The following is a 142,942-nucleotide window of genomic DNA, read 5'->3' on the forward strand; positions in this document are numbered from 1 at the left end:
TTATATCCTAACTGGGTTGGTTGATCGATTATCCACTTCAGCCCCCACACGTTGGAATTTTATTTCTCGCATTGTATCTAAGTAGCTACTGTACACACTGACAGTATTCATTTTGGGATACTTGCAAAACACAATGACCTTCAAATTCCTTAAAAATTTTCGCCTGCGGCGCTAAACACGGAGCTGCCGCCCCCCACACCCCCCGCAGCTCTTATGATGTACGTCCTCTTTTCAAAATGCGCCCCCCCCCCCTGTATTCAAACCCACGGGCCGCCACTGGTCGGCAACCTAGAAACTACATTTCGCCATGTTTTGTTAACATAAGAACTATTTCCAATTTTCTTGCTTATACTCAACATAATGATACAGTACATTGGTTCTAGGTTTGCAACTTTAAATTTGGATCGTACGCCACACGTACTAGCCAGGTACTTGCCTCTGGTTATATAACTGCAAGTGGCCAGTCGGCGTTCGATCGCCTTTCTAACGTGAACGCTTCCAAACCTAGGCGATCTTCGGTACGACGTCGGCTCTCAGGAATCTGGCGATGTCCTCAAACGCCCCGATCTGCCATAGTTGCAGAGAATAGCTCTCGAGCTATTTTTATTGCACTGCAACAGTAACTTTCGTGCTGGCAGCACATAACGTAGTGATGCACCAATTATTTGTTGCACCAAAACTAGTAGAAGTTTAAGTTATTGTTCTAGTTTAAGGATTATTACTATTGTGGGTTATGTTATGCTAATTCGAATCGAAAAGTTGGTATATAGCAGTCGTCTTCAAATCAATACTGTCATCCAAAACACCGACGAAAAACTAAAAAAAAAAAGTCTGGACTTTAAGCTGCTTCCGGTGTGAGTTTTTCCGAAGAGCTGGACGAATTGACCGGCGTCGGGCTGCAGGCCTGGCACCGTGACGCTAGAGCACGCGGCATGACGATGCCGTATAATTCCGGAGCGCATTCTAGTCGCCGATGAAACGGAACAAAACTGCGACCGACTGCACCTGACTTTACCGTTACTCAACCTTTCCACGCTGACACTTGTAGAGTACGTTTTATCTACCTTATTACCCTGCTATTGCCATTATTTCGAATTAACAGGCGTAATTAGATATTCTCTTTGAGCCTCATTTACGTAACCAGCTCTATATTTACGCGAACGGCAACCGTAATGAGAAGCAGCTATAATGAATTAGGAAATTGGCTGAAATCGATACGCCAAATGACAACAAAGAGGGTATATTTGTAACCCAGTTGCATGATATTAGAGTTGCATATGTCCTAGTATATTTTTCGCTGATAAATTTTCGAAAACACACTTCTAACAATTTTTTCAGCGGCGGAGATACTGGAGGGTGGTGGTGGGGGGCTGTACCATTGAAAACCCTAGGATTTCTACGCCACTGAATATTAATCAGTGTATCGTAATTGTATTTCAAAGAATAAAAATGTTATTCCAAAGTATTTAGAGACGTTTGCCATTGAACCGATCATGTATTATAAATAAAAGAAATTTAAGCTTTTTTTTTGTTTCAAGTAGATATTAAAAGAGTTCTCATCTTGTTTACTTACTGACTGTCAATAATTCCAATGTTTGGTACTATTAATGTATATAACAACTATTAAATAACTTGATTTACATTTATTTGTATTATAACTGTGATTTTTTTTCATGAAAATTCCAAGTGGTTTTTCTATGGATGTAAATAAAGTAGCAAGTATTATTCCCAAAATAAATAGTAGCTTCGCTGAAGTCATGTGCTATTAGGAAATGCCCAAAGAAAAATTTGTGTCTCTCAAACTTAAAAACAAGTTTTTAGGCGCAATTAAACTGGTTATATTCACGTTGGAAATTTTTTTAACAAATCGACATTTTCTGACTAGAAGGAAAAGGTATTGGTGCAAGAAAAGTGTTGAGAAAATGCAGTCTGTTTGATTATAAAAGCCCCGAGCTATAAATATTACTAAACTTTCTTTTGTTAGGAAAAATTCTATTAGGATAACGTTGTCGATATAAATGGAAGTCGCTACACTGTTTTTTCTAAATTCATAATAAACCTGCGGTATATTAATAATATACTAATATTACTAATTCATTAAAATCATTCAATTTGTTATAAGTTGAAAGGTGACAACAATTACAAACAAACCGATATGTGACAGATAGCCGTAAGCAAAATTGTTTTTCCAGTCCCTTATTTGATATGATTTAGAAAGCGATCACCGTAAACTAAAGTCAAAGGCTGAAAGTTTTTCATTTTTTCTCTCTTTAGGCAAAGGCATACAAATTTCATATGGTTGACAAGTGAATAAAAAAGCCAATGAAAACTGCTAAAAAATTTATACAATCACATTTAAAAAGATATCGATGACGTCACCAGCCATCTAGTGTGACGAAAAAAAAAATTGTGCGTAAGTACAAAGAAAATAATATCCCATTAAAAATATATATAAAATATATATATAATACAGGGTGTCCAAAAATGGGTAACCGAATTATAGCTCGGGACCTCTATAATCAAACAGACTGTATACAATTTTCACTTTATTTTAAATTTGGAAGTTTTGAAAAGTCAAAAATCTTTAAATATCTCACGAATATTATATTGGAGCAACCTAATCATAAATATCGAAAAATCCGTTCATGAAAAAGTATTACAATGTAAATATTTCGGCATGTAGGTATCATCTTTCGTCCAAGTATGCATTTTTTAACTTGAACTTAGTTACGATAACAGCATTGCCGTAGACAGTTTTATTAGTATTTGCAAAAGCAAAAAGAAAATAATGCATATGCGTTTGGCTGTGGGCTTTACCAAAACGCCACCCTTTCATTTCTTCTGAATGAGTGAGTGAAATATCTGCAATATTTGTGATAAGTAAATATTTATGTCTACCGCATTCAAAGATTTGTGGCATTAAATATTAAATCTATAATAGGCCTCTAGGATTCGTAGATTTAGAAACCGCTTTTTTATTCTTTTCCAGTTCAATTTTGTATTAGTAAGAACTCTAGTAAGTGCATATATTAATTTTCAGTCTCAGAGCGTTTAAACCCTGTTTATTTGCAAAAAAAATAGTACTCACCTTTTTGAAGACAAATGAGAGTATTATAAAAAAACATCACTGAACTGAAATTTAAATTAAATTAGTGAAAAACATATAGTTTGCTTTCACGTCGTTTTATATTAATCTTTAAGTTAATTTCAACTTTTCAGCATCCTTTTTATAATGCGAAAGTGAACCTATTAATTTTTTTCAATAATCATTTCAAGTCGTCCTATATTATACCGATTATATTCAACAAAAACTGCAATAATTAATACAAAAAATAGCTAAAGCTTTTACGTTTATTGTTTATTGAACATAATTGTTAAATGGAAATAAAAAATAATAAAAATATCACGAAAGGAACATTTACCACTTGACACCTTTTTCGTCCGCCCAATAGTTCTATAAATTGTATATTTTTTTGCCAGCATATTGGCTGGGAATGAAACAGAACACTAAAAGATAAATATTTAAATAAAAGTTAAAACATAAGTGTGATGTAACCAAACCGTTTTACAATATTTTCATTTTAACAATTTATTTTGCAATAAACATTTCCGGGACATTAAACTAAAAAATTAATTGTGTAAAAATCATTATAGATATTTTAATGAAATTTTCAGGACTTATTGTGTAATATTTATATTTTAATAAAAAATAAAGTTAACTTATTATCATATATTTAAGTAACTTTCAAATAAACAAATGAAAATTTTAATCATTTCTCAATCAGATAATAAATTAAGGTATTTTTAGTTGCCTGCATCCGCTATACAGAAAATTTGAGTGCCCAGTATTAGTTTAAACAATATAAATTTTTATACTTTAAAATTTTTTTAACATTATATTTACAGGGTAACTATGCAATATTTTCGAGAAAAATGTCAAAATGTGGTCGAATAGATATCGTGATTTTTCTCAAAAACATTGCGTTTTACGAAAAAAACATCAAGTGACAAAAAAATTTCTAAATTCAATGGCTTTCTAGGGAACTAATAATTTTTAAGGAATTCAAATATGCGACCAAATTTTTTTGGTTCTAAAGTCAAGGGGACCCACGAAAAAGGGTCTTAAGGGGGTTCCTCGCCAAAAAGTGTAGCACAACAGGGTTCTGAGATATAAAAAAGACTATTCTTAGGGGCGGATTTCAGGGAGCTTTAACTCCAAAAGGGGGGTCCACTTGGCAAAAATAAAAAATAAGGCTCCCCTAAATTTGTCTTAAGAATCTATTACCAAATTTTGTTGCATTAATTTCGGGACACCCGTAACAAATATGTATATAAAAAATTATTTCTTTTGTTAATAAACAAATACAGCAAAAATAAAATGAATAAAAATAAATGTAAATTTTACAGTTTCTTGAAAACTTTATTGATACTAGTTTTATCATCTTCTGAAAAAAAAATAACCTATAAAACGTTTACAAAAATGTTTTGGTAATTTTTCAAGAATACAAAAAGAAACAAAAATAACCTAGATGTTCATTTTTAATTTCATTAATTCATTTACAGTTTGTACAAGTAGGTACTTAATAAACACCCTGTGGAAAGGAATGACCTGATAGGTCAAAAAACTGAAGATGGTGATTTAATACTTCTTTCAAAGCCAATGTCAAAATATACAACACTTTGTTAATGTCTCGCTAGGTACTCTTGATGATTTAAGTCTAGACATCTAGACCAGTTCTCAAAGTGGAACTACGTATATTTTTTTAATACTGGGTATTTTTGTTGTTGCATTAAAATTCACCAGTGGAAGAATGCATCTGCAATCCTCCCATAATTGAACTAGAACGGAGTTCCCAAATCGCACTGAACTACTTACAAGCGTATTTTTATTTTTGATACAAACTGACAACTTTTTTAATTTTTCGGTATTCCCCAATTAAATGTGATATTTCTAACGGCTCTGGCCCGTCTTAGAAACATTAATTGATTCATGTATGCATATTTGCAAAGGCATCTCTGCAAACACAATTATTAAATCATAACAAATAATATTTTTTATTTCGTAATGTCAGTAAATTGTTCGGATACAAATATTTTTTAGATCTGCGATTAACCTCAGTTTATCCCAAATATCCGTACAACGTGACTTTAATTGCAAGGAAAGAAATATGTTCCTCACTTACTTAACGACAGCCACCTCCTCAAACCCCAACAAAACGGTTTATTTCCAGAGCGAATTCCCTCCCACCCGTCTTGATTGTTTACCTCACCTCTAACGAGGGATTTTTATAAATAATCATTCCCATATAACATATTTAGTGGGAGTATAAAGAAATTCTCAGTTCAAAGATGCACACATTTTATACCCTACAAGTGTTGTGTGTGGTACCACTCTAAACCGTATTTAATAATATGTACTAAATACCGAAAAATATTTCAAACACAATGAACCCACTGAAAATATGTTTACTGAGAGTATACAGGCGAGTTTAACTTAATTGAATACATAGTTCCTCGGAAGAAGACTCTAGTCGCGCTCTTTTTCATGAACCATTTTGCAGTTATCTAAACTATGATAGCTTTATTGTTTCTAGAGCAATCCAAAACAGTACGATAAGGTTCAAAATTTGTTGTTTCGAATCAAATGATCATTGAGAACTGTTTCTAATGCACCGAACAAAGCTATTGTCAATGAAACTTTAACTGAACTGTCAAAATTTTGTTTATGTATTACTGCTTGTTTATTTATTTTTTATGCAGTATTTATTTCTTCCCACTAATTCAACATGATCTAATATAACTTAACCTAATCTAATTTTAACACAACCTAATTCAACGGTATCATAACCTAGCCTATATACAGTGTGTTTCACTTAGTCGGAACACCTCCGTATTTCGGATGGCGTTGGCCAATTTGCAAAATTCTTTTTTTATGTGATAGTACTCAAAAAGACCTAATTTTTTGATATTATATTTCTCTCTATTACATAAATCTTAATAAAAAAAATTAATGCCTTTTGTGGATCAAATAATCGGGACCTTCTTTTTTAACGTTAATCTAAACACAGATTTTTGTGAATTTTTTAAATAATAATATCTGGGATTCAGTACACGCACTTCCTCTTCATATAAGACAGAACCTCTACCTTCAACTAGATGGAGCACCTATTCATCATGCGGTAATAGTAAGTCATTGGTTGAATGAGAATTTCCGGAGAAAGTGGATAGGTCGCAACAGTCCGTTAGTTGAGTGGCCGTCAAGAGCTCCAGACTTGACGCTTCTTGATATCTTTTTATGGGGAACTTTGAAAAATGAATTGTATAAAGCAAGACCTCAGAAGATGAATGTAATAGAATTAGACAAGCATGTCGACAAATAACTCCACATAGAAATAGGTAGAATTTTTTTACGCGCTAGAGTAAATAAATTTAGGTATACATGTGGTTTGGTGGTGTACCCGATTGAATCAAGCGATGCAGTATACGCTCATCAGGGGTGTCGCGCTTATGAAAGAGCCGCCCAATCGTCAAGCACCATGCAACGTGATTCATTCATATCAGAAATCGCGAAAACCATTATTTCCAATAACACACATACACCTATATTCTCTCGACACCGTCAGAAGGGGGGGATAGGTATATACGATCCGCGAAAAATTAATGACTTACCTATACGCAAGACCCCGTTCGGCCAAAACTTTGCATATCGAGAGCGAGCGCGTCCAGGATTGTTTTTTCGCAACTTTTGACTAATAGAGGTGTTCACGCGACATGCACTCTCGCCTCTGAAATGGTGCTGGTGCTGGTCGCGATCATTTTCTTGGCGTTGTGCGGCGGTCTGGTGAAGAGTTTTCCAGCGAGGTTGGCCATGGAAGCGGGACCCGGAGAGCGCGTCTTCCAGAAGGGTCTGTCCTCGGACAGCGTCAACGAGGTGTACGACTCCTATTACGCCATCTCTGTAAGTGTTTGCTTCTGGTTGGGGGCGATGTAAGGGTTCGTGTTTTTCGGTTACAAAAAAAACGGCATTTTTTTTCAAAGACAACATACTTATTTTTAAATATATATATATTTTTTAATATTTATTCAATAAATAATATTCTTCAATAAGTAACGGACTTTTTTGCATAAATGCCTGATCAATAGTATTTATTGTTACTTATATTTCAATGATATATTATTTTTACGATTTATTCATATTTATTCAAGATTTTTTTTTTAATATTTCTAATAGCAATTATATATTTAAAAAAAATTATGCAGATATTTTATTGTAATGAAATTTTGATCGAACCATATTTTTTCCTATACATATTATAATTTTATAAATATATTTACAAAAAGATTCAATTTTTAATTCTGAATATTTTTTATAAATTTAATAAACTTTGAATAGAGTTTGTATAAATTATAATTATTATAGTGTTATCGTTGAGGGGTGGCTTTAAGTAATTTCCAAAATAAAAGGGGCGAAGTTTTTGTAAAATATTGTGTTTTCGAAAAATATCACAGACACGTAAATATCTCGAAAGGTATTTTGTGTGAATTAATGAACTGTCAAATTCACTAAAAAGTAAGGTGAAAATTTTAATTAATATAAAATTATATACAGGGTGTGCCCTTTAACACTCTCGCTGCCAATATCTCCGAAATGAAGAAATTTATTTCAGTTCCGGAAATTGGGATTGTTAGGTCCCTCGAATAGCTTCAAATTGTAGTTAGAACTGTTAGTTCAAATCTTTCTGTATAGATGGCGTGGCGATACTAAAAAATGTTTTGATCCCTGAAACATGGAAATGCAGTGCATCTCCAAGATTGTTCAATTTTGAGTAATTTTTGTAATATATACTTTTTCCCTATATTTACTTGTTTTCGAGATATGTCGACTTCAATATGCAATGTATGATGTAAGAAGAAAATCTATTATTTTATTTAAATCACACTGAGACAAAATATTCTTTTAAAATATTGTTATAATGGCTTTATTCACATCACATACTAACTAACAAACAATAAATTATAAAAAAAAACGAATGATCAACCTCACAAAAAAAATTGTACAATGGTAAATCTTATAAGGGGCAGAGACAAACCGTATTTTATCAAATGTTATTAAAAAATGCAGTCATAGGTGGATCATGTCATTTGTTTAAAATAAAACATGTATGACAGATGACACATATTAATTTTCCAATAATTACAGTTTTATCAGCTTGCGTCTTTCGATTTAACTATACTAGTTATAAGATTTACCATTATACTGTAGTTGGTCATTTGTTTTTTATAATTTATTGTTTGTTAGTTAGTATGTGGAGTGAATAAAGTCATTATAACAATATTTTAAAAGAATATTTTGTCTCGGTGTGATTTAGATAAAATAATAGATTTTCCTGTTACATCATACATTGCATATTGAAGTCGATGTCTCTAAAATAAGTAAATATTGGGAAAAACTTTATATTACACAAATTACTTAAAATTTAACTATCTTTCAGATGGGCTGCATTTCCACGTTCCAGGGATCAACAAATTTTTTAGTATCGTCACGCCATCTATACAGAAAGATTTAAACTAACAATTTTAACTACAATTTGAAGCTATTCGAGGGACCAAACAACCCCAGTTTCCGGAACTAAAATAAATTTCTTTATTTCGGAGATATTGGCAGCGGGAGTGTTAAATGGCACACCCTGTATATATTATGGAGATACTGAGTTACTAAAAACCCCAAAATGTCGGCGTCACTGAATAGTTTAGAAATTCCATCAGTTCATTTTGTTTCTAAATTTTACTTAAAAAATTGCCTGCTTCTCTTATTCCAAAAATTTGCCATTTTCGAGATATTACTTTTTTAACACAGTGAAATAAAACGAAATAATTCTGAAACTATTCAACTAAATAAAAAATGAGATGTTTTTATTGATTTTTCAGAAAATTTAATTTTTCAACATTGTTTCCACAAACGTGAAACACGAAATGAGGAGTTTTTCGCTTTATTTAATTCAATTCAAGGTAGCAAGCTTACTTAGGTTAAAACTGCCTAGTTTATCATATAAACTAAAACAGATTTTTTTTCTTTGAAATCCAGTTAGAAATTAAAACAATAACTTGATTTTCCAGAATGTTCTTATTTTTACTTTTATTTAATTAGTCGCCAGCCCAAATTTTATTAATTTGCGTTATACAACTTATCTTTCATATTTGATAAAAAAAATTTATTTCACGAAAGTTTTTATTATAAAGTTGCTACACCGCTCAATAAATAATTTAATGAGAGATGCACTGGCTGTACTGTTTAAATCTAATTATTTTTCAAAGCTAAAGCTTGGTTCACAACCAGCGCCAGCGTTGAGCGTTGCGTTAAACCCTACGACACACGCAGCGGACATTTTTGGGTGTCAATAAATAAATAAAGAGAAATAAAGTTATGTTTTCCAAAAATGGTAGATGGTTAATTTGTTTTTGGCAACCCTAAGTACTACTTGCTAGACACTAACCTGTAATGAATTCAATTCGGTCCTCGTACCTACCAGAAAATCCATAAAGGCTTTAAAATTAAACCTAATGTTCTTGAACTTGTTAATGTATTTTCTTTTAGTCTTAGCTCTGGAATGGAATGGGATTCCAGAACATTTCTATGACAATTTTTTTGTTTGTGACATTAAATTATTCGTCAGCATAATTTTTCTGCACCTTGCATCTAGCCAACTACTTAGATGTCATAATACAGATAGATAGCGTGAACACGGATCTTATGAACTGGATAATATCGATAAAAAGGTGCTTACCTGTAACATTAATCAAGTTAAAAAAATGTAGGGGAAACGTGAGAGAAAATAGAAATGCAATTAGCGTGCCTATGATACGTGCGAATTTCCTATTTTAAATTCGCATTTATATGTGATTTGTGCATTCTGAAGGCGTTAGTAAGAACTAATAATACATGAGGCATGTTAAGTCTACGAGGGTTGTTTGATGAGTTGTCGTATTATACTGTAGTTCAGCGCATATTCACGTATTCTTGAAATATAATTACGTTAGTAAACCTTAATACAGGTACTAGTTCCAATAGCTGAAGATGTAATTGAAGAGATCCGCAATATATCTTCTAAAACTGAATTTCAATAATGTATTACTTGTCTTCTCGCCCTCGTAACCGGCGGAATTTAAAATTCGTCAGTTTAACTTAAAAGTTTATTTACCCATTCGGCACGACATAATGAAACATTTATTAAGTTCACATATAAATAAATACAGGTGTCTGCTATAATATTCGTCCGATTTAATGTGACACGACGCCGCGTTTTTCCTAGGAGTTGTAATAAAGTTATTGAATAACGGGTTGTTATCTACACTCTACCTCTCCAAAGAGGTATTTCCACTCTACGGTGCTATAGGCGAGTCTACACCGGCACCAAACGACAACAGTCCTTGCAACACCTGATACAAATGATGTATCTATACTCCGCGGTAGAAATTATAGAGAGTGACTCATCGCTAGCTTTTGGACTAGTAAGGGGGATGAAGCGTGCCGGGAACGAAAATCCATTGGCGTGTCTGCGTAAAAGGCAACAAAATATAGAAAATATTGAAAAAAGATAATAAAACATAACATCTAATATTTTTTTACGGTTTGCTGTAACCGGCACTTTGATCCATTTTAATTATTACAGCATTTTAAAACGTCCCAGTTGTGTTTTTTAATTTATAAATTTTTTATAGCCATTGAATTAGACCCCTCGTCTACGTTTATGCTATGACGTTTCTCAAGACGGATAAATCAAGTCCGTTTCCACCCACTAAAAAAGCATTTCCCTATTCTAACAAGTGCAAAAGACAGAGATAGAATATAGATCGACGTTCAGTGTAATTCAGTCTATAGACGATTATAGATTCTATCGATGTGCGTAGCGAGCGGCACAAAGATAAATAATATTGAACCGTATAAAAATCATTTTATATTTTATACGCATTATGGTAATAGTGTTTTTATATTATGTCTGAGTCACTTTCTATAATTTCGACCGCGGAGTTTAGTATCTAGTCTAGTAAGTTACAAATCTTTGACCTGCCCTTGTTGTTCTCGGGATAGGCTTTGTGGGTCCACTATCGGAGCCCCTAGACCCGCCTTGAGGTTTATTTCGGTTCTTGTTTGTGTGAAATAGTCCTAGTACATTATATACCGATAAAAAATTGTTAAGATTAGTTTTTGACCCCCCCCCCAACAGCGAAATTGACGCCTGTATGAAAAATTCATTGTTCATCTGCATACCCACGGATTCGACAGCTGACTGCCTGAGCCGCGGCCAACCTCGATTATAATATGTTCTTTTTTCGTGCGGTTGTTCTACGGTTATACATCCCAGTGATTGACACAAATTCGTCGCCTACATGATGAATTGAAACTTTAGCGACTCTCTCGCGTTCCGAAAACAAGTCCACAATTATGCCACGCGCCCCCAGTCTCTGCCCCCGACGCGAAACACCAAAACACGGTTATTTATTGTAGCCGAGTGTAGTGGACGACCTTCACCCTTGACCCTACACCTGAAAAAAGCAGCATTCGCGGAACAAAGGGCACGTCTAGAGCTTCCTTGTCCTCCGAGGAGGTAAACGAACCTACCGAGCAGATAAGAAACAATGTGAAACATTGGGCCACGGTGAAGTAGTCACGCGTTTTCGTTGGAACCTTTGCGCGGCTTCTCACAGTCATTATAATATAAATGAACTTCCCTTTTCGCTGGGCTCACGCTCTCACATAGGGCGTTTTTTTTTATCGCGCGGGTTAATAATATCCGGGTCGAAGGACCAAAAAAACAGTTTAAAAAACATTAACTCTCTTTTTACTTTGTTTAACGACGTATTTTGTTTCAGAAAAAAAATGAGGAAAACGAGGAGACGAATGTTATAGCCCGGGTTCAACGTGTGGACCTCAACAAAATAAAATATAGCCACATCTACGACATCAACGGAGATACTTACATCCTAGTGAAAGCCTTCAGGCACAGAAATAAGCGATTCACAAGCTGTAAGTACACATTTTGAGGGATAAACATTTTTCACTTTTATAATTCTTCTGTATCTACAGGTCATTAAGCCAACCAATAGAAATTTTTTGACACACTTAAATGTTACAGCAAATTTCGTGTACTACCTTTTGAAAAATACTTTGTAAATGAAAACCCAAGTGATTTCCCCAGCAACGTCGTGGACAATTTGTTTTAAACAATAAATTAAATTTTTTTGTTTTTTTATAATATCTCGAAAAATAATGAAGAAATCTTCTTACTCTCAATAGGACTTTTGTAGAGAATGAAAAAACCTACAAAATGGTTCCTTGCGCGACCCGATCGATTAATTTTTTACAGAGAAAATCCGGAAAAACCTCTAAAATAGACCTTTTTTCAAAAATTCATAACTCCGTCAAATTTGAAGCTGGAAAAACAATCTTGCGGAAAATATCAGATAACAATATGTAGTTTAATCGTGCTTAAGATGGTTTCTGTTCGATGCATAGTTTTTGCACAATTGCATTGCCTCTTTTTACGCTCTACATTATTTAGTAGTACAAAATATTTATAACTGTGTCAGCAAATTTCTTTTAATCAGTAATTTTGTTTGAAACAGTAATTTTATTTTCTTCGCGTTGGCGATTAAATTTGAGTGAAATTAAAAATGATTAAAACAGGAAAATCGAGGTTACATTAAGGCAAACCATTCTATTTCACCGGTTGTTTGGTGTAATTTTTCACGACATTTTGTTAGTCAATTGCAGATTTGCAGTCTTGATACAATACTCAGACGTCACGTTTATAAGAATTTGTGGACACCCTGTATAAACATGCTTCCAAAAATTTTTGTTTGGGAAAATCTTACACCATTGAACAATAACTTGGTATTACTATAAATTAAATCACGCCTACTCTGAAATTATCATATTTATTTGAATCCATTAAATTCAATAAGCATTTATTCACCTGTTAATAAGTACAACCTTTGTTTTTGCCTCGTGTGAGTGAAGTTTCCCATAAATAGTACATATGGCGGTATTTGAGCAACGGGTATGTCGTAGAAACTTCATCAGTATTATTTATACCGTTTATGTTCTACACCCACAAATGTGCTAACAAACAAGCACCCTACGAAGTCTCCTAATTAACTACTTTACATAACTGCTTCTTATGTAAAAGATGTGGAACAATCCGTCTGACTTTACCCCATTGAAGCATTTTGATACAAATAATTTCCAATATAACGCCTAGGTGTCCCATTTTAACATATCCCACACATAGTAATTATATAACTATTTGGAGTGTTATAATTATCGATAAAGTTCGACGGTAAAGTAAAGGTCTTTTAGAGGATAACAGAGATGGAATATGTATATCTGTTCGAAGCTCTCCAAGCCATATCACAAAAGTAGTTTACGAGATAATGCGTTCGCCTGTTGGTTATAATAATAAAATATAGTGAAACCACAGACAATATAGCTTATCGCCACAGACTACGTGTTAAATGCTGGAAATTGGCAACCCGAAAAGTTTGCAGGCTTTTGTCAGCCGGCATCTAGCTATAAAATTTAGCGTGGTAACTCTTCTACTTGGTAATAGGCGGCAGTTCTAGCGGTGGCTTTGTTGCCAAATAATAATTGCCAAATAAATTTAATGCATTCAATTATGTAATTAAAGAGATATGGAACTAATCTTTTGTTTGGAAATCGCATTTGTGATAAATGCTAAATAAAATAAATCAAGTTAGAATTAAAACTATGAATTTACCTAATTAAACATTTATTTTATATCACCTTGGAATGGGAGAATACACTTGTGCCTCGACTTCCAATTTGGTACGATATTAACACCTGTTTAAAAAATTGCATTATACAGGTGAGTTATACGGCCTTTTTACTATATGACGTCACACACCTCTTGTTTCCAAAATTTATTTTCGACATACGGACTTCGGACCTTTTGCATTCAACGCAGAACGGACAATCAGATCCAGGAGTGTGGGGGCGATTTTTCAATTTTTTTTTCGATTTAACGCACCGTTTTCGAGTTATAAGACCTTTTTTACTGTATCACCTCACACACCTCTTGTTTCCGAAATTTATTTTCCATATAAGGACTTCGGACTTTTTGCATTCAACGCTGAAGGGTCAAACAGGTCCAGGTGTGTCGGGAGATTTTTTCGATTATTTTTTCGATTCAACACACCGTTTCCGAGTTATAAACACTTTTTTATTCTAGGATGTCACACACCGTTGGTCCCAATTTTTATTTTTAGACATGCGGGCGTCGGACGTTTTTCACTCGATCACCAATCAGAACCATGGGAGATTTTTTGATATTTCGAGTATTTCCGAGGTACAAGCAAATACTGTTTTTTTTTTTCATATATTGTGACACCCACTCTGCCTCACTCACCAAATGCTCTACTCAGAACCAAAGGGTTTTTTTTTGTTTATATTTCCAGCCATTTCCGAGTTACGAGCAAAAACTGTTTTTTTTTTCTCATATGTTGTGACGTCATAGCACAATGACGAAGGTTAAAATGGCCACGCGCTCTATCCCACGCTCCCTGCTGGGGAAGCCCCAGAGACTCCTGAAGACAGCAGAGAGGGAGACAGAGAGAGAGAGAGAGAGAAAAGCCCCCTATGAGCACAATGTCACTCTATCGCTTACAATAACTCTATCACACTATCACAATCACATAAAAACGACAGAAACGAAACATGGGATTTATCATTTTCAGAATAACCCATTTTAATTTAAAAAATTAAAAATGAATTAAAATGGGTTATTCTGATGAAAAATAAAACATAATTAAACTGTATTATTCAAATAACAGTAATGTGCAAAAGTTCTTCAGGAATTATTTTGGAGGACGAATCCCGTCAACGAAATCTGTAAAAAATATTATTAGAAACCTTAAGTGCCCAGAAAACAGCCCCGATCTCGGTAATTTAGACATATTTTTATGGGGACACTTCAAATAAATATATTACTAAAGACCTCAAAATTTACAAGTATTGGAAGAAAAAATACAAGACGAAATGTTTGATAATTCTGAATTTGTTTTTAAATCAATAAATATTAAATTAAAGCATATTTTCAACTGATCATCACAATTACTTGCATGTTGAAAATTTGTAAAAATTGTAGGTATTTTAATGTTATTTTGTTTTTAGGTATTCTCCTTGTTGTTGTAAAGGTTAGTTATAAAAATCGTTGTTTGCTATTTCAATAAGGATGAATTTTAATTTTTTTAATGATTTTTTTTTACTTTAAACATATATTTTATGCCAGCTAATTTTGATGTCAAAAGAATCAAAGGAAAAGTCGTACATTCGTATTTAAAGTATTTCCTATATTTAATTATTAAACCTATAAGTGGATTTCAAAATACAAAGAAAAATCCTGTACCTACATTCCGCGACGTACCAATAACCCACCCTGTATTTTAAATAAATTTATCATCATCATATAATACAAAAATTATATTACAAGCTGTTTAAAATATCATTACGAATTTTGTTTATTTGGAAATATATTTTCTGCAGTATTTCAATACCAAAAAATGAAAACAGTAGCTATAATTAACCAAATTATGATTAAATAACCGCTGCAGAATATCCGATCGCCTAAGTTGATTACATAGGTACCTATTCGTTCATTATTTACAACATTTTTATCAATACCTACATTTAAGTAAATACAGTAACGCAAAAAACAGGCATTGATAAAAAAGTAAATAAATCCGTAAGTACACGTGACAACATTGCCAATTTATATGTTGCTGCGATACACGTAGGAATGCGCGCCGCTGCATTTGATTCTTCCTAAAATTCAGCTGGTGGTGTACTCTATCGGCAATTCGGAAATTTAAAACTGCTGGCCTATTCCAGTAGCGGTCTGGGGCGATAGCTATTTTGTCTGTGGTGAAACATTACACCAATCGAAAAACTCCCAGTTTTTTTTTCTTCACTTGCTAAATTGTAATCTTTGTTCCTTCTATCTCTTCTCATCCCCTTTGAATAACACTTTTCTGCGGCAGACATAAAAATTAGAGATGAAAGAGCCTTTTATTTTTTTTTCTTGTTACTATTCAACAAATCAATTGCAGTAAACCAACATTCCCAATAACAATCCGTCTAACGACTGTTTTCTTTGTTTACGCGCATATAAACATATCTGTAAGCCTCATGTAACAATCTGTTGACAGCGTTTAACGAGCTGTTGACTATTTTCAAACCCATAAATAGGTAAATACGTGCTTAGAATGGCACTAATGATAATAATCTACATAAAAAAGATCAAAAGGCGCAATCGGTATCGATTCGGGGATTTTTTTGAGTTGTTTCTTTTTCCTTCACATCTTGAAAATTGCCAAAAATATTAGTCGGCTTCGAGACATTGTCCGATTCACGGTTACGGCCGACAACTTCATCTTACATAAGTCTAGTCTAGTATTTGGGTAATAAATTCTGTGTCCCAAAAATGTCGGGGTATATTTCATCAGTATAGCGCATTTTCAGTTCAATCAGGTACACCGTCTCATTATAATAGTCAGTTGGGGATAAATCTTGTCTAATAATGTCTACATATTTCGCTTTTGCTGAATAAACTGAATAGACTAAAGTTACCATGGTTTTTCGGATCGTTATCTAGTCACCTATGAATCTGGTCGCCATCAATTGCAAACTTCCATTGCACTTCCTTAGCCTTAGCTAAGAGTCCTTGGTCTCCCCTCGTTATTCTCGATCTAGGCTCTGTGGGGGCCGACGAGGTTCAGAACTCCTGTTGTACGAGATCTTAAATAATGCACTGTTAAAAAAATAGTAATAACTGTCGCCAACACCCACTTAATATCGACAATCTGTTTCAGATCACACGCTATGTCCGTTTAAAATCTGCAACATGGGCCGCAAGAGAACGAGGACTAGAAGATACATTGAGCCGATAAGACCAGTGGGAGATAATGATGAAACGTAAGCAAGCCGCAAGCCGTCAACTTGTCTGTCGAATGTTTTTTTTTATTAGTCAGGTTTCGATTTTTTTATTTTTTTTATTTTCGTAGGCAACTCATTTTGTTTACGGTTGATGAAAGATTATTTATTTACTTCCGATTTGTTTTATATGCGGAACAGTTTGATAGATGTGGTATTTTATTTTTAATGTATTTGTCGGAAAAATAACGGCATAAATAACAAATACTAATAGTAACTCTCTTATCAAGTTAGCCAATTGAAAATATTAGAAACAAATGGATCTTGTGAAATATCCAGCCATCATAGTGGCTGTGAAACTGATTAGTTTTTAAATGAAGTAGCAAAAATGGTACCAGTCCAGTGCCAGTGAATGTACAGCAAAAAATAAGAGCATTGAAGTAAAAATACCTTATATGAAAGTTGCACCTCTGAGGCGATATACCCTCTATACCTCTACCCGATATAAGGAGGGGAAATAAATTCACATTTTAATTTTTTTCTTTAACATGGGGAATGCTAGACACGAAACGGTATGAGCATCCTACTATTAAAGAGACAACTTTTCAATATTTTTTCGATCATTGGCGTATTTTATAAAGGAGTGAAACAGTCTACCCCATTGCAATATTTTATTAGAAATTTTTTATATTTTTATATTATTTTTTATATTTATTTAAAAATATTTATTGGGAAGACTGATTTATTGCGCAACTTTTTTACCTCTTGTAATTTTTCGATAAAACCGATAGTTTTCTAGTAAGATAAATTAGATGCATCATCGTTCACTGAAGGCGTAATTGAGAAAATTTGTAAAAATAAAGTAGGCGGATGTCATAACAAATAAATTGTTATTTATCATATTAATAAATTGACACTTTCTGTCAATAAGCTGGTAATTTAATAATAACATTAAGAATAATTTGCTATTAATTAATGAAAAATGTTTGATATCTTATGACTATGTATTAGGTAAAGTTATTTATCTGAAATAAAATTTAATACAAACGAAAAACAAGAAATGCAACAATATTATAAATATTATTTGCCATAATTATTCTAATAAATTAATCAATTGGTAGTAATTATTGGTTGACAGAAAGTGTCAATTTATTAATATGATAAATAACAATTTATTTGTTATGACAAATTTTTTACAAATTTTCGCAATTACCCCTTTACTGAACGATGACACATCTTTTTACTAGAAAACTATCGATTCTATCGAAAAATTACAAGAGGTAAAAAAGTTGCGCAATAAATCAATCTTCCCAATAAATATTTTTAAATAAATGATTTGCTTCATATAAAAAATTTCTAATAAAATATTGCAATGGGGTTGAGTGTTTCACTCTTTTATAAAATACGCCAATGATCGAACAAATATTGAAAAGTTGTCTCATTTTTAGTAGGATGCTCATATCAAGTTTCATGTCTCTAGCATTCCTCATGTTAAAGAAAAAAATTTGAATGTGAATTTCAATCCCCTCCTTTAAGAGGGTATATCGCCTCAGGGGTGCAACTTTCATAGAAAGTATTTTTACTTCAATACTCTTATTTTTTGGCTCTACATTCACTGGGTACCATTTTTGCTACTTCATTTAAAAACACCCTGTATAATCTATAAAACTATTTATGCGTCAACTACGAACAAGAATGACTAATAATCTAGGAACATTTCTTGGTTAACCAAAAGGAGAACTGCAAAGAAAAATGTTAAGTTTAAGTCGGCCCTCAACATATGTAATTAATTTATATTTTCGGTCTGTTGAATGCTTTAGTGACATCTATTGGCCAAATAAAATACAAGCCCTGAAAATTTCTCAATATATTATATCTGCAGGTCAGATACGTATGTTTAAATATTGTGAAATTTCTTTTATTGTGTTAAAATTGAATAAGAGCCTTTTAAAAATATATTAGGACTTAATTCTTTCAGAATATTATTTAGATTTCTTAACAGATTAATCATGAATTAATCTGTCAAAGAATTCAATGTACCATTTATCAATAATCGGTAATCGGAGTCACTATTTTTCATAGTACTAAGCACAGATTACTAAAAGTTTTAGTAGTATCGCATTGGATTTATACACTACCATAGGGTGTTAATTGCATGCCAGCATTCTAGTAGGTATTTAAATTATAATTTTAAATGAAAAACACTGCCACAAGGTGCCAAAGTTTAGTTATTTTAGATATTTTAATTTACCTTATTTTCATAACAATTGGCTAGATTTTGGTCGAGCGAGTTATTTTTATTTGTTTCACGATTATTTGACCTGAAACTTTTTTATCAAAATAGATTTAAGTTGGTCTTTTAATGCCGATCGAAAAATATTTGGAAATATGGGCATGCAATGAAAGTATGGCTTTAAGATAGAACGATATTTAATATATATCATTTTTTACTTTTATATTTTTAGGAGTTATGGCTCAAAAAATCATGTTTCCTATAATGTGCATCTATGTATAACATTATTTTAATTATTTTTTATATTTTCTCATTTAAATCACATGACTGTATTTTCGCTTATTTTTTTTGTATAAGTCTGATATGTAAAGTGAATATTTGTTTTTAATTAATGTTTGTACCTAGCATATGCTCATTTTATAATTTTATATTTCAAAAAATTAATAAAGGTATTGTACATTTTATAATATACATATTTTGAATGCTTAGGCTAAGAAAAATATTGGACTGATTTTATTAATGTTTTAGTGATCAATATGTGGTGATTGTAATATAATTAATCTTATTATTACTATTATTTTAAGAAAATAAGTTCTAAGCGTTACAAAAGATATATTGTACAGTTATTGTATATGTATGTTATATTTATTAAGTTTTCTTTTTCGTATGCAGATTAATAAATATTTTTAAATAAAATTGCTCATTCCGCCAGTTCTTTCATGTTGTAAGTGTAAGAAATCTCTCTTAGAAAAAAGTTTAACACCAGTCATTGTTTGAAGAAATCGAATTATTTTTAAATAAATTGAAAACTGGATAAAATAATTTATTCACAAATACAAGATAAAACGATTCACAAAGTACTTTCTGATAATACCATTAGCTATACAGGACAAGAGGCTCCCTCTAATTGTTTACAATGCCCACAGTTTTAGTGGAAGTTAGGTCGTCCGTGGCCAGGGGGCAGCGCTGTCGAATTATAATACCCTTCTTTATATCGTTGATCAATAGATGGATAGATGGCGACACTAATATAAAAATCCCCGTCATCTTTGTTTGGGTCAAGGATTTCACGGGAGTCGCCATCTAGTATTTTCCATTCCAACTTCGGCAAGCAGAGAGTAATGTCATTGTTATTTACATTACGAATTACGCTATTATCACAGAATAAAGGACGGAAAGCGAAAGATGAGACGGTTTCATTAGTGTTAGATAAATCAGAAATATTTTACTTCAATTCTGAAACTGACATTTACCACAGCCTGTAAAATATCTATCACTGTTTGTGCATTCACAGCACTCGACAAAGCCGACGTGATTTAACTGGTTATAATTCTGTTAACTGCTAGGATGGCGTATGCGAAAGTTTCTTGTATTTTATGCAACCAAATATACATGCTTTCAAGTGAACATGTAGGTATGTCGTGTTGCCTAGGAAGTACAGATATGACCAGACAAGACGTGTTGGGGTAGATCTTTTTAAATGAAAAGAAAATTGTACTTTATAGTTTTATTGATAAGCACCGATAAAAAGCACATTTACAAACACTTAAAAAAGATGAAAATATATATTATATAAAAAGACAATCGAAGGATAAATATGTGGAACAGAACGCCCTGCACCCTTCCTTAAACTTACAACGGTGAATTAAACATTTTATATATTAACAACAATTTCATATACTTTTGCTTTCCTTTTCAATAATAATTATTATTAAGGCCACTAAAGCTAATCCAGAGTATGTATTAAATAGGTATACAATATTAAATACATTTACATATTCAATTTTTTTTTGTTTTCATTAATCGGAAAAACCCCGGTAATGACCTGAGTGAACGTTATAGTGGACTTTGACCCTAGCCGATTGCGACAAGAGTCCTTAAGACGTACTTAATGTCGCTGGAAACGTCGTCCTGCAAATATACAAAAATACAACACTGTATACCAACCAAAGATCCTTTTACTAACTAATGGCAGTCTGATGAAAAGCTAGTATATAATTTTAGTGTGAAGGCATACATATTTTAATTCTATCGAGTATGGTTATGGTGCGCAGAGTGGATGTGCGGGAATTAGTCGAGGATGGCCAAAAGGACCCTCTTGTAATCGCCGGAGGTATCCCCCTAAAAAGGATAGGACGGTCAGTACAGTTCATGCGACAAATTTACACTACTGTTCAGATTTCCTGTTCGTCGGCAACTAAATCGATATTTCTACAATTTTTTAATATTATAGTGAATAACGGCACTTTCGTTACATTTCATTTGTATTGTTCAAATCTATTTTCAAATTAAAAAAATTTTTCTAAAAGTTTTATGAAAACAGTGACTAGTCTTTGCCAAGAATGATAATAGAATAGCAAGAATACAAGATATTTCTTTAAATGACCACATTATTTAACAATTTGTTTTTTTTAATGGTTTTAATCTACCAATGAAAAATTTCATTTAAAATTTAAATTACTATTAACTGGAATAGGCAGGAAGAGGTATTTAAACAAAGAAAACCATTTCCTGCAATGAACATGGATTTATAATGCGACATTTTTAAAATATGTATCTACAACTTTATTTAGAATTTTTGTGAGGGGGTAAAGCCATTTTAGAATTTTGAAAAAATAGATTTTTGGATAAATGGTTTCAACGTTTTATGTTTTACATGGGGCAAAAATTGGGCACACGAGTTTTTTTCAAGGTGGAGGAATGCTACAGGAGCACTTTTATGTACAATAAAGCCATTTTGTTCCTGATGCTATCTTGTATCGATTTTTCCTTGAAAATTCCCGAAAATCACCTTTTTTCCAACCTCTAGAGTGGTGTTGAGGCTACTTATACTTGTTTATATAGAAAATTTGGAAATGGAAAACGAGAAATGCCAAAATTACTAAAGAAAAATAAAATAATGAAACCTTATTTCATCAACTTAGTGCCAACGTACAACATAATCTGCAAAGGTGCGCTAAAATTATTATATACGAGAGCTATTCAAACTTAAGTTAATAAGACTTAATTTTAATATAAAATAAATGCTTTTTTTACAATATAACATTTTATTTGCAGTATCGCTATTCAATTGACGATTTTTTCAAATATGCTTTGTATTTGTTCCGGTACAGGCTTAAAAAATAAAAATATATCCAAATACAATTAAAAGATATTCCTGATTTTTAATTTAATTGTTTCCACTTGTATCAACACAGTAAATGAGAAAATATTAGCTTGTTCTGTCATAATGAACAAACATAAAAGTATTGTGTATTACAACAGTCATAACTTTTATCTCAACGTCTATTTTTAAACTTGATGCAACATATAAAAATATTCCCAACAAATTTTCAAGAAAATGTACATGATTCATTTAATGAAACATTTAAACTTTCCATGACATTAAAACAAAATAAAGTACATCGTTATTAATAATGCAGCCTTATTTAAACTTCTATCATTGAAAATTTGAGATATCCAAATGGAAGAGTACTAAAAATTTTAATGGGGACATTTCTATGCCTGATATTTAGTGAATAGCATTATTTTGACGAGGGTTTTAGGAAATTTAAGCAAGTTAGAAACAATATCTCTTCACTGTACCAGTTATACAAGTTTTCTCCAGGGTATAAGATAGTTTACAAGCTGACAATACATTCAGAATAGGGGAAAAAAAGCATATTTTTACATCTTATGTTTACTGTTACGTTTCCTGAACTTTACACACCTGTTAAATATATAGAAAGCCGCGTACAGTACTACAAATATAATTAGACCCCACAAAATACTTTTGTAAAACTATTAACACATGAATTAATCACAATTATTATGCGCCTTTTGCAAAATTCTCGACAAGACTTCAATATTATTAAAGGGAACCTTGTATTTCAACATTTTTATAGTTTAGATGGATTTTCTTGTTATATCTATCTATTTGTCTTGCTAAAAGTGCAATTTCTTGTCTATAAAACTCCAGTGAGATATAGAACGGGCGAGATAAAAAAATTATTAAAGTGTGGTACATTGAAATTATTGAAAGAATTGCATCCAGTTTAGATAAATGTAAAACATTTGGGCAACATTTATTTATTTAATAAGATAAAAGTATTTACTTACAGATTAAGAATTTTCCCATTTATTATTGTTAAACGGTTCATAACACTTTAATAATATAAAGATATATAAAATCCCACAATTTAAAGCCCAAAATGAGTGAAATGCTGTGCTGCTCGTGATAAAATGAACGAAAAAATATTTATTCAGATGTTTGAATAGCTTTCGTGTAACCAGTGACCCATGCATATACAGGATGTCTGATTAAAATAAACACCCCGCACAGCCCAGAAAACCTTCCCAGTTTCCGATTAGTGGAAGATATTTGAAATATTTTACATTAACTTCGTTAATAAACTCCGAAAAAAAGTTAGATCGTTGAAAATTTGTTAGTAGAAGAAATCACTCAAACGATTACTTTAACATAGAATTAATGAGGTCTAGACTAGATGTTGTTAATTATGGAATATAAATAACTCGAATTTAGTTTCCAGGCTGATCAAGATTGCATTACAAATGTACTGATCCACAAGGTTATACGAATAATTTAAATATAAGTTGAAACAGTTAAAACAAGTAGGCAGAAAGGTTGACATCATCGTCCAAGAATTTACCATATCGGTGGCAGTAAGATAATCCTTAACGTGCTATAAATAAATTAATATGATAGGTACACTTATTTCCATAAGCATAAACGGGTTTTTTATTTTATATCATTAGTTAATATCCTTCTTTATTTATTTATCAACGGACTTCATGATTTTTTAATTTCAATACAATAAAGATTAATAAAAATAAAATTATTATTAACACTACAATTTTCTCCAATTTGTGAGAAGGGTAATAATGAAGGAATCACAATTAAATATTAGAAGAGTGACTAAATAAAGTAATAATAATAATAATAATAATAATATTCAAACGTTAGGAAAAATTTATTTTTTCTAATTTCAAAAATTGTGAATTATTAATCAAATATTTTCCATACTCATGGAGGATTTAGGTCACCTTTTCACCAATAACCAATCAACCAACCAACACCGACATCTCCACAAGCAAAATGAACATGATAAAGCTCCATTCCCCGAAAACGCAACGGCCAAAATACTTACAGAGATCCAGCTCTCCAAAGTCTTCCCGTATTTGTCCAAAAAGGCTTGTTTGATATCAGCGAGATCGATTTCAGACCTGGATACCACGATGCGGATTAAAGTCTTATCGTTTGTTCCCAATCCAGCCATTGAGTCGTGGAGGCGTTCAGCGAAGTAGCCTACTTTGCTCTTCACACATTTCACTAAAAAAAAAAATTACAAATCGTAACAGATCACCCTTATATCTCGATAATATTTACCGATTCCCAAGAGGCCTTTTTCGATGGTGCCGGAGAACTCCTTCTTGATGGAGGACTCGATGTCCTTTCCGGTCAGCCTCTCGTACTCGGAGAAGGTGGCCCTCAGTTGCTGGTAACTCCTGGTGATGAGGATGGAGTTGAAAATTGACTCTTCGGTGCCCCACTTCGACTCGCCGGCTTCGATCAGCGCCTCAGCGTCAACCAATGCTTGTTGTTCGTTGACGCCCTGGTTCTCGTCACGGTTAGCCTGGAAAAGTGAGGTAAAAAATGAGTCTCGGAGAGGTGGTGGACTGTGTAGATATTCATAAGATTGTTGTCGGGGTACTTACTTGAACAAGGGAAACACACAGTCTTTTGAAGTGGCCGGATGTGTCGCCTTTTAAGTCTTTTTCTAAGGGTTTGCCATACACTGAAGAGAAAAAAAAAATGTAACAACGAAATACTTTAAAGATACGAAACACAGGTTTCTTTCACGGCTGAATGCCTGACTTGAAGTGACTATTTCCGGGATAGGATCATCAAAGTATAACACAAATCAGCAACAACATACACTTTTTTATAAACAGGTTATAAAGGGACGAAAGGAGTAGATTCTTCACGGTTCTGTGAATTTTTATACGTATTTCTTAGAGAAATTGTTGCTTTGCTTCTAGAATTATAAATTAACAAGGAAACGCAGAATATTTGCCAAAGAATACAAATTTTTGATCAAATCAAATATGATATTCGTACCATGACGCATGCGTGAAGGAAGTAAAATTTATGAAATTTGATTAAATTTTGTACGTCCCTGTGATAGTTCCAGGAGTGTCCAAACTACTTGAATCATTTTATTATGATTAAATGATATCTTTGCCACCAGGTGGCGAAGAGGCTAAAACGTAATTATTACTACACTCCTACAAACATGGGAATTAGGGTAATAGATGTAGCGATATCTCGCCTGACCGCTTTAATTTCTAATTTATTAGTCATGCCATGAATAGCATTCCTCGTGAGTCACCTAATGAATTTACGGTTTTTAGAAATTCGCAACCGGCAGCGACGACTCGCAATACCTTTTACTTTCGTAACTTGGGCACTCGACGGATCAATTAAAAATCCTGATGAAAGTTAGAATGCTGCTAGTGCCACAAACTGGACTGACGCTTTATTAATTAAATTCAGTCATAATAGTCTCACAACGACTTCCAATTAGTTTCTGATGGATTTTTTATCTTCGAGTCCGATGTTTGCGTAAAAATTAACAATATTTAATAGTTCATAAATCAATTTATGAGAAAATTTGATATTAATGGAAATATTCGAACAATTCATTACCATTTTCATTAAAAATGCAAATGTCGTGTACAAAATAGAGAATCAATACTTTACTCCCACAGGCCGATAACTTTGCGGTGGATTTCTCGTAATTTTACAGTTGGGCTTGGAAATAACCAGGATAAGGCGAGGCCAAAATAGATGGTGATTGCACTGTTTACACCTCGGCTTACACGTAAAACTATCATGCCGGTTTATAGCTAACGAAATATTTGACGTGAACGTAGACGAGGTGTATCGTGGCTAGAACCGAGGATGCCGTAAATTTGTATACAAATGGTTTTAAAAAATACACATCTTCTAAAACATAGTGTAATGTATGTAATTTTAATTGCTGATATGAATTCAATCAGCAGAGCAGCCAAAGAAAATGCATTTACTAAATTAAAATTTAGCTAAAATGCCAATGTTATATCGGCCTTAGTAAAAGATTCCAAACATCCAAACAGTGTGAACGTACCAATACACATATTCGTAATCGGAAATTTTTTTCTTACTTCATATTATTTACCGGTATTTTGTGACATTGTGTGACTTGTGCTTATCTCTAGTACCATAAATATCATATCTGAAGAATTGAAAAATAAAAATAAATTAATTATATCACTCCGACTTGACAAACATGTCAGCAAACAACATCATTAGCTCCATTTACAGAACAATAATCACCGATCATTCTAGCCGAAATCATTTACAATTTAAAATTACTAAAAAAAGTAATACGTTTAGATCCTTCGCTAGCTGTCGGAGATTGCTTTATTTATAACAAAAACATATATTTTCTAGTGTCATGTCACTGAACATTGTGAAATAGCCAATTTAGAAATTTAGAAAGAGAACAGTAAAAAAATTAAAGCAGAAAAATTTCCAAAAAGAAGCATCTTGAAGCTTGAAGATTTTAGTTTTGAAATCTTGAGATGAAATCTTTTTTTGATCATCGCTCTGGGCGCAATAAAAATAAATAATGCAAGGCAAAAATTTTTAAATTTTTAACCTCAAAAATTACTTTGTTCACCGGCAAACCTTGATTTTCATAAAAAAATATAAATAAAATTACGAAACACATTAATTAAAGACAGGGTATTACAATTTTTAAAAATTCATAGTTTCAATTTAAACAAATGAATATTTAGGACAGCCTTTTTTTTAGTACTTACTCTGTTCGTAGAACTGGGCGATGGTCCTAATACCATAATTGGACAGCGTGCAGAGGATCTCGATGATGGCCTCCTCGTCCGTTCCCAACCCGGCCACGGCGTCGTGGAGTTCTTTGGCGTAGAACTGGGGCAACGGGGTCATCAGGGCCACGATGACATCCTCGAATTTGCCCCCCAACTCGCTCTTCAGCTCGGATATCAGATCTTTGCCGTACGAGGTTTTGAATGTCTCCGCGATCTCCAACCGCTGGACGATGCCCCTGCGGGCCAAGACGTCGATGATGGCCTTCTCATCGGCGCCGAAGCCCTTCATGGCCTTCTTTAGGGTGGCCGCATCGGACACGGGGTCGAAGGGGTCCGCGGGGTAGACCGTAGGGGTACACTGGGGGAATAAAGGTTGAAACGTGAAGGTTTCTGGACATATGTTAAAGCTGCGTTAAAGATGCTCAGGAAGTACAAATATTGGTAACCAAGACAAATTTTAAATAAATCGGAGAAGGCGTTTCTTTAGAAAAACTAATTCTGTGACTTTGACGCTCTCTAGCGGCTAAATGAAGCACCTTTGGATTGATGTAAGTTTGTTTACCTAACTTCTTATTTTGACCCAAGAATTGCCGGTTGTTCCATGTACCTACACGAAATTTTGGGACACCCTGTATATTTGTTGTATTATTAAATTTAAGCAGCAAAATTTGATTCGTCGAAGTCAAAGTATTCAACTTCAAAGTCAACTCACGGATCATGCAAGACGACAAAATAACTGCGTACATAAGTTAAAAGTATGCAAATAAATCATAAAAGGATAATCCAAGGCAAACATAGTATTAGAAATTTGACTGCCATAATTTTAACAGGCGATAGTGTACATCAAAATAAACAAAAAAACATCATATGACGTGGGTCCTAGAACCAACGATTTTCGAGTAAAAATAACAAATCTCCAATTTCATCTGTAAAAATTCAGTTAATTAAGTAATGTCGCCATAACTTTGAGCATTAAATGACCATAAAATGCAGTGTTTACCTCTTCTTTCTATTTATTTATGTTTAGTTTTAATAAAACAATTTTTTCATTAATCAATAAAATCGATAAAATAGATATCGCGCAATGTGACAACAGTGCAGAGTGAGTAGGGTGTGTGCCTGCCGGAAATACAGGTGTTTATGCCACCAAGTGGAAACAGAAAATGATTTGCGGATATTTTCCAGCGAGTGCGCGAAAATTGGATTCGAAAGTGTCGTGCGTGCGTGGAAAGTGCCGGTGGACATTTTGAACATTGCTGTAATAATGTTATGTTTGTTAGGTATTTCAAAATGACCCTGGATTTTGATTTTCGGTAAGTAGGTACTTTTAATTAATTTTTTTGTACACAAGTTATGATTATTTCAGCGTGAGTCTCTTCAGAAGTTTTTATTAGGTACTTGTTATAGTTTAAATTATGTTACTAGTTTAAACAATTAAAAATTACCAAAATTTAAACACATCTTAATATTAAAAAATTCATTAATCCTACCATTTAAAAACAGTTGTCTTTTCTAAACTCATTAATTTTCATAATACCTAGTTGCTTATATTTGGATTTTTTGTCATCACAAAAAACAAGCTGGTGCAATGAGCTATTCATGTGTTCGCACTGTTGCCACATTGTGAAGAAATTCCTTGATATACCTAATAACAATAATTCAACTTATTTTAAAAATTGTTTGTACTACCTAACTTTTTTGTTCATTTATACTTTATCTTATACTGAAGTTACGGCAGTCAAACCTCTAACACCTGTATTTTCTCGATATTTTCTGATAATAATGATGTCAAATTATTCGCCCTGGCCAACTACCTAGGTACTAAGTGTATTATAATTATACCATCTTGCGAGATTGATAGGCTATTATTACAACAAAACAATAAACAATGTAATTTTGGCAGCGAATGCGAAATAACAAAGGGAACTTTCATGTTTCCATTCTCAACTTTAATTAAAGTTCCCAGTAGCGCATCGATAAAGAGAGAGAGGGGTAGCAGGTAATACTTAAAATAGGAACTTGTTTTGAAATTGTTACAAATGTTTTATTAACACTTATCCTTTTCTTACATAAAAATTCTAGCAAGTGTTTCAAAATATGTTTTAAAGTCCAGTAATTAAGTAAAAATTGAAAACGACCTTCGTAATGCGAAATCCAACAATATCTTATCTGTTTTTTTTTTATTATACAGGGTGATCCACAAATGGTGACCAAAAATGAAACTACGTATTCTTTGGTGATTTTTAAGGGGAGTCTTTCCTATAAAGTTTTTGTCTAGGACGCTTCGTTAAAAAGATACAGGGTGTTAAACTTCAAAAAATATTTTAAATTTTTTTAAATAATTTAAAAACTAGCAAGTGAAATAATTTGTAATTGACTATATGTATTTATGTAAACATTGTCCAAAATCTGAGGGCTTTTCCTAAAATTTACATGCTCCAGTGGCGGAGATACCGGGTATCGGCGGCATATTTTTACATGTGCCCAATTTCAAATTATTCCACTTACTAGTTTTTAAATTATTTATAAAAAAATAAAAAACCCTGTATGTTTTTAACGAAGAGTCCTAGATAAAAACTTTACGGGAAAGACTCCCCTTAAAATTCACCAAAGAGTACGAGGTGTCATTTTTGGTCGCCATTTGTGAATCACCCTGTATTTACAACGGATTTATTTTATTTACATTTTACCTGCCTATAAAAAAACTGAGCGCGCGCCTCTGCCCGGTTACGAAAACTCGGAATGAGGTTTCGACACAACATATTATTCTCGTTACGTCATAATTGCAGAATAACAAAACTCGTCGTAAACGTTTTCGGTCGAATCAAGACACCGTTTAAAATCAAACCAAGGGAATATGGGTTACGATTGCCACATTTTTCCATTTCGACGACTGACGAGGCCATTGCAATAGTATTCGGGCCGGCGGCGTTAGAGTAATATTCATAAACTGTTACGATAATGATGTCATGTTTTGTTTACCGTCACCCGGCAACGCTTCGAAAATGTTAAAACATCTGAAGGCCGAGGTTGAAGGGCGGATGACTCAGATTAGACGCGCTATTTATATCGATTGTTATCACTCGCAATTAGAGGAAAAGTAATAATTGTCTTTTAACAGCTTGTATCGCCAAAAATTAAATAGGTACCTACGTAAAGGTCAAAATTATTTCTAGACAAACGTACTTAAAAAACTTTAACTGCAATTCTTCATTTCTTCATTTCCAAACCGAGTTGGCTATGGCTCGAGTCGTGATTGTGAGATACAAATGACAAATTAATTTACGCAAGATAAAAAAGAGTAATCGATTCGCGACAGCCGTTTTTTTGTTCATTACTTCGATGGAGCCAAGCCATTCCAGTCCGGGTGTTCATCGAGGTGCCCGTAGGTCTGTCGCGGATGTAGATATAGTAACACCATGGCAACTAGATCGATAACTAGAACTAGAAAACTTAACTCTTTATTTTCTATTGGTTTGTATCAGAGACATGGGCTTAGCCAGGGGGGAGCAGGGGTGTGCACGACCCACCCCAGAAAGCCCGGTGCCCACCCCAAAAAAAAAGATCTAATATTACCGTCTATCATATCGGCATATCGGTAAGTCGTTGAATGCGTGACTTTTTTTAATGAAATCAAAACGTGTTCAGATTTTCTAAAATTTTATTCGGCAAGTTGCTGATTGCGAAAGCTTTTTTAGAAGCTCCATAGAGGTTGCAGCCCTGATGGGCACACCCCAGGCAAAAATTCTAGCTACGCCCATGATCAGAGATTAGATTAGAGACAACAAAGAGTAATTTTAATTTTTTTTGCAACTGAAAGTTAAAACATTTTGTTTATCTATGCAGAACAAATAAAAAATGTCGCCTTTGACCTAGATACTGACAATGCCACGATCATTCCCACGCAGAGCTATTTTAAAAAATTGGAAGTTGTAAATTTTATTTAAAAGTGCACGTACTCTCAATTACTCGTTTTAAAAAAAATATTTTATAGGGCACATTTTAAGACATTTTAAATGCTAGAAACAGATTTTGTACTACCTTTGACTAATAAACTAAGTTAATAAAAATATATGTATTTGAGATACGCCCTACCTAGTAAACAATTTCTTTTAAGTTAAGTAGCGATAAGCTAAAATAATCAAATACAGCATATATTCTCATAAATCGATATAGTGTGCTAATTTCGCCTACCCACAACTTCCTGAAGTTTAGGAAAACCGCAGTCAATTAAAAAGAAAAGCGATAAGTAAGATAAAAATAAATTCTTACCTTGAAAGGGTAATACTGCTGGTTGCTCATGTTTGTGTTAGATCCTTGGGACTAGAAAACGAAACGGAAATCAATCAAACGACACTAAAGTCTAAAATAATTAATGTTAAAGCAGGTACTTGTGTTTCTGCGATCACTTAAAACCAACTGAGCCAAAGACGTGAATAATGCAGATATAATAGGCGAAGCCGCGAATGACATCATCATTTTATATACATATTACCTTGGCTGTTTATGAATAACAATTCTAGAGAACAAGAACAATCACACTGCTATTATTAAAATCTAGTGATAAGTGCATTACTCATTAAGAAGAGACAAAATTAGTCTCGTCTTGGGGGTATTTATAGCTGTTAATAAATCGGTACATACAAGAAATTAACCGGTTCTAAATTTATCGGCAGTTTGGAAATCTAACAGCAAGAAATGAGCTCCGTTAAATGTGGCCGAATACACATATTTACGATATACATACAAAAAATGTTACAAAAAGAAAAATCGATATGAATTGAAACATTGTAGCACAATTACTACCTAATTAATATTCTTTCTCAAAGTGACGAGCCGGGTATGTCGGAAGCGTGCATTAATCAAAGATATTATTACAAGGGTGAATCACGAGAGGAGAAAAACGGTAAAATACTCACCAATTAGGCGGTATGCGAAGAAAATTCGTAGCAAAGGGACGGCTAGTCACACCCACTATGGTTTCCAACAATTCTAACTCGAGTAGCGAGGAGAGGAATAGTGTGGTCGCGGCAGGCGGTGAAACTCTCGTCGGGTATGCGCTGTCGGCGAATACCGGCTCCGTAAAAAAAAAACAATTGAGTGTCGAGGCCGCCGGAGGTTGCGCCTGCCGATCTAGTACACTTTGGGTGATGGAAAATTTTTTCGTGTGCACCTGATCTTTTTTTTTTTTAATAAACATAGGGGAAACTCCATGTTTGTTTACAACTTTTATAATCAGTCAAGTAGATAATGAGACATCTAATTAATTACAATTGTTAAGTACCTCTCTGACCTATATCCTGTAATAAATTAAAAGATGGGGCAGATATTTATATATCGTACTTCCCGTACTTATTTTTGATAACAGATTCTTGTTACAAGACATATATATTAATAGAATCATAGAATCTAATAAATTAATATATGTTTTATATCTTTTTAGATTTAAAGATTTGTTTGCAACTTATATCACATTGAAAATATAAGGAGAAGTTGCAAGGAAATTATAATTTAACAAAGGGAAAGCTTTTCTGTGATTGTATGGATTAAACGTGATTGGTTTACTTTGAACGTGACACGTAGGCAGCCAATTTAATTTGACACACATCATAGGCAACTTTGACACATGTTTGTGTAAATCAAACGGAATTTGTTAATTGTGGGCGTGTCATTGTGTCGCTACGACTCTTAGGTATATAATATCCATTGAACAGTAACATAAATCAGAGACGGCTTGTGAAAATTGAAAATTACTGCAGTTATATTTTTATAATGAAGCTTGCTATATACCATTCGGGTGAACAACGATTAACGAATGGGTCGACATCTGTTATTTTAATTTAGAATTACTTTAATGGGAATCTCCCGGTTTTATATTGATTTTGAATATGAAATATATATAAATGGCCATGGGCGTGGCCATGGGGGGCCACTGCAAGTTTCAAAAATTGCATTTTTCGAAAATTGTCATTAATAGTTGACTTTTGCATGATGTTTATTAAGCGTCAAAATAATAGTTTTTTGTCTAAAGGGTCTATATAGTTTTTTGTTTAACTAGGCAGTACAGTACAAGATTTAATGCCGCGGCTGGTATTTCCAAGCCATTAAATCTACTTTACTGTCAAGTAAAAATTTTTTCGCCGATAAATTTTAATTTTATCACAACAGCAAACAATTTTTTAGGTTAACTTCGCCGTTTATGCGCCACAGGAAAACATTATCTTTCTTGGAATTTTTTTTCCAATATCACCAAATTTTTTGTTTCCAGGTGGTATTTTTTTCTTTCTTCTACCTATTGATTGGACTATAAAGCTATATATGTAATGCATCAGTTTTATATATTTTATAATTTTCGTAGAATTTCTTTATTTTTTTAGTTATTTATATTTTTTCTTATGTTTTTCTTGTTTTATTAGAAATATTTCTTAAAAAAAATTATTCACTGTACCTATTTCTACCTATTATTTATATTTCTCCCATCTTCTCTCTAATCTTGCCCTCCCCTAGCCCATTGGCTATCCATTTTACCACGTTTAGGCCCGGTACTTTGAGTCTCGGTTAAAGCTTGATTAACTGATCAGACGATTAGACTAGACATACACTGATTTATTTTATAAATTATAATTACAGTCTAATCGCCTGATAAGTTAATCAAACCTTAACCAAGACTCAAAGTACCAGGCCTTAGTCACAGAAGATAAAACAATTCTTCTGCGCCTTAGTGTAAAACAGTTTAATAAAAACTGGCTCTCGATACCCTTCCCTTAGGAAAATTCCTGGCTACGCCCATGTAAATGGCGGTTAATTTTAAATATGGAGAGCAATTCAAAAGCATATTATTCTTTTGGTTAACTAATTTCTGTGCCCAGCATTTCTTAAAGTAAACTATATCGTTAATTCTTAACATCACTTTTGTCCCCAATACTGTTGTTAAATTCGATTTGGTTTACTTTTATCCAACAATATGAGGGAATTTTGTGGAGGGAATTTTAAAATGTTTTTTAAAGTGATTATTTTTTCAAATCCCACTTATATCTATCATGTATTAAGAAATTTAAAATAGCAGCAGTATTTTGCCCTAAAACCTCGAAAGTGGCCACAAAAACGTATTTTTTCGTAATTAACAGACGATACTTTGCACTTTTTCTGCATAAATATTTCCAATTAACAAATTGTTAACATAGTTACTTATAATAAACTTCCCACACACCTTATTTTTGTTGCTAATCGTGAAATAATGATTCATATTTTTGTTTACCGTCTGTTAAAACAAAAGTAAATTTAAATTACTATGCGCTTTTTATTATCGGGGAAAAACCTTGTTTTCTAAGGTATTATTGATATTAAAAATCACTATTTTGAGATGTTTATATAAAACAAATCAGAGTATATATAAATTTTAACCCAAAAATTTCCCAGTTAGATTTTAAAAAATTTTCAATTTGTGAAAACGTGTAAATTGTATATTGGTTTCCGTTTTTTAGTAACCACCATTTACCCAATTTTTTGTCAGTATCTTCTACTGCTCGACATTAAATGGAAATAAACATTTAAACAACAACAAAATTTAAAATACGTTTTTAAAAAATTATTTGGAATTTTTTTTGTTTTAATACTTATCAAAAGCTTCAGCGAAATGTGTAAAGACTGTATGAACTTGGTCATTTATAAAGTCTTCATAAATTATTACAAGCCACGTGACCAATAACTTTGTTTGGAACAAATCATTGATATTGGTAACGTAAAGATTTAGGATTTATTTAGTGTAATGTTGGTTGCCTAAGATATTAATTTATTTAGACTGAATTTTTATGTAATCTATTTAATGTTTTTTGCACCAAAATTATAAGAAATGGGAAAAATATTATATTTATTTTTTTTTTACCATTCACTAATTAGTCCAACCAAATTACACTTGGAGAAAAAAAAAATCTTACCTGGACTTTTATAAGTGGAAATGGCAAAGGGGTTTATAATAAACCTAAAAAAAATAAATGCATGAGCAGGGGTGACGGAGGGTTGATTTGATTTGGGGGGTTGAAAAGTTGTGAAAAATTGTATCATTGGGATTTCTGGTGAAAGTTGACGTCAAACAAAAAAGTATCCAATGCAAAAGTTGTATATCAAGCAAAAATCTACAACTTTTGTAGAGATCACTTCAGAATTTCCGCGAAAATTGCGAAAAACAGTTTTTTTTAATTTTCCCTTTTTTTATTTCTTATTTCCCCAAAAATAACTTAATTTTGACAAAACTTGGTAAAATTATACTTTTTTGTGTATGTATAATGACAACTTTTTTTAGATAAAAAATCAAGAAGTTTACGAGATAAGTATTCTTGTTTTCCGGTCTGAAACACTATTTTTTCAAAGAAAAATTCTACTTAGGAAAATCATCATACAGAGTTTTGCCACTGATCATTTTTTTCGTTTTGACATACTATTTGGTGAAATAAAAAAAATCTGAAATCACAGTTCAAAAATGCAAAAAAAAATTAAAAATGACTTGCAACAATGAATTTTTCAGTAATTGTTGATAATTTCTTTAAATTAAAAAAATTGTTTCAGACCAGAAAAAAATGAATATCCCAGAAACCTAGATTTTTTTATCTAAAAAAAAAATTGTGATTATTTAAGAAGATATTTTTGCAGAAATGAGAAATAAAAAACGAAAAAGCAGAAAAAACTTGCTTTTCGCATTTTTCTCAGAAATTTTGAGGTTATCTTAAAAAGTGATCTCTACAAAAGTTGTAGATTTTTGCAGGATGTACAACTTTTGTATTGGATACTTTTTTGTTTGACGTCAACTTTTGCCAGAAATCCCCACGATACAATTTTTCACAATTTCTCAACCCTCCGCCACCCCTGTTCAAGCATTTATTTTTTTTTTCGTTTATTATAAATCCCTTTACCATTTCCACTTATAAAAGTCCAGATAACAATTTTCTTTTTTTTTCCCCTTTAAGTTAGTTATTTCAATCGGTCTAGTCTAAATGTATCCTTCCGATCTACAGGCCAATGCCAACTTCATTAAATTTAAATTTTTTTTTAATTATATATTTCTTTTTTAATTTTTTTTAATTTTAATTTAATTTTATTTTTTATATTTTTCTTTTATTATTATTTACCAAAATATTAATATTGCTGAAAAGGTGACTGAAAGAAAACACTCCGTTGTTCCTCAATGTTTATATTGTCCACGTACTATATGATGCAAGTTTTTTTTTATAATATAAAACCTGAACAATTACAGTAAGTTAACCAACTCTGTTAAAAAAAAATGCCAATACAAATAACTTAATCCTCCAAAAAGAAATACTGCCCCGCCCGTTTCTGTTCCACGTCCTTGACCGATTCCAGTTTGTTGATCCTCGGCCTGAAATTGTTAGGATCTCTCCTGAACGTGATACCTAAAAGCTCCAAAAATCTATTCATTCCGGCCAGGAGCGTCTGCGGACAATGTGCGGTCGTCTTAACCGAGGGCTGACCTTCGAACACGATCACCCGGTCCGCCAGATACGTCGCCATTATAAAATCGTGCTCCACCACGAAACCCGTCTTCTTCGCGTGCAGAATAAACCTGAAACCAAATTAACGCTCTTACCTTTCTACGGTCGACGTCGTCTTAGAATTCATACCTTTTAATAACCTTAGCGGCAACCAAACGTTGCTCGGAATCCAGGTAGGCGCTGGGCTCGTCGATAAGGTAAACGTCCGCGGGTTTTCCCAAGCAGAGGGTCATCGCTACCCTCTGCAACTCTCCTCCTGACAAGTTCTGCACCTCCTGGTCTATTATGTCTTCGATCTTCAGCGGCTTCATCACGTCGGCTATGAACTGGGGGTGAACGTAAGCGTCTCGGATCTTCTCGTGAAGCAACTGGCGCACCAAGCCCTGAGATTTCGGACTAATCTTCTGCGGCTTGTAGCTTATGTGGAGTTGAGGTAGGTCACCTTCAAAAATGCGAAAGTTATATGGGGCCTTCGTGAATGATTACAAACCTGAATACTAATCCGACATTATTATTTTTTTAATAACATAATGGCAAAATATCTCACCGTTTCTTTTTATTACATTTATTTTATTTTTCAGTTTATCAGGTTCCAAGAACGTTTTTGTAAAAATATTTTATGCGGTGTTCTATCCACTTACCCGAGCCACTATCCGCTTCCAAATTCCCTGCCAGCATCCTAATAAAAGTCGTCTTGCCGGTACCATTCTCGCCGAGCAATACCAAAATCTCGGAATCAGAGAATTGACCCTTAACGACGTGTAACTGGAAATTGCCCATAGTCTTAGACATAGCGGGATACTCATAATGGTTCATACGTTTCACTTCCTCTTCCGTAGCCGATTCTGCCACCTTAAATATAAGAGATTCGTCTCGGAACCGCAGATTTTCCGTTGGGACAAAACCGTCCAAAAATATATTGATACCTGAAAGATTCATGTATTTCAAAAGGTCAGTTTGTGTAGTTATTTTCATGAATACCTTCACGAACCGAGAAGGGCATAGTGACAACACCGTACGCACCAGGGACGCCGTATAAGCAACAAATGAAATCGGAAAGGTAATCTAAGACACTCAAGTCGTGTTCCACCACTATTATGAACCTGTAACACAAAATTTAAATATTACGAAACAATTTTTTTATATTATAATTATTTAACGAAGGGACCTTACTTGCTGGGATGCAAGAGCGATCGTATAGTTGTAGCAGCATTAAGGCGTTGCTTCACGTCCAAATAGGAAGACGGCTCATCGAACATAAAAATATCTCCATCCTGAATACACACCATGGCACAGGCGAAGCGTTGCAGTTCCCCACCAGACAACGCTGCGATTTCTCTTTCTTTAATATGTTTTAAATCTGAAATTTAAAGGCTATTTTAAGAGATCCTGCGCAAAGGACTTCGATCGTACCCAGCATTTCACATATGTCATCCTGATTTTTAAGCTCGTCCTTCTTATCAAGGAGTTGCCCCACGGTGCCTTTCACGGCTTTCGGAATTTGATCAACGTATTGCGGTTTGATTAAAGCTTTAAGATCATCTTCCAGAATTTTGGTAAAATAATTTTGTAATTCACTTCCTCTGAAGTGGTTAAGAATTTCTGTCCAATCTGGAGGATCCTAAAAATTACATATAAAAAAAATTCAGCATGACCCACTGATTTTCTCACCGTATATCTTCCTAGATTCGGCTTCTGTTTCCCTGCCAAAATTTTGAGAGCTGTCGATTTTCCTATACCATTGGTCCCAACAAGTCCCAGTACTTCCCCTGGACGTGGAATAGGAAGCCTGTGCAATTTAAATGAGTTCTTGCCATAACGATGAGTAGTTTCCTTTTGCAAATTGCTTGGCAAATTAATAATGTTTATAGCCTCAAAGGGACATTTCTGAAACAATCATAATCAGCTCAAAGCACTATACATAGTTACCAATACATACTTTAACGCAAATACCACATCCAATACACAATTCTTCAGAAATAGCTGCTATCTTACTACTGGCTGTAACTTCGATACACAGCTTGCCCATTCGAACCACGGGACATGATTTTTTACATTCCTGCCTGCACCTTTTAGGTTTACACTTGTCTGCATTTACAATTGCAATACGTGTGAGCCTATCAGACTCCTCCATTCCTTTTCGTTTCGACATGTTTCCTTCAAAATTGAAAACAATATGTTAACTTTCCATCGACATAAATTAACCTCAAATTCACATAGTCTTTAAATTAAATGAGAGCTCATAAACTCAAAGTATTAAAACTTAAACAAATAATTTTTAATAGAAAGTATTTACCTGATTTTTAATTAATTTCAATAAAAGATACCACTAAATCGACACGCACGGTCTCACTGACCGGCCATGAGGAAAGGAACGTGAAGGTAGTTACAAACTGCTGTCAAGTTTTTTTTAGTTCAAACGTCAATATTTGTGGTGTAGGTTTACCATCATAGATCAGTTTATAAGATAGGCTAATGTACAAATGAACTACTCAGTATGAATTTCAGCCACTTTTCAGCTAACAGGGGCGCGATTCTCCACTTTATCCGAAACTTATCGTATACGAAGCAACTCGTACAGTAAAATTCGTATACAAGCAAATGTTGACATTCCTGAACAGCATTCGAATTTATGTTTCGGTGATGTCAACATTTTTCGTACGAAGGTTTGACAACATAGCTAAAATCCAATGTCGCCAGCAAAAAAATGCTAAATAATACCAGTAGAAACAGTTGGTACGCACCTTTTGTGATTTAGTTAACCTCAAGGTTTGAGTGTTTTTGTTTTTCATTCAGAAAATATGCAAGTGTATACAGTTAATACTGGCAAACGCCTTGGAAATATCACCCAAGAACAAAAAACTTTGATGGTTGACTTTTTAAAGTCCCACCCAGAATTACTAAAAGGCAAATTTTCTAAAACATTTACTAAGGCAGACGGCCAAAATCTATGGAATCTGCTTGCAGTGTCATTAAATGCACTACCAGGAGCAAAAAAGGAATATAATTCTTGCAGCAACTAAGTCGGGGTTAATTCTATTAACACCTACAAATTGTTCATCTACGACTGGCTCATTATAATCATAAATTCCCAGATCATCCTCTTCGTTGCCTTCATTTTCTTCTCCAAATTCAATTGGCCTCAGATTATTATCTACACATATGTTGTGAAGAATGCAACAGGCATTAATAATTTTAGAAGATCTTTGAGGAGAGTAATGTAGAGTTCGGTGTTTTAATAGACATCTAAATCGTAGTTTTAANACAGTTAATACTGGCAAACGCCTTGGAAATATCACCCAAGAACAAAAAACTTTGATGGTTGACTTTTTAAAGTCCCACCCAGAATTACTAAAAGGCAAATTTTCTAAAACATTTACTAAGGCAGATGGCCAAAATCTATGGAATCTGCTTGCAGTGTCATTAAATGCACTACCAGGAGCAAAAAAGGAATGGATGCAGTGGAGAAAAGTAAGACATAAATCGTATAGTTTTTTTTGAAAATATGCACTGACTATTTATATATTCACATGCACATTCGACGTGAAAACGGACCTGCATGTAAAACGTATAAATTGGTATTTACAAGAGATATTTAATGAAAATTTGTTGTAGACATGGCATGATTTGCGTGCAAATACTAAAAGTAAGAAATCGTCAGTTGTCAAACACAGAAATGCGACCGGTGGTGGTGAACAAACCAAAGAATCTTTGACTCCATTGGAGGAAGAAATAACTGACATGATCGGTCCTACATTAATTGAAGGACATGCCGATATATTGGAATCTTCAACTGACTTCACATATGGTTCAAATACAGAGGAGGATACACAAATTTTTACAATTCAGTTAGACAATAATGAGTCGCACATAATGTTTCCTAGTAATGAAGTACCGAATAATAGTATGCATAATAAAGAAAACAGTTGTATGGAAACTAAAGTCTTGAAAGTGTTTAACAATGTGAACTGCAGTTATGGAAGTGGAAGTAATAACAATCAAGTTTCTCTAGCAAAAGATTTAGCTTCCGAAATGGCAACAGGTTCAACTCCAGTGTCACATAAGACCTTAAAACGAAAATCTACATCGACACCATTGGATGTTAAACATCGCAGCAGACGAACTCAGAGACTTGATAATACAATATGTGCTACAGAAGAACTCGCTAAACAGAACAAACAACAAATTGACATCAAGGAAGCATACTACACACAGAAACTTAGCATGAAGAAAGCATACTACAAACAGAAGCTGGAATTGTTGCAACAAGATATTGATGTGAAGCAAGAAATAAGTCAATCACTGCAAATCCTTACCGAAAATATTTTATAATTACAACCATAATATGGTTATGTTTTGCACTGAATTGTAATCGTTCGTTTCTTTTGTTATTGTCTATTGTGTCGAGTTGAGTTACCTGATGAGAGTTACGTGATGAATTGCTTATAGTACTTTGTTATGTACTGAATTTCTTACATTCTTTTGAATTATTTATTTTATTATTTTGTTTTTGGTCACTGGATATGTCCAGTAACCAGTATGTTCTTAATAAACAAAAAATAATTTACAACAAATTTATTTTTATTACATAAGCACAAAAAATTTACAAACAACATAAAAAAGTTAATTTACTACATAATTCATATTCAACATTCATACAGCAAAGTGATTTCTTATTACTTGTTGTTGTAACCTTCTTGCAGCAACTAAGTCGGGGTTAATTCTATTAACACCTACAAATTGTTCATCTACGACAGGATCATTATAATCATAAATTCCCAGATCATCCTCTTCGTTGCCTTCATTTTCTTCTCCAAATTCAATTGGCCTCAGATTATTATCTACACATATGTTGTGAAGAATGCAACAGGCATTAATAATTTTAGAAGATCTTTGAGGAGAGTAATGTAGAGTTCGGTGTTTTAATAGACATCTAAATCGTAGTTTTAATACGCCATTACACCGTTCTATAATGGATCTAGTGCTCATCTGCCGTTCATTGTATGCAGCTTCTGGAGTATTTGGTAAAACATTAAGTAGTGGTGTTAACATCCATGGACGAAGTGCGTAACCAGAATCACCTAAACAACAGAAAAAATTATTAGTTTTTTTGTCACTGTAAATTTCACTCAAAAAGATACCTAACAAATAGTACCATCTATGACCATTTCGATACAAATTTTCAACAATAGGTAACACGTTGCTATTATTCCAAATAAAATTATCATGTGAACTGCCAGGGTACCTTGCACATACATTTATAATTTTCAAATTTGGGTCGCATATCTATTTAAAGAAAATCAATACTCGGTTAAACAATAATAGGCATGGTTACTAAATACTAGTTATCTTACCAACTGCACATTTATTGAATGGTATCCCTTGCGGTTTACGTAAATAGCCTCTGGGTATACAGGATCATTTATTTTCGGTGGGTAAATGGCCACATGGGTACAATCAATGCAGCCTATTACCCCTGGAAAATTATTTTGTAAGTAAAATCTAAAAAAAAAAAAGGTTGAATACTTATGTACTTATGTCTTTATATTGATAACACATACTCATTTCGTAATCCATTCAGTTTATTAAAATTCCACGGAAATCTTATAAATCGATTGAATACTTCAGGTCTGTTTAAGGCATCAGTAACTTCTGCAACACAACGACTTACTGAAGACTGGCTTACACCCAAATGTAAGTTTAGACCAATATCAGTCTGATAACTGCCACTAGCAAAGAATCGTAAGGCTGTTAAAATCTGGAAAAAAATGTTTATACATTAATATGACATTGTTCTGTATATACTTACCACGCTAGATATAATCACTTTTCTTGTCACGTTCAAAGATGATATTCTACTTGGTGGTGTAATGAACGGTTCCAAAGTTTCTATCAAATCTTCAGTCATGTTTTTATTAAGTCTAAACAATTTAATAAATTGTCTATCTGTTAAAGAATCAAAAGGATTCACAAAATCATGAAACTGCCTTTGACCTTCTTCAAGTAACTCTGCTTCTTCCAATGCAGCTATAGCAGCCAAATTAATTTGATTACCCAAAGCCATTTTTATCATAAAAGCGAGCTTATTAATTTTTCATTACTTCGTACTTACAAAACGTTACAAATTGAGGTTATAAATACTTTGATTCGTCTACGAAACTAAAAATTCGCCCGCCAAAGGCAGACGATGTTATTTTCGTATGCGAATATTTGTTTACAAGTTCAAGAATCTTATTTTAGCTATTCGAACGAAAATGATCCATTTGTCGTATACGAAAAAACTCGAGAATCGCACTCCAGGTCAAGGTTTCTAAAGAGGCTTTGAATAGAAACAGTAATATTTTGTAAGGTCTATGGTAGCGATTAACAACGAGCCTCATCCACATTCCACTATTATGCTACTGCTCAAGTGAATTTGATTTTTCAGATATTCTATGACTGCAATGGCATATAATTTTGGCAATGGAGATTTTGTGTTAACATTAAAACTAGTGATGGGAGATTTCGAGTGAAAAATCGAGTGGTACTCGATTATTGAGATCACTCGAGATATCTCGAGATGTTTACTCCCACCACTCGAGTGATTATTAGCCTACGGTTGCTCCCCAAAATGTTAGTGCATACTGCAAATAGTCACTGATTGCGTAACCTTTTTTTTTAGAATAAAACGAAAAAGTGGTTAGGTTTTGAAGTGCATGAGCTTTTTTTTTTAGCTACGCTTATAAGTAATATATGACTAATACAAACATATTTGTGCGCCGCTGGGATGAAAACGACCAATATCTCGTATCTCGAGTGATCACTCGATTATTAGAAGTTCTCGATTACCGATAACTCGATTATAAAAATTAGTCGATTATGCCCATCACTAATTAAAACAACGTTGGCTGGAAATTCGGTAAGTTATGGTTCTATGAGAATAGGAAGTATGGCCATGTTCGGAATTTACGGCAACAGCTTACTTGGTAAAAATCTAGAATTTTACGAGTTTATAATTGATGCGATGTGGCCACAAACTAATTTCAAAAGCTCAAGATCTTCCTCGCGATATTTGGCTCAAAATATTACAAATAAACGCTGTTAATTACTTATTTCCGTTTTGATTTTAGAGATCATGGGAACGCGCTCTTATTTTTTGGGACTATATAAATTTTTCATCAGTTACTAACTAGCTAAAAAAATAATTCCCTATATATTCTAACCTAACTGTCATCGGCATCGCCTGTATTTCCATTTTTGGTGTTTCCAATTAGAAAAATCATATTTTCAAGATGTCTAAAGTAGATATGGAATTAAAAAAGGTTTGTCGGTTGAATTTCATAGGCAAAATTTTATTTTATCTATGCGTTTTATTAGGCTTTTACGGAATTGCAAGAAAAACAATTAGAAACAACACAGAAGTTACGGTTAGCCGACATGCAAATTGAAAATTTGAAGAGAAGTAAGCAACATGCTACTATCACAGAGAGGTAGAATGACAGAGGATTTTTTTTATCGTAGCAATAATTTTAATTTTTTTAGAGAAATTAATGCACTGGATGAAGGTACAAAAACTTATGAATCCGTAGGCCGTATGTTTCTGCTAACTCCTGTGGAGAACGTTAAAGAGAACTTGAAGGCCAAACAGAACACTGCAGAAGAAAAAATCAAAGTACTAGAGAACAGTAAGACGTACCTTGAAAATTCTTTAAAGGAGGCCGCTGATAGTTTAAGAGAATTGGTTCAAACCAAGAAGGAATCTTAAAACACTTTTGATTGTTTTTTATATTTATTTATTCAAGTATCATATAAACTTTTGTATTAACAGTTTTGTCGATATTAGCTATCTTTAAATAAACTATCCTGAAATTCAAACTGTTTCTTGAAGGCATGATTCGAAGAGAAGTGGTTCCGGCTTTGGACGCTCCTCTACATTAAGAGGCTTATGCAGTAACTTGAATATACCTGTTCCTATAGGAGCCGCCATACCCATAATAATATTCTCCGAAACGCCGCTAATCTTGTCCGTCTGGCCGTAATACGCAGCGTCGAATAGGTGATCCGCAGTTTTCTCAAACTAATAAAATGTTAATATATAACTTTAAAAATTTGAGGTAGATATCCTTACCGAGGCCAAATTTAGCACGGACTGCTTCATCTTGGAGAGTCCCTGCCGCGTGATGCCTAGAACTTCGCCTGTGTGCGTCATCTGCGCTGCTAGTAACATGATATGCCGGTAATCCACACTCATGCCGTGATTTTCCATGACCATTTTGATTTCTGACATAATCGTTTCCCTTGAAAAATAAATAGCATAGTTATGGCAATCAAACAAAAAAAATGTGATCTAATAATATTTCGTACCTAGCAGCTTCGATTCCTAAAGTATGGTACACCTCTATGATATTATTTGAAACAGTTTTTCTCCCGTCGATTCCGTACGTAGCCATAACTTCCCTTAAATTGTCTCCTTCGACGCAAAGGCTGTATATAGCTTTCCCGCCTTTGTCCTCTCTAGCTATCACAGCCCTGTTTACGGTCGGTAACCCCTGAAATAACGAAACGTTAACAAATATAGAGATTCACTTTTAACTCGTATACCTTCACAACGACGTTCGGGATTTGGTCCTTTAGTTCGCTCAGGGCAAAATTCAGCCTCCTCGAGTGTTTGCTTCTATTCGGATGGACGGTTATGATCGTGTCGCTTTCCACTCTGACATCGCCAGGTTTTAACTTAAGCCTTGAGGTGCAGATACTGGAAAAGAGTACAAATTTTCTCCAAACGTGTTTTTAATACCGATTACCAAGTTTTACCTGTAGCGTATGGTTTCCGCGTTGACTTCAAGTTTAAGTAACTTGATCCTCTCAAAGTTTAGCTGGATGAGGAGGAAAGCTTCGTTTTTGGTGTACACGTCGTCGATAAAAGTGGAAATCTGAAACGAAATTAACATTAAGAGATAGTGTCATGGATATAATTCTAACATAATATTTATTATAAGTAGGTCGAAATCTAAGTTGTTTATAATTTGTAATCGAGTACAGAAGTATTATAAGCTAGTTTGAAATTCAGTGTGTTATTTTGGCGAAGTGTAAACTACTTTTTCTTTCAGTGTTAAACATGTCGATTTCGTTTTAATTGTTAGTGTTGCGAGAAACAATTACTCCGAGGGCTATATGCTCCTACCGGAATTGAATTATACTCGCAACACCTAGTGCAACAGCTAGGGTCGTTCGTCAGTTTAACTCACCAGGCACAGACTGGTTTCAGACTTATTAGTCCTCATCAGTGTGTCATAGGTGAGACAACCGACGATCGAACCAGCTGTTTTGCGTTGTATCGTCACGACAAGGAAATACATTATACGCGGGAGCGCAAATGGCTCCATCTGTCGTGCTATATTGCAGGTACTTGTTGCACGACTGCCACCCAATGCCGGTAGGGGCATATAGCCCTCGGAGTAGTTGTTTCTCGCAACACTGACAATTAAAACATTGTCTTCGCCCTTTATGGGTGTAAAAAAGTATTTGTGGGGAATTTTATTGCACTACTTTATTCAAAATAAATCTGCAGCTGAAGCAAACGAAATTTTTGTTGAGGAAAAGTAGTGGCTGGCGATGGACGATACTTTCAGTATGTTATTTATTAATTTTTTTAAATAAAGCATTAATTTTCACACAAAAACAGCGACAACTCATTCAATATCGCGATAATTACGACCTTTCCATTACTATTTAATATTTATCCGAAACATAAATATGACATTTCTGATGACTTTTAACCTACCTCCCCTAAAGTCGTTCTCTCAATCCTCCCCTTCACTTGTCGAGCAAACCACGGATCTTCTGAATTCGTCAAACTTGCCCTAATGATGGGTGTACTGATCGACTTGCTGGCATTGATGATTTCTTTGATCCTGAAATAAGAGAAAAAACAGTGACCCATGTATTTTTTACAAAGACTGAGACCAAAACTATATTTTCGTAATACAACGAGTAATAAATTGTTTTTAATTAAACTTCTAAATCGTACGCTAGTCGATATTCACCTGGGCACTCCCTGCGTGATGTTCATACTCGCGACTCCGGCAAAATGGAAAGTTTTCAAGGTCATCTGCGTGCCGGGCTCTCCGATACTCTGAGCCGCTAGCGCTCCAACTGCCGTACCCGGCTCGATGATGGATCTCGTATACTTCTGGCCGCACGTTTCGAGGAAAGTCACCAGCTGGCTGCAAGTGAGACGTTCTATTTCCTTCACCACGCTGCTGCTTCCGAACCTGTTCAGGACCCTCTCCACCCTGTCCGCTAAGGAATACATGTAGTCCCTAACGATAAAATATTGTATTGATAAAACGAGAAACAGACGGTCGGGTTTTGTTCGACTTACTTTATCTCTTTTTTGAAAGCTTCGCTACATTCGTCGAGAGCGTTCGTTGCTAGGAAGGCCTGCGTCGCCCTCCTGATTTGGTCTCCGTCCAAGGAAATTTCTCCCCGATACGGACATTTAGCGCGTACGTGCTCCAGGACCCTGTCGAAATCTACCGGACAGTCTTTACCTGCAAATTAAACATATCCAGCGCTAGTACAATATAAGGCAGACGTCTACGCAAAATTTCAACTGAATATTAAAAAAACTTAAAAATACCTTCCATGTAAGTCGGGTCCAAACTGTCGCATCCATAATTAATTTGGACTATATCGCCTTCCGCGTTTCTCACTGACCCGTCGTAATGAACCACCAAGTCCTCCAGCGACTGAAATAAAAAGAGATGATTGTCTATTTTGTTAACCGGCACGAGTAAAATACTCTGATACATTTCGAGGAAGGTTACCTTTACTAATCTCCTCTGCATGTACCCGGTCTCAGCGGTTTTCACCGCCGTGTCTACCAAGCCCTCTCTGCCTCCCATAGTGTGGAAAAAGAATTCCGTTGGGGTTAGCCCGGTGTAGAAACTGTTTTCTACGAAACCTTTCGCTTCTGGCGTCTTTGCTGTAAAAACGAACACATGAATACTTTTATACGTTCAGTGGAAGTCGTTTAGTTTACAGTGGTGTTTGAAGTGGGGCAAAGATCTATCGTCGAACCCATCCGGTACTCTTTTACCATTCAAGGCCTGCTGTCCTACGCACGCTATCATCTGGGAGATGTTGATGAAGGAACCTGCAATATTTTGGTAAAATCGTAAATATACAAAGCCAATAAAGTCTACGAGGTAAAGAAATACCTTTTGAGCCAGATAGGGCCATGATCAGAGGGCTGTTGGTAGGGTGCAGTTCCGCGACGCAGGCTTGACCGGCGTGCTCCCTGATAACGGATAATTCCTTCAAAATGACAGCCTCCAGAGACTCCTCAACTGTGCAACCGGGCTGAGTCTGTAATTTACCCTCCGCCATCTGCTTGATGTATTCCTGACACTTAGCGTACCTGAAAAAATAGATATCCGGCATAACGGTGAAAGAATTAAAGCGTGAACATAAATACCCTTCGGATAATAATTTGTTTTTTCTTCGTATAAGATTTTCGCCAGGTGTTACGTCCCCGATTCCAATGGAAAAACCGGTGTTCATCAAATAATTCGAGGTTAACCTTGCTAAAAAGAATATTTTAATTATGGGTGTCACGAATTGTATTTGCCAAACCAAACTTTATCTGGTTGGCAAATCTTAATTTAAATTAGAACCGCAACTGATCACATTGCTTACCCAGCCTCCACATAGATTTAATAGCGAACTCCTGTCCGAAATCCCTCAATATCACATAAAATATGTTGCCGCCCTTTCCGCCGCTTCCCAAATGGCCCTTGTCGAGCGTACCGGCCAACAATTCGGAATTCCTGATCAAGACATAGGAATCTTTGACGCACAACTCTCTGTTTTTCGTGTAAGCTTTGCCTTTCGCCTCTAAATTTGCCTTAACAGGACATTTGCTGTTGGGACGGAAAATCAGGCTGCATATTTGCTTACCCGACCATAAACGTTTGGGCTGCAACGAATAATTTTAATCAGAAGTCTTGATTTACATTCAAACTGTATAAGTCACCTTTATTATGCATGGGGGAGGTAAATCTATATTCATATGGGCATCGTTACCTGCCAGAAGCGTAGCGGCGAGTTGAGACGCATGTGTGAAATCCATAAACGTGTCTTTCTTAGACAACAGGTATCCACCCGTCAAGAAATCTTGAGTCGCGGCTATCAGCAGTTCGCCGTTTCTAGGAGTCACTAAGTTGCTTTTGTTCTGAAAGGATACAGATTGAAATATACAAAGTTAAACGCACAAATTAAAAAATATTACCCCCATCAGTATCAAGGCTTCCGCCTTGGCTTCCTCCGTTTGCGGTAGATGTAGATTCATCTCGTCTCCGTCGAAATCGGCGTTGTACGGATTACAGACACACTCGTTGAATCGGAATGTTCTGTGCTGGTGGATTTTCGCTCTGTGCGCCATAATGGACAACTTGTGAAGGCTAGGCTGTCGATTAAACAGAACTACATCGTTGTCGTGTAAGTGTCTCTCAACGATATCGCCCAACTAAAAAACATTTATTCCTTTCTATTGTGTTGTCGATGTACGGCTAAAAATATAAATTTACCTTCAGTTCCTGGGCCAGCTTTTCACGATTCCCATATTTGAGGAATTTTTTAAATGCGGAACCTTTCTGCTGAACATAATTCGCCCCGGGCCAATTCTCGGGTCCGTTAATGATGAGTTTCTTCATGATCTGAATATTTGCCTGGATAACTCTCTCTGGAAAAGTTAAAATCTTGGCGATGTGCATAGGTACCCCAACTTGGTCGATTTCTAAGTTTGGGTCTGGAGATATCACTGTACGAGACGAGAAATCGACACGTTTTCCAGACAAGTTTCCTCGGAACCTTCCCTGTTTTCCTTTTAAACGCTGTACCAGACCCCGTCCGGGTTTCTTAGGCTACAAAATTTATTCCTTTAAAAATGTACCGATAAAATTAAGGTACGTCTTTTTTACCATCATGGCGAGAGGGACTCCAGACAGTTCACTATTAATATAAAGTGCAGTTTGTAACTGGAGGAAATCCCAGCCCTCTTGGTACATGTTAACAGATGCCCCGGACTGCTTATGCTTTTTTATGACGTCATTTATAAAAATGATTTCCGACTGCTTCATTGTTAAGTCATCTTCATTGCTGAAATGGTTTATGTTTGGATAAGTGGTAATAAAACGTAAAACATGTCAACGTGTACAAGGCATTTGATCAAATTTTAATTCTATGTCGTATATTAACACAGAAAGTTTCAATAAACATCAACTCACGTTCCAGCTTTTAGATCGGACACCACAGATGGCCTTACTGATACAGGCGGTACCAGCATCCTGGTAAAAATTAAATCCTTGGGCTGTGACCTGCAAGAAGTTGCCTCATACAGATAAAATCGTTTCATATTAATATACAAATTATATCTTACCTTTTTGGATCCATGGCGAGAAGGGGTATATCGTTCTCTGGAATTCTCTCAAACAACTTCAACACATCAATAGGAGTCAGAATCTGAGACACTGTATTACCCGATAAGGCCGACTGTATGTCTGGGTTGCTTTCAATAGCCTCATTAAACTCATGTTTTTGCTCCTCCAGCAAAGCTTCTTTATCTTTCCCTCTGTTTTTTTCATGGACTATTTTTAAAACAGAATTTCCACCACCTCCCTTTGCCGACGTCATTTTCTTTACAAAACCGTTGACTTCTTTACAATAAGGGCATTTAGTGAGTTTCTTGCACTTATCGACAATTTTCTTTCTAATCGCCTTCTTCGTCATGTAGCTCAGATTGGGATTTGATAAACGGATTCTAAAGAGATGTTTGTCTTCTTCTTCTAGTAAAACATGACCACATTTCTTACAGATGGTTTGGAGGATGCTTATTATACTTCTAAAATAACCAACATGGAAGACCGGCAGTTCTAAGTCGATGTAGCCAAAGTGTCCAACACATTCGTTAATGTTTTTGCCGCAAGTTTGACAAGGAGATTCTTTTGAATTTGTTCCCTAAATATGCAAAATATTATAAAACTAAATAAAATATTAAGGAAACCTTACCAATCTTTTGTCTAGAACTCCATACGGTATTGGAGTTCTCTGAATGTCCTGATTATATAAATTTTTTGCAACAACATGAATGTGCGATTGCTGTTGCATGCTCTCGGCGCTTTCTATTCCAAAACTGACATGGGAGCTATAAATAAAAAAATATAAGATTTTAATTCAAAACACGATGTGATAATACCTACATTTTTCTCGCCACATCAGCCTCTCGATACTGTTCCTTAGGCATATTGCACAAGATAATGCAAACCACTATTTACTTAATATTAACATATATATTGTCCTTAAATATGAAACCTAAAATTTTAAATTACAATTTAAATTAATTCTGGAAAATGTTATTTTTTCATTTACTATCAGAATCCTTGATTCACCACAACACAACTAACCTAAGAACTAAAGTGAAAGTGAGGTTAGGTATGCTTCTTCTTCTACTTTCAAATGTCATACTTTCTACCTATTCATTAAATTGTACTGTATTCTTTTCGCCTACTGCCTAAGGAGCTTTCTATTTGGTTGAACCGGTGAATTTTAGAATGTTATTTGATTTATAACGGTCAGAATTAGGTTTGTTAGTTTATCCACTATATTATCGCACTAAAAACCAATTAAAGAGATTGTAGTCCTTCTACGTTGGCCATAGGCTGACGTCCAGATTTTTTGTAGGTTTGCGACTTAAGTCCTAGAATTTTTTCTAAAATAATTAAGGTCAGTGGTTAGCTGGCTAAATACCCGCCTGGGTGAAGGTCAAAAGAAGAAGAAGAGTACGTATGTTATGATTTTTGTTTTTGTTCTTGTACATGGTATGTGATGATATTTGAGATAGAGATTGAAATATTGATTTCGCTCGACAGAAAGGATAAAACTGAAAAAGTTTTTAGGTAACCATTAATCGTTAATATAAAAACAGATGTGGTTTCTGTTAAAATAGCTCCACAAACTAATTATTGAAAATGGTTATGGAATCGAAAACAACTAGCAAAACAAGCTGTCTAAAAGCCCTATTGCTTCGTGCTTGGAGAGAAAGATGGACTGATTTACAATGGGGCATAAACATTAAAACAGTATTACCCCGAGGCGTAAGTGGGGACGTGTATAATTTAGCCGATTGCATCCTGCAACAGGCAGTAGTGGGTGCCGGTGCAAACCAATTAGTCTTAAGTTACTTGCGACATTCTTTAAGTGCTCAGCTAGTATCTCACGCCGCTGTATTACAAAGACTCAGCAAATACAGTCAACTGAGCAAGGTACACTGTGTTTTTAGTTTATTAGAATTTTTAGAAGGAATGTTGCCTGGAGTTACGTGTTGTGGAAAGCCAGAAGAAACGGTACTTGCCACGGCAGTGTTATCGGTTGCTTTGTGGCTACTAAACATATTACAGCAGTGTCAGTCCACTCCTTCGTTGATTCAAAAAGCTATCGAGTTGTTACGAGTGTTACTTACCGATGACTTTTATGTATCGATGATGTGCTTAGCACGCTATAATGATACAGGTAATGTAAATATAAATATTTATGTTTGCATGTCCTGAGGATGCCTTTTTTAGATCTATTTAATGAAACTAGTAGAAAATGCATGGAAATCGAAGCTACTCTAACAGAAACTGAAGAATTACACAAATATGTTCGAAAACTCGGCAGTATAGGCATAAACATGCTATGTTTGCCGGTGAACAGTGAAAAATGGCCAGGTTCTCTGATCCAGTGTTGGCTGGAAGTGAAACTTATAGGAAATCCTGGAAGTTCCACATCAGTCCTCGCAGAACAACTTCAAGTATTTCAAAGACTGAAGGGGTTCAGCGACGCTAGACTTTACGCAGAATTGATGCGTGGCAGTCTCTTAGCTCTATATAACGTCAGCCAAACCTCTCACGAGAGTCAGTGGGGCGCTTTTGCCTTCCTAAAGGTGCCACATATTCTACTAGAATTAGCTGGAAAGTCTGATAACATGAGCGTGGTGAATGCTGTAGAGCTGATGCTGCAACATAGTCCCCTATTGGACGCTATGGATGCTAATAGTTCCTGCTCCAGTCTGAAGTGTCTATTGGACGAACTTGCTAAGATAAGGCTTTTAAACGAGCTGCAGGTCAAGCATTTGCTTGAGAAAAGGAAAGCTCCACCTCCTGTGAAGTTAGATACCGCTCCCGCCTCGACTGGGATACCCAAGGCTATTATTTTTGCCGAATCCACCATAGCCGGTATCTTGAAGACACTTTCTACTGATTACCACAAAATCCAGGTAAATTGAACATATAGAATAGGAATGGTATAAAATTCTGAGGTATTTTTAATTAAAAATATAAATGTATTGCTTTTATAGGACGCTTTACTTGGCATGTTACACCAAGTTCTGACGGGTAAAAGCTTCGAGTTGATTCTAGCCGTCGCCACGGTCCAGGGGCAACTTCGCACCCTGGTCAGCAGGCTTATACGCTTCAACGAATGTTCCAAATCCGGTGGAGACAAGGCCAGGTCTCAACTCTTCGACATTACGTTTCTCATGCTCGTAGCTATAGTTCAAAATTACGGGGCCTCTGCAGTTTTGGATCCCGACGGCGATACTTTATTTGAACAGTGGGTGCGCTCCTGCATGGTGGAGAGACAGAGACCCAAAGCCCCGGAACAGTTACTGCGACTCGGAGATCCAGCTATTATAGAGTCCCTCTTGCAACAATTCAATGCGGGCGAGGCGGATTTCAAACCAGGAGTGAAATGGCAGGACGTTCTCTTCAACATTGCCGGCGTAATGCACGAGGTCTTGGTAGCCTGGGAACACGGGGCTTTAGTCGCGTCGGACGTGAAACGGATCTTAGACGCGGTCAGAGGGAAAATGTGTTGCCTTCCCCTTGCCGCTGCGGCGTGGCTGTGCGCCTACATGCGGACGGCCCCGCAAGACACTCTACTGAAGCCTATCAATATGGTCCAACAGCTGCTGGCCACTTCGGTGACGGAAGACGACAGTTTGAGGGACAGATGGCAGCTGACTTGCGAGATTATAAGGAAAATGCAACGGGACGTTCAATTACCTTTGCCGACGAAAAGCACACATCATTTGGTGTCCCGGCAACCGGCTACGGAGCAGCTGCACTCGGCTTGGAGCAAGGGAATACTTCGCGGGTGGTTAGATCACACATCGGCGAGAACTCTGCATTGTCTCTTGGATACGGCCGGGCCTAGATGGCTAGTTTCCGCCGTTATACAGGAACTCTTGAAACTGAAGTACAAGGATCAGTTGCAGAGGGGCGTGGACCTGGCGCTGGCTATTTTCCATGTTGATATTAGGGGGTGCACTTTGCAGCTGCTGTCCCACGTTTTGCCCCAGTTACTTTATAATGATCTGCAGGCTGATTCACTGATGGAACCGCAGCTGCCTGCTTTGGCAAATCTTACCAGTTACTGCGTTTACACCGCGTGGGATGCGCTTCCGGAGGTTAGTGCTAACAGTTTTTTATGTTCTTGTAGGTTGTTTGATAAAATATTTATATTTTTTACTGATTTCCTACAAATCCAATTATAAATACACTGGAATAACTAGAGTGTTGCACGCATGCGACAAGAAAGGGAATGCCTAAACTGGAAACTGAAGTGTCGAGAAATGCAACTATGTGGTATACATAAGCATTTGATTTTACTTTCAGGATGCCGATGCCGAACCTGTGGCTAAGGTTCCTCGTCTTTGCGATTCGATGGAGGAGATGAAACCGCTAGAAAAGCTGATTTCCTCGTTGCGCCAGCTCCTGAACATGTTCGAAGGGGGTATACAGGAGGGTTCTATCACTCAGCAAACATATTTCGCTTTCTATCTTGTCAAGTCTCTCGTCGAAGTGAAAATTAACTCTGCCAACATGGTACTAGCAGCGATACCACCCGCTCTCATATCGGATTTACTGAAAACCCTGCCGGAATTGTTCAGTTACCCCCTTCTGTTGCACCTGCACGATGTGTATACCACTTCCGGAAGGATCAACATGGCGAAAGATTTGTGCGTTTTGAGGAATTATCGCCTCAAGAACGCGCCTAGTATTGATAATAATAATTCAGTTTAGTGGATTATATAGTTTGTAGGATTTTATTTATTAAAATGTTAACAAATATCTTTAAATATTTTTGGATTTACTTCAGTGGTAAAAATCACTCTGTATACTACGACTTAATTTTTTTTGTTGATTGTATTAATAAATAAATGATAAAAATAATTTTTTTTTTAATAAACATTTCTGTAACCTTGAAATTATGGCTAGAGTTTGACATTTATGTGTACAGCCAGTTTTGTTTTCTCAAATTCCATCGTCGAAAATTGATTTCTTTTCAACCTTTTTTCATTTTTTTTTTTTTTCATATCCTACTGGACCATTGAGAATGACGGTATTCATTGTTGTTAAATCTCATTTTTCTGGTTGATATACGTGTTTTTTTGAAAATATACAGTAATATAAGGAACAAACATACATACATATTACTATTATATTATATTACATCTCACGCTGAAAATAAAAATTAGGTCAAATAAAAATACCCAATTCGGCAGCTGTAAGAACCAATATCTTTTAAGCATCACAGAGGAAATCAGTAAAAAAAATTTTCATGGACGATCGATATTCTCAAATATTTTTGAGACTCGGAAAAATCTGAAAATATTCAGCTGAACTGTAACGGTTCTGACCAATCTGAAACTGTTTAATTCCACTCTGCTCCTCCAGTTTTTGGAGATTTTCGATTTTATCCTTGAGAAATTTGTAATTTGTAGTTCAAACTAAGTCCACTTTATAGCAAATCTGTGTTAGAATGGGGAAAAATCTGTTATTTGTGCATTAATTCATATTTAAACGAAATCTATAAAATGTATTACTGGTTGTCTATTGTCAACGGATGCAGAAATTAGGCAACCAAACTTACAATATGACAAAAAAGCGGATTATTTTAATTTAATCAACCACCTCCGCATCGTCTCAGATTGGCGATATCAATAAAGCAACCGCTCAGCAGTTGTTGGTTATGGAGTTGCTTCTGCTCCTTTGTACGACCCCTGCGGTCCTCATCACTGCCCAGGCCCGAATCCATTCCGTTTTTCACATTCTTCCTATTCATCAATCTTACTTTACCGCTTACATTTGTGACCTACTAATTATTTCCATTCGGTCGTTGAAATGTAGGAAAATACCGTTCTGTAAGCACTCTCACTTCATAATGAATCAACTCTACAATCTGTCGCAACTTAATTATTTCGGTTAATTAAATAAATTCCATCCAAAACCATTTAAAACACGTAAGATAATAGTTTATATTGAGAAGTATCTAACATTTTGTATGTACATAGAAATACATCATTCCAGTTTCCAAATAATTTTTCGATCAGTGAAGTTGTTAGTGGAAGTGGAACGCTCACCTGTGTAGATTGACCAATCAAGTTGAAGTAAATTGTTCCAAATTTTCGTGTCGCCATCTATCGCCCATAAATGACACTGAACGGCTGAAGAATTTACAGTAGATAGCAAACTGTAACAGCTTACTTCACTGCTGAATTAATTGATCTTCTAATGTATAGATGGCGCGGCCAATTTTTCCAGTAAATTAAACCGTTGAGTGAGAAATACCATTTCTCACTTTTCTTTTTAATAGGTAACTTGCAGAAAAAACAAATATCTCAGCGTGCTCAACGGCCCCTGGTGTATACGGAACCGCCTCTAGAAATAATCTTTTGAAAATTTTCATGGACTATCTCCATTGATTTTCTCAAAAAGTTTTAGGACTCTGAAAAAAATCCGGTAGAAAATAATGATCCTGACCAATCCAAAACTGCATTCAATTCTTCTCTAACGCCACCAGTTTTGGAGATTTTCTATAATTTTTCTCGACGGAAGTGTTAGGCAACCAAACATACAATGGTGACAATAATCCGTATAACTTTACAAATATTGATGATTGCAAATGTTAGGCAACCAAACTTACAATATGACAATCGTAAACTACTGTATTATTATTTTATTCCAAGAAAAAAGTTAAGACAAAACCGCTCTTAGATGAGCACATTAATTTTTTGAAACTTTTCATGGTCCGTCAATTTTTTTAAAAATTTTTAAGTTTCAGAAAAATATGAAAAAATTTCGGAGAATTACTAACCAATCCAAAACTGCATTCTAGCTCATTCATTTTTTGGAAACTTGATTTATCAAAAAATAAAAAATTGGTCAGAATCTAATATCGCCTATTTTATGATTCAAATTTCGTGCCACAAATTTTCTAAGTTTTAATTATTACAAGATTCAGCTTTCAATGCGAATATTTTGTATTGTTTTACTTTTCTGCACCTCAGTGTATAACAGAATCTCTAAGTAATTCCACCCATCTTCTTTCCGCAGGATCTCTTATATAGAAGAGGTGTACCGCAACAGGAACCAGTTTGCGGTGCTCGTATCAGTGGTGGCTTGATGTGTTCCGCATGGGCATCGAAATTTTCTCGTTCACCACCAAGGACGTCTATGACGAGATGCAGTAGACTGAGTGAAGAGGGACTCTGATGCCGGGGTGGCAGAGGCCAACAGGGACGCCAGGATCTGGGAAGAAGCGGAAAAATCCTTGGACATCAAATATGTGACCGCTACGAAAATCGAGAACAACTCCAGGATGTTCAAGCTACAATAAGCTAATTTCAATCAAGAAACCAACACTGCCGTAAGTTTACTGTCACTAATTTCAACTATAACGTTTTTTTAATTACACTATAATCTTTTTTTGTTTTCGTCTTGACTCAGGGGCACAGTGGTGAATAATTATCAATTTCTTAATTTTTTTTAATATTAATATTCCGCAATCTCCCTAACAAAGGTGTAATTTGAACTGAGCAGCAACCTATAGTGATAATTTTTGACATACATATATATTTTGGAGAAATGTAAAATATTTATTTTATTAATATCTAATATTATGTAATTTCTTGCATTTCAACGGATTTTTCTCAAAATTTTTCAATTTGCCTTGGTTAATTATTTGTTTTCTCGTTCTACAAGCCGCAACTAGCAATACACCAGCTACGATTTCTGTGAATTACTTAAATTGTTTTCAATTCGATACGAAACTACTTATATATTCAATGTAGTAAATCCAACAGCATCAGAAGCCGTTTTTTTTTTTCACAAAGCACAAACACAGACAACATTTTTGTCACAAATTACTTGTCTTAAAAAACTGAAATGAGCATAGCTCTTTGTATTTTGAAAATTTTAAAAATCACTCCTACTTAGGGGTTGAAAAAATGCCAAAAATTAAGAATTTGAATATTACCAATTGATATAAAAACTATTAGCATGTGGATTATTATCTTATAATGCTAATAGTTTTTATATTTATTGGTAATATTCAGTTCTTCATTTTGGGTGTCTTTTCAACCCCTAAATAGGGGTGATTTTTGAAAATTTTCAAAAATCTATGCTCATCTTAATTTTTTACGATGAGTAATTTGAGACCAAAAACATATTTTTATCTATTTTCTTTAGTTCTCTGCGAATTGTGAAAAAACGGGCGATTTTTGTAGTCACTCTTTTCTCAGCCAAAATACTATACAAATATTATTTACTAAACTAGGCGTTACATATATAAATTAATACTGCACCTCTCGAAAGTGTTAACTATTTCGAAACGGTTATTTTCTTGTATTAAAGGAGAATGGAAATAATTATTGTCATTTTCTGTGGATCTGTTATTTTTAGTGTAGAAAATGGTTCAAATTTTTATTATTATATCATACCTACATCATAAATGATTTAGTTTAAGGGGGGAAACCACGTTAGGAGGTTCAAAAAAATTTATTGCATTAATTGCGAACACCCATCGGTCACGCTCAGCTGCACAGCAACTACATCGGAGCTTTTGTTCAGGTAATCTAGTCACTTATTGAGCAAGAAAAGAACAGATGCAAACTTTACAAGAATGATGTGCCCGTCGCGGCCTATGAGGTCCTCCGCGGTCCTCATACGCTTATCATAATGTTGGTAGTGACCGTTCAAAGTAAATTTTTTAAGTTAGGGCAAAAAATATTTCCTACCTTTGCCTTTTTCTTGGTGTGCTTAACGCAGTGCGGTCCTGGTTTGCAGAGAGGCCCGTGGGAGAAACCCTTCAATGGCGGCCTGTGGATATTCCTCAAGGGCGCCAAGTCCATGTGGGTCTGTACGAATCGCATCCTAATTTCTACAACCGTGTGGAATGGTGGACGAGTTGGTGCGGCCCACTATAAACCTCAGAGTCGTTTCGGAGGTGCAGAAATACCTACGAAAAGAAAATTTTTCAATTATTTTTTATCCTATTTTTATCAAACTTTCAACTTGAACTCAGAATTTCAAATTCAAATCCAAAATTCGCAATTTCAAGAGCAAATTCAATCTTTGATTAAGAAATTTCGAGTTCAATTTTTTTAGTTAAAATTTCCAATCAATGCCCTAAATTTCGAGTGTGAACATAAAATGTAAGAAAAAAATTAGATACAATACAAAATTTAAAATTTAGAAATAAATACTAATGCTATAACGAAATATATATAAAAAAAATCTTCTGTGTACTACAGCATAGTGCAAAAAAAATGTATGCCATTTTGTACTTACATATACGTTTGAAATGTTGAACGGATCCCGATCTGGAGATTTCGGAGGGGGAGGCATAATGTCTTCTTGTAGAACGCTGCTTTATCCAACAATATCTTGGATTTCTTCACAGTTAAGGTGCAGAATTTTCACCTTCACAGGTGTGGCTTGTCCTATAAAATAAATTATAAGTAATTTATTTTCTGTACAAGTATACACTTTCGCTTACAGTTGCGCCTTCGACTTCATGCCGGGCAAGGGGCCGTTCACTACCAGCGGCATCCGTACCATTCCCCCTACTTTTTTGGGTTGACTGAAGACCTGCGCTGTTCGATTGCCATTGCTCCGCATCAAGTTGACTGTGTTTATTTTGGAGTTTAATTTCTGCAACACCTGGGTTAGAGAAACAACAAAGCTGCAGTTTAAGTTGCATTTTAAGCACCATATCATCACCTTTGACAAATTTTGATTTTGCAATGAACCGACATATTTATAGTGAAAAATTCAGATGGTACTTTTTTCGATATAGAAGAGCTTTTCTGACGCAAGAGAAAAAACAACAAAAACAACATTTACCATTGAGACACAGTAAATCAATCACGATTAGTATCGTTTATCTAGGATCACGATTGCATCGAAATCCACACATCGTATCAATAAGATATTTACCTTGTTGTTTGACGTCTTTTCCGTCCTGACGACGTTGTCCTCCCAGTGCGTGCCAGGAGTCCTCTGGTACATCTTTGTCTTCTGTGGTATCATCGAGATTATTGTTTTCTTTATTCTCTTCTGCTGGCCTCTGGCAACTAAAATAAAAAAAAATATATAAAAATGTAGGAATGGGAATATTGTAGGATGTTTACTTTCAACAAATTGTATATTCTCATTGACAATGCCTACTGCCTAATGCCTACGACTACCACAAAACATAAACATATCATATAGTGCCATTAGTGCCTACTGCCTACAGTGCCTACAGCCTATAGTGCCAACCTCATAATCACATAAACACTAAATGGAACGATAAGGCGCCAAATTTGAATGACCGAAAATGACTCCTACAATATCAATTTTAAAAGCTTTATATGTATTTAAAAATTTATAAGTAGGTATTTAAGCTCTCAAACTATCCAATGTTTGTCAAGTATACGAAAAAATGTTATAGCTTCATTTTTTGTTTGCTTGTAATCAATTTCAAAATGTAACTTAATTTTTATAGATATCATTTAGTGCCCTTCATATGATTTCCATAAAAAGTAAAATAAATAAAAAATGATTACTAATCTAATAGATGTGAAATATTTTTAAATCATAATCATCACATCACATAAATCACATAATCAAGTTTTTAATAATAAGTGTTTCCTATTTTTTAAAGTACCTACTGTGGGAAAACAAATGTATGTTTCTAAAGGTCGAAAGGTTTCCTTCCTATAGAAATTCACTCCCATACATTGTTACACTTCTGTAAACGTAAAAAAAATAAATATACAAATTAGTTACTACCATTTCTTCTTTTACTTTGAATCCGTTGTCAAAAAATTAAAGTGCTCATATAAAGGCGGTTTTGTCTCAACTTTTTCTTGTAATATAATAATAATAAAGTAGTTTACGAATGTCATATTAAAAGTTTATAAAGTTATACGGTTTATTGCATAAAACATAGTCTATATTTTCTATGGATTATTGTCACCATTGTATTGTATGTTTGGTTGCCTAACATTTCCGTCGAGAAAAATAATCGAAAATCTTCAAAACTGGTGACGCTAGAGAAGAATTGAATACAGCTTTGGATTGATTAGGGCCGTTAATTTCTACTGGATTTTTTTTGATTTTCTGAGTCCTAAAACTTTTTTAAAAAATCAATAATATTTTCAAAAGATTTGTAGCGCCATCTATACATTAAAAGATCAATTAATTCACCAGTGAAGTAGGCTGTTACAGTTGGCTATCTACTTTAAGTTCTTCAACAGTGCAGTGTCATTTCTGAGCGATAGATGGCTGTATGAAAATTTGGAACAATTTAATGCAACTTGATTGGTCAATCCATACAAGTGAGTGTTCCACTTCCACTTGACTGATCGAAAAATTAATTGGAAACTGGAAATGTTGGAATTACATTGTATTTCTATGTATTGTACATACAAAATGTTTGATACTTGTCAATATAAACTATTATCTTACGTGTTTTAAATGGTTTTGGATGGAATTTATTTAATTAACAGAAATGATTAAGTTGTGACAGTGTAGTTGATTCATTATGAAGTGAGAGTGCTTACAGAACGGTATTTTCCTACATTTCAACGACCGAATGGAAATAATTAGTAGGTCACAAATGTAAGCGGTAAAGTAAGATTGATGAATAGGAAGAATGTGAAAAACGGAATGGATTCGGGCCTGGGCAGTGATGAGGACCGCAGGGGTCGTACAAAGGAGCAGAAGCAACTCCATAACCAACAACTGCTGAGCGGTTGCTTTATTGATGCCGCCAGTCTATCAGACGATGCGGAGGTGGTTGACCAGCGGAGGAACGATGAACGCCGACAAGGAGCCCTTCTATTCCAAACTTCTGTGCCACATTTTTCTATGCTACAGATGTCTAGTTCCAGCGAAGCCCGCAGTTTCTCAACCTCAGCTGGCAACTTGACCAACTACCCCGACACCAGTACCCCCTACAACTCCATCATCCAACTGGACTTGGACGAACCTGAAACTTCTAGGAAATCACCTCTGGGCTTCTACGTTGATCTTAGCGATGTCGCCGAGGCCCCCAAAACCCCACCGTCGGCATCTGCTACGAAAAATATTTTCTCCATGGTTATTGATTTCGAGGCCCCCAAGAAAGACAAGCCAACCAAATTGAGCTCCTCTTTTACGACTTTTAGAAAGAGCAAGCCTTTGAATAAAACTAATTTAGTAGGCAAGTGCCACGGTAGCGGTAGCCTTTCGTCGAGCATCAGTTCTATAAATTCCAACTCGGTAGCTGGCACAAGCAGGCAGTCAGAGGAACAAGAAGTAAGACGAAGCAGCAAGGAGCACATAAGCATTGAAGTTCTCAGCGCTTCTCTCGTCAAAAACCTCTCCATATCGTCTAGTAGCAGTGAAAATATTGGTTTGGAGAAGAGCAGTGACGATCTAGAGCGGGATTCTGCTAAAGAATCGGTTGAAGAAGAGCACATAGATCATGACAATGACTCTGAGAAAATTGAAGATGACAATAGTAGGAACCTCTCGGAGAACAATTTGGTAGATAATGAGAAGGGTCATGCTGAAGAGGTTGGGGATAAAGTGAATAAGCCACAGGTGAGCTAATTGTCTGTAATTAATGTTTACTTATGTGATAAACTTGAATAACATTTCTTTTTATCATGGGAAAAGATAGGGTGTCAGATTGTTCATTCTTCTGTATCTAAAGATAAAATTAATGGAATAATATTATTTACTTAATAATTAATCTCATTCTTTTTTATTCTCATATCGTGAAATAAGCAATTATCTGTAGATTATGTTGACAAACCTGAATAAATAATTATTGGATTTGATTAGAGAGGAATTACAAAAATGGTGGATCAACTCTATTTTTAGAAACTACTTTTTTATTATTTATATTTATTATTAATCGAGGAAGCAGCTAGCTTTGCTGAAAAATCAATTTTTTAAATGTCGAAACTACTTGTCTCCCATTTATATTATTACTTTTTTAAACTAGTGTTTATTTTTAACAGGTTTTATATGTTCTTAAAGATGCGATGTAAAACTATTATTAAAATAAATTTGAAATCAAAGTATTGATTCATTTATATAAAATATAAATATAAAAAATAATATAAAAGAGAAAACACATCTACATAACATTTGTTATTTTTTAAAAACCTCATTTTGTTGCTACAAACACCCGACAATTACTGATGCCAGAAATGTTCAAATTTCTTGTATAATCTAACAGATGGTATATTTTTTATAACTTTTTGCTGTCAATGAAAGGCAAGAAAGGTGAAAGTAGATAATCCTTGCTTAATTCAGTATTCATGTAGAAATTTGCCTGATTATATTTTGGAGTTATTAGCTGTTGATATATTCAGTTTTTTAAACAATATACCAATATAAAAAATACTGTATTGTAATAGTTACAAGGTCGAAACAAATTTGTTTTGTTTTTATCATGTCTGTTATATCAACATCGGCTATTATTGTACCTATATCTTGTTTTAAAGGTTCTCTAAAATAATGTTATCGTTGATGTTTTGTAAATATTTTATGAGCAGGTAGTATTTTGAAATGATTTTCATGTAATATTTTTAAACGGGAAAGGTCATTCAATAGACTTGAAACAAGTAAGATTTGTTAATGATCTTTGTTCAGTCTTTAAAAAAAACCGCAAATTCGAAGTTGTAGTTTTGATATTCATTGTATACCAAACTCGGAAAAAAACGTTCGACGAAAAAAAAATTAAAAAAAATAACTGCGGTTAATACCGAATTTTCACCATAAATTTTGAACCTTAATTTATTTCTAAACATCCACCACGTGTGTGGACGAGATTGACCGTGACCAAAAATAAGTTCAATGCAACCCACTCCCACTCATGTTATAAATATTCATTTTACTACAATCATCTAAAATTTCTTGGGTCACCATTTAGGTAATTTAAAAATAGATATTGTAAACGGTTTCTACAACACTCTTGGTGCTTTCACAAACTTCACCTCGGTTTTTTTCCTGCAAATAAATTGGATAACCAGTATCAATATAGATTGGAAAGCTGTTCGGGACTTTCTAAACACATCTATCTTTTATTTGCACATATATTTACCTACTTATCTTTAAGTATTTAATGAAAAATTATTGTTAGGTATATGTAGATAATTGCAGTACTTTTGGAACTTAGCGGAAAGTCTAGATAAAACTGATCTTGTAATAAAACTCATATCGGATTTTTCACTGATAAGATCATTATTTTTGTAACTTACTTTTCTCATCACGAGTATATCTTGTTAATTTGCAAAAATTTAAACAGCTTAAAAATAACATGCGCAATGCAAACGTTTTTTGTTCACTTAAATTCGCAGCAATTATTGGTTATTTATTTTGCCAATTTAATCGCGTAGAAATTATAAATAGATTAGTTAAATCACTTAGGAAACGATGAAGGTGATTAATGATATTCGGGCAAAGTCCGAAATGCAAACCGATGCCCAACTTTGGGCTGGCAGAGTACATATTTTTTTAACAGTCGTACGTCGATGTGATGCGTACGTATACAAAGATTAATACTAAATTAGCGATAGTTTTTTTTTATCCAGAAATGGGCAAAACGCTCGGAGTAGATCGATGAGCAAAAAAAAGTGAAAGCATACGTTTTAACCCGGGTGAAGAATGAGGGCGTTCTTTATTTTGATTGAAATTGCTTTTCTTACGTTACTTTGTTTTTTATTAATAAGCTGTCGTAAAAATTGGTAGTTTAAAAACACAAATAACGTGGATTCTGACGTAAAAATATTTAGAAACAAAATATTCCTGTAATTAAAATTCTAATTTAAAATAGGCGCTGTTTTTGTATAAGTTCTATAAATATTCCTGAATTACAAATTAGTAATAAAATAAGTTACCAAACATGTCGCTAATTTTCAATGTATTCAGGAGCATCTGTTTATAACCTACAAACGGGTTTGTATTTTTATCAGTAGTGATTCGAATTTTATGTGCAGGTTAGTTAAAAAAAACGACATTACGTTGCAGTTTACATTATTTGGTAATTTGATAAACACACCCATGTCAGGAAATACCTGTGGAAATGCATTTCATACGGTCGGTCATGGCCAGTCCAGTAATTAACTCATCATTATACAGGGTGTCCCACCAGAAACTGCGTCGATCGATATCTAGGAAAGTATGGTATCCCAACAAATTAAAACATTTAATACTAGGTCTTTCATTTTTGCTGTTACATTTTGATAACTTCAAACCGCTATAACTTTGTTAACTTAAATTTTTTTCGTTGAAATTTCACAACTTTCTAAGCTACCATAAATTGTTAAATAAATAAATTAATAAGTGAAACTTACCTATCTTGTAAAATAAAGTTCAAGCTTTAAAATGAGATGTGCGTCTCAATCCGTCCGATAGAACCAGAGATATGGTAAAATTGATGCGCGCGGAGACGGAAAACGTAAGATATTTGCACTAAATTTGCGATAACTTTGCTTAAAGTTAATCTTTTTTAATTTTCAAAAAAGTATATGTTGATTATGAGAAAACGTAACTTTTAACGCATAAAAAATTGTACTAGCTATAAAAATAAACTTTTTAGAGCCATTTAAACATTTAATTTGTTAATAACAATTAAATTGACCACTTTCAGGCTTTGCGACCAAGTTTTTTGGATTCAGGAGGTCAAAATACTTTAGAATAAGTTGCTTGCAGCCGTGGCACTCTGATTGGCCACGGAACCCTATCCCTATCTGGCTCCTAGACTACAGCAAATCAGTGGCTTTAGACCTATGACCCGTTACAACTTTTTAAACTTTAACGACCTAAAGAACACGCCTCAAAATATGACGTTGTTATATTACTGTTGCTTGAATCCGGCTTTAAATGCGGCAAAAATGTTGAATTTATCTAAAGGCTTTTTATTTAAAACGTACCTAATAATCTATTTCAAGCCGTTTTTCTCGGCGATGACGAAGTAACATTATTTTTAAATTTAAACAGGCATCTGAGATCATACCAATCAATCGAACCTTGAATCTATGCGTGAAAAAAATTGATTGGTCAGGTGTATGTGTGAGGGGACAATCACCTGGAGCAAAAAGAGCAACGGCGCGAATCTGGCATAGTTCGGATCGAAATCCTTCAAACTCTTCTACGCGATCTTTTTCAAGGAGGTGAGTAATGCCTAGGTTATCTGGAGACTCGTACTCGCGATGAATTTTTATAAAACTAATTATGGGATGTTTAAAATTGACGCCTATGCAATTAGCGTCATTGCCGTAAATAAATGCCTACGTGGAACGAGATTCCTGAGATTGCGGCGTGGAAAATCTTAAAGAAATCATCATTAGAAACATTGTCAACGAATTTACGCTTCGTTTGTTTTCTATCAATTATTTCACCGAAAACGGGCCCTTACGCTTTTATTTATTGCTTGGTGACGATCGGTACCTGTCAGTATTACAGCAATAAACAGCGCTTATTTGCATATACATAATATGTGGTTGTCGATAGAACAATCATTATGTATTCTATTGACGAATTCATACTATAGATAGTAATCTATGTACGAAACAGTATTCTTGCCTGTAAGAATGGCATTTGTAACATATTACGATATCAGTAGTTATCTTTGTCTAAGCATTCCTGAGTCATTGCTATTACAACTTTTTATGTTGCATTTATCACTTGTATCGTTTGAGGATTTGGAAAACTGACGTAATTTTTATCATGGGAGGCTATAAAGTGAAACAACGATTGCAGATTTATCTGAACCAATTGTTTTTTATTTATTTGTGAAACATGTCAGGGATTCTTAAAAGAGTGGATTGTCGTGTCTTTCTATTTTTATTTTTGATAATACAAAACATGAAGGAAATTTATTTTTATTTATAAATCATCGTGTACTATTGTTCAAGTAGATTAGGATTGTGTAGCTGCCTACCTACTAAACCTCTGGCTAACGTCTTTGCAAGTGCAAGCAAGGTTCACAAACATGTTAAAAAGTCGCCCCAACCTATTACGTTAAAGAAAAACTGTAAATTAAATTCAATAAAGAAGATTTATAATTATATACAGTTGAAAACGAGTTGAGTTTTTTGCTTATACGAGTATGTACAGACAGGCGCTTAGCTAGGTGGCGCAGGGGTGGGCACGGCCCCTCCTGGAAAGCTCTTCCAAGGAAAAAAAAACGATCCAATAATATCATCTTTTTAAAATTGCCGCCCTATATAATAAATACATTTTAATCTAATTATATTTCAGCAATACTAGACAAACGCAAACTTGGTAAATCAAACTTCACGGTTTTTGTGAATATATGAAATACCTACATTTGTGTTTAAAAGTGTTAAATTCGATTATTTCTGTGGTTTCTAATAAAAAAAATGTTTCAAAATCGTAGTTATTCCGAGAACACTGAACTTACTGTATGTTATTAAAAATATATGGTTGGAAATAATTTATATTTTTTCTTTTTTTTTACGTTTCTGTTATACAGAGTGATCTAAAAAAAATACGCATCCCATCAAGTACAATTTTTGCGCAGCTGTCGATCATTTCGTCGTGCCCATTTCATTTAACAATCGCCCTGTACACGAATTGAACCATGTAATAATCGAAAAAAATACTATTACGGAATTCGACGTTAAAACTAAACGTTTTAGCAACAGCTTGCGGTTTCCTAGTTCCTGTCTGTCCGAACGAAACGCTCGTAGTCATAATTCGGTAATTTCCATTCATGATTGAAAAGTGTTGATGATTCGCGATCTGTCACCGGTAGTAAAGTTGCGAATATCTGAAAAAAATAGCCGAAACCGATGAATTCCGGAGGTGCCATCCTATTTGTAACCGTGAAGATATCCGCGTCATTTTCATAAGGAAAAGGAGACTGCATTGTGATCGGTGTTCGGTGGCCACATAACAATAGACTGAGCCCGAGGAGAATACTAAAATATTTTGTTTGTTTTTAATTGTTCCTTAGTTCGAGCATGTAATCGGTCGAAGATGAACGTCGAGCTATGCCTAGAGGTCTGTATGGTTGTTGGTGATGGGATACGTGCTCGAGTTTTTTTTTTTGTTTATTGTGCTGTGAAAAAATGCGCCACCCCAAGACGTTTACGTTTCCGCTAAAGAATAAATCATACAGCATATCATTTTAATAAGTCAAGATCAACTGAATATTAAATTGGACGATATAATTTCCTATACAGGATGTCTGGAAACGAACGGGCTTTATTATTTAAATCAAGTTCATTGTAATTTTGCTTCCTTAAAAAGTTACGGGTCTTTTCACTTTTCTTTTATTTAACCTTTTTTCTCCCGTTTAGGGAGGATCTTGAAGTAAATGAAGATGAACCTAGAACATAGACGTTGCTATGTTCGGATGCGACAGCTGGGCGCAGGGGTGGTTCGATCGGAGTAATTTTGGTGTCGTTGTGTAGGTCGGATCTTTCTACGTCGAACAAAAGGGATCCGAGCATTCCGCGATTAGTGGGTGGCAATACTTTCAGTGATATACATTTTAATAGTGATTTTAGTTAAGATTGCACCTTCCTTGCCTTCTCGCTCGTTCGCGAAAGCTCACAACGCGCCGTAATTGCGGGAATATTTGAATATGAACTATATTGTTGGTTCATTTTGATTTTTTAGTTTAATAATTTGCAAATTTTGCAGCACCCTTTGAAGCCGCCCAGGCTTTATATTTTCGTGTAAAAAAGCTATCTTTGAAGTATGGACTCTTCACTAGAGGACATCCTGTATAAAAATTGAGCTATTCAGTACAAGTTACAAAGTACGACTGTCAAAAAACGATACCTAACAATTATCTTTTTCCAATTTTTTTAATAGTCTATATAGATTAAGCAGGTATAAAATACATATAAATAATTCCACTTAAAATAAATACCGACTTGATTACTGTAAATATTTTTTGCTTTCGCTTGACAGTTTATTTGCTCAATGTAGTTTGTCATTTAGAATATTTAGAGGTTGGTACATGATATCCTTTTGTTTGACAAACATAAACACCGTGTAAAAATATCAATTCTTCAGATGTAAATATTAAAACCGACAATGTAGTATGATAAATGCGGACTTTGCGCTACCCCAAGGTGATGTCCTTGGAGCTATCCAACCTTTATTAAATATTAATGACGATGTGAAAGAATTTTTAGTTCATCATTTGATTGGTGCGACTTTTATTATTAAAATAATTTTAATTGATTGATAGTTTAAGGTAAATAGCGCTTGAATAAATTGAAACTTAAAAACGTTTTTCAAAATATCTGTGAACAAAAACAGAGTAGCAAACAAATTTTGTCCAATGTTATGTAAATATGCTTTTTATTATATTTTTATTTAAATGAATTAACTTAATTGACTTGTAGCATTGGAAATTTCTTAATTTTTGTTGAAAAACACCTTACCTTGTTTCAACAAGTTTACAACAGTTTTGAATTTTAATGAATTGTCGGAGTCAAATTAATTGTAATTATTCATTGCCTGGGCTGGCCACAACTGATAAGAACCCTGTTATCAACCAATTAGCAGCACAATCCAGTGAACAAGACTTTACATTAGTAAATTTCCATGTTTGTTTCATGACATATTTATGCAACGTCAAGTTTTATACGGCGATATCAATATTTACGTCCTAAAAAAACTCTATTGCCATCCTTAACAGTAGTGTTTAGCGTACCGTTGTGTTTCGAGGTATATTTATTAGCCCGTCGCACTAACAATGACCCTTGTGTTACAGCCGTGTCCTCAGTTTGTGAAACTCTCCGATCTGGAATGTCAGAAGCCGAGAGTGGAAATAAACTTCACTCCCCGGATGAGCAGGTCCATCCCGGAGAGCTCGTGGGTGGAGAGCCCCCTGTTGATGTCCCACTCGGTAGGGTACCGCAGCGCACCCCATCCCCTGGAGCCTGAAACTAGCGAGACCAATTCCGATTCGGAAAGCGTTTCGAATGCGTCCGGTTCTCAACAGAAGAACCTGGCCAGGAAGTTGGGTACCGATCTGTTGCGGATGTTCCTCGAGGAAATCGGACCGGACGTGACTGTGGAGGTGGAGGGGCACAAGCTGAAAGCCCACAAGTGCATCCTGGCATCTAGGTGTCAGTATTTCGCGGCCCTGTTAAGTGGAAATTGGTTGGAAAAGTCTGGGAACGTGATTTCCTTGCAGGTAACAATTAATTCCATTTTTTAAAGGTGAATTGTCATGAAACGTTATTTTCTTTAACAATTGAGCATCAGTATCAATTAATGATTATAAACAAGCAATAGATTAGCAATAATAGCAGACAATGCCAAGTCAAGGTTATCATTGTAAAATAATTGAGCGATGTGTATAATAAATTGTATAATATATTTTTTCACTGACGTATATTCTTATATAACTGTTGTTTGAGTGTCATCTCTGGCTTCGGAAAACATACTTTTATTATGCAGTTAATTATCTCATATTTACCCATTCTCGCTATTGTTTTACGCTTTTTGTTTGTGTGCAAGTCACCAGACTATTTTTCCACGAACTAACTGGATTTTTATGATGTATTATGATACGTGATATGATTTTAATTTGAAATTTAAGGAGATTGCACTGAATTTAATGCCAAACAATGTTATGACTATAACCAACTTGTATTTAGTTTGCAAAATTAAAGTGATCGATGGTGGTTCTTAAATTAAATTATACACCCTGTACAGTTATTTATCTCGGGTTTGTTTCTTCTCATTATTGTTTACATTGTTTTGAATGTAAATAATTAGTTGAACATTAGTAGCGACCTTCTTATCTTTGAACTGTACATTTGTATAAACTAATATTTTTTATTAATGCTGTTTACAAAATATTGGCCTTATTCTGAAATATAAACAAAAACGATACAGAAAAGGGTTTTGAAGAGTCAATTTAACAATTTTTGTTGTGTTGTTTCACTTTTTAATATTAAACAAAAGAGATATTAGACAATATATTCTGAATATGTCCAATTAAGCAAATAAATGATATAATTTGCAAGAATACTAGTTTTTTTTATGGTTTTTTCTTTTATGTCACCTTGTAATAAACTATACTAAATTAGTAACAATTTGCCTTGAGAAATATTAAGATTTTAATTGAAGTCAATCAAGGGAAAACATTCCTGTCAATCAAACAACATGAAGCCTGGCAATTAATTTTTTTATTGAATATTGTATACTTTTTAACGATTTTGCTTTAAAGAGATATATTGAAAACAAATTAGTCACCTTTAAGTAAATGGAACAACTGTTTTGTCTTTTATAAATTGTATCTACGTTTCGAACAAGAATATAATTAATAAAAAAATAAATCAAATTAAATACAAGACCGATGGTAAAAGATTGGACAGTTAGAAATGTGACACAGAAAAAAAAAGGAATTTTCTTGATTATTTATAACGATAGGTTAAAGTTCCAATGCCCTTCGTACGCGTTCGACACAGGATTGAATTTTGCTTAAATTTAAACTGTTCACGGTTTAATTTTGTTGTTTTATTTTCAATTAATTTAATATGTCTAGCATCGATTGCTGATTTGATCTGATCTGCTTTACCAGGGCTTCACATACGAATCCGTGTATTTCTCCTTGTGCCACATATACAGCGGCGCTGCCCACGTGCCCGACTCCATTAGCCTCGTAGAGTTGGCCTCTCTGGCCGACATGCTGGGTCTGGAGGGCCTGAAGGAAGTCGTCGAGCACGCCCTGAAGCAGCGCCACTGCCACAACTTCCACAAACCCTGCGCGGGCTGCTGCACCGGCGTACTAGAAGTACTACCCCTGTCCGCGGCTTACGGCCTGGACGACTTATACCAGAAATGCCTCCAGTGGATCACCCAGCACTTCGTCAGGGTATGGCCTAGCAGGGCGTTTGCCAGCCTACCCAGGGAACTGAGGGAGAAATGCTATCAGCAACACGTCGTTCACATGAACCCGGACAAGGTCCTGGAGGCGATTCTGGCATGCGACAAGATCCTGGCCACGTTGCCGGCCATGCGATGGGCCGAGCCCGTCAGCCAGCTGGTGCTGCAGCTCACCGATGCCTGCCACCTCTACCACAGGCAGCACTTCTCTGCCGTCCTGGGTTCACAGTATGTACTCGGCCTAGACGCGGGCCTCGGATTCGGGATCTGCCAGATTGAGGATCAGATGTTGTTGGCGGCTAAAACGCTGGGTGTGGACCAGGCTTGCCGGAGTTATTCGAGGTGCTGCAAAATGCTGGATCAGCACTGGAGTAGGCCATTTGCCGACCTGCTGAACAAGGTGAAGCTGCAGCTGGAGCAGTGCCTGGTGGGACAAGCGGATAGGTTGATCAGGAGTAATGCTTGGTTAAGGCTTGATACGCCATTGAGGTGAGTTGGAGGGTCGCAAGAAATATTTTCAAAAGTGTTTTAAAAAGACTAACATACAGTGTCCCATTACAACTACATTCTAATTTTTTAGTTTTTGTTGGATTTAATATTTATTTGTCGGTTATTCCACCGACAAGTGACCTTGTGGATGTAATTTATTGCTGGACACTGTAGTCTGCAGAGTAGTTGTTTTTCAAAATTTCATTAGTTAGATACGCTATCTTTTCATCAAAAATATTTGTGATTAACCATTTTATCATGTGCTAGTAGTCCCCATTACAGCATTACAGTTTTAAGTTTGGTCACTTAGGTCTCACGTCCGATTTTTGGGATTTCCTATATGTGCATTTTCATTTTCAGGACACGAATAAAGGAGCTGACGCCCGGCATCGAACCCTCTAGCCGCCTCCCCCGCGCCGCCCCCTTGAGAACCAAAAAAACCCTTACGTCCAAACAGAACGCAAACAGTCCCATGATAAGCTCCTCGGACTCGTCGAGGAACTCAAGCCCCGGTATGAACCAGCACGGACGACTACACAATTCCAACGGCAGCCCGTCCCTGCGGCGTAGCCTATTATTAGCCGCGAAAGCCCCGCAGGTGCCCCCAAGTCCATCCGTACACCGACGCAGCACCTTAACGCAACCAACCGCAGCTAGCGCGGCCAAGTCCACTCCATCCAAAACGAAAGCCGCACCACGTAACCCTCCTCCCAAACCGGCTGCCATTAATCGTCCTCCAATGCAATCCGCATCACAGAAGCAGACTCCTAAAAGGTCCGCCACTGTTTCCAGGAATACCAGCGTGGGCAAGAGAGAAGCCCCGTTGTCGCTCCCGCGGAGGCCGGACAGTCGTTCCAGTTCGCCATTGAAAAGCGACAGCAGGACTAGTTCCCCGAGGAAGCTGGACAGCAGGGTGACGTCTCCGATTAAGGGGAACATAAGGAGCCCGTCGCCTATGAAGGACAGTAGGAGCAGTTCCCCTCGTAAGGTAAGGCCGGGCAACAGCGAGGCGAAATCGGCGCCGGTACCGACCATGCAGAGGTCGAGCACGTTCTTGAAGGACGAGCCCACCGTCCTGGGTAAGGTTATCTAAGCATTCCCCTAGTCCGCATTCCTAGTCAGGTTAGTTTTTATTTTGATCTCGTGTCACGATATTTTTAGTCTTTGTGATAAATGTTTTCGTTTTTAAAGCTTCACATGAACAAGAGGTGTACATACACACAAGGTTTTATTCTGTTATTATTATTATTTTTTTAAATTGTTATTAGGCGTAAGAGGAAAGTTTATTGTCACTTAGTATTTATTTCCCGCACTTTTAAGGAGTGGACGGTGTTGCGGTCGCGATTAGTTGCCATATTCGTCCGTGTAAATATGGTCCCAAATTAGTCCAAATGACGAATATTCATTCTCCAATAGCGAGAAATCCGGAGCGAGCGAGTAGTCTTTTAATTTACTCTAAAAGCTACACAAGAAAAAAATAAAAAATTTACATTTAAAATTAACCAATTGATTTATTGAAGGAAACTATCCGATTGTTTCGCTGATCCTGACTTGTTTTATAATGTATGTAGTTGGTAGCTTAAAGTTCTGTTTCCTTCAAGCAAGTTTGATAAAACAATTAACAGTCCGTACGATATTTGCTGAGATAGACCTCCAAGAAGATTTCTGTTTCACTTTCTTGGACGTAACCGCATTCGATAGCCGAGGTAGAAAGACATTGGCGGAAAACAACGCCGTGACAAATGCCGTGATAAATTGTTACAGTTGTTCCATATCAGAACTTTATTGGCTTATTCTCTTCTTGGAATTCTATCTCAACAAATATCGTACGGACTGTGAATTTGTCTAAAATTGTCCTTAATAGTGGACCAATTAATAATAAATTGGGAAGCCGAGTAAAAAAGTTCTCTCGATGAAATACCCTTATTGAAACGTTTAAAAGCACTCACGAAAAATAAATATTGTGAAAACGCCTATGAAATCAAAAAGGTTAGTTACAAATTTTAAATGTGATGATAAATATTTATATTATATGTATGCGTAGGTTAAGCGACGAGACTAATTTCAAATTATTTAAAATGTTACGAAATTGCGTGGATTAAAACCATTCCTATTTAAATAAAATTACTAAATCGTTGAAAGTAAACTGTACTCTTTTTTTTGTCACGACTGAAGTTTATTTGACTCACGTTTTTTCACCGTTATTTGTTTTCAGAAAAAATTTGATGAGCAAGTATTTTATTGTCTATATGTATTTTATGGGTCGATTTTGCGCACACCTGTAATCTTCTATAAGTTTACAGTAACTCCTATATCATAATTTTTTACGACCGAACTCTTTTTGCGAGGTTTGGAAAAGAAAATAGTTTCGACAATATATTTATTTGGAAAGCGAATTTATTAATTTACGGAATCGGAATATAAATCTACCAGAACATGTGCAGGAGCCTATTTAATAATGTGAGAGTGATTTTGATTTAAACGGTTGGTAAATGTGATTTCACGTTGAGTTTTATGTCTATTCTCTATTTAATGATTTTAAGCGTAAATGTGACTTATTTTTGTTAAATATAAGTGCAATTTGCAAATTCACTTTTTTTTAATGTACTGAGAAAGGATATTCTGATACCCATCAGTCTCTTTCGAGCTGTCATTTACTACTACTAGTATAAAAATATATGGGCACACTTACCAGTAAGGTTTATATTTTGCTGATTAATAGATTTAAGAAAAACTTCTCCATCTTTAATTCATGTGTGTCACGTAATTTTATATAAAAAAACAAATGTTTGTAGGAAAACAAAATAATTTTTTAAGGGTTAGGATTAATCGTAAACTCATCGAAGTGAAGTTGGCAGTAGTTCATTTGCATCTCTGTAACCAAGGTCGTTACAGGGGTGGTTCCAGAATGACATTTTACGATTCTGTAAATTATGTTGCAGGTTAATCATACCTTATAGAGTTACAAATTTACAGGGAAACGCAGAATCGACCCATTTTTTCCGACTTATCTAGTTTTTTAAGTTATTCCACTTTTGCTGTGATTAATTTAAATTCATGTGAAGGATTTGATAGAAAGATATTAGAAAAGTAAATTTATAGTATATATGCATAAGCAACTTGTAGCTATAAATAATTGTCCTTTCTTCGATTACAAAAAGTGATTATCAGCATAGTTCTATCTGTCTATGGGATGTAAAGGTGATAAAAAAGGCTTTGTAATGAAAGAGACCACATACTGTAGAAATTATATATGTAACATTTTGTTTATACTTTGAGGGCCCCTGCACTAATTTCTGTTAGATGTAAAAAAAATTAACTTGTACGCGTCATTTTCCACAAAATAACTTGACGGTTTTCTCTTGAATTTTAGCATACGGGCCTAGTTTCCATCCAGACGATCTACATTTTAAAGACCCTTCATTTGATTTAAGTCGTCAAGCAAAGATAATGAGATTTCAGACTAATTAACCGTTAGGTCAAGTAGACGAATAGATATTTAAATTCAGTAACCCTATCTCTTAATAGTAGTAACTTATACTAATAGAGTTGATAGAGTAAGTTGGTGAAGTCTCATTATTTCTTGCCGTGCAAGATTATTTATGAGTAGATATATTTTTTGGAGAACCTATGTATATTCCTTGGAATTCCTTTTATGAATTTCGAAGGATCTATTTGTTGTACAATGGAACAAATAAATTAGATATTTTTAAATGATTGAAAGATTTTTTTTTTTTTCAAATAAAATGCAGATGTATACAAAACATTTTTATTATACGTCATTACTTACCTTACATTTTAATTTTAAGAGAATGTCAAAATAGTATTATCGTCAATTATAACAAAAAAAAAAAAAAAAATTACTATCTAATCACAGTAAACGCTATAAACATATATATTTTCTTAATAAATAAACTATAGATAATTCAGGAGGATGGCTTTGTGCCGTAGAGAAGACAAGGATCGGATCCAATTTTGTACGGGTGTTTTTGCAATCGAAATATTTCTTTAGCGAGTAATTTCATCTGGGACGCATGCGGAATGCACCTGAAGAATAAATACTGAACACGCGCGTTCGGGTTTGAAGTCACTGTCAAATTAATAAGCTGTAAGAAAAAAAAACATTGAATTTCTAAACAAAATCGAGTATTCATTAAAAATTTAAAAATTTTTTCTGTAAAACAATTTACAAGGTACGTCCCAAAGTCAACAGGACTTTTCAAAAATAGGTGAGGCCATCAATTGCCAAATACATACATGGGAAAGGTAGAAGTGACTATGTTTGTGCCATCAGTAGAAAAATGAGTATCGAACAAAGATGTTTTAAACTTGGTAAAACTTGGACTGAAACCTTTCAATCGATGAACCAAGTTTATGGTGATTGTTTATCCAGTGGCAGAGTTCATGTGGTATACACGGTTTAAAATTGGTCGTGAGGACATAAATGATGATGATGAGCAACATGTTGGCCAACCGAAATTCATGATCACCACAGATTCTGTCAGAACTGTATGTAAATTCATAAAAAATCAGCCAACATTTTCATTGAAATTCATAGAATTGGAATTGAGCATCTCAAAAACATCTATTTATCGCATTTTGACCAAATATTTGGGCTAACAAAAAGTGTGTGCAGTTTGTTCCGTACAAGTTGACTGACGACTAAAAATTGCTATGAATTCAATATGCGAAGGACATCAAGAAGGCCAAAAAGGACAAAAACTACAACATTGTAACTGGTGATAAAACGTGGTGTTTTCAATATGATTCAGAAACCAAGCACCAAAGTGCCGAGTGGAAGGCACCAGATGAGCCAAAAACCAAAAAATCTAGTTTGGAGACGTTAAAAGTGAAGACAATGTCGAGTTGCTTTTACGATTCCAAGGGCATTGTCCACAAAGAGTTCATTCCACCAAGCCAATCTGTTAATGCACAATTCTATCTTGGCATTTTGAAGCTTTTGGTGTATCGTATTCATGGTATTTGGACAGAATATTGCTCGGAAGGAAGTTGGGGTTTGTTGAACGTTAACGCGCCACATCATTTCGTGATGTCGATTGACACCCGTGACCAATTTTATGACTAAAAATTGCATTTTAATTGTCAACTACGCCCCGTATTCCCCTGATTTGGTACTGTGCGACTTACCATTTTGGAAAAATGCATTTGCCGATAAAAGGAAAACGTTTTGTGGACGTAAAAGCCATTCAAAAAAAATACCCATTCAACATGGTTTTAAACCTTGCAAATCGCTGTATTGAGGAATTCTGTTTACTTTGGAACACATCTTGTATTATATTAATCTACTGCACTTACATCCCCTGTTTCCGTATCCGTTTGATTGTCTGTTACCCCCGCCAGCGGTGGCGCCAGTTCCTCCACTGAAACGAGAATTCTGCCTCGGGCCGCTATTCTCTCTTCCACGGAATCCGCCGCCCCTGCTACCACCACCCCCTCTGCTACCGCCGCCGCCTCCGCGACCGCTATTTCCCCAACGGCTGTAATTTCCCTTATTACCGTAGCCACCACCGGACCTGCTGGCCATGTCCGCAAGCTTCGGATTCACCACCTAAAAAACAAGATATCCTTGCTTGTCACATGTTCGCTAACAAACGGAGCTCTCGTCTCACCTGATTGGCTTCCTTGAGCACGGCTATCAGGTCCCTGGCTTGCCTGTAATTGGATGGGGTGAAGAAAGCGTACGAGGTGCCGGTGCTCTCGGATCGGGCGGTACGACCTATCCTATGGATGTAGTCTTCGGAGGAGTTCGGGTAGTCGTAATTTATCACGTATTTGATCCCGTCCACATCTATTTAGTAAAAATTTGTCAAAATTGTGCCCTGATGCCTGTTCTATCTCGTTTTCATTGCAAGTAAATTCAAACAAATTAACGAAACACTGAACGATGGCAATTTTTAGAATTAACTGGTTGTATCGAGTCTAACACCAAGAAAACAAAATATTTAAGAATTTAATTCTAATTTGTGCATATGAAAAAGACAAACCAAAAGCGAATAAGTTACTGCGTTGATAGCACTGACGACCTTTAAGAAATCCAGAGGGTTTTCAGATTTTTGCTTCCCTTTCAAAAGGTCCACGGGCCTCAATAAATTTTTTTGCCGATCCCACCTGTCAGCCTTTTTAGTTTGATCCATTCTCATTTGATCTGTTCAAGAGCTTTATAAAATGATTTGTCACCGAGTTACTATTGTTCAAAGCAAAAATTACGTTTTTGGTGTTGATTATAATGATCGTACAGAAGATCAAGGGGTTTTGGAAACATCAAAGTATCCCCTATGAGATAGTTTTTTGATAAAAAAAAATTTCGACGCAGAAATTTGATTAAAAAAATGTAAAAAAAATTGCATATTTAAGAATTTTCATTAATGTTGAGATATTTTGCAAATAATAAATTGGCTAGTTTTATTTTAATCTCAAAGTATCCTAAAGAAGCCCTCAAAAGTTCTAATCGTTACGATTTTTCTTTCATTGTGACCTGAACGATTACAAATGTCACTTTTGCTAAAAATTAAAGATAAATTTTGCATCATTTATTCATTTTCCTCGTTTCATTTCTTCAAAAAATACAAAATATCGAAAAAAAAGAAAAAAGTACAAAATTTTAATTGTCATTGATCTGATTTATTCTACACAATCGTGAAAGTTTTTATTTTCGAATATATAAAAAATATCGATACAGCCGCAAATCATCATACAAAACTCTTAAAATATAAAACTGTTTTACCAAATAGCCCCCAAAAATTTCCAAAGTGGAAATGAAAAAATTTATGTATATAGTTTGATACTAATATTTTCGTTGTTTGTTCAGTTCTCTGCCGAGTACTTCAGACTTACCATCATTTCAAATTTAACAATAAGAAAAACCAGATTTTTCCAAGTTGTTACGAGTCTTGTATTTTTTCCAATTTAATTTCCCCATTACTATTTATCAAATAATAAAAAAAGGAAATCCATATTCCACAGACCTGAACAACTTGGAACTGGCGAAGAAACCGTTCCACAACGTAAAAAAATAAAAATATAAATTAAAAAAAAAAACAGTAAAAGTAAGAATACTAACCATGAAGTTCAATGCAAATCCATGAGGCTCTGATGAGAATTAACAATCAATCGTTAACGGCTATAGTAGCAATGAAAGTTGGCTGCTGCAGTGGTCTCGCGATTTGCTTGCTCGCTTTTTGCGCCGTAGCTACTCGATACACTGCAGGACCGAGGAAGACAAATACTATTTGAACGACATCTGTTTTGCAGCTCGGCCGGTGTGCGTATGTATATATAAAAAAAAATCTCATCCCTCGACGGGTGCCGAGCCACGCACATCGTTTCTTAAGGGTAGGAAGCGAGTGGGGGAGAGTTTAGAAAGGTACGAATAAATTAAAACGATTGGGGGGGGGGGGGACAAACGTGTGCCTTTTTGTGATGCCAAACGTCAAATCTTCCATCGGTCTTCTACCACCTCAACTCATCTACCACAACAGAGCGGGGTAGACAGCCAGAGGCACCGCAAGACACAGAATTGCATCCTTTATAAGAACACAACTAAGGCGTATCGATAGCAATATCACTCGAATGCTATGTACGCTCATCCTGCATGTGCCTCTGAAACAAAAGGACACCCAGACTGATTAATATCTTGCCAATGTCATACTTGTGCGTTATCTTATAAGCTAAGTAGGGAAGTATCGCTAAGTATTTTTGAGCATGTCCAACAACTTTTGACTATTGATATCCAAAAATATCGGGAAACTTAAAAGTAAATATTTTTAATCGCTAATTTTTCCAAGACAATGTTCATCTTTGAAATTTCAGGCATTTTGTAAGGTTCAATTTGGCAGTTCTATGTTACGAAAAGTAAAATTTTCCTTAATGTGACAACATATAAGTAAGGCTGTGTAAGGGCCGCATGCACTGTTCCACTTTATAAAATTATTTGAGCAGAAGAAATAACATTTTCAACTCGAAGACAAAATACGTTTGTTTTCATTTGTGAACTTTCCCTTGTGAAAAGAAAAAAATATATTGGCACTGTAGGCCAAGCAAATAAAATTTTTACTCGAAAAAATTCCTATCCACGAGATTATTGTAAAATTGTGAGCCAAAAAATTTTATTAGCCAACTTTTCTATTTAAACAAATGAGGAAAACAGTATTTTCACTTTGCAGGGAAAACCATCAATTTTAGCGAAAAGTGACTCACAGACAGCTTGTAGGGAATAAAATACCTACAAAATGAGACTTGTTAAATTAAAATCGGTTAATAAACAAAAAAGTTATTGCAAAAAACCAAGAAAAGTGCCCATTTTTTAATTTGTTTATAACTATCGCATTTATTGTTAAAATTTTATAAAACCTATGACAAGTTGAGGGTTTTGTCATACATTAAAAGTGTGCCAAAAGTGGGTGCTGTTGGTGCAATAGTTTTCGCACAATTCAATTTGTATATAATGGAGGCTCCAAAAGTTATGAACTTTAAGCCTCTGTACAGTTAATTTTCAACCAAACATGATTCTGAAAGCGTCACTGTAATCTTTAAGACGTAATTAAGCGACCTATTAAAAAATATCACCGTTTTTTTGACATTAACATTCTCAAATTGTGCGTTTTTCGCTTATAAACAATTTGAATAAAATTGTTGCTATTTATGCCACCTCACCAAAAACAGATGCAATGGATAGCTGGCAAAAAAATGTAAATTAAAAAAAAAAAAATCCGTCTACGACCAACAGGAGTCAAGATAAGAATTTTTTTTAAAATCGTAGCGCAATTGTTTATAAACATTAAAGATTTTTTCGCAAAATAAAGCTTACAACGTAAACTACGATTTTCCGTGAATTGCATTGGAAAATGTGGAAACTTAATGACTCATGAGCCCTTTAAAGAGAAGGTACTTGCTAAGTAAACTGTCCGGCGTGGTGATGGGGGAAGCTCGTCCAAGCGAGTCGCGCGCGCGAGAAAAGTGAAATCCAAAGTTCAAATTGATGCGGGCTGTAAAATTTTGCAATCTCGGCTTCTATTCATCGTAGAAACTTCTTTTTTATTTTTAAAGTGGGGTAGCTCGATGAAAAAATAATAATGAGCATATTTACGAATTCGTACAATAGCCCTGAACCCCAGAAAAAATGCATCTTTTATACTTAATTTTTTTTAATTTACAAAAATGTCACAAAAATTATTGTTAAACTAAATATTAATTAAAATTTCAATTTCGGAATTATTTTACTTTAATAAATAAATGAAGCTATCGTTCATTTAACGTCTGCATAGAGGCTTAAAGTTCATAACTTTTGGAGCCTCCGTTATAAACAAATTGAATTGTGCAAAAACTATTGCACCTACAGCGCCCACTTTTGGCACACTTTTAATGTATGACAAAACCCTCAACTTGTCATAGGTTTTATAAAATTTTAACAATAAATGCAATAGTTATAAACAAATTAAAAAATGGTCACTTGTTTTTTTTGCAATAACTTTTTTTCAGGGCAAATATTGAAAAAAAAAGCATCCAAATGGATGAACAAATTAATTTCAATCTCAATGAAACCCCTCATTTTTTATACCACTAATCGATAGAGCCCAAAATTTTACGTCCGAATATGGGATTAGAAAATTTTTCTGGTCCGTCCTCGAGGCCTTTACAGGTGAAACCCATTTTTTGCTGAGTAACTTGACAAAATCGGATTGTGGAGGAAAACGTTTCAATTCAGATTAATCTAGTTTGAGACATTTTTGTGTACAGCACATAAAATTTCGTAGCCGTCATCCGGGTTTTGAACTACTATAGTGCATACGGCCTTAAAACTAATATATCTCACGTGTGACGGATATCCACTGAAAGGCTGGCTCCTATAAGGTAATCCATTATGGATTTGAATCAATAAATGCTGAAGTAAAAACTCCATAAATATACGTTTGTAAAAATATCGTTTTAGGCGTAAGAAATTACGTTTTCTTAAATTTTCATATATATACGATTTTTTTCCAATGAATATCCGAACTATTTATAAGAAGGTATTTTTCTTCAAATTTGCGTTCTTTCGTACTTAAAAATAATCTTTGAAACACAAATGATTTAAAATAACAAAAAATGTATCGAACTTACATTTTACAAACCAGTCTGGTAAATCCCACGGTATGCTACTATAGACAAAACAAGTATCGGCAAAATGATCCGATCAAAAAATTACAATCACAAACTAAACATGGTTCGATTCCAATAAACGAATGGAACTATTCAACGACTTCCGGGACTATTTAGGCCCACTTACCTAATCCCCTGGCGGCTACGTCCGTAGCCACTAAAATCGTAGTTTTTCCATTCCTGAATTCTCCGAGGACGTAGTCGCGTTCCTGCTGACTCTTATCCCCGTGCATACAAACCGCCGACCATCCGTATCTGCGGATAACCCTTGTTATCGCTTCCACTTTCTTTTTGGTCTCGACGAAGATGATTATTTTGGCGCCGGGCTCTCCATTGTTTCCTATCTCGTTCAACAATTGATTTAATCTGCGAACAGATATAATAATGGAAATCATCGGATCAGTGGCGGCTCGTCAGGTGACGCACCGCTTCACCTAAAATTTCCGTTTGGTTGTACAATTTAAAATTATTTTCAGTTTTATATAAATTTTATAATTTAAGTATAATTCTATATTGAAAATGTATTGTGTATTTGTTTAATATGCAGAAATAAACAGAATAGTAATTAATGCACAAAAAACTAACTTTCCTCCATTTTAACGCAATTTTCTATAAAATGGACTTGGTTTGAAACTCAAATTACTTTTTGGTGTAAAGAAATTTGTATTTTAAGACGCCACTTGTTCAAAAGCGACATCACTGATTGAAGGTATATAATGAATTTCTTACGCTAAATGGCAACAAAAACTTAAATGCGTGTTTCAAAAAACCATTTTTTTTGACTGGCCGTAAACAACTCAAAAAGTTTTCAATGATTCAACTTGAAATTTTAACTCGGGCTACATCGTAACGTAACAATTTAATGAAACATTTTAAATCTTTTTTTGAATATCCACTAAAATTTCCCTACGATGTTCCCCGATTTTAGTAAATGTTAGAAAAGAGACAAGTATCATTATATTTTCGACTTACTTGAATTCCTTCTCGTGTTCCTGGCAAACATCGACGATCTGCAAAATATTATGATTGGCCGACAGTTGTAGAGATCCAATGTTGATTTGAACAAAGTCCTTTAGAAAATCGGATGCCAGCTTCCTGACCTCCTTAGGCCAAGTGGCCGACCACATAAGCGTCTGCCTGTCGGGCCTGATCTGTTCGATAATCTTACGGATCTGCGGCTCGAAGCCCATGTCCAACATTCGATCGGCCTCGTCCAGAACCAAATACGTGCAACGTTCCAGATTCGTGGTGCCCCTCTCCAGGAAATCAATAAGCCTCCCGGGAGTGGCGATGACAATCTCCACGCCCCGTTCCAGATCGCGAGCCTGGGGACCTTTAGGTGCGCCGCCAAATACGCAGGTGTTGCGTACGTAAGAGGAACTTCCGAAATTGTTGGCAACCTCCTGGATTTGTTGTGCCAGTTCACGTGTAGGGGCCAGAACTAAGGCGATGGGGCCTTCGCCGCGACTTATCGGCGGCTGGTTGTTGATGTGGACGATGGCGGGGAGGATGTAGGCCAGAGTTTTTCCCGAGCCGGTCTGGGCGATCCCGACCAAATCTTGTCCGCTCATAGCAATGGGCCAGCCCTGCGCTTGGATGGCGGTGGGCGAGTCATACCCTTGGCTTCTAATCTCTTGCATGACGTAGTCGGGGAAGCAGGCTTCGCTAAAATTCTGTATCGGGTTAGGTGCGTGGCCATCCATTGTAATTTCTTTCGATCTCCGATACTGCTCCACTTCATAAGGGGAACGGTTAGCGACAGCGGGATGAGGCACATAGAAGTCCTTCTTGAATGGACGTAAGGTTTTGTTATCCCACTGCGGTTTGTACAGGCGGCCACTTTGTTGACCTCCTCGGCCTCCAAATCTGCCACCGCCTCCACCACCACCGCTTCTAAATCCACCACCTCCAGTGCCACCGCTTCTAAATCCGCCGCCTCCGGCACCGCCACTCCTGAAACTACCGCCACTTTTAAAGCCTCCACCTCCTGGAGCGCCCCTGCTACTTTTAAATCCACCACTGTCGCCGCCACTTCTGAAACCTCCCCCGCTGCCCCCTTTATTGAATCCACCGTCATTGCCACCACCTCTCTGGCCTCCGAAGCCACTACGAGTGGTGGGGCCAGTCGAGTTAGAGTAACCGTTTTCTCTGCTGCCACGGAAAGAATTTCCCAAATTAGACTGTTTACCGTACGACCTAGAAAAATTTGGTAGATTGTAAATTGGTTTGATTTATTATAGCTGTTTTACATTAACAATTTATTCATGAATAAATTGACGAAGTTCTTCATGAATTAATTCACAAATTTATTAGTAAAGTGTGGTTTTACACTGCTACAGATTTTGTCAAGTTTTTTGACGCATGAACCAACAAATCAAAGCAAATAAATTTCAAAAATGTTTCCACTCATAATTGTAGTGATATAACAGCGGTACCGTTTTGACACATATTATATAAATATTAGTTTTTGTAAGTAACAAATTAGTAAAAACAATGCAAAACTAGTACGACGCCACACAATTATTTACATATTCCAATAACATAACCTCATTACTGGTCTGAGGCTGGAAATCTGTCGAGTTGGTACTTCTGAACTTCACAAAGAAATTGACGAAAATTAGAACATGTTCTAATTCATCAAGAACCTGATGAATAAATTCATGAAGTTATTTGACAGCAGATTTGGTGCATTATAATTGTCCAATTTCTTGATAAAGCGACTTCATGAATTAATTCATCAATAAATTGTCAGTGTAAAACAGCTTTTATAAATATAACAGATTTTCTTTCAAGTTTATGTTTACCGCTGCTGACCCAAATGTTTAGCTTATCAACGTATTGAAAATTGAAATTGTATCTTTTATGTCTTTTTGTAAACACTTAGGCATTGAAATTTGCAACGAATTATAATTAAGTTATCTATACTTCAGTACATCAACTGAAGGCTTCATCCCATATTTATAATACGTTAATATATGTTTGCAATTTCTATTTAATTATTCCTACGGCAAGTTTAAATTTGCTCTAGAGCATTATTGATTATTAATTTTCTCAAAATAGGATAACTATTACAAAATAATAGACTAAGAAGACAATAAATGTAATATAATTGTTTCCTCAAAGCTTCAGATACATTTGGGATCGCCATTTTGTCAAGCCAATTATTAATCGAGTTTCTTTGTCTGTATTAGACGAAAATATTGTATGCAATACATTAAAATCTTACGGTGTGATTTACTTACATTTTGTTTATCACTAGATGAACACCACCAATTAAAGTTACAAAGGATTATAACCGATACTGTTTGTTCAAAGTACTACTAAACCGTTGACCTTCCTGCTCTAGCTAGACTGTTCTAGACGTAACGTACACGTTCAGTATCTGTCAATGTCAAAATGTCGAACTTCCTTGCACTCCTAAGAAAATCAAACGAAAATTTTTTAACAGGCATGCATTGTAAATAGAATTTTTAGTTGGAAGGATCTTTTAGGGCGTCTTAGGAAACGAATTTTGTTAAATATTGTATACAACTTACCTCTCTCTCCTCCTCTTCTTACGATTAACAAGAGTAAAAGAAAAATAGGAAGGGATGGGATCATTTCATTGGTCACTAAACGCTGCTGGTGTCGAAAATCGATAGCAGCAACGGATATGACGTCAGTTCATATTGAGCGGGTCGTTTTGAAATTTCGCATTGGGCGACGACTTTCTAAGATCTCTACATAAAAGGAAAATATTTTTATGATCATAGACACTAATATACAAAATGCTTCTCGGTGGTGAACGTGATTGTTTTAAAGCAACGAAGTTTGTTGAAAGTGAACAAAGAACAAAATTCTTTTTTGTTCAAATTTTCCTGTTTTTGTATAGGGTGTTCAGTGTCCACAACCAGTTATTTTCAAATTTCAGATTACAAAAACTTTAGTTACAAATAGAACACCTTGTATTTATTTTATTGCAATTTTGTATTTTTAATTCAGGTCGTATTTTTACAGTAGTAGTAACTCAGCGATTGGAAAGAGACTAATGGTATCAAAAATATTCCATCTCGGCACATCCAAGAAATCAATTTGTAATTTACACTTACCTTTAACAAAAATATTATTTTACATTAATACTAGTTAAAATCCTTTAGCATAGAGAATAGACCTAATACACAACGTGAAGTAGGATTTAACGTGTTCATATTCTTATTTTGTAAATTATCAAATTCGTTTTTCAAATAAACTTGCAGCCTATTTTGTCTTTTTCTAACCTTACAAAAAGATCTTGTAAGTTGCTCGGATGGTATCAGGTTGCCGTAAAAATTACGATTTCAAGTTTCTGTAAGCTTCTCATAACACAAATTGCAAAGATTTTCTGTACATTGATAAAGTTAGATTTGATTACAGGCGTGTGCACTTTTTTTTGTAAACCAACATTCAGGCTTTATACACTATGTGCTGCAATTTTGAGTCTGCTCGTATTTTTAAAAAAATATTTTTTAGATATATTCAAGATTTTGCTTTTTGCTAATTTTGTTACCATAAAAATTTTCTCAATCATCGCTAGGGTTGCCAGATTTCTGGGTTTTACCCAGTGTTCGGGTTTTGATGGTACACCTCCGGTCTCCGGGTTTTCTTTGTTGTGGAAAAAAACATTTCCTGATCTCTCATCACGAAGTAGATATTTTCTGCTTGCATACTTTTTTTTTTAAGCATGAATTATACAAACGAGTCGTATCTCGGGTCTGTCATGAAATAGATCTGGTAACCCTAACCATCGTCCAAGGATAATGGTTTACACACTTCATTATAAAATGTCTACTTTTAGTCACCTCACCTCAGCATTATACTGACTGAAAGCATAAATAAAACAAGAAATTCTTTAAAAACACTTTATTTACTTAAAAGAGATACTCTGAATTCGGTTTGATGGTAGATTAAAGAGATTTGTCCAACAAAATCAAAATAAAAAAGCTACTTCTATCACAGATGTACTTTACACATACAATAATCGTTAAATACAACTAGACATCGGAATCGCAAGGGTCAAAACGCCAAATAACAGCCACATTTCACAAAAAAAAACAAATAATCTAATTTAAAATTTCCAAAGATCGTTAAATTTGACAAATTTAGAAGCGACCAAAAAAACTGTATTTTAAACGTAGCGCCCCGTCGGAGCCTCTGGTTACATTCAAACATTGAAATCCTTGCGACCCGAGTGAATTCGCTACATCTCATGTCATGAGAAACATAAATAAAACTATATTTTGTTACACCAAAAAATAAATTAAGTGAAATTGAACTAAACTTGCTTGCGATGCAAGGAATGCATCCGAAGATAAAATACTGAACCTCAGGTTATACGTAGGATATCTTCTAATTTGGAACTAATACGCTGCAACAGAAAGACAAACGTTCCAGCACTCCTCTCCAACAACTAGTCGAATATCGACTAACCTTTATTACTATAACCGTTCGTCTTGAATCCACCGCCGTTACCGAACCTCGTGTGTGTTTTGGGACCTGTATTTTCTCTTCCCTTGTAGCCACCTCCGTAGCCCCATCGGCCCCCTTTGTTGCCGCCGTAATTGCCCACGCGGCTGGCGATTTCGTGCAGTTTTGGATTGACGACCTAGAGGAGACAATTAAATTATATCGGACATCACAATTTCTACTATTATCGTCCTCCCCCGTTTATATCGATGTTTATAAAATATTCATATCCATCATTTCAATTTGAAAGATTAGTCCTGAAATCGTATATTTGTACGAGGGGGAGACGAATGAATATGTTGCCACTTCACGTAATTTTATTGCATTTATAAATTCGAAATAATTTCACAGCTTTTTCCCTGAATTATCGGTTTTTACTGGAATCAAAATAGAAATTTGTCTAATATCAAGCCACAGCCAACTATGGTTCCCGCTTAAAAAACAATTTTAAAAGTGCAAGGAAAAAGTTTTGACGTTTCAGAAAAAAAAAACAAACAAGACGTAAAAAGAACTGTAGAGAAATTTGAGGATGGGATCCAGACAAGATCGTGTGGACACCGAAGGCATATTTCTCAAATTTTTATCTCCCTTCCAAGAGCATTCATGCACTGCCGATGTAACTAAGCAGAGGCATGCCAAATTGGAAGGGTACGGTATGAGGCCAACACCCGACGACTCACCTGATTGGCTTCCTTGAGCACAGACACCAGATCTTTGGCCTGTTTGAAGTTGGAAGGGGTGAAGAAGGCGTAAGATGTACCGGTGGTGTCGGAACGGCCCGTCCTACCTATCCTGTGGATGTAGTCCTCGGAAGAGTTTGGATAATCGTAATTCACCACGTACTTTATCCCGTCCACGTCTAAACAAACCACCATTTTATCAGATGGGGAAATATGAATCCACTTTAAACGGTTAGTCTCATTTTACCAAATAATGAAACATTATTGTTATTATTATTTCTTACTAAGGAATTCTTAACTGATAAAAATTTATAGGCAAAATTTACTTTTAATGTCAAAATTAAAAAGCAAACTTTTGAACACTTTTTACAATAACTTGAATTTAAATCATACGGAAAATTAAAAAGAAGTTTAAATAAGTTAATTTCTGATTTTTCCCTTTATTTAAATGAAACTGTACATTACGTGGAACGTGAGAAATATTTAGTTAGCTATGGAATTTGCATCGTTCGCTTGACAGGCAATTGTTTACGTTACTCGATACTGTCAAAATTCCTTGGCCAACTAGTAAAAAAAAATCAAAGATTTTATCGAACCTACTTCCCTGTCAGTTCAAATTTAATATCGTACCAATGAGAAATCAGCTATACTTCCAGTTATTGTACAAGGTGCCGTGAAAATATAAAAATAATATACTAACCATTTCAATAGGATCACATTCGAGATTTTTACGAAGCTGTGATTGTTCTAACAAATCGATTTATAGCTATAGTAGCAAAAACCTGCCTGTTTCAGTCAAACCTCAAACACGTGTACACTGCAGTTCATCAAAATTAACAAATAGGAAGACTACATTCAGATTACGTCGCGAAAATTACTTTTAAAGACCCGATTTACTTTAACCAAGAATCGACATAAAACCAAAATACAATTTAAAAGGTTGAATCGCTGCAGTTAAAAAACGCAAAACAAACCAAACACGTGCCGTCTTTGTCGTAGTCGAATGTTTATCTTCCGATGGTCTTCCCAGCATCTTAATTGAACCACAGCCTGTTCTGAGGTAGGCAGCAGGCCAGAGGCACCGCAAGAAACAGAATTGCATCCTTTATAAGAACACAACTAAGGCGTATCAATAGCATTTTTATCACTTTTTACGCTCATCCTGCATGTGCCTCTGAAACAGAAAAAAGGACACCCAGACTGATTAAGTGGACTGCTTGTCGCAAATCATATCTTAACATTACAAAGTTCTCTTATAAGAAATAGGAACGGCGAGTGGTACGGAAAGTGCGTTAATAAACGGCAAGATATGACTTCAAACTTTTTAGTTTCATAAAAAATTAATTTTTCAAAAAGCTAACGTTTATTAAAAACACCATAAAGTTAATATATCCGTACAACTCACCACAAAATTTACAAATACAAAAAAAACAACACAAATATGTAAAATATCTTATTAATCATGCTTCTGTAACGTGACTGGAAAAAGGAAAATCTTTAATACGAAAAAGAACCCAAAACTAACCAAACTGTGCGTAATTCAAGCGTCTCCCGTTAAATGAATGTTACACGATACCTTCGGAGTCAGTCATTCAAATGGCGTCGTTTGAGAAAGTCGTAGCGAGCTTGTGTACAAGGATGGACGGCGTATTATGGATGTACTCGCTGAATTATCTGGTCTTTCGCGGAGCTCAGTGCAATGCATTTTAGCCGCAGATTTGAAAAAGAGACGAATTGCGCCACTTGTCGATTTCTGATCAAAAGACAGCTCCTTGCGTTGCTTACCGTGACTTGTCTTTCATCCGAAAAGGGCCCGACAAGTCAAATCAGCCATAAAAACAATGTTCGTATGTGTGTGATTTTTTGGTGAAAAACCACATGACACTGCTTCCTCATCCACCCTACTCACCTGATCTGGCACCCATACAATTTTTTTTCCCCCACAGGTGAAAAGGGAGTTGATAGGGAAACGTTTTGCAGACATTTCAGAGGCGAAAAGAAAATCGAAGGCTGCGCTGCGAGGTATCGGAAAGGACGAGTAAGAAAGGTGTTCCGCGCTGTATTTTTTGAAAATGACATCCAGTTATTTCTGAGTCTCTTCTCGTACATTAAGGAATTTCCATGCTTTTTATTAGGAAATTTACAAGCTAATATAATCCCGGACCTGAGATTCCCTAATACCTTTTAATTTGCCAATTTAATATTTTTCTTGCGACTCAAGAAAACAATGCACAAAAATTAAATTGTAAATTTAGTACCTTCGTGAACGGTATAAAATATAACCAGTAAAAAAACGTTTGTGATAAACTAAAAAAAAAAAAAATTATTTTAAGTTTGAATGAAATTTAATTTTAATTTACTCGTGAGAATTTTGATAGAAAATGTCCAAAAGTATTCAATTTTATCGCTGTTCAGTCTGGAAAATCCTAAAGTATGCTACTAAGCCATTTTCCGTCCAAAGGAGCTACCCCCAGTGGACGCGCACAACTCGTTTGCCTGATCACAAATCCGAGAAGGCCCAGTTTTCAACTTTACGTTAACTAAAAAAAAAAGAACCCCAAGCTCCCTTATTAATAAGCCATTGCGTTAACTAGACATTGAAACACCAGACCATATCGGAATCCCGAAGCGATCACGACCATATCAAATAAAAACTCACCTAATCCCCTAGCGGCGACGTCGGTGGCAACTAAAATAGAAGCCTTTCCGTTCCTAAATTCTCTGAGGACGTAATCTCGCTCCTGCTGGCTCTTGTCGCCGTGCATGCACACCGCGGGCCAACCGAAACGTCTGATCAACCTAGTTATGCCCTCGACTTTCTTCTTTGTTTCTACGAAGATTATTATTTTGGAGCCGGGTTCGCCGTTATTCCCGATCTCTTGCAGGAGATTGCTTAACCTGTAAATTGCCCAGTGTTACACGAGAATATAAAAAGGGTGGATGATGCAAATTATTTGTAACGGTCAGGTCTTCTTAGAGGTTAGGGGTGTGCGATAAGATAATCACGGATTATCATTCCACCGTCTCATCATAAAAAAATAAATTGTAGATGCATATTACCGCCGGTGTAACTCATTAAAAATAGCAATGATTTAGTCATCCTTGACATTTAGAAAGTAGACAATCAATATAAACGGTTGCATTGCAATTGTTTTGTAATGAACCGAATTCAAAGGTGACGTGATTAATCCTTGAATTAACTTGTAACAATTATTTTTTTGTAGTAACTGTAAAGATAAATATAGAACTGATTCCATGACTACAATACATACAATTCCAGCTTACAATTCATCGATAGTGATATATGCGTTGGTGTTAATCTCCACAAAACTTAGTAATTATAAAAATAAAAACATGCTTACTTTGTCTCTTTCTCGTGTTCCTGGCACACATCAACGATTTGAAGGATGTTGTGGTTGGCGGAAAGGTTCAAAGACCCGACGTTGATGTGGATGGGATCGTTCATGAAATCCGCCGATAACTTCTTAACCTCCTTGGGCCAAGTCGCGGACCACATAAGGGTCTGCCGATCCGGCCTGATCTGTCCCAGAATCTTACGGATTTGAGGCTCGAAACCCATGTCCAACATGCGGTCGGCTTCGTCTAAAACTAAATAAGTACAGCGCTCCAGATTGGTAGTCCCTTTTTCTAAGAAGTCGATGAGCCGTCCGGGCGTCGCTATGCATATTTCCACTCCTTTCTCCAAGTCACGGGCCTGTGGTCCTTTGGGAGCGCCGCCGAATATACAAGTGTTACGAATGTAAGACGAGCTTCCAAAATCATTAGCGACTTGTTGGATCTGCTGTGCCAATTCTCTGGTAGGAGCGAGGATGAGAACGATGGGGCCCTCTCCTCTGTTGATTTGCGGCTGGTTATTTATGTGGACGATGGCGGGTAAGGTGTAAGCCAATGTTTTACCAGAGCCTGTTTGGGCGATGCCTACCATATCGTGTCCGCTCATTGCGATGGGCCATCCTTGCGCTTGAATAGCGGTTGGAGCTTCGTAACCTTGATTGTGAATTTCAGACATGACATAGTCGGGAAAACTGGCCTCTGTAAAGTTCTGAATAGGATTGGGAGCATCGCCTTCAACCGTGATTTCTTTCGAATTGCGGAACTGCTGGACTTCATAAGGCGATCTATTCTTCACTGCTGGGTGAGCCAAGTAGAAATCTTTCTTGAAAGGTTGCAAAGTTTTGCGGCCCCACTCCACTGTGCGTAAACCCTGGCCGTTTTGACTGCGGCCATTCCCGAAACGATTTCCTCCGCCGTTTCTAAAACCTCCGGCACTAGTGTTGCTCCTGAAGCCGCCGCTTGTACCGTTTCTGAAGCCTCCTCCCCCTGAACCGTTCTTTTGGCCACCGAACCCACGATTTCCTCCGGAGTAACCATTTTCCCGGTTCCTGAATCCGCCACCATTCTGCTTATTGTAAGACCTGGGAACATTAAATTGCTGCATTGTACTTTGATGAATGCAAACTGCGGCCATCAAAATCAAAAATTTATTTACAAAACCCTTGTTGCTATGAGAACACGATATGTAATTGTCTTGTCATGGGAAAAATAAAATCAATATTGCGTCAGTCTCACCACAAAATCGATATATCCGAGGCGAGGCTACGTAGGATACAAAATGGCGGAAATCGAGTTTAATTAAAATTTACGCCGACTAAAAAACTATTAATTCTCATTCTATCACGCTCAAAATTAATAGAAATATTCAACAATACTTACATGTTCTTTTTCTTTGTTGGAACTTGATAAACCTCTTTGATGGTGTATTAAAATTAAGATGTTAAAAACTGGTGGCTTTTGATAAAGGACAGGGAAGAGAGCGTGTCTGAAATTAAAAACAAAAAAACATACGTATAGCAGAAACATTAGACAAAATTAGATATTTCAAAAGAATTAAATAAGAAAACCTGATAATGATAATATCATGCAACACTACCAACCTCTTCGATGTCCAAAGGGAAAGAGAAGGAGCAAGGAAACACGGAATCGGATTTTCGATTAAATTCTGGAAGGGAAGGGGGTATAACGCATTGCGCAGTACCCATAATGCTTAACGGAAAGGAAGTGACGTATCAGAATATCAGAAATGAGTAAATGCAATACGCCTGCACTGCCTGCAGTCCCCATGACGCCTGCGCTGGGCGTTGCATTTGCTGGATCTTGACTGGCCGAGGTCAAAAGACCACAGTGATCAATCAATACCGGGGATTTACAAAAATTCACCTTGGGTGTTCAGATTACTAGTTTTATCCTCGTTATTCTAACAGCTTTAGAGAGAGGGAGAAGAAAATGGTAGATCTTGATTATTACGGAGTTAATTTCGTTAACTTTGATGTGTGGTTAAGTTCTATTATTGTCTAGAAACAATAAGTAAAATTAACTTTGCTTCGAGGCTCCCTGCATGCACTTTTCTTAATGTGATAAAGGCTGGAGATAGAAGACTGTGTGAGATGTAACGGGTCTAACATACTACAAGGTATTCAGAAGTATTCAGTTAACGGTTTTGCTCATTATTGAAAGCAATTAACTTTTAACATGAAGAAGAAGAAGAAGAAGAAGAACCTGACTCGTAAACCACTAACCCGTAACTGCGGCGACCTGTGACCAGCTCTGCTCTGACCGTCGACCGTGATCACAGATTACCAACCGTGACCGTCTGTGATGGTGAGGGTCTGAGGATATATTTTGTGGTCTGAGGTGACTAGTGGTCACTGGACTGGTTTTTGTTTGTTTGTGCTCAGAGTTTGTGCTGGTTTATGCAATGTCAAAATCAAAAATCTTATGATTTTGATGAAGTTAATAGTGCGTATGTATTGTTTGCGATAATAAATTATACAATTTTAAAATTGTAGAAAAAAAAGATGTCGAAATCCAAGATTAAAGGTAGGTTCAGTACAGTCAATAAATTTATCTAAATTAAGCTTTATATTTTGGTTGAAATTTTAGGTTCTAACTTTAAATAAATTAATCCCAAATTTCTTAATTTTAGAAGAGCAACAGCTCCAACGCTTTAACCTTATAAAGGAACAACAAGAAGAATTCAAAGCAGATATGAAGAATTATAATGTGTTATATGTATTTTCATACAAAGACATAAGGACCAATATTATGAAACAAATTGTTGAATATAAAGAATGGGAACGTAGCAAGATTTGGTATGCAAGGAATAAAATGATTACTGTGCTACTTAAAAATTTGGCATTAGCACATTCGGAGTGGCCTGATTTAACAAAGGTACCGTTCTCATTTATAAAAGGTTTTTCAGTAAACCATTTAATTGTCTTTCAGCTTGCAAGTACTATTAAGGGCCAAATCGGAGTATTGTTCACAAATCGTCCCCAATGGGAAATTAAAGAGTGGTTTAATAAATTTTCAGTATGGGATTATCCCCTACCCGGATTCGAGGTAGACGTAACAATAAAATTGGACAGCGGACCTTTGACACTGTTTCAACCCGAGATGGTACCATATCTGAAGCAAATGGGTATGCGTGTAGCTGACGTAGATGGTAAGACAAGTATATTTCTACCAGTATTTACTATTTTCTCTAAAATGAAGGAGTTATGTGATTAGAGAATTACTCCACATCGTATAATTGTTTTTTATTCAGGAATTGTATTCTTGAAGAGACCTTTTCTGGTATGTAGAGCAGGAACTATATTAAGTAAAAGACAAGTCAATTTATTGCATCTGTTAGGGGAGAAACTGGCGGTATTCCAGTTACATTTAAAAGCTGTTTGGACAAAAGGAGGTGGTTTAGAAATCCTGAATGATGAAGATGAATCTGACGGGGAAAGGATGGATGCTAATTACAACTGAATTATAGTGTGTGGAATATGAAAGAAATTTGAACATGCGCAAGTTTTTTTTTAAAGGTAATATTGTGGTTTACTGGATTTTTATTTTTTGTTCTTAACGTGTAAGCTTTTTTTTCAAACGGTAAATTTAGATTTAACTTTTTAAGTTAAAAATTTGATATTCATTATCAGTTTTAAAGAACATTAAATATTTTTCATTGTTTTTTAAAGGCTTATAGTGTTTAATAAGCAACTTGTATTATATATAATTTTGTGAACAAATAAAACAGAAAGATCCAACATTTAACTGTTTTTATGAAATTCTTCACGACTGACAAATTTATACATTTTACAGTAACATAACTATATACACAGGTGTTGATACAACATCAAAACGGGTCAAAATATACAAAAACGACTACTAATATAGCATCAATTTGCGGTATGTCAACATATAAGGAACGTTAGATAATAAAGTAAAAAAATATACCTTACGAAAATATAAATAAAAGATAGGAATGATACATTCACAGTTTTCAACATATTTACACATCAGGTAAATGGTATAAATATTATCACATCGAATTTGTATGTCTATATAATAAAAAAATATGATATGTCAGTGCAATATGTTGTTTCCACTGTTTTAACAGTGTCCATCCAACATGCTGATCTCCTCTTCTATGGTCAGATGCTCCGAATGTCTTTTCTCCTGTTCTTGGTCCATGCATAGAGTGGTCTCCACCTGAAGGATCAAGACCGTAAATACCAATCAACCACAGCAGTTATTAGGATTAAATTAAATGTCTTATGGGTTAATTCTGCATTTCTCTCATATTTACAGGTTAGTAAATTATGCAATTCGGGAACTATCCCTGGAACGCTCCTAGTTACAGCGGTGCAAATGAACTACTTCAACTTCACTTACACTATCAATTACAGATATAGTTTTTAATATTAATTAGGTTTATTCTCCTATTCCATAAATTAATAAATTAGCTTTTTCGGTAGATAAATTTGTCAAAAACATTTTGTATTTTCCTAACCTCACAAAAAAATCCTGTAAGTTGTTCCGATGGCATCGGGTTAAGTCGTAAAAAATTACGAAAGTCACAGATCTGCTTATATGTTTGTGCAAAATCAACCCATTAGTTTTGTTACAACATTTTTAAGATTTATGAAGTAAATCAAGGATCAAATCTCAAGTGTATTAATATTTGCAGCTTCATTGAACCTCTATGAACAGTGTTTTTAGCTCTTAGTAAATTAAATTTTAATGAGCTGGCGTTTGCAAAGTTACGAAAAATGTCACTTAGACCATTTGACAGTCCAGATGATACCTACTTTATGGTTTGCATATGTCTGATTTTAATTATATCGCCTTTTAATTTTTTCGACTGTTATTTGTTCAACGATTGGTGAATAAAATATAACATTTGCAAAAAATACATGAAAACAGACATTGCACTGACTTTCCTATGTATAGTCTTTCCGATATCAATTGAAGAACCAAGACGTTGACAGTATGTACCAGGTTCGGTCGCTGACGCAGCAATTGGGCATTCAAATATTTGAAAAACTTGTTGCCATATTTATTTAACCATACCCATATACAGGTCTGGTCGAACTAAACATGGAGGTTGAAGAATGCAAGCACGGGCAAACAAAATCTAACACAGCTGGGCAATTGGGTAATAAATCTCAGCTGTTGACAAGTGTTAACAAATTGCCCAGCAGTGCAGTGCAGCAATGTGGAATTTGGTGTAATTCAGGTAATTTTAATTTTTTATAGGCACCATCTATTAATCATATCATAATTGTGAAAGGGAGAAATAATATTATTACATGGCATTTTGGAGACCTTTTGAAACGGAACAAAACGAAATTTACCATCAGTATAATAAAACTGTTTGAGGACATAAATATTTAAAATATGTTGTTGGTCAATTGAACATAATAGAAATTTTCTACACATTATACAACTTATTATAATTTTTTACCTTTAGCAGAAAACTTTTTTAGAGACGCCTATGAAAGTCATTCAATTTTATTGCCGGGCGTTGTTTTACATGTTCAACTAACTTCAGAAAGACTATACTAGAGAATTTTGTGTAAGTTTGGTTGCCTAACTTTGGGATCATTTTAACTCCGTGTTATCAAGATCAAAATTGCATTTCTAGTGTACTCACGCTCAAGTTTGGTACTGACTGCATTGGCTGAATGTGTTTATTGTTGCAGTTGAGGAAATGCAAACCGTTTTGACTAGATTTGCTGTGGGATCGAGACGTTCTCGTTCCGTTACAACAGACATGCTCTTTCCCTTTATCTGAAAAAGAAACAACACTAAGTTTGGTCTCTTCCGATAATTAATTATGATTTTCATGATTCTTCGTCATTTATTTTGCACGTGTTACTCACCCGGAGCGTTGCTGTGCTTGCTTTTGGGGAACATCTCCCATTTGGACTTACTGTTACGATGAACAACACCGTTAGCGTACAACGAGCTACATGACATAGTCGTGCATACCGATTGCCTCCCCACTGCTGATCTGGAAAAAGTCATTGAAGGAAATGCAGAAGTGCAATGAATTTAATTAACACGAGAATAGTTCACGCTTAAGAAGTCATTTACCTCAGGTATTTCTCACGGCAAGGAAAACAAGTGCTGAAACACTTATGAGTCGCCAGATAAGTCAGTACGGAATAAATGTGGGGTTTCAACTCCGTCTTTACCTCGCCGTTCAGGAAGCAGTACAGTACGGCAACAAAGAATCCCTGTAAAGTTTGAAGTTTAAATGCTTTTAACGAAACTCGAACATGGTTAATTTTACTTGAAAGCTGCCAAATAACGTGTCGCACACCAACCAGAGATCCGTTTGTCCAATAAAGAAAAACACTAAGAAAACAGCGTAGTGTACTCCAAACAGCGGAACCAGTACTAGAGTCGATTTGGCCCACTTCTGATATCTTCGGGAGTCTTCGTTTATTGGAGACCTCAATTTCGTGTACAGCACTATTGAAATTATTACGAATAGAACCAAATTAATCTGAAAAGTACATGTTCGAGGATGCGTAATCGATGAATTATTATCAATCTTACCAAAACTGATATTATCGTGGGTATAGCAATAATCATGTAGACCAAAAGATTGTCGTTGGTAGTCCAGCAAAGGGTATCTTCGATCAGTAGCCTGGCCACTACCCAAGGTATTATAACCAATAACGGTAAACCTAAAACATATCAGTTTAACAATAAAATAGCGGTAACACGTTAAGAATTAACAAGGTTTACCCCATCCAAATATTATGTAATGCACCAAATTCTTGCTGGAATCTGCAAATAGAGCTCTGAATATCAAGTTATTCAGGTATAACCCTTCCATTAAAATCCACGAGTAGTTAGCTGTAGTAAAGTACTGAACAAGTGAGGAAAGTAGTTTGCATTCGTAGTTATTTGTCTGTAAAAACGGGGAGGTGATAAATGTTGAGTTCTAAGTTGAATTGTTTATATTTTACCTCTACATCGGTTTTGAAGTAAAGCTCCCCATTCTTTATTATGAAGTCGTTCCAAAAACCCACTCCTCCGATAAAAAGTACGTCTTTTAAAATGTAGAAGAACGCTCTCAAGATAAACGAGGCGAACAGATTCATGTGAAGTATATTTCTAGCGCAGTGTAACTTCCTGGAATTGGAATTGTAATTTATTTATAAAGTAACAAAAGAAAAAATAAAACTTACTTGATGAGGAACATTATGCAGAATGCGATGATGAGAGATATGAGGGACACAGCATATCCTGTTTGGGATATGATTTTTAATGCTGGGAAAATAGCCTGAAACATGAAGTATTTAAAGTTAATAAAAATAAAATAAATAGCTCTTAGAAAGTTTACCGCAGAGTTTTGGGATATTTCTGATTTTCTGAGATTATTCATGAAAATTGTTGTGGTGGAAGTTCCATTCATGCAAGCTGTATAATTTGCCCAAGGTTCATGGGTACTGTCACTGATGAACCAAGTTCCATTCTCTGTACATTTTCTTGTAGCGATCTCCGTCTGAAATAAATTGAAATATGTCCCGTTAAAATTGAGTCAAAAAAAGTTGAGGTGGTAGTCCAGTTTGTTAAGTAATGTACATACAAACACTACAAACTATGACATACCATTGGTTTATTCCAGGACCCAATCAAAACCCTTAGCATTTTAAGTAGTTGTGAAAGAAACAGTCAATGACAATTTTATTTTGTTTTTCCCATGTTAATCGCTATCAATTTTTTTTTCCAACATACAACCCTTCATACAGCAAACTGTTTATCTGGTTGCATAACACGTCGCTTATCTATCCAAGAGAGTGATCAAAATTCAAAACTTACAGTTCTGAATCCTGTGACTAGTGATGGACATCCCATTTCTGCAAGCGTGTCTGCTGGGGTGTACGGCCAGCATAAAATGGTATCCCAGAAGGGAGAGCACATAAAACCTGGAAAAACAAGAACAGTTTTAATGAGGCGCATTTATTTTTGTATGAAATCATTATTTGACTGGTAATTTAGAAAAATATAAAAGTTGTCATGTTAGACTAAAGGATGGTGCGGATTTCTGTTGTCCATATTAGAACGAAGTTTATTATTGTCTAATAAAAAACATATGTAAACTTTTATTACATAATAATAAATAAAATATAGAGGATTTAGCGAGGACAACCCAAGACAAGAGACCCGCCCGATTTGTCCAGCATAAACTAAACATCGATTTAGGCCTTCGTAATCGGCGTGTGTCCCAAATTGCGCCATAAACGGCGATAATTTGGAATTGTATTTCGTCTGTTGGCATTTTACGCACTACCTCGCATTAATTTAACACCCCTTATTTATTTTATGCGTTTCGGCATTATCTTGACCATCGCCAGGTCATGAACGGCCGTCCCATTCGGGTTTACTGGCAAATTAATTCAGTTGGATACGGTCGATTTGATAGATACTACCAATAAAGTAAGGGGCTGTCCAAAGATAGCTTTGATTGTGAATAAAATTCAAGTTGGAGGAACAAGAAGATTACACTGCAAGTAACATATTATTATATAATTCTGGAACCATTACAGGGATGCAAATGAACTACTGCAACTTTACTGCACTGAATTATCTGTTGAGTATGACTTTAAATATTACTTTGTTCGCCTACAAACACTGTTTTTTTGATATATAAAATGAGAGGAGACATATCGAAAAGCAGAATTGCAAATTCTCTAAGCTTAAAGCAAGTTACTTTGCTTACAACTGTGTGCAAAATACTCAAAATAATTAAATCATTTTTTACGAAATGATGCCCTTTACAGACTTTTCTCAACTCCATGGGTTTCATTCCGATAAACATTAACCAATTTTAATACAAATACCTGTCTTTTCGGTAATAATATATCCGTCGAAGACTTTTCTTGGGATAATTAACGTGACATACTTGAAAAAAATATGATGGATTCTCTTAATTATAACTTAAGTCATCACATCACTCTCGCCCAGTTAATAGATATTACTCGAGTAAACTTTGTCGCAATCTTGTAAAAAGTCCATTAGCAGAGTAGCCCTTAGTGTTTCCTAACAGAAATTACGGGCTATAGAGTTGGTAGTGAATCAATATTCTTGTGTCTATACGGACGAGAACTTTGAAATAAAGAAGATGATAATTTATGGGTATTAGAGAGCTCTTTTTCCCCTATAAACAAATGAGCTGTTGATAAGCAAGTCAAACATAGTAAATACCAAGATGTGATATTTTTTTGCCTGGTTAATGTTTTTATAATTATGATTTTGTTATAAGTCACTTTAGAAATATTATGGAGACTGAAAAACTTGACAAAGGTAAGTTTGAAGTTCAATTTGCCATTTTGTTATTGCTAACATGATTTTCAACAAGCAAATAGCAATATTTACATGTCAGTTCCTAGTAATTCCATATTTGAACATTGCTAAAACAGTTTTTCGAAATATCTTTACAAATTTTGATTCCTAAATTGTTGGTGATGTTGCAGCAATTTAATTTTGATTAGCGGGTGACTTACTTTGAGACGTCTCGTTGTAGAAAGGGTTCTGGTTCTTGATTGTAACATTATACCCATAGGCTCTAATGCAACTTTCTTCTGCTGCTTTCTGTAGCCTGGTCTGGGTGTCGATGGCTTCTTGGACGTGGTTGTTAGGCATGGTGGACTTATCTGAAAAGATATTGTTTTTTTTTAATTCAATTATGACTTTTCATGTCTCCACCTTATACCTTTAGGTATTTGCTGGTGTAATTATATGTATCTAGCGCCGTTAAAAAAAATCTTTTATTTAGTATTAATTTAGAGACACCTAGCGGAGGATCTATGACCTACTCTATGCTTTAGTACGGTCACATTATAACTACGATGAATCTTTCGTACTGATAAAAAAATTTGCGTCGACTTACCCAATGCACTGTTTTTAACGGAACTGATTGCAAACCACCAGACTTAATACCGCACAGAAGAATGTGAAATACCACCAAAGTGATACGAGATTGACAGTGGTATTATTACTTAATTTCCATTATCATTTTTTTTTGGTTTTTCGTTTCCTGTCCGCGATATAAACAATTGCGTGTCGACAAGTCATCAGCTTAATTTCAATAAATTAAATACTGGTCGTAATCAAACTGGCGTCGCATAGCGTACATTTAAATAGGAAATTGTTATTATCGTTATAAAACTATTTACGGACAGAGCGCAAGGACAGGAACGGGACACTAATTTTGGTAAATGAGGAATTTGAGTCTGGCCTTAGATCGTCTCTAGATTTTTTTACATTTTTCCTAAGTAGATAGTCCATGAAAAATTCTCAATATATTAAACAATTAAAATCGACCTATAGTCATGTAGTAAAATGGGGGAACAAGATGATTTCTTTGTAGCAGCTGTTTTTTATGTGATTAGTCTTTGTCAAGGGTGATAATAGAACAGCAAGAATACAAGATATTTACAGATATAGGAATTTCAAAAAGCAACATATACGCGTAGATCAGGACGGATCTGTTTTGAGGTGGATGTGAGAGGGGGCAAGCAAATTTTTTTTGGATTACCTTCAGTATAACTCACATAATAAAAGTGTAGATTCTTAGATCTGGTCGAGGTCCGGAACTTTTTCAAAATTGCAAAAATGTTTAAAAAATTTAAAAAAACACCTATTTTATCGGAGTTTTTTACTTATATTTTGGAACCTATGCATTTTGGAGGAATATTTAAGAGGAAAAAAAGTTTTAGAATTGAATTTTGCACAATATACTGTAAGTTAAAAATGACTAAATTTATTACCGATGTTGCAAAATAGCAATAATTGATGAAAAAAGGCAAAATAATAAAGTATTTTAGATAATTTAAAAAATATATTTTAATTGCTCCGAGGGTATTCTAATTTTGGTAAAAAAAACTTTGAAGTCTAATAAAACAACACATCAAATTTCATTAAAATCGGTTGTATAGTTTATGCAAAATAATTCTTTCAAAAAAATTTTGAAAAAAAATTTTGAATTTTCAAATAAAGCCTCAAATAAAGCATGTAGATACTTGAAAATTTTTTCACATAGAAAAGACCCGTCAACCTTTCAAATGGCTTTTGAAAAATTGAAATCGGTTGATTGGGACGGCCACAGTAAATTTTTAAAGTTAACACACTTTTTTTTATTTTTAAACAATTAGATTACATTTGTCAATTTGCTATTTAGTTTTTTTCAAAAATTATAATTTTAAAGTACTCGGAAAGACGCTTCTTTAAAAAAAAAGTTAAATTCCGTTTATTGGTTCTCGAGATATAAGCGGTCAAAGTTTATCGGCATTTACCGTTAATTTACAAATTTAGCAATAATCTTTGATCCAGTGGCTTCATTTTTCCGAGTTCTAAGCTGGAAAAAATTTTTATATCCATAAATTATCGGCAACATAGATAAATCAGCGGAAAAGCTGTCGCTCGCACACGCGAAAAGTGACTCAAAACACGAAAAGTGGGGGAAGGGGCTTTCGCTCTGAGACTGAATTCGCATTTAAAATGCGAAGGTACGAAAAAAATTGCATTATCTCGGCTCGTAATGAACCAATTTAGATCTTTTTCTTTAGTCCGATGTCTCGCGAGCCAAGGAATTCGAATATCGTAATGCCAACTGTCCAATTTGCACATATTTTGTTATAAACAAAGTTTATTATTTATGCATTAAATATACTGTATATTTTACCCTGTGCTATTGCATTTTTTCAATGAAAAAATTTGTTTACGTATATATTTCAACACAATACAGATAAAATTAAGAAAAAATAGTACTGAAAAAACTGAATTGCAAATTGTTAAATGTAGTCTAATTGTTTAAAATTAAAAAAAGAGCGTTAACTTTAAAAATTTACTGTGGCCGTCCTAATCAACCGATTTCAATTTTTCAAAAACCATTTGAAAGGTTGAGCGGTCTTTTCTATGTGAAAAAATTTTCAAGTATCTAGTTGCTTTATTTGAGGCTGTACAACATTTTGAAGATTGAAAAATTTTTTCAAAAAATTATTTTGCGAAAATTAACCGATTTTAATGAAATTTGGTGTGTTACTTTACTATACTCAAGTTTTTTTTACCTAAATTAGAATGCCCTCGGAGCAATTAAATTTTTTTAAAAAAATTATCCAAAAAACTTGATTATTTTGCCTGTTTTTTATCAATTATTGCTATTTTGCAACATCGGTAATAAATTTAAACATTTTTAACTTACAGTATATTGTGCAAAATTCAATTCTAAAACTTTTTTCCTCTTCAATATTCTTCCAAAATGCATAGACTCCAAGATATAAGTAAAAAACTCAGAATAAAATAGGGATTTTTAAAAATTTCTTAAACATTTCTGCAATTTCAAAAATATTCCGGACCTCGCCCAGATCTAGGGATCTACACTTTTATTATGTGAGTTGTACTGAAGATATTTCAGCAAAAATTAGCCACATCAAAAAAGTGATATATTTTGACAGATCCGCCCTGGTCTACAATAATTGATTGATAGTCGGTTTAGAGTTATTGAGACTTCGAAAGATATATCGTTCTTTTCTTCAAGATAAATTCTGAAACTGAGAGTTAAGTCTTCTGTATGTCTTAGATTTTTCCAATTCTAGATAGTTTCAAGTCCTCGTCTAACAATGAGTGCAATCTATCTCGATTTTCCGGGATTTCCATTGCTTTTCTGTGAAGTCTTGTCTAAAATCTTTCAACCCTGTACCGTTGACGATATAACTACACAGACGGAGAGTGTCGTATATATTATCGTGAAAATGACGAGGAAATTCGATTATAGTCTCCCAACTTACCTCCCATCCATAATAACCAATTTACAAAGCACTAGGTACAGCGGCAGTGCAAGACCTCATTAATATGTTACGGGTTGATAAAAATATGTAAGGAATTTTTGGAAAAGTACCACGAAATAAAACGTTTTCACTGAACTTATACTTTCAACATTATGGCAATAGGCATTATATCTATCCAGATAATCTTCTTAAATTAAGTATGTGATAAGGAATTTAAATATTAGATTAGACATGGATATAGCATATCAAGATATACTTAAATGTAGTGATACGATCTTTAAAATTGTAAATAAAAAGAAAACTATACGAAGGCTAAATAGCTTTCATACGTGTCTCAATTAAGAGAATGTAGTTCTATAATTCGACAGACTTCATTAGATGTCAGTCACTGGTAAATATACTGAAAGAGATACAAACCGAGAAGAGGGACGGAAACTAATAATTTATACATTAGATATTTTCCTTTGCACCGTCGAAGCCCAGATTTTTCCAATATTTGTTTAGGGTCGCCTCCTTAGCCATTATATAGAATCAGATATAGTCTTTATTAACTCTTCAGGCAAGTATCATCGATATTGATGTGCTTCGCTTGCAGCGGGAGTAGCTTATTATTAAGCGAAAAGCAAATACCAAGCTTGGAATTTAATAGCCTGAGAAAAGAGTTTAATATATAGGGTGGCCAAATGAAAACGAAACAGAGCCATTTTCAGAAACTGCGTCAAAATTGTAGAAAAACGCTCAGACCCGTCGATTTTAGATTAAAGGGGGACATTCTTTGCTCGTATTTTTGACTCCGCCACTTGCACCCCCAAGCAAGGGTAAGCATCACCCCAAAATATTTAAATGGCATTGGGGGTTGAGTAATATTTCTTTTGAAAGCTCTTACAATTCTCTTTACAACAGACTTTTAAATTTTATAATTCCGCCCAATACTTATTAAGAATTTTGATTTTAAAGTTGAAACTTATGTACAAACAATTAGTAACGGTAAAAATGTCAGTCATTCGAGTTAAGTACGCCAATGGTATAAATTTAGTATTTCTTGCGTTACATTGGTTTTTGGCGATTTGTTATCACTTTCGTAAAAAAAAACACAATTGTAAAAAACAGAAATGAATGCTATACACACACAATGAACGTAAAATTAGTGGATTCCAAATTATTTTCTAGTATTATTTGGAAGCGTTGGTTGGTAGTTTATTTAATTGTGTTTTTGAAAATTAAACACTATGGTTTATTCCATTGCGGAAAGGGTAGATATCATTTCGCTTTACTTTATGAACAATAAATGTGCGAATAGAACAGCTCAGCTATTTAATGAACAACATCAAGATCGACATGTCAGGAGGAAGTATGTTCTAGAGTTAGTAAAAAAATTTCAAGAGACAGGGAACGTAGCCAATAAAAAACGAGAAATTGAAAAACCTATAGTTAATGAAGCTAGTGAAGTTGCAGTTTTGGGACAAGTTCATCTTGATCCTACATTAAGTACGAGGCAGCTGGCATCTGTGTCTGGGATCAATCGAACTAGCATACAAACCATTTTGAAGAAGAATAAACTCCATCTATACAAAATACATTTAGTCCAGAAACATCATGAGGATGATTATGACCGCCGTTTGCAATTTTGCGAAATAATGAGTGAGCGAGCAGGGAATGATCCATAGTTCCTTTTTAACAACTGTTTTTCTGATGAATCCAGTTTTTTTCTTGAACGGGACGGTAAATCGTCACAATTGTCGCTATTGGTCCGATTCAAACCCAAGAGTTTTTCACGAGGTGCATACACAGCAACCGGTGTATGGGCTGAAATTTTAGGTGACCGGCTGGTGGGTCTTTTTTTTCTACCTGGTAATTTGACTGGCCAAATGTATTTGAAATTACTGGAAGACGCTATTGACCCTGCCTTGACTGATATTATTGAAAATGTTCCAGAGTATGATGAAGATCATTTGACTTTTCAACAGGACGGTGCTCTTCCGCATTATGCGTTAATTGTCCGTCAGTATTTGGATCAACGTTTTCTACGGAATTGGATTGGGAGAAGAGACAGCATCGAATTGCCACCACGATCACCGGATTTATCGCCCTTTGATTTTTTTTGTGGGGATACCTAAAAAGTAAAATCTATAAAACACAGCCAGCGTCGCTGGAAGATTGCGTCAAAGAATCATAGACGAATGCCGTCGAATCACTCCGGAAATGCTTCGGAATGTGCGAGAACGTTTCGAACAAAATCTTTATTCTTGTATGGAAGCGGGCGGTCATCAGTTTGAACATTTAATCAACTAAGTAGTAAGTAAGTAACTAAACATAATTTAAATTTTAAAATGTAAATTTTTTTCAAAGTATTGGGCGGAATTTAAAGTCTGCTGTGAAGAGAATTGTAAGAGCTTTCAAAAGAAATATTACTCAACCCCCAATGCCATTTAAATATTTTGGGGTGATGCTTACCCTTACTTGGGGGTACCAGCAAATACTGTCCCCCTTTAATCTAAAATCGACGGGTCTGAGCGTTTTTCTACAATCTTGACGCAGTTCCTGAAAATGGCTCTGTTTCGTTTTCATTTGGCCACCCTGTATGTTGAAGGCTGCTTATTATTAAGCGAAAATTAAACATGAAGTCTGGAATTTAATAAGAAATCTAATAAGATAAGAAAATGACAGCAGAATTAAAGTGGCAGTGTGTTTTTATCCGCTTACCATCTCGCCATATCATACCTGGTGTGAAGTCACCTAGCAGTAGCATATTTTCACATGCATTTGTAATGAACAGAGGAGGCTAGCCGTTGTTCATTGTTTAATATTTTGTTTGTTGTTTATTTTGAATAAGTTTAATATGTTTAGCACCGGTTTGCTGTTGAAGTAGCTGAAACACACCGTATTTTGTTTAGAATTAATTAATTGCTCAAAAATGTATGTAGGTATGTAGGTAATAATTAGGGATTTTGCCCAAGACTGGCAGTTCATTGCGGTACTTTATCAAAGTCTAAGGACTTTATTAACATACACTTTGTTCAATTATCTCTTATCTACAGCCAGTTTGTTTCATACTCAAAGTTGGTGTATTTACTACATTTGTCTTATCTCGTATCAAGGTATTCCTATCGATGTGTTAAGTAGATCGAACTCTCCTAAGTTGTCATTCCACAGATGAGGTAACAACAAACAACTTAGTTAATTGTGGGCCACACAAGTGTTTACACGATCTATTTTCCGATTAAAATCCACGAAATAACCTGTCCTTGTATCACAAACTAATTACTTAAGTAATGAATGGGATGTTTCTGGGAAATTATTAATTTCTCCGCAGGTTATCATGATAACGGGTCTGTTTGGCGATTAAATTGATTGTTTCTCAAATGAAAACAAGTGCGATTATTTTTATACGCCTACTCTTACATTTTCTAATGGAAAAGTAAGGAATTTGTACGCAATTACGTGTAGAAACCGCCTCGCTAAGAGAATAAAGTGAATCTTTCAATATTTGTGATGAAATTACTCATGTTTTGGACTAAAAGGAGTATTTTTTGCAGTTTGCCAGTAACGTTAATGATAGCCTCATAGGGAAAATGCGCTTTTAAACAGTCATTGCAAGTGACAGGAAAATTGCAAGCTTCTATCACTAGCTAATAGCGAAGGGAATTCCGACAAATGCTCGTTACTAAAAGATTTTTATTGTATCTCTGGTTGTTTTCGTCTACATAAAACTTACAACAATTATGTTTATGAGCAAAAAGTATATATCTCGGAAAGCGGCACTAATAAGTTTGCTTCTGAGATAGCTCCGCCTACAAATGCATATTAAACTCGACAAGGGAAAGCTCCAATCAAAAATCGATGAGCTCACGTCTTATTCCTTTTAGTTGAACGCTTTCATTCTCAACCTCGCGCAGCTCTGTCTGAGCCAGAAACGTAAACTTATATCTTGTTTTTGATAAGTACAAATAAAAAAACTGTTCTATTATCGTGCATGCTAAATTAGAAGCTTGCTATTTCTGTATATATTTAATTCATTACTATAAATAGACAGTGATACTCGTACCGATATCATTTGTGAATATACTGATGGCATTTATAAAAAAGTAAAACCGATAAAGTTTGTTGATATAAAGATACATTTATAAATATTGGTGGCATTGAATTTTTTACTAGGTATCTGCAATAATAATAATAACTGATAATGATTGATAATAGAAACATGTGCACAACAGGAAAACAATGACAGAAAAAAAACACTGTGTTAACTTGATATTTTCTGAGGCATAATTTGAGGCATTTCGTCTTGCTTTTAAAGGTTTATTAATTTTACGGACAAATCAACAATAACTCGTAGATCTTCCCCGTGTTTTTTTAACCAACTGTATTTACATTCACTAGAAATTTTAAGTAACTAAATACAAGACAATAATATTTTGCTATTTCAGTTTATTTGCAGTGCTGCTCGAGATACTGTCTTAGACGGGTCAATTTTTGTATTATTTATTTTATGGACTACCGAGAGAGTTGCACTAACCAAATTTGGACAGGACATAGCTAATACATTGCGAAACATCGCCTTACTGTTAAAAATGTTGTCACCGCCGTTCTTGGTGGTGAAAATTCGAAATAAATAGAATTATTCAATTTTCGTGGCTGGAAACATACATAGGTATTGAATTTTCGAAACCGAGAGAATTGTACTAACCAAATTTGGACAGAACATAGCTAATAGACTGCGAAACATAGCCTTGCTGTTTAAAATGTCACCGCCGTTTCTGGAGGTGAAAATTCAAAGGAGGCGTAAATTTTCGTGGCTGAATACATATGTAGAGTTTACAGCACATAAATTTGATTTTTTTTAACGCTTTTAAATGGCCCCAACCACGATACTTTGGTCCTCCGCCTACAAGCCTGTAGGTAGTTTGTATTTTAATTTTATGAATTTTTTCAAAGTTGTCTATCGTGTAGGTACTTAGTTTTATCAAAAACATGGATATATTTGCAAAACCAGCGGTCAAAGAGAGTTCACTGTTTTTTGTATGTAAACATCAAAATATTAATCCAAGATTCTGATCTGGTGATTTATGCTTGCTGATAAGTAACTAATTAGGTTACATCATTATTACTTAATTTAATTAACATTATGTAAAAACATTTTATGTAATATAAACAATTCGTAGATTATAAAAAATCTGTGAACAATATATCTTCTGGAAGATGCTTAAAAAAAGGCAAAGCCACTTTCTCTACAATAATTCAACAATCACCCTCCTTAGTCGCCAGACCTGGCTCTTTGCGAGTTTTACTTATTTCCGAAATTATAATCAGTGCTGAGAGGACTGTTTTCAGGCTATTTCAGGCAAATTCATCACAGACTTACGTGAATGAAAAATGTCAAATTTAAGATTTCTTAATTGAAACAAAAAAACTTTTGCATTAAGCTCCTTATCAAAAAAGGTATTTTTATCTGTCGTTGCAAAATATAGGTAGGTACTATTTTTATTATCTTCACATTTGAAGGTTACGGAAATTTTGTACAAATTTTTCCCCTATTTACTTGTCAGATAGGTACTGTTGATAGTTTTGTATACAGAGCTGTCACATTTTTTTTACGTACCTTGTTTTTTATATAATAATTACAAATACTAAATAGAAAATTTCACTGAATCAACTGATAGTTTTTCATTTAGTGTTTTTTGAAATAAAAAGAGTAATTTGTCTTATTAGATGATTCAAATATGACTGTCTATAATAACTAAGTTGTATTACAATATATTTTTATTATAGAAAAACGATAATCGTAAATTAAAAGACGCAAATCATATTTTCAAGGAGTTATTTGACATATCTCGTCTACAATGAAGCGAATGTGGACCTTACCTGTTAACAAGTACTTTTAAAACTCAAGTCCTTTCACACTAGACACATAAAAGTCACAACTTTCGTCCTCACCAACAATCATCAGCACACACAGTTCCGATCCGCTAGCCGACGAACTTAATTTACTACACTCGGCCGTTGTAAATCCGTACAGTTGTATTAAAAAATGATTGGAAGTACACTTCTGATACTATTTATTTTGTTTTATCTGTGATAACAGCCTTACTTGTCGACATTCTGGAGATCGTGCGGGGAGAATTATAAAACCGCGAGGATATTGAACGAAGCGTAAACTATTAACCGGCGTTTCCGTTTGGTCCTTATTGTGTTCTCATTAGTCGGAAATTTTATTTAATTTACGTCTAACACGTGTTGATCAGGCATGGAGAGTGCAGTCTTATCCTGCGACCACCAAAAATGATACGTTTCAAAGTCAAGCCGAGAGGTTTTGGAGCTCAGGAAACGATAAAAACAACAGAACATGAACCAGGGTTCACTATCGTTCACACGACAGGGGTTTGTTGACGGATCGACAGACTTGAGTTACGCACAATTAAAAACATTACGGTTATCATATTTTCGCATAAAATAAGGTGGTGTTTGAATGAAGTTTATAAAATGCCGGAAACGCAGTAGAATCCTTTCGTAATAAAACACTAAACTCTTAAGTTCTACCCCGTCTAAAATTGATGGTGACCGAGCGCGTGAATGCATGCTTAACTAACTAAATAAAAAAATGGCTATTACTCTTCCTTCTAATCAAAACAATTCTTTAACAATTTTTGTCGGTTGTAACATATTTCGGGGTCCGGATCGTCGACCTTTATCTCGCGGTGTATCTATACCTAATCTAATATACAGGATGTCCTGAAATTGTTCTGCGATATTTCAGCAATCGACGATCGAAATAGACCAAAAAAGTTTAAATACAGTCTTACCCTAAAGGAGGCACATAAAGAACTTCTTAGACATAAATAATTTATATTTTTTATGCTGCATAAAACTTGCTGCGTCGTATTTTTTTAAATTATGGTTGTGGTAGGTATTTATCTGAATTATATTATTATCACCAGTAATTCGTAATCTGTTTTATTGTTTTATTGAGTAGCCTTAGTGTTCAGGATGATGTAACTTTAAAAGCAATTTCATCAAGTCAATACTTTGTATTAATTTACATCCATGTTTTTTTAATGCATGTAAATATAACTAGTAGCGTTATTATGTAAAATAATAATAAAATAAGGCATATTAAAGCCTTACAGGTACTTCATAGCATATCTTATTAATTAATTAGAGTTATAACCAATCAATTGTTTAACTCTATGGCCAAATGTTTTAGGAATAAAAAATCTCCAAAAAGCTCCCGTCTTATTAACTGCATGACATTCCACTATTTTTAAGCGGTTGCATCGTAGAATTTTCGCCGCATTTTTCGGTCAAAAGCTCGATATTAATCTAGTGATTCAGTAAAAGCGAGTTCACTGCTACTACGACTAACAAATTAAATCGTATATCATCCAGGAAGGGTGCGTAGAGTTGTTTCAAAATCTTATGAGCTTTGACCTTGATATGCGCAGAAACATAATTCCGACCGTCGCCTAAATTATTCTACGTCCTAAAAACATTACATCTATTATTCACAGTCTATCTCGAGCTCTCGTAGCGTAAACAAGCCTTTGCTCCGATTAAAATATCATAATAAAATGCTCTATTCTTTATTATTTTAATTTAAGCAATAAAAATATATATAACAAACGTTCGCCAGTTAACTTTATTGATGCCCGAGCGCCTTAGTTCAATTCTGGTTGTAATGAGGTGGTCTAATTCTGAGTCAACGTTTTCACAACGTGCTTATTAGAAGAATTATGTGGATACGCCTTTCGCGCATTTCGCGGCTCGTGAGATTTTGAAACTACTCTACCTATGTGTCAAAAACAAGTCGGTATCGCGACTATGTAAAAAGCGGTGATAAGGTTATTGTCCTTTTTATTACTCGTGAAAGCTTGCATTTAACGCGCTTATCTGAATTAACCATCTACGCTGAGCTTTGGGGAGCTAGCTTTGCTGGAAATGATTATTTAAAACTTCGAGGTTGGGGGAAATGTAATTACAGATTAATTTTGTTGACGTTTGGAACTTTCAACCACACATTTGAATTCGTTGTTGAAAATTATCTTCCACGTCAGCAATCACCTTCATTTCATATGTTTTCATATATTTGGTCCTACGTGCCCTTTGTATGTACAGAGTGGGCGAAATTCAAAACTTTTTTGAGAGGGGGTTTCTTCTGTTTCCCGAAAATAAAGGAAAAAACAGTTTTGGGCCGGTAACATCCAAACCACTTTTTTTCTATATCCTATTGCCTAATATCTGACTTGAACTAGAGATTTTTAAATAAAAAACGTTAAAAAATCAATCCACAGGACGAGAGCAAGCACCGTGCAAATATTCACACTGAACTTGATCTAGGTACTGCATAAATAGTTGATCAGTTGATTAACTGGGACTATGCAGGGTCAGCTTAAGTTTCGCGTAATAATTATTGATTCATTTTCTGGACCATGTGACACCTTAGACCACAGGTGGTTTTATAAAAAATGTTTTATTTTTATGTGCACTCCTTCCATTGAAGAAAGCACTTATTTCATAAACACCCTGTAGATACCAACTGTGTTCATTCTTATCGATTATATTAATCATTAAAGTCTGAATATCTCTTCGGAAATGAATAAAAAATGAAGGCAGTTGGAAAGTTCGGTAATTTTCGACTGCAGAAATAAAATTTTCCAAGCATCCAGTAGTAAAGTATATTAAAATTTTCGTCCCCTCCTTCTTAGGAAAAAGGGTGATTATCGAATCAAAGGACTTCGTGCTTCTCAAAAGGAAGTTAATGAAAAAGTCGACGATTGGGGAATTGTTACAAAGCCGGAGATTTTCGGCACTAATCGCGATTTATCCACTTACTTTCGAGAACTTGGGTTAAATAATCCCAAATTACGCACAGTTTAAGGCTTAATACCCGGTTGAGAGACAAATCTTGAGATATTGTTGGCGATTATCTCCTTGAGTCTTTAATTTAATTTTTATGAAGGGGCCAGGGCAAGAATTGGAAAAGGGTTCGTAGCGATATACCGGGCGTTTCAAGATAAAATGGCTGGTGATTATACAGGGTGTGGCGTGTATAATCTATAAAAATTAAACTACAGCTTCCTAACGATATTTGTAATAGCAATGAAAAAGTTCTATTTTTGCATTTTTTTTTCGCAAATTAAAGCTCAATTATGGATTAAAATATTTTCTCTAGAACGGCCCTGTCCGTGTGCTGTACGATGAGTTATGTGCTGTAGACCAGCCGCGTAAACAAATCGTCGTTGAGAGATAGAAAGATACTTCTCAAATTTGGGGAATTTTTCAATGCAAAAGTACAAACTAAGAAACATAGATATTTAAAAAAAAACTGATATTTTCTTATTATTATAATTAATAGTAATTACTATCTTAAATGCATTGTTGTTACTGCAAGAATTCGCAAACAAAACCACATCCGTTGCCAATTGCGTGCACTAAACAAACTCCATTAAAATATGCAACAAAATGAAATAAAACTTACCGTTTCTACAGAAAATGTTAAAATTGATTCCCATTAAAGCGGATACAGGCATGGCACCGACGCACCCAATTTTTGAGAATATTTTCTCAAATTCCAGGGTTTCGCAATTCTCCAACCGTAGCAATTGGAGTATTGTAAACCAATGACTTCAAGTTACTCCAAAGATAAGAGTTCATTGGAGGTGGCCACGGTACAGGACCAAAGCGTCCATTCCATCGCGGAGGAAACATTTCATTCAAAAGTGTCGTTACTTTTCGAGTACTGTGTGGAGGAGCCCCATCTTGAAGATAAAACATGCGTGCCCGAAATTGTAATGCCACATCGTCAAATAATTCAGGCAACCGGTTTTCCAAAAAGTCAGCAAATGTTGGTGCATTTAGTCGTCCTTCAAAGAAATAGGGACCCACAAGTATATCGCCTATTATGCCAGCCCAAACATTTACCGAGAACCGATGTTGAAAATGAGTTTCCCTAATCGCATCACAATTCTCATCGGCCCATATATGCATATTATGGAAATTCACTTCATCACGGGTAAATGTCGCCTCATCTGTTACACAAACATAAGCAGGAAAGTCTACTTGATTAGCACATTGCCGTAAAAACCCAATCCGAGGGTAAAATCTGTTGAACTGGTTGCAGATGATAGGGGTGCAACAGCTGGCGCTTTAAGATGCGATGTACGGTACGAGATGAGGTTCCTACTTACATTACGAATCCTCGAGTACTAATTGTGGGGTCTTCGTCAATATTTTCTAACACTGTATCAATATTATGGTTCACTTGCTGATCACATCCTTCTCCTCGAGGAATAACACTTCCTGTATCTCGCAGCCGCTGAACGCACTGTAGGATTGTATTTGCACATGGGGGGTGACGTTGTGGCCATCGTTCCCGGTACAATCTAGTCGCCGCGAGCGCATTTTCTCCGTCTGCACCATACACTAACACCCTATCCATACGTTCGGAAATGGTAAATGCATTGTTTTCTCGGTTCATTGTAAAACTAGTTCGTGCACAAACTAAAAAATTAAGCAAAGGAAGAAATAAGAATCTCGTTTTTAATGTACTTAATCTATTCTTATTTTTTATTTTATAAAAATTACACTGCCACTAATAAATAACACAGGCTAGGCCTTCATTTTCGTTGAATAAATAAACTTTAATTTACAAAAAAAAAAGTGAAAAAGAGCTTTTTCGTATAAGACTTTTCTATTACAAATATCATCAGGAAGCTGTAGTTTAATTTTTATAGATTATACACGCCACACCCTGTATAGCAGCACATTTCCAGGAGTTAAACATTGCTTTCATGCTTTATTCTTTTGGAAAATAATTAAAAACCACGTCATTCATCCTACTGGTCTTTATTTTAACACAAACATTTATTTAAAAATATGAAATTAAATGGGGATCTACTCATACTTTATTTTTTTTGCCAAACTGAGTGAGAAAAAACTGAAAAGCAGACAATTAAACACAGTTTATTCCACAATTTGAGAGTTTCGAATTTATTACAACATTTTAAGAGATCTACGACAAAGATAATTAAAAAGCACCCACCCCACATCCAGACAGATGTATATGAAAGGCTCTGGTCTATTTGCAGTTGCGCATTAACGAAATATTTCCTTGACATTATTAATTTAATAACTCCGATTTTTTTGTTTGAATTTCATTTTCGCGTCTGTACAGAGAAACAACTGGATTTTCAGACGTAATTTCTGCTTAACAATTTAAAGCTTGTTTTTAATTTATTCCGCTTTATATCTTTTATGAGAAACATCGCGCAGATTATATATCGCTTTCTGCCGCTTCCAGAGGCGGCTCGTGAAGTTTTAGGTGGAGCAAAAATTTAACTGGCAGACGGTAAGAAGCACCATCATGAAGATGCCACAGAAGTCCACTCGAAGGCAACATCGGGTCCCGAGAATCTCCCGAAAATTACCCCTGTTTCCAGCCGACCGCGACAGCTCGCGACGTTTGAGGACATCGCTAGATTCGCGACAGCTGACATCGCCCAGGTTTCGAAGCGTTTCCGTTACCAAGGATTAACCACCTGGTCAGTACATGTGACATACGATTTAAATTTAAAGTGACGAACCTATGGCCAATAGAGTCGGTGTTGTAGTTCGATGAAAGTTGTTGCTTTTAATAAGTAAAGTATGTGATTAAAATTTTGGCACTTATTTCTGGGACATGCTTTTACTTATGTGAAATTATTTTATCTCCACAATGGCGCTAATTTATATATATACGAGGATCAAGATCAATAAAAATGAACTGTCATGATGATCTAGCCATATCTATTACATATTGACTTAACAATGAAGTAGATAAGTAGCTTCTTTTAAATGAATTTTAAGCGTGCTTGAAGCTGAAGTGGTAGAGAGTAGGTACTTAATTATCTATTTAAAATTTAACTAATGTTTATTAAGATTATAGTAAATGGTTATTTTTAAATTTCAAAAAGGACTGATAACGGTATCTCATAAAATTGTTAACTGATTTATTAATTTAATTGTTTTTAACGGATTCAGAAGAAATCCATGAACAACATTTCCAGACTTTCGAAAGCTTAGACGTTTTTTCTGTCTAAAAATACGTTGATATCATTAATTTCATTAAAACTTTTTACCCCCTGGCATCCGAATTAATAACTAATACACGAGTTTAAAACCTGACGCCGACTTTATTTCAATCTCAAAGATTACAGGTTGTATCGGCTTTGATCCTATGGCGAATACGGCCGTAATTCTGATTGTTAGCGTCAGATTTACTACGCGCCTAATTATACCCTGAAATTACCACTTTTATGAACCGTTTCAGCCGGCAATTTTACGGCAGGACAAAATAGGAAATTAATTACATTTAATTCCTGCCTCCGGGATAGACGCGAAAGACGTTTTTGCGTCTTGTTAGGACTCTATTGTTCCGAGGGACCTTTCGATTAAAATCACTTCACGTGTCGGATCTAAAGCCCCTCTATAATATTATATTCTAAAATGTAGCAACGCAGTGATAGGAGCTGCGACAGTCGGAGATGTTGGTTCGAGTTTCCTAAAATTATCACGATTTAGTACCGTTATAAAAAAATAATCGTCCTCTTGTACTGACAAAATTAACAGCCAATTCAGTCCAAGGAACTAAGGGTTTCCCCTCTGAATTCTTTCGGATAGAACCGATTGACGTGAAACTTGGACTGTAGGTAGAAAATAGCTCAAGAAACAAAACCCGCTTCCAGGGGGTGAAAAATAAGATACTGAAAATAAATCAGAAATCGATAAAGCAATTAATTTTAAGCAAAAAGTATCTTATGAACATTTTTCGATAAGTCAATATTTTCCGAGTTATTGTTGATTGAAAATGTACAGTACATTTTTTATTAAAAAAGACGTTTTTCAGTAGTTTTCCTCGAATAACTCGAAAAATAGACATTCCATGAAAAAAAAACATCACGAAGAAAATGAAGCTTATAAAAAAAGAAAAAAATTGTGAGCTTTTCTCATTTATGTAGGTGCAATAGGTGCTGAGATACGACTGGTTGAAGATAATTTCATGTCCGCCAGAAACTAAATTGGAAGCATTTAACCTGAAATAACTAAGCGTTTCCATTTTTCAAGAAAAATGCACAGAGCATTTTTTAAAGTACTTTAAAAAATCTTTAAAATGAACTTGGCTTTAAGTCATTAGCATAAAAATTAACAGTTATGATTAAAATAAAACTTCGTTTTTTCGGCAGAAAATCAGTACAAATACTGATGATACTGATGTACCAAATACTGAACATTAAAGGTAATCCTTCTACAATTACCATTTTTTATGTGTTAACAATATGTTATTCAAGTTTAAGCGGTTTAGAATGTATATATTTGAAAATATTACGTATTGATTGAAAATTTCTTTCTAATTCCAAAAAAAAATTAACATATTTTTGAAAATAACTTTAAAAATGAAAAAGATACGAAAAATATTGATTCAAGAGTACAAAAGCTTAGATTTTTTTCACAGAATATTTTGTTTGTTTTTATTTGTGTGGGATAAAAATTAACAGAGATGTCGCTGCTAGAAGTTTGCAGCTGAGGGCGACGGTCATTTTTCAAACCTTTTAACCTAAAAAATCTCAAAAATAACGCTTTAAAAAATATTCAATTTTACAATATGTACTTTTAGCTGTCGAAATTTTCCATAAAATCGTTTTTGGATCGACTTAATAGTTTTAAAATTAAGGAAGTTATCGCTAAAAAATCAACGGTACCTTACCGCTTCAATTTTCGGAGCACATCAATATTTTGATTATCCACAACTTTGGAGTATATATATATATATTTGAAAATTTCAAATTATGACTTTCTGCATGGAAAAAATTTTGAGAAATAATTATTTTGAATATTGCATAAAAGTAAATCGCGAAAAAGAAAGTTATTAGGAAAAAAAAAATAATTCATTTTAAATAATTTAAAAGGCATTTTTTTATATTTTTAAGGGTTAAAACAATGCCATAAATTATAAATTGTATTATGAACAGGTAAAATAATTTAATTTATCCTGTTTTTGCTATCAAATAATTTCAAACTGTTAAAAAACTATTTTTTCTACAAAACTGTTAAAAGTGGGCTTTTTAATTGTCATTTTTGATGTTAAAAATGTCATTTTTTGACATGCTTGTTAAAAGTAAGTTACTTTTAACACTAGTGTTAAAAGGTTGCTGGTTGCTACGAAAATTTTGGTTCATAAACACTGCGATCTGTGTGGTATTTTTTGATTTCTTATTTTTATTGAGTTTAAAGTTCTTCCGATTGTTTTGTAGAAAAAATAGTGTATGACATACGTGTTAAAAGTGATTTTATTTTGTTCGTGAAGTTAAAAAACTCGCTACGCTCGTTTTTTAATCATCTTCACTCACAAAATAAAATGCCACTTTTAACACTTGTATCATAAATAACTATTTTTAAATATTTTGTTATTTAAGGGTTGAAATATTGTAATAAATTATTTATAATGCCATAAAATATTTAAAATATTTCTATCTATAATATAGGCGCTACAAAAATATTTTAAGGTCAAAAAAGCTATTAATTTTATATTTTTATCATTAAGGGTGGTCTTTAAGGGTTGAAACTTTATAAAAATAATGTAAATTATAACCTACAATATAAAACAATATATATTCTATATATTAAATAACAGGGGTGGTTTTCATCCCCTAAAGATAAGAAGCGCATATCAAGCATATGTAACTTTTCATCTACAGGGTGAAATAAGCTTAATTCCAAATTTTTATAAAAATCCGAAACTATTCGGAGGTTTTACCCTATTTTTCTCTTCGTTCCCTGGACTAATTTGTTTGGTCAGATCGTAATCTAACCGGCAATAAAGACTAAGCTCTAAAATTGATGTAAATGCACGTGACTACTGTTTTGTACAAGCCGAATGACAGATAAACAATTTCTTGTTAATACCAGTCGGATAACAAGAAAAAAGGCAGACAAGAATTTATGAGGATGATCTGATAAATTGAATTAATCTGTTACTATATAAAATACCTCAAAGCACGTGTTTTTTGTGAAGTAACATTGTTCCCAAGGGTATTTTAAATTTGTGCAGTAAATCTTTATATCCAGTTGTATCGGTGAATTCTACTACCTAATCTCATTTAAGCAGTTAGATTAATAGCTGTTCAATGTAAATATCTTTAAATTCATGGTAAAAGTATGCTTTTCCCAGGTAGAGTGGATAACAAGTTCTATTAAAAGTGTTTGAGGTGTGGATTAAATAATATTCAACTAACAAATAACGAATTGTTGCTCTGAAATTACTAGAATTACATTTGGTGCTCCCCAGGGAAGTCATATGGGTCCCTTGTTTCTTTCTTTGCATATAAACCAGCTGTCTAGCTGCTTCAAGCATTGTTATATTTTATTGTATGTTAATAAATTTAAGAGACAAAGTAATAATCACAGTTTTACAAATAGGCACAATTGTAGTAACGAAACAGAACAGAAGTTTTATTTGTATCAAGTTTTTGCAACCAGATTTAAGCTTTCCTGCAACTATAAATTTATTATTATGGGGTGAATATTTATCATCTGGAACAACCCTCACTACAGGTTAAGCCGAGTAATATACTTGTTGCTTAGCAAATACGTTGCGCAAGATTGCCTTTCACAAATTAAATTAAAATTACACCGCTAACGGTCCCATGGCGCCCAAGCACACATCTGTTTAAATCTACGAGTACGACCCTTTGGAAATACAAGTTCCAGCAGGGAATGCCTGGGAAAGCAAACACGAAGCGGATGGAAATGGTCCAAAAGGGGCAGTAAGTTTAAAAGTAAAAAAGGCATGTATAAAAGTTAATGGTCCACTGGATGTGAATATTTTTAGGGAATTTTTCCCTTTTATTTTTCATTTGAGACGGCGTTCCGTAAATATTTCTCCAGATTCAATTAGACTCAGTTAGTGTACGAATATACAGGGTTGTTCGAGTGTCGTTCTGATTTCCACAGTACCACTTCTGACTGCCAGCCGTGGTACTGTTCAAGGCGACTACAAACTACAACCCAAAGATAAGCAAAATTCGGAAAGGTCAATTGTCCAGACCTAAGGCAAACTTCATTATAAGAGCTCTACGGACCAATCAAGGAATGTGATTGAACGTCGACACTGGTACCTTGCAGTTCAATAACCAGGGGAGGAACCTGGCCAGAAAGCTCATTTTTTGTAAACATATTTTATCAATGTAAACAAGTATTACTTTACGTTCTTGTTGGATCAATTATTATTTCCCAAGTATGTTAATTCCATTTGCAATAGAACAACAACATGGCCCCCGATATATCTTCATTATTATTCCATTTAAATTCACGTTAATTAGGTAAAATAAGTAGTGTCTTTCTTGTTTTGCTCCTCGCATTTAGTTTTCTCACAGGATATTAACCTTCGCCTCATCCATTACAATTAACTCATTCCAATTTTATGCGAGTCAATTAGGCCAGAACGATGGCATAAATGCCATCGGATTTAGTACACCCACACTTACAAATGGCTGGGGACGTCCTGAAATTGAATCAATTTTTCCTGTCGCTGATGACGGGGCAACTTTTAAATAACGACTTTGGTGGTATCAAAATGGAGTATATTAATATTAAACATGTTTTTCTGACTTCCCCCGAATGAGATTAAATGATAATAAAGGGCGATTAATACCTAAAGACAAAAATTGAGAGATGACGAGTTGAGGTTCTAAAATCGGACGAAGTCTTAGATAAATATCGCTGTGGTCTTGGAAATTTAAATTGGATGCGTGGTGGTGTAGGTTGAAATAATAAAAAAACTCGGGAAAAATACCTGTTCTGTAAGATTTTCAATATAAAAGTTAATATTGTTCTAAACAACAGTAAACAATAAGTTTTCTTGCTAACAGGTTATTTTTTTTTAAATAAGATTCTTGTAAAATTGACTTGACAAAAAGTGTTTACAAAGATAATTTTAAGCCTTAATTAAAAATAACTGTGTCCCAATTTACAATGAATTTCTAAAATGACTAGATATAACAAAAAGTTACCTGTAAAATGACTTCAAGGTAATTATTAAATGATGTGAGAGTCACAATAACTACGACTTCATGTTCATAAACGATTATTTATACAATACAATACAATTTAAAATGACTCGACTTGTGAAACGACATTTGTAAAGTGACTTTAAATCTTAATTTACAAATTGCTTGTAGACATGATAATTGTCATTTTATAAACAGATGCAAATTGACTTCAGGTTTTCAGGTTTCAGGTAAAAATGACTTTAAGGTGGTCTGTGAATTAATAAATATAAAAGTTATTATTATTCCAAACAACAATAAATAATAATTGTCGTGCTTGCAGGTTATTGTGTCTAAAGGATAAGATACAAGCCCCTTGTAAAATTGACTTAACTAAGTCATATATTAGCCATATTGCTGACATGTTATTGTGTCTAAAAAATAAGAGTTTCCTGTAAAATTGACTTGACAAAGTCATTTGTAAATATAGTTTAAATCTTGATTAAAAATAACTGTAAGTCTCAATTTACAATGAATTTTTAAAATGACAAGTTACAAGTTACTTGTAAAATGACTTCAAGTTATTATTAAGTCACTTGATGATCATGATAACTATGATTTCATGTTCATAAATGATTATTTATAAAACTGGTTTCATATTTCAATATGCAAGTGACTTTACATAGCACATGTAAAATGACTTAATTTGTAAAATGCCACTTGTAAAATGACTTAGTCATAATTTATAAATTAATTAATTGTAGAAATGACAATTCTCAATTTACAACATCTGCAAAATGACTTAAAATTTTGCTCTGCAAACCACTTGTAAAAATGACTTTAAACTGATATTTATTTTGAACTGTAATATTTTATAGATATTGTAGCAAGAGTTAGCAAAATAGAAGTCATTTTCAGAGAAAAATTCCGCTATGATCTGAGCGAATAATAACTGATCTCAAATGTTTTTTAATATTAAAGTGTAAAACATTTTTTCACCCTGAGTTGAGCCTCATTATTTTTATCTTAAAGCGGGCCATGGCCAGGAGATTTTACAATGCGCGAACATTTCTCGCCGTCATAGTTATCGCCAACTCATTAAGACGTGCTGAATAGAAAAACCTTTCAGCGACTGAAAACTTTCTGAAAGGAACAGAACTGAAAATATAATCGCTGTCTGTTTTAATGAGACATCCAGGGATCGAGAAGTTTGCCACTTATCGCAAGCTACTTCAATTAATGCGCTTAAGGTAATCAATCAGACAATGCCGTGTCCCGGCCTTTTTGTCGTTGCTAGGGCATGCTTATTGATTCCACGGTCGCCGCCGAGAAATATTATGATGGGGTCCACTGGGATTATCGAAGTGGCGCAAACACATTTCAGATTTCACGAGAAAAAGCGCTCTAATCTCGTGGGTTATAATCTGAACTACTTAGAGGCAGACGTGTGCGCGTTGTGGTCATGCAAATGTGGCGTGGAGAGCGATTGAGATTGTCGAGCGGTGCCATAGGGGCTTGGGGAACGCGGGAGGATGAAAGGAAACTCGAAGATGTATGCACATGCGATTAAGTCTGGGAGCAGTCAATTTTTGCTACACTTTCTAATTAAAAAAAAATAAAAAAATCACAACGACAGCGAATAGCGTCCCTATATCATCATCGGAGGCCTAGCTCCATTCACCAAAAATACATTTTCGCTATACTTTTGAATTTTCAAAGTGAGACAGCGTTCTGCATCCTTCCGAAGTAACAAAAGAGGTGTCAAAGCCACCTTTACCCCTATTGCAGTATCTTTCCTTACATTCAGTATATTCGTGTAGATCTTTAGACAGGATTTAATCTCTCACTAGGTATTTAATTTGCTATATTTGTTGCCTCTTATTGGGTTTTTATGCGATTGGGTTTTGCAGGAACAAAACAGCGACGTACTCAAACCTCATTGCTTGTCACTATGAGAGTTTGCATCCAAAAATTTCATGCGAGTTTTGGTTCGGAAGTCAACAATTTTGGAACCCACTTGCTGAAACTTTGCTCATGGTAAAATTATCATTTGGTATAGTGGAGACCTTTGATTCACATATATTTAAAGCTTTAGCAATAGCAGACATTTTCAATGCAGCATCTTCAATGGATTTATATGTATATGCAGTGGCAGTGTTGTGAATTAAAATCCATCAAGTTTGAAAAATTGGAAACTAGAGACTGGACTATGGGTTTTAATAAAGTCTAAAAGTGTCTGTATAAGTAGACAGAGAAGTACATAAATGAAAAATTGTTTTAGAAACATGTAATTTGCAAAATTAAGAGTCTTGTAAATACGTTCTTGAATTTATACTGTAATGATATAAAAAAATAATCGATCCTAGCATTCCCCGGGATGCGGAAGCAACTCTAATTGTCTGGAATGCTTCTATTTTATTTGACAAGCTTTACCACCGATATCGGAAACAGTGTTCAGACGTGCAGGAACAAGCCCCAACACATAATTGAATTTCCTGTCAGACCAGGAATAAATCTAGGCGGCATGAGTACGACTGAATGACTCTCAAACTGTTCTTGAATAGAGACTGTCGAATCCAGCCATCTTAATCACTGCTACTCTTTCAAGTAAATGGGAATGTCTCTTGTCTACTCTGAAGATCTGATAAACTGGTAAATATTAAATATTACCGAGTTATTAAAACTTGCAAAGAGCGATGCGAACGAAAACAAATTTTAAATGATGATATTACAAGACTTTTGTCTGCATAGTGGCGACATTGGTCAACCTGTCATAGTTCCTGTAATGCAGGTCGCTTTTTATTACGTAGATAATGAGGATGATAACATAGAAGGTAATGTAGAACTGTAGATGATAATGTAGATGGTGTAGATGTTGATGTATATGCTGTAGATGTGTTGAAGTAGAAAGTGATGTAGATGATGTAGATGCTGTAGATGATGATGTAGAAGATGATGTAGATGCTGTAGAAGATGATGTATATGATGATATAAATGGTGTAGATGCTGTAAATGATGTAGATGTTGAAGTAGAATTTGATGTAGATGTTGTAGATGATGATGTATATGGTGTAGATGATGATGTAGATGCTGTAGATGAGGAAGTAGAAGATGATGTAGATGATGATGTAGGTGGTGTAGATGTTGAAGATGATGTAAATGTTGAAGTAGAAAGTGATGTAGATGTTGTAGATGTTGAGTAGATGGTGTAGATGATTAGGTAGAAGATGATATACAGGGTGTTTTTAAATGAAGTAGCAAAAATGGTACCAGTGAATGTAGAGCCAAAAATAAGAGGATTGAAGTAAAAATATCTTATATGAAAGTTGCACCCCTGAGGCGATATACCCTCTTAAAGGAGGGGATTCAAATTCACATTTAAATTTTTTTCTTTAACATGGGGAATGCTAGAGACATGAAACTTGGTATGAGCATCCTACTAATAAAGCGACAACTTTTCAATATTTGTTCGATCATTGGCGTATTTTATAAAGGAGTGAAACAGTCAACCCCATTGCAATATTTTAATAGAAATTTTTTATATAACGCAAATTATTTATTTAAAAATATTTATTGGGGAGACTGATTCATTGAGCAACTTTTTTACCTCTTCACTGGTACCATTTTTGCTACTTCATTTAAAAACACCCTGTAGATGTTGAGGTAGAAGGTGATGTAGATGTTGTAGATGAGGATGTAGATGATAACGATTTAAGGGGTAGTGTTATGCTACTTTTGGCCATTTTGTCGGACTTAAGACTTAAGCAGTACACAGTAATTATGTTCTTTCTAATCGAACACATTTTTGTTACCTTTTTATTTAACAAGTATGCTGCCACACGACTTTGCGAATCCACCTCGGCTTACTTTTACTTTCTCGTCTTGTTTTTACGCCAGATTTTACAGCACCCACGTCGTCCTCGACCCTGCCGCCACGGCGCATATATTTCCTGAAGAATCTGCGAGGTCGTTCCGGGCTGGTGGAGCTCTCAGAAAAAGTTGGAAAACGGCTCCGCGCTGAATAAAAGTAAGTGTATTTGAATAATTCCGGATTTGTATGTATAATTCCCTCCCTGTCTGAATTACTTACCGATTCATTAAAAAAAATCCAACCGAGAGGCTTTGGGACATTAGGGGTTGTTACGTAGATTGCGTTACTGTTAGGTTCTTTTAAACACATCAATCTTAATCGGTGTGAGTTATTTGATTTGTGTTTTATCGAGACGAGGTGGGAACGGAAGGAGGCAACCAACTATACAAGTATGCTTTGATTTTCGCTGTTCCTCAACTACTTACCGTCGCATAGAGACATCTCAAGCAAGCAAAGCTACCTTTGTGCATTATACATCAGTCATTTGCAAAGGGCAAAGGCCCAAAGGTAATTTACACATTCCGACGGAGAGTTCTACGAGAATCCGGACTCATTAAATTAACAGGGAGTTTGTTGTATTAATTTCAGGGAATGTACGGCTATCAGAACTCCCCCGTGCTTCATCCAAATTGATTGTGCAATAATTAATGGAGTTTTAAGCCTCTGGGATACGTAGTTACGGGATACGCTGTTACGCACATATGAGCAAGAAATTTTAGTTAATTATTACTTTATTTACTTTCAAAATTATCAAAATTACAACGTACTAAACTATACAAGGTGTTACAAAAGGTAGGTCGTCTGTTAATCACAGTACCTTTAGGCGAAAGTAAAGGCACTTTTCTGTGCAAAACTTCAACAGAATATCTTAATAAAACAACAGAAGTATTAATAAAAAATATTTTTTAAATTGCAATTTTAATCTACCTAGAAAGACCAGCGACCAAATGTAAAGGGGCATAGGGAAAGTCTCACCCTACCTTTTTGGGACACATTGTCTGTATTAATTTATTTCGGCCCCCAGGAGATGTTATGCAACCCGTGAAACGCCTTCTTCAGATTCTGGCTGTCGGCCCATTCCGAGTTGAGATAGTTATCATCGTCATCGGCTTCCAATTTCTTCAGCTCCTCCTGCCTCCTGTACGCGTGCAACATCAGATGCTTCCTCTGTTCCTCGTTCATGATTGGCTCCCTACCAGGCGGACCGTCCCCCCTCTTCGAGATCTTCATGATCACCTTGCAGTTCTCTATTTTACCGACGTATTCGCCCACCTTCTGGCCTCGGTCTCGGTACATTTCCTTGCCGCAGAACCACATCTGCGCGGTGCCGGGATCGATGACTTGCAGGGAGGCCTGGGTGCCCGACAAGTCCTCGATGTTTTCGAACTCCATGCGGATGGTGTCGTGAGGGGGCAGTTTCATGGGGTAGACGATGGTCACGGCGCCTTTGAGGATGTTGATCGCCTCCTGGATGGTCTTCATCGTCAGGTATTTACCTGCAATTCGTATCGGTAGTTATCTAGTTATGAAATAGACGGAAAAGGAAGAAACACTGATTCAGATTCTATGGCAGGCATCATTTGTCTCTTCTAATATTGAAGAGCACATCTCATAGATCGGATAAAGTGCATTCTAAGAAATTTAGGATCAAAGACCCTTACCTTGTAGTACTAGTTTTTTCGAGGTCATCTCCTTAGCTTCACTAACGGCGTTTCTCAGCACCTCCTGCATCTCCTTCCTTGGCTGCTTGCCGTTTCTCCTCCCTATCGGGTCCTTTTCAAGACTAAACCCACCGCTGGGTATGCACTTTTCGCCCCAGGGATCGGATAGTTTCATCTCCTCCACCTGTTCTTCCGTCAGACCCAGGATTTCCGGTGGATAGAGGGTTCCGTGCTTGGCTAACTCTTCCATCTCGCAACAGATTCGGTCTATTTTCAACATGCCGTTGTAGATGGCGACGACGGAGTTAACCAGCTCTTCCACGGTGACGTTCAGGGCGGTTTCGAATAGAAACTGGCTCTCGTCTTTATGTTTTACGTGGATTACCACCATTTTCTAGTGTTAAAAGGTGAATTTGTTGACGTACTCATGAACTGTTGGAGTAAACTGACAGATTTGAATGTGTGATCGATGATTTTGCTTAGCAACGGTCACTGGGAAACCGGTTTTATCGATATTTGTTTCGTAGAGATATTGTGGACTTTATGTGACTGAAGCCTTGAGATGACAGTGACCGGTAAATTCTAAATACAGGGTGAGTCAATATCGAAAAAAAATTTTGGAAAATCATAGTTACCGAGAAAATAGTTATTTACACCATAAAGGAGGTAAGTATTATTTACCAGTCGAGGAGGATTTTGCGCCCGAGCGGAGCGAGGGCTGGCAATAGAGTCCGAGACTGGTAAATTATACTTGACTGCTGCGTGGTGTATGACATTTTATCTGCTCTCACAGTTTTATATGGTTCATGAAATAAAGATTGGTTTTATTTTTTGATTCTTAATCAATTCATTTTGACATAATTCGAAATTTTGCAAAGTCGCCTTGGCTGCTTGGATTTAGTAGTTTCTAAGGTGTTTATGAACAAAGCTACATAAAATTTGCAATTTTGCTGGTTTTGAATTGTTATTTCTAAATGAGTGATTTTCAAATAGAAAGTGCAGCAAATGCTGCCTGCGAATTTTTATTGCCCGAGAAGTCGAAAGTGCGCTACGGGCGAGTATATAGAAATTCATTATGCCAACTATTTTCATAGAGGAGAACGTACATATATCAATATACCCCAAGCTGAGAGCACTTTTGAAACGTAAGAATGACGGCTATACCTACACCCAAAAAGTCAAACGTTTTTACAAGAGAACAAGTCAACGACGTTCTCGTTTATGCACGAGTTAATATACAGGGTAGCCCATCGAAAACGTACCGCAAGGCATTACAGGGTAGCAATGAACTTTTCGGCAAAATGCTTCTGAGGGGGACAACTTTTGGCGCAAAAAGCATAGCAAAATCTTCAACCCCCTAAGTGGGGGTGCCCAATTCCCCCAATTTTTTTTAAATGGGAATGGGGGTCAAGTGGGAGGTCATTAGAAAGGACTTTTAATTCTCTATACATCGATTCTTACTTTTTGAAAATCGATCCATTATTTTAGAAAATATGCAGCTTTGAAAATACGAACAATATTTTTGACGAGAAATGCGAAAATCGATTTAATTTTACTTCAAAACTTACGGTATTAGCTTGGTAAATTCCTTCAAAAGAATTCGCTGTTTTTTTTTTTGATTTGCGAATTCTTTAGCCTGATTTTGGTGAGCAAAAAATTGTCCGCTTTTTGTTTCGTATTTAGATAGGCCACAAGAAGTTGCTAGATAACTGTCTTGTGACTTGTAGTTGAAGAGTACCAATACTGCCGAGTCTTTTAAATTGATTAATTATGGTGTACTCAATTCCAGAAAGAGTAGAAATTATTGAGCTTTTTTTCAAAAACAATGAATGCGGAAATCGGGTCGCCGAACTGTTCAACCAACGGCATCCTGAGAAACATGCGTCTGGAAAAATTGTTCGCGAATTGGTGGCCAAATTTCGCGAAACTGGCTCCGTTCATAACAAAAAGAGGCAGGTTGAAAATCCGGTACTAAATGAACCTACGGAAATAGCGGTATTGGGGCAAGTGGCAATGGATAGTACGCTGAGTACAATGCAATTGGCTACTGCGACAGGAGTGAGTCGTACAAGTGTCCAACGAATATTAAAAAAATACAAATTCCATCCTTATAAGATTCGGCTAGTGCAAGAGCTAAATGAAGACGATTTTGATCGTCGTTTGCAATTTTGCGAAATAATGACTGAACGAGCGATAAACGATAATTTCCTCTTTAATGTGTGTTTTTCGGACGAGTGTACGTTCTTCTTGAATGGTTTAGTGAATCGCCATAATTGTCGTTACTGGGCTGATACCAATCCAAGGATTTTCCATGAGACACACTCCCAACACCCCCAGAAGTTGAATGTATGGGCAGGTATTTTTGGAAATTCCATTGTAGGTCCTTTTTTCCTTCCTGGAAATTTGACAGGCGATATGTACTTGGATTTACTACAAAATGTCATCGACCCAGCTCTAACAAATATCATAGAGGACGACCCTGCTTACAATGAACACGAACTGATTTTCCAGCAAGACGGAGCTCCTCCACATTACTCGCTCAATGTGCGCAATTACCTAAATGAGACGTTTCCAGGACGCTGGATAGGACGAAGAGGTGCAATTGAGTGGCCCCCTCGGTCACCCGACTTAAATCCTTTAGATTTCTTTCTCTGGGGGCACATTAAAAGCAAAGTTTACAGCACTCCACCTGATACCTTGGAAGATCTGCGAGGACGAATCATTAATGCATGTCGCGAAGTAACACCGCAAGTGCTCCAGAATGTTCGACAACGGTTTGAAGACAACCTGTATCATTGTATGCAAGTTGACGGACAACATTTTCAGCATTTACTTGACTAATACCGTAAGTTTTAAAATAAAATTAAATCGATTTTCGCATTTCTCGTCAAAAATATTGTTCGTATTTTCAAAGCTGCATATTTTCTAAACTAATGAATCGATTTTCAAAAAGTAAGAATCGATGTATAGAGAATTAAAAGCCCTTTCTAATGACCCCCCACTTGACCCCCATTCCCATTTGAAAAAATTTAGGGGGATAGCAACCCCACTTAGGGGGTTGAAGATTTTGGTATGCTTTTTAAGCCAAAAGTTGCCCCCCTCAGAAACAAATTTGACCTGTTTTTGGATTTTGCCGAAAAGTTCTTTACTACCCTTGCGGTACGTTTTCGATGGGCTACCCTGTATATTTATTTGCCAATGAAGGTAATGACGGGCATTGCAGGAGCATGCTGTTCTGATGAGTTATGCAAACTTACTTTGGACGTCAATTTCAAAAATTTCGATGACATTATTGTAGTTACAATTCCAGATTCTAAAAATGGTATGTCACGTACGTTTACAATTACTTCTAGTCTGGGTTCTATTTCTCACTTAGAAATTCTCAAGAAATATATCAAGATTGGATTGGAAATTAAAACTGAAATTTCACGTTTTTTTATGCGCTATCAAGCAGGTAGATGCTACAACCAATTAGTCGGCAAAAATACCCTTTCTATGATTCCTAATAAGATTGCACAGTTTTTGAAACTAGAACATCCTGAAACATATACAGGCCATTCATTCCGAAGAACATCGGCAACGCTACTGGCTAATACAGGAGTTGATGTATTAGCAATCATTTTGGTAGTACGTCGCATCATGCTGTTTTAATGGATCAGTCAGATAATATTGAGCTTCCGGTGACTGAAATGGAGCGGTCAAATCATTTTGAGAAAAATGTGACAATTAGTAAACGCGAGGGGAATAATTATCCAGATTTTATAAATGTTACTAAACTGTACAATTACTATATTCTTCTGGATACAGTTCTGAATAAACATTGAATACTAAGAAACGTGGTTTATAAAAAACGCGCTCGTATTGTTTATTAAATTTCATTATTATCAAAAACGGCCTTTAATTCTTACGGACCGTTAAAGATGCCGAAGGAAAAAATCCAATAAAGACCCTCAGAACACGTTTAAATTTAATCTTGGGGCGAAATATGGCCGTTAGGCTTTTATTAATCCGAAAAAGATCTCTGCTTCATCGAAAACACATATGGAGAGGATATATCTGACGCCCACGAAGTCGTCCTTTGCAGATCTGCGATTTCCGATAAGCATCAACTCCCGATTGGTTCTGAAAGGGATACAAATTGGTCGTCATTTCTACCATAAAACTTCCCGGCACGTTCTGCTTGAATCATTCCGACGATTGTTAAATAAACTCTTCGAACGAAGTCGGGGAAGTTGCCGAATGGTCCGCATTATTCTCGTGAATCGCTCGAAGAGACTGTTCGAGAAACCAGATGTCGTTCCTTATGAAAAGGAAATGGAAATCAAGGGCGCTTTGGCGGGACAGAAGTTGGGTTAAGTTTGTTCGAATTTCAAACTCCAGAACTATCATGCAAGTTTTTTCCTTCCCTCGCCGTATTCACTACTCGAATTGTGTGCTAAAAATATGCAAATAGTTGCGCAGAACTGATTTAATATTATTTCCATTCAAAGCGGTACCAGTGTGGCATTTTAATTGAACAACGGAGGCTAAGTTCCACTGCCCCTCATAAGCGTTCAGAATAGGATCGCATTCTGCTTAAATTTAAACTGTTCACGGTTGTGGTTTTGTTTATTATTAAAATACTGATGTTATGACATGGACTTGCTACCTTTTTATACTTGTTAAAATGGGGAATGTTTAGCCGGCGTTTTCCAGATTGAGTAAAATTTTCCTGCAAAAAAGCCGAAACTTAATTTTCTCTCGCGATAAGGCCAAGATCGGAATTACAAATGAGACGAGAGGCAGTAAATACGGATCCTCAGCTGCAGCAGGGCTTTCTTATGTTCGACCTCTGACAAAAAAACGATTCTAAATAATCCCATTCCCATCAAAGCGTCTGTAAGAGGGTAAGAGGATGTGGAGTAATATCTTTGATGTGAGAGAATTACCTAGATAGGGAGAGAAGCCGGTGGTATGGAAGGAATGGAAAGTTAGGATGTTATGTAAAAAGGTTTCGTGATGACTTATTATGATGAGCTCCACTAAGGTAGTGGGTACAATATGTCACAAGGAGAGATTGTTTATTGGTGAGATATAACGTAAAATAGTGGCATATATTTAAATGTCATCGCTACTTTACGTCTACCGGCAATTAAAGTAAAAAATCCATTGTATTCAAACTATGTAATTAATTGCGATTTTTTTTCACTCAATTTTAGTCAACTAAGAACCAAGTCCGAGTAAAAAATTGCTCAACAATAGTTAAATTTAAAGGTTAATTATTAATTGTTCTTATACGCACAAAAAGTCATTCATTTGAAGCTTACCAGGTACTCACAAGTGTGTAAAATTACTCACTTCTGTCACAATAGTATCACTCATACAATTTCAGTTGTACTCCTACAAAGAGAGTGAAAATTTCACTCAGATGTACAGTTATTGAGTGCAATTTGAGTGAACTCTCATACAAAACTGTCCATGTCTTCGATCAAAAACTAAAAACCAAATTTCACAGTGTACACAGCTAATAAATACCAGTTAGAGGACTTAATCTCATTATTTTAATAGTTTCTTTCGAAGAAGAGAAACAGTATATCTCTATAAACCTTTAATTTTGATAAATCTTACTAAGAAAGTATTGTAATGCACGAAAAATAATTCTAAATGTATTTTATTAATTGTATATTGTTGTATTTATCATTTAATAAAACTTATTTATTACATTCAATTGTTAAATAGAAATTAAACTTTCGAAATGCAACTCACAATCAGTGTGAACTTGATCTGGTGCCAACTCTCTTTAATCTATGAACGCCGTTGACTTAATTAAACATTAACATAAAGACAAAACGCAAAGTGATGACTGATCAAAAGAAGAGTGAAATTTATTAGAACTAACAAAGTGAACAACATATATATTTTTCCTATTTGATTTCAGCAAATCCTATAAGTTTTCATACAATTACAATACAGTTATTTACGTGAAGAGTTTGTAAATAGAATCCAGTTACTCCGATTTCTCATACCTATTATCTTTCTGTATATGCGAAGCTGATGAGGTCGAATAATATATCACGTTTTGCTCTGCCACTGCAACATACTGCCGGCATAGGAAAGCTTTACAGACGACGCAGCTGCGTTGTGGCAGTCACGATATTTTTAAAATGCATGTGACAGTCAAAAAAAAAAAACAGAAAACAAGAACAGTTATTCCAATACATTGGAAAGAAGGTCGAAAAAATCAAAAGCATTTTATTTTTAACAATATATAAAACCTCCCGATATTCAGTGCTTCAAGATAATTGATTTACGTGATGTTCTATTAATTTCGTGCTTATGCCTCGGTATTTGATTTACTAGTTCTCGTCACATTCTTGCCCCTAATTACCAGTTATTAAATTTAATAAATATTTGCGCTAAGAGCATCAGTCTCCCTAATGAAATACCTAGCCCTCGTTCCACTAGCGGAAATGCTGCTGGAAAATCGTCGACTACATCGGGCTCGCTGTTTTATTAAATATCTTCCCTTGCAGAGGAAATAGTTGTTATTCCTTTTCTAGAAAATAGAATAACGTTTGCCTTTCTCGGTTATTTATTTCTGATTGAATTTAATTATGGTAATAAAATGATGTAAGTATAATATCTACCCTAACTAAATATTTCTTATTTGCAGAGGTTAGTAGTACAAACGGCAAAAGTGTAGAAACCACTCCAATTAACACCTCGCTTTTGCAGCGTTTCCTTTTTCGAACCGGATGAAAATTAAATACGCTCGCGCGTTCCCTTCGCAGGTTCTGAATGAAAACGGTTGAATTCATTCTTCATGCATTCATAAGAAAATGAACAGATGTTTCGCTAACCAAGCCCGAGCGAGAATGTAACAAAACTTCAACACCATATTAATTTAATTTTAAATGTTACATGTTTTAACCCCAACTGAAATAAATGAAAATATGCCAGCCGTACTTAATTTTTAAATAATACCTGGATGATCATCAAATTTAATTCATTTGTATTTTCCACTTTCTCGTTTCGACGAATTTCCCCTGCTGAAGACGGCATTAAAAACACATTTCAAAACAAGCGTGAATTCCCTGCCTCCGAGTTCTTTTCCTCAAAGTAGCAGACATTTAGTGGTTCGTTAGACCCAACTGTGTCTGCCACTCAAGAACTCCAGTTATTTAATGTTAAAGCTTACAAATAATATACTGAAAGGTACCCCCAAATTAGGTTATATTGCGGCGAATGCTTTCCTTTGAAATCACATTCCTTTCTAATTTGTGCTTCGAGGTACCCCAGCAAACGGATTTTTATTTTGACTGACAGGGTATCGGTGAAGCGAAGTTACCTCTCGGTCGACTAGAGGCAGAGATACTCCTAGATTGAAATACGTATTCGTATTTTCGGAATCATTTTGCGTAACAACGTTTCTCTGCGTAATGTAAATATATCTTGCCTCGAAGCGTAATGGCAATACTTTTGCCCTAGTGAGTGATATAATCATCTTAATGTAAATACTTATTTCCTAGTGCGTAATGTACACATTTTACGCCCAGTGCGTGATATAAATATCTTACACCTCAGAGAGTAATTTAATTATCTCCCGCCCCATGCGTAAAGTAAATATTACACACACATCGCGTAATATAGATATCTTACTAGTGGAACGTAATGTAAATATCTTACGGCTGGAGGTGCGTAATGTAAATATCCTATGTCTGACAGTGCGTAATGTAAATATTTCCAACTCAATGCGTAATGTACATATTTTACGCCCAGTGCGTGATATAAATTTCTTACTAGTGGAGCGTAATGTAAATATCTTACGTCTGACAGTGCGTAATGTAAACATTTCCAACTCAATGCGTAATATACATATTTTACGCCCAGTGCGTGATATAAATGTCTTACGCCCCAGAGAGTAATGTAATTATCTCCTGCCGAATGCGTAAAGTAAATATTACACACATATTGCGTAATGTAAATATTTTACAATCATAGCGTAATGTACCTTACCGACAATGCGTAATATAAATATCTTACTAGTAGAGCGTAATGTAAATATCTTACGCCTGGCAGTGCGTAATGTAAATATTTTACGCATTAGTGCGAAATATAGATAATTCCGTATGTCTAACATTAGCATAAAGTTAGTATTTTTTCTGGTGCTTTGTCAGTCCCTTATTCAACCGCTCGCCGCAGCTAATTCGTCCTTAATCCTTTCTCGGAAGACCTGTTTGTTTCCCGCACGATAGGGCTTAAGGTAATTTAAGACGGAGGTATTGGGGCAACGCGTGTTTCAGTTGTTCTTAGGTCCTACGCAGCGTAGAGCTCACTTGTCCGGCATTGTTTTGGGCCCTCACGAGCACTCGGTAATCCTTATGAAAGGATAATGGACATAACGCCCTGGGGGAGCGGGGATATATTGTTTCGCGGAGATAAGGCTAATGTTGTGTACAAAGGAGTATTAACTTTGAAACAGTTTAGTTGTTGATCTAAGAATTTCTCGTATATTTTTTCTTTTAGAGCGAAATTATATTAGGTCGGTAGGCACCATGCATCAGCTAGAATTCTTATCGACAGTGCGGAAAGGCTAAGGCAATTTTTCAGTTCCACATCATTTTTTATTCTCTACAAATTTGCTTTTCCGGACGATACGGCATAAATATGATATACGGTTTAAATATAAAATGTCATTACTCGAATTTGTTTCTCCTTCTCAGCCCATGGAACAAAATTTCTTTCCTCTGACAGTTTGACAGCCCTCTGGATTTATGAAACAACGTCTTATTCTGCGGGCGTATGTAAATTTCGGATCAAGATCTAATATGAGGTATTTCGTCGCTCATCTTTCCACATATTGCGAAATTTAAATAAAGTAACTGTATTTGTTTGTCGATATTTTCAGAGCAAAAAAGACATCAGTTTTGATTACAAAAACTCCAAATGTATTTGTATTAATTTTTTAAAGACTTGAGTTGTGTGCTAGACTTGATTCCTAATGTTCCGAAAAATATGCGAACAGCAAATTATTTACTTCAGGAAAATATTTCCCAGGCATTAGAGAAATGAGAAATCTGTAAAATATTTATATAGTCGGTAATGTTGCCAGGGGCATATAAAACCAATAAAATCTTCCCAGTTTTACATGTATGCGAGCATAAAAGTTTTCCTAACGTCTCCCTGCACTTGAATCGCGTAAAATCGGTTTAACGGTCTAGAAAATCTACATTAAATTTGAATGGGATTGTTACACGTTACGTGGCGCTCGTGGTGTAATAGCTCGAAGCATTTAATACACTGTATCGAAATGGTGTCGGCAAAGACATATCGAATAATAACTAGTAACAAACCTTAAAAAGTATACCCAGAACTAGATACTTATATCATTGTTTAGGACCTTTTGAAATGTGAGTTTTTTTATGATGATTCTAATTTATGGGGAATGTCGTCAAAACGCTGTACAAGCATCTCGGCTATACACGTCCCAATATCCTACGGTAGCTGGATTTGATTTGATATGAATAAAGTGCTATTAAAGTTAAAACCTCGCTCTCCAAAACACCCTGCATAGGTTAAGACAAGAAGTATTTAAATTTATTCAGCCATCCCTTAAATAAATATTGGCACAAATCTGATTTCATTATTAGAAAGACGAGCTCCCTAGTCATCCCAGGGTTTATCACAACAGGATCGATTTATCCTGATTTCAATCCGGATAACAATGGGAAATTATTAAAGCCTACCTGCATCCTCTCCCAATCGGGGGTCACTTTATCGAGCACTTTCTTTGATTTCAAACAGATACGGCGGACTAGATATGGAAACTCACCGAACTGTAGCTCTGAATAGGAGATACTCCGACGGAGAGGAAGATTAAGTTGATTAATATCAAGCAGGCCAGTCGTTATAAAGTGAAATAGGTTTTTCAAGTTTTGTGAACGTTTCTTTTAGGTCGACACATTCGAATCCAATTTTCGCACATTCGCTGGAAAACACCTCCAGAAAAGGAAATAGTGGTATGTAAAAAACACTCCGACACGGTCGAATCCAGATAACACCTGAATTGCGTATTGGTGGTTGCTGGACACCTTAGTACTCCGCGATGTTGTTACATTGCTCGATATGAATTTTATCGAATTTTAAATTTATTACAACGCTAAGAATTTCAGAATTAAGCATAAGAAGTTAAAAAAAGTGATAAACATTGTATTTTCTGATATTCTATGCACGCAGTTATGTCAATATTCCTTAATTAATCGAACTTCAAGTTGGAGGTTTTGATTTTTTTTTCTCGGAAATGGTTGAGTTTAGGACCCATATCATATAAGGTTTTTTTTGTTTATTTTAATCTATTCTATCGTCTTTTAAAGTTAAGGCAGTCAAATTTCTAACACCCTGTAGAATATGATGTCACAAACTTCAATGATAGGTCTGATAAAAAAAGTTCTAATAGACAAACGTGGTTGGTTTATTTTTTATATTAAGATCACGTTTAACGTTCTTTTTTCACTTTCAAGGTCATTTGATCAAATCGCCCTCTCGAACTTCTCGAAGTTGTTTGGGTCAATGGGGGTCACCACTTGATGAACATGGATTTGACTTTGAGGGTCAATCACTAGAATCCGTTCTAAGACGGCCAGATGATAATTTTCTTATCCATGAGATCTAGTTGTCATGATTTTGAGCGCATAAAACTGACAACGATCGACTTCTTAATCGAGAATTTGGTCCTACATACTGTCAGCTTGTGACCTTAGCATAACTGGTTTGACAGTAAGGATATTTCGCATCCTACTACCTCAGAAAATGGTGAAGTGACACTGACCCGAAAAGGAATGTGTGGTATGATCCATCCTATTTTATTCAGATGTATTAACCGTTGACCTTGAAATAACCTTGATTATGGCCCTTCATGGTCAAACCCAAAATCAACAAATGGTGATCCCCGATGTTCCAAACTACTCTTGTAGAGGTCACTTTCCTGATATCTCGCTAACTTGAGGAGATACTAACCTGAGGAGTTCAAGAGAGGGATTTGACTTTCAGATGACCTTGAAAATAACTCAACCACATCTCCGAACGTAAAATTTCTTACTGTTTCAGAATCCGTAGTCAGAAATCGTGTTACCATAAAAAAAGCAGGAGTTGACCTTCAAATAACCTCGAACACGAGCTAATTTCGTCAAACGGACACGGGTGTGGAGGTCTAGTGTACCATTCAATGAATTTTTGTCCCGTGGGGCTGTGTAAGCATTCTGTAAAATTAACTTCCTGTTTTTGTAGAAAGTAACAAGTGCAAAAACGTCATTTACGAAACTCCAAATTAGTTCCAACAAAACTCTGCAATATAATTTCTGTAATTCTATTTATAATTAAAGACGAAATATATTATTTGTTTATTTCCGGATCAAATTGGATCCGGGGCTATTTTACTCGGAATCTCAGCCCGACGACGGCTTCCAGCACGTCACAAGGCGACGTCGCCGTAACGAAGTTTGACGTGAACTTCTTTTTAATAAAATTACTGCAGACAGACACGCTCGCGTATATCCGCGCCAGCCTCGAACTTTCTTGACGTAAACATTCCCAGTTCCACAGAAGTTTTGAACGTCGCTAGAAGGCAGAAACAAAACAACGTACATCGAAATGAATCTACAACAGATAATTCCCAAAACTGGATGTGTTTGTGACAGTTTTCGTATGCCTCGGCGTGGAGTTTATTGTTGGAGTCAAATGTGTCCGCTGTAGGCTATTTCGGTCGTAAAATACAACTCCATATCGGCAGAGATATGTAGCGTGCATAAAGGTCTGGTTTGGTCTTCCACAAAGTGAATGGAACGTTTGTTTTCATTGTTTAACTGTAACAGTAGTTCTTCTATTGTTTGAATAATGTAGGTTACGTGATAGGGGTGATAGGAGGGGTAGTGGACAGCGTTCTTTACAGTTTTGGTGTTGAGAAAAATAATGAAATATCGACTTGATCTAAAAAACAAAACAAAAGGTGTAAATAATATGAGAACAACATTTTCTCTTAAAAAGTTGAAGAGACGGATCTTTTATTATATTTTTTTGGTTTTAGTTATTGACAAATACTTAGGTAGTACTTAATAACCTGATATAATCGCGGTACCCAATAACAGCGACCGAATCCATTTTCAGCGACTGTTAGAAATCGAAATGTCACATTTTAATTAACTTTCATTCCAGTCCACTGCACTTAGCTCCAGTTAGTGTTAAATTAAACAGTTCATTTCAGCTAGCAGCTTTTGCTGCAGAATATAACTGTAGAGAAAATCAATGCTATTGGTGAATGATGCCAGGTTTTACGTGATTTCACGGCCTATTTGATTCGGTGTATTGAGTTATAAAGGAAATACAATGGAATTTAATTAAATTTGTAACGGGCTAAAATGTCCAGTTAGCACTATATTCCGAATAATGCAGTTGCCAAAAAACAGAACCATAAAATAATAATTTTGGGTGGAAAGTATGTAAGTTTTTCTACATTAACAACATACAATGACTACAGTTCTGAGCTTTGGCATTTTTGTGTTTTGCATCATGACTTATTCTTTCTTTAAAAGTATATTTTATTTTCTCGTTTCCGGAAGGCTGGCCAAAGTAGTATTTTTTAAATGGAACACCCTGTCTTTGAGTAGATATTCATATTGTACATGGAATTATGCACCTTTTTACATTAAATTTTCAGCGTTACACTTAATCGTTAAACAAAGAAATTGCTAAAATTATCGTAAAATGTGAGCAACTGATATACAGGGTGTGGCGTGTATAATCTATAAAAATTAAACTACAGCTTCCTAACGATATTTGCAATAGAAAAGTCTTATACGAAAAAGTTCTATCTTCGCGTTTCTTTTTTGTAAATTAAAGTTCATTTATTCAATGAAAATAAAGGCCGACCCTGTGTTATTTATTAAAAACTTTAGAAATGCTTTTATCCGACCCGAGATGCAATCTTATAACTTAAGTCGGTATAATCTAATACTAGTAATCCTAAAAGAAGGTCAGGTTACATTGTCAAAAAATTTGTGCAGTCGACTGTGATTTTGTATTTGTATTGAATTCATTATGCACTTAATTATTATTAAATATTAAGCATCGTCCATCGACCCATCAGCGTTAAAAAGTGAAAGATTCCAGACAAAAGTTTTTATATTGTAATTCCACGATAGTGACAGTATAATTTTTATAAAGAAGTAAAAAATAAGAATAGTGTGCCGATTACATTAAAAACGAGATTCTTATTTCTTAATTTGCTTAATTTTCTAGTTTGTGCGCAAACTAGTGTTTTAATGAATCGAGAAAGCAATGCATTTACTATTTCCGAACGTGTCGATATGGTGTTAGTGTATGGTGCAGCCGGAGAAATGCGCTCGCGGCGACTAGGTTGTACCGGGAACGATGGCCACAACGTCACCCCCCATATACAAATACAATCCTACAGTGCGTTCAGCGGTTACGAGATACGGGAAGTGTTATTCCTCGAGGAGAAGAACGTGGTCAGCAAGTGAACCCTAATGTTTAACATGCAGTGTTGGAAAATCTTGACGAAGACCCCACAATTAGTACTCAACGACTCGCACATCAAGTAGGAACCTCATCTCGTACCGTACATCGCATCTTACGGCGCCAGCTGTTGCACCCCTATCATCTGCAACCAGTTCAACAGATTTTACCCCTGGATTGTGATCAACACGTTTTTGCAGATGTGCAATGTACCAATCAAGTAGACTTTCCTGCTTATGAATTTCCGTAATATGCATATATGGGCCGATGAAGATCTTCACGCGATCAGGGAAACTCATTTTCAACATCGGTTCTCGGTAAATGTTTGGGCTGGCATAATAGGCGATGTACTTGTGGGTCCCTATTTCTTTGAAGGACGACTAAATGGACCAACATATGCTGATTTGTTTGAGACGGTCCTTCACATCCAGTTAAAAAATACAGGGTGTTCCATTTGAAAAAAAAAAACAAAATTATTGCCTTTGAAAACGATAACATTTGGTACGATTTTGTAAACATTTTGTATGACATTTATAAACAGTGACCACTTCAGAATTTACGGTGAACTTAGTAAAATATGTGTGATGAATGCTTAGATTGTAATATTAATATCATCGAAACGACTGATTTTTGGCACTTAGTTCCTATTACGAAAAAGTTGCATAATTCCATGTAAAATATAAATATATGCTCAAATACAGGGTGTTCCATTAAAAAAATACAACTTTGGTCATCCCTCCGAAAATCAAACACCCTGTATAACTCAAATTATTTTTAAAATGTGCATTTCTTACCCCCTCCCACCCGAATCTATTTTGAAATATTTTGCCTCAATTATATTCTAGCGATAAATCAACTTTGCCATAGCGTTGACTCACCCCGTACATATTAAAAATGTACACATTGCCACGGTCACCCTGTATAAAATTCCTGAAAGGAATAGAGACGGTAATTGATTGCGGCTTACAAAGGCCTTTATTTTTAATCTGTTTTCACTACTTTTCAGAGAAATCTACGTGACTGCGAGGAGATAAGCCCAATTTCGAGAAGTAATTTTAAAAATCCGTCGCCTTCTCAAATTACATTGATGAGGGTTACTTTTGGAAGTAATTAATTACTGCCATCCCGCACGAGAAAAAACTGTTTGGCCCCGTCGCGTCGGTCGGGGGCGAACCGGCGACGCAATTTTAATTCTCTCCCTGGATTTCACTCTTGCTTTAATTAACTGAGAATGGCTTAAAAGGGTATTGGCTCCCAACTTATCGCTTTTTTGTACACATTACTTGTCGTCTTTGTGAGTGGACACTAAAACGGTCGATGCTGTTAAAATTTCTGAAGCAACGTTTCGCAATATTTACTTCCCCTTCAGGCGTGGCTAAATTTATTATTTCTGAGGAAAATAGTAAGTATCCACTAGTAATAATGGTTTTAAGGTCCGTGCTGATATTTAAAGTACGATGATTTTTCAGGTTGTTATGCCGTAGCCTAGGCCCCCACACAGCCTAGCCCGGGAACAACAAGGGCACGTTACAGGTCGACTAGGTATATATGTATTGTATGCAAAATAAACATTGTTATTTCGTTTTTTTTGTATGAAGATATTCAGTTATGTTTCCCTCCCCCCTAGTTTGTGTTACGGATCTAAGTGGTATGTTTATCAAATCAATTTTTATCGACTGTCTCAGGCTGTAAGTTTGTGTCGGCCACATAGTCTGTGTGAAATTGGATGTGCTTGAGTGAGAAAAAGAGACCATTAATTTTTCCTCTAACAGGCTCCTTAGGTACCTATATCTGAGCAAAAAAAATGACTTGTCAAACTGTGTATTGTAAAGCGTGGTGTCCTGTTCCTACCGGGACCTTGATCAGATTTTTATGTAGGATATATACACTCTTCCTAATTCTTTTCCGTTAAAAACTCTAGACACTAGCTTTACTTCACCGGAATTTGATAAATAATAAGAGCGTGATAAACTGGTCTTCTGATAATCCAGAACAACTAATACTTATATACCATATCAATGCCTACAAAAGTTTGGGATTTATTGTTCGAAACATGTGCAATTTCATGAAAATAATACTTTTAGCTTGTTATTTAATACATTTGTTAGATCTAAACTCGAGTATGCCTCTG

At 35.2% G+C, this 142,942-nt stretch overlaps 14 protein-coding genes across 19 annotated transcripts; 6 read left to right on the forward strand and 8 right to left on the reverse strand.

Moving 5' to 3' along the window:
• Positions 1–6,783: 6,783 nt before the first annotated feature.
• Positions 6,784–17,020, forward strand: LOC108911628. The gene is made up of 3 exons (XM_018716604.2): positions 6,784–6,958; positions 11,872–12,025; positions 16,885–17,020. The coding sequence occupies exons 1-3, from the start codon at positions 6,791–6,793 to the stop codon at positions 16,989–16,991; spliced, it is 429 nt and encodes a 142-aa protein (XP_018572120.1). The 5' UTR covers positions 6,784–6,790; the 3' UTR covers positions 16,992–17,020.
• A 3,650-nt stretch (positions 17,021–20,670) lies between these two features.
• On the reverse strand, positions 20,671–32,137 carry LOC108911635 (annexin B9). Of its 2 annotated transcripts, none has more exons than XM_018716613.2 (7): positions 31,985–32,137; positions 31,338–31,388; positions 27,042–27,423; positions 24,894–24,973; positions 24,565–24,811; positions 24,326–24,507; positions 20,671–21,089 (listed from the first exon to the last, which is right to left on the reverse strand). In XM_018716613.2, the coding sequence occupies exons 2-7, from the start codon at positions 31,365–31,367 to the stop codon at positions 21,033–21,035; spliced, it is 978 nt and encodes a 325-aa protein (XP_018572129.1). In that variant the 5' UTR covers positions 31,368–31,388; positions 31,985–32,137; the 3' UTR covers positions 20,671–21,032. The 2 variants fall into 2 exon arrangements, with proteins under 2 accessions (XP_018572129.1, XP_018572130.1); XM_018716614.1 differs by having other exon boundaries at positions 20,671–21,299; positions 31,985–32,136.
• A 4,099-nt stretch (positions 32,138–36,236) lies between these two features.
• Positions 36,237–38,954, reverse strand: LOC108911617 (ATP-binding cassette sub-family E member 1). The gene is made up of 9 exons (XM_018716593.1): positions 38,868–38,954; positions 38,511–38,728; positions 38,243–38,458; positions 37,985–38,192; positions 37,745–37,931; positions 37,553–37,674; positions 37,213–37,497; positions 36,701–37,013; positions 36,237–36,642 (listed from the first exon to the last, which is right to left on the reverse strand). Exons 2-9 carry the CDS (start codon positions 38,721–38,723, stop codon positions 36,360–36,362), a joined length of 1,827 nt encoding a protein of 608 aa, XP_018572109.1. The 5' UTR covers positions 38,724–38,728; positions 38,868–38,954; the 3' UTR covers positions 36,237–36,359.
• A 935-nt stretch (positions 38,955–39,889) lies between these two features.
• On the forward strand, positions 39,890–41,040 carry LOC108911621. Its single transcript, XM_018716598.2, has 2 exons — positions 39,890–40,042; positions 40,187–41,040. Exons 1-2 carry the CDS (start codon positions 39,890–39,892, stop codon positions 40,901–40,903), a joined length of 870 nt encoding a protein of 289 aa, XP_018572114.2. The 3' UTR covers positions 40,904–41,040.
• A 133-nt stretch (positions 41,041–41,173) lies between these two features.
• Positions 41,174–42,846, reverse strand: LOC108911620 (putative nuclease HARBI1). Its single transcript, XM_018716597.1, has 5 exons — positions 42,381–42,846; positions 42,133–42,329; positions 41,926–42,073; positions 41,713–41,857; positions 41,174–41,652 (listed from the first exon to the last, which is right to left on the reverse strand). The coding sequence occupies exons 1-5, from the start codon at positions 42,642–42,644 to the stop codon at positions 41,225–41,227; spliced, it is 1,182 nt and encodes a 393-aa protein (XP_018572113.1). The 5' UTR covers positions 42,645–42,846; the 3' UTR covers positions 41,174–41,224.
• Positions 42,847–43,692: 846 nt separating this feature from the next.
• LOC108911632 (prefoldin subunit 1) lies at positions 43,693–44,425 on the forward strand. The gene is made up of 3 exons (XM_018716611.1): positions 43,693–43,872; positions 43,928–44,040; positions 44,093–44,425. The coding sequence occupies exons 1-3, from the start codon at positions 43,843–43,845 to the stop codon at positions 44,313–44,315; spliced, it is 366 nt and encodes a 121-aa protein (XP_018572127.1). The 5' UTR covers positions 43,693–43,842; the 3' UTR covers positions 44,316–44,425.
• LOC108911633 (DNA-directed RNA polymerase III subunit RPC1) lies at positions 44,317–58,739 on the reverse strand. Its single transcript, XM_023454049.1, has 23 exons — positions 58,668–58,739; positions 50,812–50,923; positions 50,621–50,756; positions 49,992–50,569; positions 49,840–49,929; positions 49,534–49,711; positions 49,141–49,476; positions 48,843–49,079; positions 48,588–48,785; positions 48,251–48,530; positions 48,030–48,138; positions 47,773–47,972; positions 47,595–47,708; positions 47,380–47,537; positions 47,193–47,301; positions 46,935–47,103; positions 46,597–46,872; positions 46,335–46,464; positions 45,365–45,483; positions 45,152–45,305; positions 44,915–45,099; positions 44,679–44,847; positions 44,317–44,627 (listed from the first exon to the last, which is right to left on the reverse strand). The coding sequence occupies exons 2-23, from the start codon at positions 50,853–50,855 to the stop codon at positions 44,421–44,423; spliced, it is 4,176 nt and encodes a 1,391-aa protein (XP_023309817.1). The 5' UTR covers positions 50,856–50,923; positions 58,668–58,739; the 3' UTR covers positions 44,317–44,420.
• On the forward strand, positions 51,419–54,766 carry LOC108911631 (mediator of RNA polymerase II transcription subunit 24). Its single transcript, XM_018716610.1, has 4 exons — positions 51,419–52,120; positions 52,174–52,865; positions 52,947–54,056; positions 54,265–54,766. The coding sequence occupies exons 1-4, from the start codon at positions 51,580–51,582 to the stop codon at positions 54,670–54,672; spliced, it is 2,751 nt and encodes a 916-aa protein (XP_018572126.1). The 5' UTR covers positions 51,419–51,579; the 3' UTR covers positions 54,673–54,766.
• Positions 58,740–61,319: 2,580 nt separating the features above from the next.
• Positions 61,320–76,000, forward strand: LOC108911636. Its single transcript, XM_018716615.1, has 4 exons — positions 61,320–62,502; positions 69,668–70,093; positions 71,489–72,282; positions 72,643–76,000. Exons 1-4 carry the CDS (start codon positions 61,558–61,560, stop codon positions 73,373–73,375), a joined length of 2,898 nt encoding a protein of 965 aa, XP_018572131.1. The 5' UTR covers positions 61,320–61,557; the 3' UTR covers positions 73,376–76,000.
• Positions 76,001–76,037: 37 nt separating this feature from the next.
• On the reverse strand, positions 76,038–86,046 carry LOC108911629 (ATP-dependent RNA helicase dbp2). Of its 2 annotated transcripts, XM_018716606.1 has the most exons (7): positions 85,977–86,046; positions 85,683–85,857; positions 83,413–84,636; positions 82,568–82,806; positions 77,913–78,091; positions 77,599–77,851; positions 76,038–76,388 (listed from the first exon to the last, which is right to left on the reverse strand). In XM_018716606.1, coding segments are annotated over exons 2-7 (1,905 nt in total). In that variant the 5' UTR covers positions 85,685–85,857; positions 85,977–86,046; the 3' UTR covers positions 76,038–76,380. The 2 variants fall into 2 exon arrangements, 1 of the variants encoding a protein (XP_018572122.1); XR_001964508.1 differs by lacking the exons at positions 76,038–76,388; positions 77,599–77,851 and adding an exon at positions 79,364–79,902 and having other exon boundaries at positions 77,999–78,091.
• A 1,257-nt stretch (positions 86,047–87,303) lies between these two features.
• LOC108911630 (ATP-dependent RNA helicase p62) lies at positions 87,304–93,644 on the reverse strand. The gene is made up of 7 exons (XM_018716609.1): positions 93,557–93,644; positions 93,336–93,441; positions 91,964–93,037; positions 91,261–91,499; positions 88,602–88,780; positions 87,886–88,060; positions 87,304–87,823 (listed from the first exon to the last, which is right to left on the reverse strand). Coding segments are annotated over exons 2-7 (1,677 nt in total). The 5' UTR covers positions 93,338–93,441; positions 93,557–93,644; the 3' UTR covers positions 87,304–87,815.
• A 497-nt stretch (positions 93,645–94,141) lies between these two features.
• LOC108911639 (mRNA turnover protein 4 homolog) lies at positions 94,142–95,553 on the forward strand. Its single transcript, XM_018716622.2, has 4 exons — positions 94,142–94,499; positions 94,606–94,850; positions 94,905–95,124; positions 95,227–95,553. The coding sequence occupies exons 1-4, from the start codon at positions 94,478–94,480 to the stop codon at positions 95,433–95,435; spliced, it is 696 nt and encodes a 231-aa protein (XP_018572138.1). The 5' UTR covers positions 94,142–94,477; the 3' UTR covers positions 95,436–95,553.
• A 157-nt stretch (positions 95,554–95,710) lies between these two features.
• Positions 95,711–110,736, reverse strand: LOC108911638 (parathyroid hormone/parathyroid hormone-related peptide receptor-like). 4 transcript variants are annotated; one of them, XM_018716619.2, is made up of 13 exons: positions 110,618–110,736; positions 101,471–101,620; positions 99,786–99,892; positions 99,307–99,468; positions 99,152–99,246; positions 98,930–99,095; positions 98,706–98,871; positions 98,514–98,644; positions 98,245–98,460; positions 98,046–98,188; positions 97,832–97,962; positions 97,603–97,739; positions 95,711–96,158 (listed from the first exon to the last, which is right to left on the reverse strand). In XM_018716619.2, exons 2-13 carry the CDS (start codon positions 101,607–101,609, stop codon positions 96,060–96,062), a joined length of 1,692 nt encoding a protein of 563 aa, XP_018572135.1. In that variant the 5' UTR covers positions 101,610–101,620; positions 110,618–110,736; the 3' UTR covers positions 95,711–96,059. The 4 variants fall into 4 exon arrangements, with proteins under 4 accessions (XP_018572135.1, XP_018572134.1, XP_018572136.1 ...); XM_018716618.2 differs by lacking the exon at positions 110,618–110,736 and adding an exon at positions 104,756–104,840; XM_018716620.2 differs by lacking the exon at positions 110,618–110,736 and adding an exon at positions 101,857–101,892.
• Positions 110,737–126,649: 15,913 nt separating this feature from the next.
• Positions 126,650–127,693, reverse strand: LOC108911609 (UPF0769 protein CG18675). Its single transcript, XM_018716586.1, has 2 exons — positions 127,303–127,693; positions 126,650–127,137 (listed from the first exon to the last, which is right to left on the reverse strand). Exons 1-2 carry the CDS (start codon positions 127,691–127,693, stop codon positions 126,650–126,652), a joined length of 879 nt encoding a protein of 292 aa, XP_018572102.1.
• Positions 127,694–142,942: the final 15,249 nt, after the last annotated feature.

The sequence above is a fragment of the Anoplophora glabripennis genome, unplaced genomic scaffold, assembly GCF_000390285.2.
Source record: "Anoplophora glabripennis isolate ALB-LARVAE unplaced genomic scaffold, Agla_2.0 scaffold136, whole genome shotgun sequence".
NCBI classification, from domain to species: domain Eukaryota; kingdom Metazoa; phylum Arthropoda; class Insecta; order Coleoptera; family Cerambycidae; genus Anoplophora; species Anoplophora glabripennis.

Coding starts and splice junctions, on each gene's coding strand:
- LOC108911639 (XM_018716622.2), top strand. CDS start 94,478: ATGTCGAAATCCAAGATTAAAG. Junction 94,851..94,904: donor AGTGGCCTGATTTAACAAAG/GTACCGTTCTCA, acceptor ATTGTCTTTCAG/CTTGCAAGTACTATTAAGGG. Junction 95,125..95,226: donor GCGTGTAGCTGACGTAGATG/GTAAGACAAGTA, acceptor TTTTTTATTCAG/GAATTGTATTCTTGAAGAGA.
- LOC108911631 (XM_018716610.1), top strand. CDS start 51,580: ATGGTTATGGAATCGAAAACAACTAGCAAAACAAGCTGTCTAAAAGCC. Junction 52,866..52,946: donor CTGATTACCACAAAATCCAG/GTAAATTGAACA, acceptor TTGCTTTTATAG/GACGCTTTACTTGGCATGTT. Junction 54,057..54,264: donor CGTGGGATGCGCTTCCGGAG/GTTAGTGCTAAC, acceptor TTTTACTTTCAG/GATGCCGATGCCGAACCTGT.
- LOC108911636 (XM_018716615.1), top strand. CDS start 61,558: ATGAATAGGAAGAATGTGAAAAACGGAATGGATTCGGGCCTGGGCAGT. Junction 70,094..71,488: donor GGAACGTGATTTCCTTGCAG/GTAACAATTAAT, acceptor CTGCTTTACCAG/GGCTTCACATACGAATCCGT. Junction 72,283..72,642: donor AGGCTTGATACGCCATTGAG/GTGAGTTGGAGG, acceptor TTTCATTTTCAG/GACACGAATAAAGGAGCTGA.
- LOC108911630 (XM_018716609.1), bottom strand. Junction 91,500..91,963: donor GAACACGAGAAAGAGACAAA/GTAAGCATGTTT, acceptor GGCAATTTACAG/GTTAAGCAATCTCCTGCAAG. Junction 88,781..91,260: donor CGTCGCCGCTAGGGGATTAG/GTGAGTTTTTAT, acceptor TGGTTTGTTTAG/ACGTGGACGGGATAAAGTAC.
- LOC108911609 (XM_018716586.1), bottom strand. CDS start 127,693: ATGGTGGTAATCCACGTAAAACATAAAGACGAGAGCCAGTTTCTATTC. Junction 127,138..127,302: donor GAAAAAACTAGTACTACAAG/GTAAGGGTCTTT, acceptor TACGAATTGCAG/GTAAATACCTGACGATGAAG.
- LOC108911638 (XM_018716618.2), bottom strand. Junction 98,645..98,705: donor TTACATAATATTTGGATGGG/GTAAACCTTGTT, acceptor GATATGTTTTAG/GTTTACCGTTATTGGTTATA. Junction 98,189..98,244: donor CGTTATTTGGCAGCTTTCAA/GTAAAATTAACC, acceptor CAAACTTTACAG/GGATTCTTTGTTGCCGTACT.
- LOC108911632 (XM_018716611.1), top strand. CDS start 43,843: ATGTCTAAAGTAGATATGGAATTAAAAAAG. Junction 43,873..43,927: donor TAGATATGGAATTAAAAAAG/GTTTGTCGGTTG, acceptor GCGTTTTATTAG/GCTTTTACGGAATTGCAAGA. Junction 44,041..44,092: donor CATGCTACTATCACAGAGAG/GTAGAATGACAG, acceptor TAATTTTTTTAG/AGAAATTAATGCACTGGATG.
- LOC108911628 (XM_018716604.2), top strand. CDS start 6,791: ATGGTGCTGGTGCTGGTCGCGATCATTTTCTTGGCGTTGTGCGGCGGT. Junction 6,959..11,871: donor ACTCCTATTACGCCATCTCT/GTAAGTGTTTGC, acceptor ATTTTGTTTCAG/AAAAAAAATGAGGAAAACGA. Junction 12,026..16,884: donor AAATAAGCGATTCACAAGCT/GTAAGTACACAT, acceptor AATCTGTTTCAG/ATCACACGCTATGTCCGTTT.
- LOC108911617 (XM_018716593.1), bottom strand. CDS start 38,723: ATGTCGAAACGAAAAGGAATGGAGGAGTCTGATAGGCTCACACGTATT. Junction 37,014..37,212: donor GGAAGCGGATAGTGGCTCGG/GTAAGTGGATAG, acceptor GCATTTTTGAAG/GTGACCTACCTCAACTCCAC. Junction 36,643..36,700: donor GCCGCTAAGGTTATTAAAAG/GTATGAATTCTA, acceptor ATTTGGTTTCAG/GTTTATTCTGCACGCGAAGA.
- LOC108911633 (XM_023454049.1), bottom strand. CDS start 50,855: ATGCCTAAGGAACAGTATCGAGAGGCTGATGTGGCGAGAAAAAT. Junction 45,484..46,334: donor AGAGAACGACTTTAGGGGAG/GTAGGTTAAAAG, acceptor ATTTCGTTTCAG/ATTTCCACTTTTATCGACGA. Junction 45,306..45,364: donor GCGGAAACCATACGCTACAG/GTAAAACTTGGT, acceptor ACTCTTTTCCAG/TATCTGCACCTCAAGGCTTA.
- LOC108911621 (XM_018716598.2), top strand. CDS start 39,890: ATGGTTGACTTTTTAAAGTCCCACCCAGAATTACTAAAAGGCAAATTT. Junction 40,043..40,186: donor AATGGATGCAGTGGAGAAAA/GTAAGACATAAA, acceptor AATTTGTTGTAG/ACATGGCATGATTTGCGTGC.
- LOC108911629 (XM_018716606.1), bottom strand. Junction 78,092..82,567: donor CGTAGCCGCCAGGGGATTAG/GTAAGTGGGCCT, acceptor TTTACTAAATAG/ATGTGGACGGGATCAAATAC. Junction 77,852..77,912: donor TGCTCAAGGAAGCCAATCAG/GTGAGACGAGAG, acceptor CTTGTTTTTTAG/GTGGTGAATCCGAAGCTTGC.
- LOC108911620 (XM_018716597.1), bottom strand. CDS start 42,644: ATGATAAAAATGGCTTTGGGTAATCAAATTAATTTGGCTGCTATAGCT. Junction 41,858..41,925: donor ATTCAATAAATGTGCAGTTG/GTAAGATAACTA, acceptor TTCTTTAAATAG/ATATGCGACCCAAATTTGAA. Junction 41,653..41,712: donor TAGATGGTACTATTTGTTAG/GTATCTTTTTGA, acceptor TCTGTTGTTTAG/GTGATTCTGGTTACGCACTT.
- LOC108911635 (XM_018716613.2), bottom strand. CDS start 31,367: ATGAGCAACCAGCAGTATTACCCTTTCAAG. Junction 24,812..24,893: donor TGTGTGTTTCCCTTGTTCAA/GTAAGTACCCCG, acceptor TCACTTTTCCAG/GCTAACCGTGACGAGAACCA. Junction 24,508..24,564: donor AAAAGGCCTCTTGGGAATCG/GTAAATATTATC, acceptor TTTTTTTTTTAG/TGAAATGTGTGAAGAGCAAA.